At 43.7% G+C, this 104,969-nt stretch overlaps 4 protein-coding genes across 4 annotated transcripts in view; 1 reads left to right on the forward strand and 3 right to left on the reverse strand.

Annotated features, from left to right (window-relative positions):
- Window positions 1–21,469, reverse strand: part of T265_06911 (hypothetical protein) — a gene marked incomplete at both ends in the record, with an annotated part of 49,073 nt that extends 27,604 nt beyond the window's left edge. Inside the window, one exon of the mRNA XM_009172309.1 lies at window positions 21,057–21,469. Coding sequence (XP_009170573.1) covers window positions 21,057–21,469 — 413 coding nt within the window. The remainder of the gene's footprint in view (window positions 1–21,056) is intronic.
- Window positions 21,470–25,019: 3,550 nt separating this feature from the next.
- T265_06912 (hypothetical protein) lies at window positions 25,020–40,330 on the forward strand (the record flags this gene model as incomplete). The annotated part of the gene is made up of 8 exons (XM_009172310.1): window positions 25,020–25,072; window positions 25,244–25,355; window positions 26,260–26,419; window positions 26,460–26,616; window positions 26,653–26,837; window positions 35,135–35,222; window positions 35,369–35,485; window positions 39,004–40,330. The coding sequence occupies 8 exons, from the start codon at window positions 25,020–25,022 to the stop codon at window positions 39,326–39,328; spliced, it is 1,197 nt and encodes a 398-aa protein (XP_009170574.1).
- Window positions 40,331–42,734: 2,404 nt separating this feature from the next.
- On the reverse strand, window positions 42,735–95,126 carry T265_06913 (hypothetical protein; the record flags this gene model as incomplete). Its single annotated transcript, XM_009172311.1, has 26 exons — window positions 42,735–42,877; window positions 43,494–43,688; window positions 44,424–44,529; window positions 45,095–45,262; window positions 46,613–46,852; window positions 50,881–51,042; window positions 55,728–56,010; window positions 56,365–56,850; window positions 63,179–63,446; window positions 65,031–65,202; window positions 69,343–69,591; window positions 69,683–69,914; window positions 71,067–71,310; window positions 71,407–71,599; window positions 72,671–73,015; window positions 74,211–74,273; window positions 77,167–77,283; window positions 80,546–80,731; window positions 82,817–83,059; window positions 84,206–84,408; window positions 88,618–88,731; window positions 90,946–91,108; window positions 91,132–91,275; window positions 93,412–93,612; window positions 93,636–93,702; window positions 95,059–95,126. 26 exons carry the CDS (start codon window positions 95,124–95,126, stop codon window positions 42,735–42,737), a joined length of 5,055 nt encoding a protein of 1,684 aa, XP_009170575.1.
- A 9,251-nt stretch (window positions 95,127–104,377) lies between these two features.
- The window catches only part of T265_06914 (hypothetical protein), a gene marked incomplete at both ends in the record, with an annotated part of 6,919 nt that continues 6,327 nt past the window's right edge, over window positions 104,378–104,969 (reverse strand). Inside the window, one exon of the mRNA XM_009172312.1 lies at window positions 104,378–104,616. Within this exon, the coding sequence (XP_009170576.1) occupies window positions 104,378–104,616 (239 nt within the window). The remainder of the gene's footprint in view (window positions 104,617–104,969) is intronic.

Genomic DNA, 104,969 nt, shown 5'->3' on the forward strand with positions numbered 1-104,969 from the left:
ATATATCGCCACCTATTTTCCAATCACATAGTCCATGGCACTTTGTTACGCATTGACTGGCCTCTCGTGTAGCGACTTCTCATGTGGAAGGTGAATTCGTGATGTGGATCATCAACCCTCCTGAGTGACATATAACTAACTACACTACAAATAGCTTAGGAGGAACAATAATTCACACGGTGGGTGGAACTTCCACCTGAGAAGTTATCACTCGAGAAAAGTTGGAGGCAGGCGACCACGTGATCTGGATTCTACGACTGAAGAATGAGTGAGTCAATCATCCCATTGGTTAGCTGCTCGTGAGCAAAAGGTTGGGTGTTCAAACCAGTAGCTGGGATGTTGCGGGTTTCAGACTCCCTGGATTTTCGTGAGATTAGCACTACTGATGATTACCAGTATGGACGAAACAACCGTACAGTGCTGCTCAGCTTTTAAGCATAGGTCTGCTTCACTTAGAAAACAAAATCTCTGTTGGAAATTCTAGAATATTCTTACGCTACAAACAGATTTTGGAGACCTAAACAGTCAAACCTATCACAGTAGTATGACAGTGCTTAATGGTGGCTCAAGTATAAACTAGTCCATTATCGTATCATATGGATCATCAACTAACCGAAGGGAGAGTCTTCATTAGACATCAGCCAGTGAGACTATTGTCATTTTATTTTCAGACAAAAGGTTTGCAGCAGTTCTTTTGAACACGACAGACTGTATCAGTGAAGGGAACGTTATTCTTCTGTCAAGAATGACAGTTCGATCAAGACAGAGGACAGCATATAGCATCTGCTAGAAAGGCTCATGGACAGAAGCATTGTTCCGCCCGGTTCCACGCTGATAGTTTTCATTCTCTCCTATATAACATGATAGTGGTGTGAATTTGGACATGTTGCAAACTAACACGATCTCCTCTTATCCTTCCCATATTTTTACCTGATTTTAGCCTAAAATTTATTTGCTTATGGAATTCACTGACGCACAGCTTCTCTACAATGTCCTGCACCGACGAGGCACTGGTTTTCATCCACAGGGCTAGCCATCCAAATGAGCGACCGGTCTCTACTCAAGTTTTATGACGGAGATGAGGATAATGGTGGACACACGAAGAAATAGCTATTCCTCAACCAAAGGATCGATCGTGCATCGGCTGGGTATATTACTTCCTGATACTCTTACGCAATTAAGACAAAAGCATATCAGGTAGCCACAGAGAGACAGGTAATCGCGTCTCCACTCAACCGGTAAATTCAAGGGAACATAAAGGCTTGCATCTTAGTTATGGCCTCCACACACATACACCTATAGGCAAACGCGAACAAGGTTGCAGCCCAGAAGCAATCTCCCCGCAACACATGCTTCACAGGAGATCGTTCGATTACAAGCGTGCCCGGTGATCTCAACTTGTTCAACCTTTTCAATAGACTGCGACAGATTTTGACAGCAGGCACCTGCCCTCCACAAGTTTATGAGTAGAGGAAAAAATCGAGGGAAATCAGAGGGAAAGAAGCTACCACCTAACAAATTATAGCCCCCTTCGAAGGGAATTTCAGGTTCACAAGGCTGCATTAATTATCTATTTTCTGGATGGGTAAGGGGCCCCTAATTAATGCGAAACAGCTGAACAAATCGCTCACTGAATTGAAATGAAAGTTTTAGGCATCCTTCGTTGATGGGTTCCATTGAATTGGCTCCAGGCCATGTGGTCAATATTCTATGCATAGTGTCTGAATTTACTTCTTGAAGGTGATATTTGGCTGAATGAAATGAATTACAGGAAAAAACATCCAGGGGTTGTAGCTTATGGTTGTGTAAGTCCGATTTTCAAAAAAACTATTCACGTTTCCCGTACGCCTTTCTGTTTTTTTTTAGGAAGACACTTTTGGAATCCTCCAATCCCGGAGTTTGTCTCCAAAAAACCGATGTCATTTTCGTGCCACTCAATCACCTTGGAAATTTTGTTTTTCTTTATTTGGATGCCACCAAATGTTATTTTACGCAGTGTCAGTACCCGACGTCGCAATGCGGTCAAGCGATTGCTCCTTTGTTATATATAGTACATTCATCAGAATTCATAGGCTTGACAGTCGCCCTATATGCTTCATTCCAAACTTGCATTTTTTGCCACACGTAGACGCGGATGTACGTGGGTGACCGAAGGTCACTGCAGTGGACCACTGTTCCTGTGTGTCTATTCACAAACAACACTGAAAGTCCCGTTGTCAACGCATTCACTTTTTTTAATTTTCATTCCATATTTTGCAGTCGTCTACCTATTCTCTTCTTAATAAAATGACTGAACAAACTAAGAAGACAACCGATCAGGGCTTCTGTAAGTGATTACAGTATAAGCAGGGCGCTGCATATTTTGAAATTGATGTACAACACACCGGCGGCCTTTTACATACTGCTCATATTGTCGTCTGCAATTTGTGTTTAGTGCCTCAACCTTTAATTGATCAAACACATCATTTGGGTCGGTGGCCCTGCGGTCTCTGTTGCGAAAGTTAGTGGCCAAACAAACCTTTCACACAAGTGGCAAACAGATTGCTTCTTATCTATTCCCTCCTCAATTTCTTATCAACTATACGGTCGTCATTTCATGTTATCAGTGTTGAATTGATCAGCGACCCAGTACGCTGTCTCAAATATTTCACTTGAAAATGTCTTGACTGTGAACAGCAGAATACGTTTTTCACTCACCGTTTGGTTGCGAATCGGACTATCCTTGCGTGAAAGTAACTAAAGAAATAAACAGTTTGGTTGGAATGAAAACAAGCTAGAAGGGAGGCACGTGTCCGGAAAAAGCCGGACGAATAGAGACACATAAAAACGCACTTGTTCCCCATGATTACTGAGTCATGTGAGATCACAAAAATTACCATTAATTCATGGAACATTTGTAACTAGGCGAAATACTCAATTTTGGCTTTGTTGTTTTCGTCCACCTACTTTTGAGAAAATCATGGGGATAGGAACATACCGATAGACGCATGTTTTAGCCAATCCAGCTTCCAAATATGTACTGAATGGTTTGAATATCAGTCACGATACTGCTTCAATTGCAAAAACTTTTGTAAGGCCTCGTCGTTTTGACCACTGCAGACTTTCACTTTCCAGTCACACCCTGGAAACGCCGTAACTTCTGTTGACCCCATACTCATCGCGTTCTGTGGTAGGCGAAAGGCAGGTGTTGGGTGCGAGCCTTATTCTGGTAGGGGAAACTACCCGAAGGCATACACATAACACCACATATACCAGTATTCAAATACCTTGTTTCGGTTTCCGTTCTCTCTGAAAGTTTACCACCAATGAAAACGCTCTCAAGTGCAAATGCTTCCAAAGTATCTGATCGACTATTTTTCAATCCATATTCTTTGGTGCAAGGTGAATTGATGATGCCATTGATGACTGAACAACTAGGAGCCATTAGAGACGAATATAGACGACAGATTACTCTACGGGAAGCATTCTTAAGTGACCTTCTAATCAGGAAGATTCAACGTAATGTTTGAGATTCTGCTCCGATCAGCCACTTTTGTTGGGGACAGCGGGGTCAGCGGGTACGATTTCCATGCGCACGTTTTCCGATTTTTCTCAACAGAATGGAGAGTTTCCATTTAGAAATTAAAAACACCGTCATCCACGGGTATTCACTTTCCCAACATCAAGACTACTTCCAAGGTGTCATTCTGTTTATATTTCATCTTTTGCGTATGGCACACATCCTATCGTCGAAAACACATGTACGTGTGTTAGCAAAATGTTTCATGAGACGTAAACCGTTAGACACAGGGAATTGATGAGACGGTACACGTTTCACATTGCAGGTTGTTTTATTTACATGATTCAACCCCGGAATAAGGTTGAACATCTGTTTCAACTTTTTTTTCACTTGCTAATGTGAGCGCGGTGTCTAAAATGCTGTCACACAAATGATCACCAGTTTAAAGACCGATCCTTAGTGTCATTTGACTGCTGTGTTTCTCTTCCCTCTCGGAATAAATCAAGTGTATTGAACTACGCTAGTAGTGTTGCAGTTATGATATCCATTGTTGTAAGCTTGACAATTTGAGTTCAGTCCACCCCGTGACGATAGTGTTTTTCTGTTAGAACAGGTGTTCCATCAATGAAGTGGGGTATGGAGAATACTTCAACGGATACACGTTCTCCATGTTTCAGATTATCGAACGTTCAAAAATAAGCCCAGGAGCATGTGACCAGATTCACTGACATGGGGCACCATCGTGTTTTAAGCAATATTCAGTGAAACTGAATTAGTCAAGCAATTCGAAACTGTGCTTTCTTGGCCACAGTATTAGGCACAACAGACAATGCGTCCGGTGATAATGATGGCAATGACGACTGGTCGGATGCCGAAACTGATCCTTAACAGAAATTCAAACCGGTTCTACCTTCTTTCAGGGTTGAGTATGGTTGAAATGCGCTTAGAGTTATTCTGGCCTGCCAAAACTAAAACATCATTTTTAGATGTTTTGAGAGGGAGAGAGAACATCCGGAGAGAAAACATTAAAAAACCAATATGACTCGTTATGATCATGTTTGTGACCAGCAGATCGTTTTAAGCTCCATTAATAACCAAGTTTTCTTCGGGTTCCGGTAAACAGATGTGCAATTATGAATGACACTGGTCTTTACTTGTCGAAAACCTGATACGTTTTCACACATTCTGAAAATATGCTTCAATATTGGGTAACAACTGCGAAAAAACAAGGCTATCTTCTCGGCCAGTTCTAAGCTTGCAGTTTGTCATGCAGATAAGTAAGATCGAACTGTTCTACTTGTGAACCCAGCATTGACCGAAAAGTCCAGGCTAAGCCAAACTTTCGAAAAAGAATTCATAGCATCAAGCCCACATTTAGATGTAACAAGTCAGAGGTGCATGAATGTCCAGCTGTGTGAATCCCGCACCTCGGCAGTATGGTACTCATATTGTTATGGTTCATGAAAAGATAAACCTAAAATCCACCCCCAAATTGTCCCGCTAGCCCAATAATTGTCACCGGCGATAGTCAACATAAAAAACACAAATCGACAATGACCACTTAGAGGAAGTGAGAGAGAGAGAGAGCTAACGGAGGACGTGTCAAGTCAGACCAGGCTTAGCAAGTATTGATCTTGAAAGTGGAATGTTGAGAAACTCTGGATAATGTGAAAAAAATATCCGAACAAGATAATGCCACATATGTTCGTCTGACGACGTTTGACGGCCCTCTACGCACATATAACGTATAAAGTGAAGACGGTATCACCATAAATACAGCACCACTTAGGTTGCAGTATCAGATCGGTGTTCGACAATGCACCGTCTCTATTAGCACACACGTCTTCAGTTCAACTTAAGTGAAAGACAACCGTCTGGAGTTTATTCACATCAACCCAATTTGACAAACTTACGTATACGTAGTAATGGTGATGCTTGATAGCGTGTAGACAAACGGAGGTTGTGTAGTGCCAATTTTCGTTCGGCTTTAATTCAGATGTTCCAAAGTTGTCCAAATTGATCTTTTCTGACAACCGTGAAACTGGATCAATCCGTTGTAAGTGTGGTATGCTTTCTGCTGTTCAGATAAGTACGTGAAACGCTTCTTTTGTTGTTGTTAATATTTATTGTAACGACCGACAGCCTGCTGATTACTTCCAAATTTTGTCTTCTTCGTTATTATATACATAGTATACAATGTATTCGGTTTACCTGCATCTAAGCACAGATTTCGACAGTTTACTGATAAGCCCGTCACAACTGATACAAGCCTGTCACAACAAACAGGATATGGATATAGCCACCTATATGACTGTTTACGCAAGTTCAAATCGATGTGGGGGCAACAAACCCAGAGAATACGTCAACTTCAAATGGTGCACCGGGAAACGTCTGAGCACCGTACCTGGTGGTGAATCTCTTCCTCAAGGAGACTGGAAAATGACTAAACGAATGTGCCAAAGTCTAACCCAGAACCCTGTCCACGAAGTTAAACCTACTATATGCCATGACAGATAAATCCAGAAGATAGTGTAAACATGATGCATTTGCACAATTTCTGCCTTCTTGCTTCTTATCATTTCTCACGCTTTCACTTTCCGTTTATTTCCAACTTTTGTTTCTACCTTCCAATCTCGCACTTCATCACATGGAAAGATGAAACTTTTTAGTTATTGTATTTAAAACACACACAGAGGCATTAGTACTAGTTTTTCATATCATAACGATGGATTCATTCGTGGATTCCTCCAAGTCTTGTCAGTTAACCGCACTTCTCCGCAGCTCACCGTAACACATGCATTCTAGAGGCTATCCATTGTGGCACCACCAAGATGGGAAGTTAATAAAAAGGGTACAAACCAGTAATCGCGTTACTGTTGGTAGCGCTATATCGTATTATGATACCAGCGTCGGTTTTATATATACATATATATATATATGTATATGTATATAGAAGAAAATACGTGTCTTGCTTCTTATCATTTCTCACGCTTTCACTTTCCGTTTATTTCCAACTTTTGTTTCTACCTTCCAATCTCGCACTTCATCACATGGAAAGATGAAACTTTTTAGTTATTGTATTTAAAACACACACAGAGGCATTAGTACTAGTTTTTCATATCATAACGATGGATTCATTCGTGGATTCCTCCAAGTCTTGTCAGTTAACCGCACTTCTCCGCAGCTCACCGTAACACATGCATTCTAGAGGCTATCCATTGTGGCACCACCAAGATGGGAAGTTAATAAAAAGGGTACAAACCAGTAATCGCGTTACTGTTGGTAGCGCTATATCGTATTATGATACCAGCGTCGGTTTTATATATACATATATATATATATGTATATGTATATAGAAGAAAAATACGTGTAGAAAAATAGAGGAAAAAAGGGCAGTTTCTTTATATCTGACCTTGGACCATCAGAACGACACAGATCGGGTAGATCCACTTATTTTTCACCAAAAATGAGACAAGTTCTTCGACCACTGCTGGGCTTTTCCTTCTGTTCTGCCCATGTAAATGACCGAGCATACACACAGCTTGGCAAACGGTAGTGTACATGTGGACTGTGGGACAGGTACAGACAAACAAGTCTGTGCTTCGCATTACGGTTAGTTTGCGCCATTCTGTCTGATCCCTTACCTTCCTTTTTGATGAAAAAATACTGTTTTCTGATGGGTAACCATTCAGGTGAGATATTTGTTTCAAGCAGTTGAGTTCACTATAAATCATGTCAATTTGCCCTGGTCTACACCATCTTTACGGGAATGTGTTTATGACTGGTTACTAAGAGACTGGCAAAGTGTTAGTTCTGTCTCATCCATGCATTTTTCCAGACGTGAATATTGTGCCACAACCTTCACTATAGGTTAAATTGCACAAGAATACTCTACTGTTGTATTTTTTCGTGTGCTGCACCTAATCCCAGGTTAGGTTGTAAGAACGGTAAATGGAAATTTTGTTCCAATTCCCGGATTGGATATAACGGGCGTAGTAGTCATGTCTTATGAACGAGGTTTGGGGCTTGCTGTATAAGGCTAGACATTAGGGCATAATCTAGGCCTGGTCAAATTAGACCCTCCATCGAGGAGCCATCTATTTATTTGAAAAAAAAGTATAATTGAAAGTCGAAACTTATATTTTTTGTACACAAGATAGCCAGCAGTTTCAGTTCTACCACCAGTCTTGCGGTGAGGATAAATTCAAGTTAGATGTAGTTTCATCTTGCTTCTTTTGCTCGAATTCCTTCTTTTCTTGGTCAACCTGGGTGTAGCTACAACATCTTCCAAAAAGGCATCCGCTAACTCCCGTAATATTAATTTTTGTGACCATGAAACAGTTATCCAGAGATTCTTCGCCTTCGTAAGGATATTCCACGTAAGAATCCCCAGAGTATGGGCGCGACGCCGATAAACCTTAAAATGAGTGCGATAAGTTGCCTCAGGTGTCCATCACAGGTAAAATGTGTCCACTTACCTGCCTTACTTTAGTTCCACACTATATTGAAATCCACCAGTTGATACAGTTCCGTTGTGATCAAATTCAGACAGCCTTAGGCCATCCTGGTATTGGAGCACCTCCAATCTGAAAGTACACTCAATTTCGTGGAACTTTGGTCCCCAGTTCAGCCTTAATGTAATCCTCAATTCTTCCTGTACCCACTTATCAATCTCACAATGGTATCCCCCTGTTTCTCCCACCGAGACTCCATGTTATCTGTTCATTTTTTTCAACGTGGGCTTTTCCTTACTTCTTCAATTTCTTTGAGGCTGTTTGTCAATAATGAAGCACGGTCGTATTAACACAGTTAATCTCAGTTTTCTATTTTAGAAAGGCCACCGCCCCATCATAGTTCCATTTAAAACCATGTTACGGTAAGATATATCCCCTTAATGAGAGCTCAGTTTACAAATTCAGATCGAAAGAACCATCTTTTCTGCATTTCGCCCGTTAGAATATGATAAAACAGAAGTGAATATCTACCACAACATAAAATTCATGTTGCACAAAATCGTAACTCTAATCATGAGGGGAAACAGAAAGCTCTCCCTCACAAACCGTGGTGTTTTTGATATCATATCCAGTCATATCCAGTCCGACTGCAGAGTCCAGCGATTTCATTGTGATGACCTTTTCGGGACGTCAAATTTTCAAGATAAATAAATACATCAGCACCAAGCCTGATGCGCAAACGAGAACAAGTCCTTACAGACCCCTTACCGCCTCTAACAAACGGGTAATTCAATGCATAAAACTTGTCATGTCTGTACACTATGGGTCCGATCACCATAAACAGCCTTGTTGACGACATCAGTACAAAATGAGGACGGGCATTTATTTCCAAGCAGCTCAACAAACCACCTCACAGATGACATATTTGGAGACCAACTTAACATGGATTCGGATTATTGACATTGACGAGCGTCGACGGAAAGTTCAACATTCAGTCATTGCTATCCAAAGAGGTTAACTAACATGATGCCGCGTATAGGAAGACGATACGCGTCTTCAGGAGGTGATCCAGTGTATATGTAGTAAAGAAGTTAGGAAAGTGAACACAACTCAATCGATGATCATTCAGTTAACTTGATCCACTACTTTGACTACTAATGTATCGCAAGTAGCTTATATAAAGTTCGCGCTTTATTAACATCACGTCGGCAATTCCTTGAAATTGTGTTTCGAAGAGTCCGAGATTATCGGTGTACATTTTGAGACATATTTTACGAAGTTTTCTTCAACAAAAGTTATATATATATATATGATTACGTTGCAATCGTTGCTGGTTAGATCAGCCATCAAAGTCCGGTGTAACCTGGCGGTTAACGGACGAAACTGCTCTTGTGTAGGCCTGAGTAACTTGAGAGAGACCTGGTATCCTTCGAGCTACACAGTAAATATACACCCGACTGGTGCGCTATCTAAATATTTTGCCTGAACAGTAACACCATACACCAGCGCTTGCGGTTACCAAGGCAAAAGAGGGGCAACTGGTATATTTTTCATCACAGGGGTATTAGGTTACTCGGCATGTTGTTAGTAGGTATTCAGATACATTACTCGTTAGCCGCAGACTAAAAACTTCGTACGGCAAACGCGCAGTAAATTTATTCTATTTGTTTTGTACGCAATACAAAGTGTGCATGAAGATGAGCCATCGGGAAAGCCAGAAGAGGATTTAACTGCGATAGTAAAGAAGCCTTGTTTATGCTGAGCTTCGCACCAAAACGAACGAGTTACGCACAAATCAAGGGCATGTTGGCAGTCGAATACACCAACAAATGCTACAACTGTGCAAAGCTTACATGAAGCACTCAGTGGTTACAAACATATAGTTTGTTAACATCTGACAGCAATCAGTTCTTCAGTTTTTTCAAGCGAGTACACAACCTTGTCTTTCTACTGCGACACTGGCCATGCAGTCGCGAGTAATCCGCCAGCTGATCGTAACCTTTCATGAGTAATGAGTGCTCGTGTAGCATGTATACCGGCCTCCCTGACCCCATTTTTAACTTCTGTAACTGGGTTACATGTAACACTATGTATCTCTGCATAGTTAACACTTTTGGCATGTTATTAGTGAGTCAAGAGACAATAATTATGATAAACCTGCAGCCGATTGTGGTAAAATCGAAGGTTTTACCTTTATTATTCATTCATTAAATTAATTACTCAATTATTTTTTACTAAACTTCAAGCCATGTGCACTAATGACGGTGCTTTCGGCTTCCCAAACTTGCAAACAACGGACAAACCAGTTGAACGCATCAAGCCATCTCACGGGATATCGAGTTTTCGAGGGGGCGAAATACTGACTTCCACTGACGTCCATTTAGCTCTTTGAATCTCAAAAGCACCGTCTACAGCACCGTCTCGATTTAGACAACAGTCTCTGCACAGCAACAAAACCCCCGTTGTATTCAGATTCCAGGAAATTTCGACTTAACATTACCGAGATAGTGTAAATTGCATGTTTTACCTACTAGATTTTAGGTGCACCACACGAAGCATACTAAGTGAGCTACCCTGAATAACACTGGTAGAGATAAGGAAGGGTGAAGAGGAGCAGTGGCCGGTTTTGTTTAGTTGTAGGATGCTCGCAAAATAGGGTCGTACCTATTGTATCGGTAGGCCATCAATGCTTGGGGACTGGGATTTTGACGTGGAATTGCTGTGAATGACAATTTCGAACGCCTTGTGAAATTAGGGTAATGATGACACATGAGTCCTCGTTGTTAATGACCAAATTGTTATTGCAGGAAGCATTTGGTGTTGCTATCTGGGGGGGCTGATGAAAACTCTTCCTGCTGAATGGGCTTTAACAGAGTGCTTTTATGTACTGAAGAGCAACCGGATACTATGGATGCCACGTTAGCTAGCAGCAACGTTTCAGGTGCCAGATTAGCAATTGGATTGACAGCTGAATGCCATATGGGTGCCATTTAATAGGTAGGATCAGGATAGGATAGTATAGGATAAAATATAAATATCTGGAACATCAGTCGTAACAGTGATGCTGTTGTTGCTCGGAAAGACAGAGTCGCCAAGAAGTGCCAAGCAATAATCATAAGTAATTTTGTGTGAATGACCGTCAAGAATAGTGAACACTGAATTGGTAATGAGGATAAAATTATGACGGAAGTAGGAAAGCATAAGAGTTGACAAAGGAATTCATGTTTTCTCAGGATGCCACAATGTTGCGAATGGAAGTCATTATGTTAGGTTGGAAAATACGAAAATCATTCTCTACAGATTGGACATCCTGTAAAGCTATCATTTTATTGGCCTAAAGGGTTCGTTTCGGTGTCTTTTATGATCAAGCTGGCTGCAGACAAACTTATTAGTAAGATTTCTAAAATTTATCAGTAAATTTTAGCACGCCAGTTGACCTACAAAAGCGATTGCATAGCTTCCAACACTCATTGCTTGGTGTCGTTTGCCGGCTTAACAGCTAAGTTAGCTCATGAGGGAATATCCGTGTTCGGGGATTAAAGCACATCATTTTTTATGTTGCCCATGCTTTGGGTATCATAGGTCGATGAATGGTCGCCCGTGCTTTCTACTTCATTGAAGGGGCCAGAAATAAAGCAAAGCATCTCAAGAGGATAATGATAGGTTTAGAGCAAGTACTTTTCTGACTGCAGGGAACGGTTTGATAGATGCTTCCAGGAACAATGAGGTCAAGTTCCATGCATACGGCGTTTGCTACCATTGCAAGATCTCAAGGGTGTGGGAACAACGTAAAGCGCGTTGGAGAATCCAAGAGAAACCCTGCAAACTGACCCGAAACAACAATGAAAATAGGCGTCTAGGATGAACATAATAGGTCCAGATTGTTTCAAAACCACCACGAGTCGTTTATAACCAGCTTGGTTGAATGCTCTGGGGTTTGCGTGCAGAAATGAGTCACACACAGGAAGTCACCCAAAGAATGCTTTGGGATCTTAGCATTAACCGGAAAATATCGGGATTGGAAGAGGAACATATGGCGAGCTAAAGCCCGTGGATAGATGCCGCTGGGGATGGAAATGGATATTTTCTTTCGATCATGAAGTGAGAAATACAGCTACAGTCTAGGCGATGTTATCATCGTAAGCTAGAAAGGGGGTCAGGGCAGACAGAAATAGCTTAAAGAAACCGCTGTCTAACAATCCCAATAGGGGTTGTGTCAGTCATAGAGGTATCCGTTTGGATTCAACAGAAAATCCGTGATCTTGAGTGGGTTGAGTTAAATGGGGAAGGAATGAGTATTAAAAACGTCGGTGAACGAAAGCCTCCATTGATATAATCTCGAAAGACGGACAGCTTGCGCGCGTTAATAAATCTGAGTTCAGGTGGTTATTGATCCGCTCGGCTATCTTGGAAGTTCCATTGCAAACGTCGCATCATCATTCGCGGGAAATTCGTCAGTGCAGAGACAGGGAACACTTATTTATTAGCGTCCTTCGTTTTACAGGCTTCTTTAAGCAGTATTTGATATCGGTTACTACAACCAGTTGGTCTATATACAGCACACCCCTAATTCAATCGCCCACTATTACTTGTGCTCTATTGGAATTGGCATTCCACGCATTTCGTTGGTCCGTTAATTGTGGTCGTCTTTCTGGTTGGCCTGTCTGTATTTCATCATGCCTTGTGAATTCATCCCCCTGTGAAAAGCTGTTTCAGCACTTACGCCTTAGCTTTCTATCTGTGGTCCAAACGTCACTGTCTTGCAGTCCAGGTCTCATGAACTTATTTGGCTGGTTAGACTTTCCTGACCCATTTTTCTAGACTATCTTTCCGCTTTACAGGCTAACCAGATGCATTTTCTTGGTACTGGGTATGCGGTCTAATATTTTCCGTGTACTACAGTCAGAGCAATTTTAACCCACTGGCTTTGTATCCTTTTGCTTCTTTCAATAATTCCTGAAAGTGGTTCCTCAGCAGCCTTCAGCTTGTCGTTCTGCGGTTCTCTTCTCCTTAGCAAGTGTCACAGTGGTTCGGTTTCAAGATACCGTGTCTCCATTGATTATCTTCCTCTCTTTGATACTGCTCATGTGTGTATGCAAAAATTGCTTCGGTCTAACAGATGTTCCTCTTGATTTTTACACCTGATTACTGGTGGGATTTTATCATTCCTTTCAGAGGCATACTCGCGTCAAAAACTCAGAGAGACAAGCGTTCAAATATGCTTATGGTTAGACACGCAGCGTTTGAGAGTACTTCACCAGACCGCCCAAATCGCGACTCAAGCCTGTAGTCCCAAAGGGTGGTTACCTACTCTGAAACCCAAAAGCGTGCTGAAAGTCAATAGGCTGTAGACTAATGCATATTTCCCGAGGCGCCAAAACGAGCTCCGTTGAACAACTTGGCCTAAGTCACATACATGCAGTACTGTTGTTTGAACAGGGCGTTTTCCTGGAGTGCATGGAGAGAGTGGGCGCTAATGGAATACAGTGCAGTCTGAAACCTGAGCTGAAAAGAAACTATTTTAACTTGATCAACAACGATAATTCAAAATTTAGCCAATAGAAATAGGTTTGTTTCCCGGTTTGCGGGGAGCGTACTGACTAAGGCATGATGTAGCTGCAAAAATTTGAATGTGGCGGCTAGCACATGGCTGAAAAGAGGCGATGTTAGTGTGATTTGAAATTTTAAATTCCGGAAGTAACTAAAACAGCGGGACCACGGAGGTATGACTATATCATCGACAAATTCGGCCGGTTGAAGCTAAACCCGAAAGCCGTTGCCACGCCTCTGTGACCTTTGTAGTGGTCTGGCTACCCAAAAAATTAGTTTACCAGGAGTGTGTGGTAAAGAAATAAAAATAATTACGCTAGGTTGGGTATACAAAAAAAATGAGGTCAGATGGAACAGACTCACTAACAATTGTTTTCTTTAAAATAGTTCGTCGTTGGCCCAGGTCAGCGAATAAACAATAATCCAATTATGTTGGTCCAGAGGTCTTCTTCTGAACAGCTTCCACATATAATGGATTCCGAAGATGTCTTAAATGTTTTGGTACCAGGGTTAGTACATGAGACTCGAAAATGACCGCTGCAAGCGCGAGTGAAATCAGAAGAGAGAGTCGAAGCACGTGACCACGCTTGAATTATGATAAATTGTACAAGTGCGCGATTTTTGTAGCTTTTCGTATTTAAACAAAAAACGATTATGCAATTGATGAAATACGTAGTGTAAAAATGGAAGTAAAATAAAGGTACACCTTCGAGAGTTGAGTTTATGGATGAAGCTATAAAGGGCGCAAAGATGGATGACGAGATAGAGAAATTAATGACAGGGATAAATGGCAGCTTGCCTCCCAGAATTATGGTGCACAGACAAGCCAGATGTGCCGACTGGAATCTCTGTTGGATAGGAGCAGGTGGTAGATGTTCCTGGAGAGGTTGAAGTAGTGCTGACACATGAGACTGGACGAGTTCCGTAGGGCCATACGTCAAAGGTGTGAATGGGATAGACTGGAGGGGCGGTGGAAAACCGAGGGACGTAAACCGAACGAAAGCTTCAACAGATTCGAGCAAACTTGTCTCGGGGTTTGGGGGCTGGTTAGTACATTGTTTAGAATTGCGAATAATGGTCCGAGAGAATGAAAGGAGACAGTTGGGTGTGTGAAGAGATTAGTTGAGGGTGTGCCAGCAAACTGTGTGTGGCCTCGCTGTAGCCATCATTGTTGTGACACATTGGTTTTGGTAATGCTCGAAAATGCAGGCATCGCTGGGATGATCGGACAATGCCGTAGATTGTACGCCTCGCTGATTGCCCAACTAAGTGTAGAGGGCTGGTTCGTAGCCTAAATACAGATGATCTATTATTCCCTAATGAAGGCAAACGAGCTACATCTACAGCTGGATCGGACCTCACGGGAAGAGATCAATGCCTGTAGACACAAGCTCTTCGTCTTCTTGATCACGAATAGCATGAACAACAAAAGTCCGCTTACGTATACCTTAATGGAGAGAGAATGATTTGCTCACATGTGTGAACTCTTCGTTTTTCCAGATAAATGGTGGCGGACAGTATCCCCTGAAGTCAGTTGTGATGATCGAATTAGCGGCATAATTCCGGGCTGCGAAAGTAGTGTTCTGCTGCGATGTCGTATTGTGTTACTTTCGTTTTAGAAAAACTTGCCGAAAACACGTAAGTACCATACAAAATCCATGTACCATTGTTACAGGGAAACTACGAAAACTCGACACCTATTCCAATGTATGGTTGGCATGGACAACGTTGTATGGTAGGTTCCAGGTCACAGTGATACTAGCACACAGATCCAGACAAGAGCCAAAAATGCGGCACCGCACGGACCTACGATTTGTCTCGTATCTTCCTGACCACCCGCAAATGTGGTGTGCACGCACATCCTGGATGGTCCATTTCGGCTACGTGAGAAAAAATGCTTGGAGAATGCAAAAGGTCTGCTGAAAAATCCGGTGCAACACTCAGACACACTGGAGCATGCCACACAGGAGATGATCAGACACGATGAGTGGCACATGCAGGAACACGAGGTGCACACGTTATACCACTGCGACCGACGGGAAATCCTGTAGGGCGGCGGCTACGTTCTGAACGATGTCTTAATGTCTAGGTATGCATATTCACTCGTTTTGAGGTACTCGGTAACGTGCCCCTAATGCTGGACCATCGTAGCGTTAGAACACACGGTGAGGTCAATCGGCGTTGAACTACCCATAGCCCCTGGTGTTGCGGAATGTGTGGAGTCGCTCTGTAACGTTTGCTTGGATTTGAGCGGTGAATGATTGGAGCCGATGAATATCCAGGAAAGGTCAGGAAGACGCGTTTAGGGGAGGATGGATGTCGAGTTCTTGTAAATTAGACGCAAATGAGAGTTTTGCTTCCCTGTCCAATGGTCTGTAGCCGGTCAGTTAACATTTTGTAATAGATAACCCCGCAGCGATGGCCTCCTTCCTTTCACTTGGTGCCGCTGCTGAATGGGCTTTAACAGAGTGCTTTTATGTACTGAAGAGCAACCGGATACTATGGATGCCACGTTAGCTAGCAGCAACGTTTCAGGTGCCAGATTAGCAATTGGATTGACAGCTGAATGCCATATGGGTGCCATTTAATAGGTAGGATCAGGATAGGATAGTATAGGATAAAATATAAATATCTGGAACATCAGTCGTAACAGTGATGCTGTTGTTGCTCGGAAAGACAGAGTCGCCAAGAAGTGCCAAGCAATAATCATAAGTAATTTTGTGTGAATGACCGTCAAGAATAGTGAACACTGAATTGGTAATGAGGATAAAATTATGACGGAAGTAGGAAAGCATAAGAGTTGACAAAGGAATTCATGTTTTCTCAGGATGCCACAATGTTGCGAATGGAAGTCATTATGTTAGGTTGGAAAATACGAAAATCATTCTCTACAGATTGGACATCCTGTAAAGCTATCATTTTATTGGCCTAAAGGGTTCGTTTCGGTGTCTTTTATGATCAAGCTGGCTGCAGACAAACTTATTAGTAAGATTTCTAAAATTTATCAGTAAATTTTAGCACGCCAGTTGACCTACAAAAGCGATTGCATAGCTTCCAACACTCATTGCTTGGTGTCGTTTGCCGGCTTAACAGCTAAGTTAGCTCATGAGGGAATATCCGTGTTCGGGGATTAAAGCACATCATTTTTTATGTTGCCCATGCTTTGGGTATCATAGGTCGATGAATGGTCGCCCGTGCTTTCTACTTCATTGAAGGGGCCAGAAATAAAGCAAAGCATCTCAAGAGGATAATGATAGGTTTAGAGCAAGTACTTTTCTGACTGCAGGGAACGGTTTGATAGATGCTTCCAGGAACAATGAGGTCAAGTTCCATGCATACGGCGTTTGCTACCATTGCAAGATCTCAAGGGTGTGGGAACAACGTAAAGCGCGTTGGAGAATCCAAGAGAAACCCTGCAAACTGACCCGAAACAACAATGAAAATAGGCGTCTAGGATGAACATAATAGGTCCAGATTGTTTCAAAACCACCACGAGTCGTTTATAACCAGCTTGGTTGAATGCTCTGGGGTTTGCGTGCAGAAATGAGTCACACACAGGAAGTCACCCAAAGAATGCTTTGGGATCTTAGCATTAACCGGAAAATATCGGGATTGGAAGAGGAACATATGGCGAGCTAAAGCCCGTGGATAGATGCCGCTGGGGATGGAAATGGATATTTTCTTTCGATCATGAAGTGAGAAATACAGCTACAGTCTAGGCGATGTTATCATCGTAAGCTAGAAAGGGGGTCAGGGCAGACAGAAATAGCTTAAAGAAACCGCTGTCTAACAATCCCAATAGGGGTTGTGTCAGTCATAGAGGTATCCGTTTGGATTCAACAGAAAATCCGTGATCTTGAGTGGGTTGAGTTAAATGGGGAAGGAATGAGTATTAAAAACGTCGGTGAACGAAAGCCTCCATTGATATAATCTCGAAAGACGGACAGCTTGCGCGCGTTAATAAATCTGAGTTCAGGTGGTTATTGATCCGCTCGGCTATCTTGGAAGTTCCATTGCAAACGTCGCATCATCATTCGCGGGAAATTCGTCAGTGCAGAGACAGGGAACACTTATTTATTAGCGTCCTTCGTTTTACAGGCTTCTTTAAGCAGTATTTGATATCGGTTACTACAACCAGTTGGTCTATATACAGCACACCCCTAATTCAATCGCCCACTATTACTTGTGCTCTATTGGAATTGGCATTCCACGCATTTCGTTGGTCCGTTAATTGTGGTCGTCTTTCTGGTTGGCCTGTCTGTATTTCATCATGCCTTGTGAATTCATCCCCCTGTGAAAAGCTGTTTCAGCACTTACGCCTTAGCTTTCTATCTGTGGTCCAAACGTCACTGTCTTGCAGTCCAGGTCTCATGAACTTATTTGGCTGGTTAGACTTTCCTGACCCATTTTTCTAGACTATCTTTCCGCTTTACAGGCTAACCAGATGCATTTTCTTGGTACTGGGTATGCGGTCTAATATTTTCCGTGTACTACAGTCAGAGCAATTTTAACCCACTGGCTTTGTATCCTTTTGCTTCTTTCAATAATTCCTGAAAGTGGTTCCTCAGCAGCCTTCAGCTTGTCGTTCTGCGGTTCTCTTCTCCTTAGCAAGTGTCACAGTGGTTCGGTTTCAAGATACCGTGTCTCCATTGATTATCTTCCTCTCTTTGATACTGCTCATGTGTGTATGCAAAAATTGCTTCGGTCTAACAGATGTTCCTCTTGATTTTTACACCTGATTACTGGTGGGATTTTATCATTCCTTTCAGAGGCATACTCGCGTCAAAAACTCAGAGAGACAAGCGTTCAAATATGCTTATGGTTAGACACGCAGCGTTTGAGAGTACTTCACCAGACCGCCCAAATCGCGACTCAAGCCTGTAGTCCCAAAGGGTGGTTACCTACTCTGAAACCCAAAAGCGTGCTGAAAGTCAATAGGCTGTAGACTAATGCATATTTCCCGAGGCGCCAAAACGAGCTCCGTTGAACAACTTGGCCTAAGTCACATACATGCAGTACTGTTGTTTGAACAGGGCGTTTTCCTGGAGTGCATGGAGAGAGTGGGCGCTAATGGAATACAGTGCAGTCTGAAACCTGAGCTGAAAAGAAACTATTTTAACTTGATCAACAACGATAATTCAAAATTTAGCCAATAGAAATAGGTTTGTTTCCCGGTTTGCGGGGAGCGTACTGACTAAGGCATGATGTAGCTGCAAAAATTTGAATGTGGCGGCTAGCACATGGCTGAAAAGAGGCGATGTTAGTGTGATTTGAAATTTTAAATTCCGGAAGTAACTAAAACAGCGGGACCACGGAGGTATGACTATATCATCGACAAATTCGGCCGGTTGAAGCTAAACCCGAAAGCCGTTGCCACGCCTCTGTGACCTTTGTAGTGGTCTGGCTACCCAAAAAATTAGTTTACCAGGAGTGTGTGGTAAAGAAATAAAAATAATTACGCTAGGTTGGGTATACAAAAAAAATGAGGTCAGATGGAACAGACTCACTAACAATTGTTTTCTTTAAAATAGTTCGTCGTTGGCCCAGGTCAGCGAATAAACAATAATCCAATTATGTTGGTCCAGAGGTCTTCTTCTGAACAGCTTCCACATATAATGGATTCCGAAGATGTCTTAAATGTTTTGGTACCAGGGTTAGTACATGAGACTCGAAAATGACCGCTGCAAGCGCGAGTGAAATCAGAAGAGAGAGTCGAAGCACGTGACCACGCTTGAATTATGATAAATTGTACAAGTGCGCGATTTTTGTAGCTTTTCGTATTTAAACAAAAAACGATTATGCAATTGATGAAATACGTAGTGTAAAAATGGAAGTAAAATAAAGGTACACCTTCGAGAGTTGAGTTTATGGATGAAGCTATAAAGGGCGCAAAGATGGATGACGAGATAGAGAAATTAATGACAGGGATAAATGGCAGCTTGCCTCCCAGAATTATGGTGCACAGACAAGCCAGATGTGCCGACTGGAATCTCTGTTGGATAGGAGCAGGTGGTAGATGTTCCTGGAGAGGTTGAAGTAGTGCTGACACATGAGACTGGACGAGTTCCGTAGGGCCATACGTCAAAGGTGTGAATGGGATAGACTGGAGGGGCGGTGGAAAACCGAGGGACGTAAACCGAACGAAAGCTTCAACAGATTCGAGCAAACTTGTCTCGGGGTTTGGGGGCTGGTTAGTACATTGTTTAGAATTGCGAATAATGGTCCGAGAGAATGAAAGGAGACAGTTGGGTGTGTGAAGAGATTAGTTGAGGGTGTGCCAGCAAACTGTGTGTGGCCTCGCTGTAGCCATCATTGTTGTGACACATTGGTTTTGGTAATGCTCGAAAATGCAGGCATCGCTGGGATGATCGGACAATGCCGTAGATTGTACGCCTCGCTGATTGCCCAACTAAGTGTAGAGGGCTGGTTCGTAGCCTAAATACAGATGATCTATTATTCCCTAATGAAGGCAAACGAGCTACATCTACAGCTGGATCGGACCTCACGGGAAGAGATCAATGCCTGTAGACACAAGCTCTTCGTCTTCTTGATCACGAATAGCATGAACAACAAAAGTCCGCTTACGTATACCTTAATGGAGAGAGAATGATTTGCTCACATGTGTGAACTCTTCGTTTTTCCAGATAAATGGTGGCGGACAGTATCCCCTGAAGTCAGTTGTGATGATCGAATTAGCGGCATAATTCCGGGCTGCGAAAGTAGTGTTCTGCTGCGATGTCGTATTGTGTTACTTTCGTTTTAGAAAAACTTGCCGAAAACACGTAAGTACCATACAAAATCCATGTACCATTGTTACAGGGAAACTACGAAAACTCGACACCTATTCCAATGTATGGTTGGCATGGACAACGTTGTATGGTAGGTTCCAGGTCACAGTGATACTAGCACACAGATCCAGACAAGAGCCAAAAATGCGGCACCGCACGGACCTACGATTTGTCTCGTATCTTCCTGACCACCCGCAAATGTGGTGTGCACGCACATCCTGGATGGTCCATTTCGGCTACGTGAGAAAAAATGCTTGGAGAATGCAAAAGGTCTGCTGAAAAATCCGGTGCAACACTCAGACACACTGGAGCATGCCACACAGGAGATGATCAGACACGATGAGTGGCACATGCAGGAACACGAGGTGCACACGTTATACCACTGCGACCGACGGGAAATCCTGTAGGGCGGCGGCTACGTTCTGAACGATGTCTTAATGTCTAGGTATGCATATTCACTCGTTTTGAGGTACTCGGTAACGTGCCCCTAATGCTGGACCATCGTAGCGTTAGAACACACGGTGAGGTCAATCGGCGTTGAACTACCCATAGCCCCTGGTGTTGCGGAATGTGGGGAGTCGCTCTGTAACGTTTGCTTGGATTTGAGCGGTGAATGATTGGAGCCGATGAATATCCAGGAAAGGTCAGGAAGACGGTTTAGGGGAAGGATGGATGTCGAGTTCTTGTAAATTAGACGCAAATGAGAGTTTTGCTTCCCTGTCCAATGGTCTGTAGCCGGTCAGTTAACATTTTGTAATAGATAACCCCGCAGCGATGGCCTCCTTCCTTTCACTTGGTGCCGTGACCAGGATAAGGATGGAGATCCCGTGGCCGCAACCCTTTGAGGATGTGGATGTTCGGACCTTCCTGGAGGACTTTGAGGAGGTTGCGAGGGCTGCCGGACCGGAGACCGACCGGGGTAGGTTGGCGGCGCTGAAGACCCTTCTCAGGGGGCGGGGGAAGGCGGTCCCTGGATGCGGCCAGTAGGGGCCCTCGGAACATGGACTGACTGCCGCGAAGGAAGTCCGTGCAGCGGAGTTCGACACGCACCGGCGTACAGCCGGTGCTCGGTGTCCAGTTGCGGTTGGCACAAGCAACTGGTCAGTTGAGTGTGGAGGAGCTGGTGCATCTGGCCCGGGAGCTGCCCGAGGCACACACTGGCCACGTTGCAGTCGCATGAGCAGAGGGATGGTTCGTCAGTGGAGGGACTGAAGACCAGAGTGACCCAACTCGCCGAACAGCTGGCAGCCGTGAAGACGGGATCGCGGAGACACGCTAGAACCAGTCGGTGCAACATGTGTGGCAATCCTGGCCACTGGAAGACTCAGTGTCCCCGTGCCCGATCACTTGTACAAAATAAAATTTTAGAGTACTCCTGTTTTCCGGGGTGGGTTGCGATTAGTGTGCTGACACAGGCTACCATACAAGCCGTTGTCGAGGTAGACGGGAAAAAGGAGTTATGTCTGCTTGATACAGGAGCAGGCGTATCGGTGAGGCAAAGAGGGAACCAAGCTGAACGCAGACCGTACGCGCTAGCCGTGAGAGCTGTTGGTGGATATCGACGGAATATTGACGGATTGTCGACGCACTCGATACACCTAGGCAGCAAGCCCGTGTTGCACGCGTTCCTGATCAGCCCAGACAATACTGAGAGCTGATTTTCTCAAGGGCAGAGATTGCGTAATGACTCAAAGCAGGGAAGGCTGGTGACAAGGTATGGCGCAGTCAAGCTTGAAGGTTATCCAGGCACTGTCGTGAGTGAGCTGTGTCCGAAAACTTCCGTCTTGTAATGTACCGTCAATACGGTCCGTGGTCGAGGAATATTCCGAACTGCTCACGGGCGATGAATATCCGTTTGGCTTCTGCCCGTGGAATGAACACGAAATTCCTCTGTCGTCAGAACGCTCTCGACCCCCGTCCGTTGCCACACTATCTACGGGAGGAGGTCCATAAACAGATTCAGGCGATTAGCGAACTAATTTGTTTTTTTCTCGAGAGATTCACCTGAAACCCAGCTGAGTCTCCCGTTTATGATGTTCTCAGGCAACTGAATGTGCTGCACCAGGCCGCCTCATGTGTCAGTCGCTACGATATTTGAAATATCGCGGTACATGTGTAGCCTTGCAATGTACTACTCATAAGGCTGCTGAAATCGACGGATTTTCAGCAACCTTATGGGTAGCAAATTACAAAGATATTCAGAATATGTTGAAAAATGGCATAATCGAAGAAGACAATAGTGCGTACAATTCCCCAGTTGTGTTTGTAAGGGAGGCGAACGGAAAATACAGGTTTTGCGCTGATTTCCTTAGCTTGAATGAACTGACCGTAAATCGGGTTGTAGCTGCCCCTTCAGTTGCAGAGATTTTCGATTCCCTCTAGCACTCCCGATACTTCACTCTGTTTGACTTGCGTTCCGGATATTGGCAACCACCTATCAAGGAGAAGGGCCATGAGAAAACGGTGTTTACAGTTAGGGACACCTAATATCAATTAGAACGAATGCCGTTTGGTTTGTCCAGGGTACCATTCACCTTCCGGTGCTTGGTGCTTGTTTAACGAAAGGACTTCAGAGTGTTGCCGTATACGGAGAGGATATCGTTGTGTACAGCAATTCGGAACCAGAGCACGCAGTTCAGTTGAAGGCTGTATTGAAGCGGATCCAGGAAGCGGATAAATGAAGCCAAGACACAGTTCGCTAGGGGTTCGGTGACACTGCTATGGCATAAAGTGGGTCACGGAGAATTTAGCCGATTGCCAGAAAAGTTAGCAAAGATCGAGGATTGTGCTTTTCCCAATTCAAAGCGGTCTCTGCGGCAGTTTTTTTGGACGAACAGCATACTACAGCCTGTTCGTCAAAGATTTCAGCAAGATCGCTGCGCCACTGTAGGACTTGCTCGAGCAAAATCGGAAATTTGAATGGGCTGGGGAAGCACATGAGGCTTTTTAGCGTGTCAAAGCTCGGATGTTGGATCAGCAACTGACTCTTAAACTGCTCAGAGTCGGAGAGATACTCACTGTCGCTGCGGATGCCAGTGATCGCGGTATCGGTGCAGTAATAAAGCAGAGGAATGAGGTTATCGAGTATGCCAGTCGTGTCCTGACTAATAGTGAACAGAGGTAATTCACCATTGAGAATCGATCGTTTGAGTCCCGGATGAGTGGAAGCCATATCTGCTTGGGCATGGGTTTCATGTCGAAACCGATCGCTAAACACTGCAGTGTATCAGGACCACGAGAGATCCTCGCGGAAAGCTCGTGCGCTGGGCACTCCGGTTGCAAGAGTACGAATTCACAATCCAGCACGTGCCAGAGAAGGAGAACCACTTGGCTGGTTGACTGTCAAGACCAGAGGCTGAAGATGAGGTTCTCAGGATCATGACTGGAGCCAATCGCCTTATCGTTGGACTGGAACCCGGAAGGTTGCTGCAACTCCAACGGCAGGATCTTGTGTTACAAAAGGTCGCAGCCGCCTTGTTGGATGGAGGGAGCATTGAAAACTGAGAGGGAGACGAGGAACTGGAAACGTTCCAGAGTCACTTTGATAGGCTGAGGCTGAATAAGGCTAGCATAATTTTCTGGAACGCCACTGATTCGGATTTTGTGCCCGTAATACCTGGCGTCTAGAGACAGAATCTTATCGTCGAATGCCATGAGACGGTACATACAGGGTGCACCAAGACGTACGACTTATTTCGACAGACAGCCTACTGGTCCGGGAGGAGAAGTGAGGTGATGGATTATGTGATGTCCTGTAAGCGCTGCCACCAAATGAAAGGGGATGCGACGGGGGCAACCCCTCCCACGGAGCCTATATCCGTCTCAGAAATCGGCGAGCTGTGGTCAGTTGACCTCATGGGCCCCTTTCCGGTGACAAACAGTGGGAATCAATACATCGTGATAATGTCAGAACACCTGTCACGATGGACTGAGGCGGCGACCGTGCCTTATCAGCGGGCAATGAGGATCAGCGGCGTGCTAATGCATCACATAGTGGCCAACCATATGGTGCCAAAATGATCCTAACCGATCGGGGGCCTTGCTTTGAGAGCGAAGACGTTAGGAATTGTTTGCAGAAGCTGGGTATTAGATGGCTAAGGACGGCACTATACCATCCACGAACAAAGGGCCTAGCCGAACGTAATAACCGAACGATCAAGGCTCACGGTGGTGGCTTTGGTGTGAGCATAAACTGTGTTCTTTGTTTCAGTAGGTCATAATCCGACAACCACCGATGGCGAATCGAGAAGCACGCTAAAATACATCCACGAAGAATGTTGCTAACCTCTTTGAACGACTGGTCTCTAAATACAGATAACAAATGAATGCAGGAAAGTCACATCGCCTGGAAGATAGGGCATGTGCATTCTGCAGTACAGTTGTCAGCCGGCTGGGAGTAGCTGGTTGCTTATTCCAGGAGCTATCGGTAATTCAACGCCGATTGACTTCTGGCATCTGAAACGAATGGTGAATGAGTTTTAAGGGATGGGCCCCATGAGGATCACAGCCATCATAACGGAGTTGATTGTTCGGGGGCAAATCCTGCTGCACCAGGGCTCAACGTCGGCGACCAACGGCTTGCTGTCGGTCTTCGTGGATACGAGGCCTCAACTTAGATGGCGATCTAGGGACAGTGACTTGAGGTTTCGGTTGCTTTGTGCCAGGCGAATAGTGCTGGTGGCTGCTGGCGTGCAATAGATCGCGCGTCATATCAGGCCAAGTATTGTGATGATGATTCTTGTACGGACAACTAGTTTGTCATCAGGGCCCTCTAGCCGCATGTTAGTCATGTGCATCAGATAGGTTCCTTCAGTCGTCCGCTATGAATGATGTGGGTCTAGTTGGTTGGGTATCGTGTGCCCCTAGCCGCAAGTTAGCCATGTGCGTAAGCTGGGTTCGTTCAGCTGTCCGCTATGATCAATGATTTGATCGCCCTCGCATGCTTTGCTTAGTACAGAACTAGGCCGTAGCGCACCAACATACTTGACGTTTCCGCATAGGTCACCAACATATGCAAGTCTTACGTTCTTCCAAATTCGCATGAGTTATCCGAAAACAATGAATGTAACTACTGTGGTGATAACTCGCAACAGTAATTGTCGAGGTTGTACAGCAACCAATTCGCTATTCATCTAGCCAAGAAGACATAAGCGGAAAAAATTATTTACAGTCATTCCCGCATATTTCAAGTCCACAAGCACAATGTACTTTATAGAAAGCTCGTTGAATTATTTCAGCTGCATAACTACCTGTCCCTTGTGTCCCGGAATTCGCGATATCTTATTACATCGCTCACTTGAACAAACCACCCATGGAGATAATTTGCAGAACAATCCATTAGACGTGAACATGCTTCACTATGAATTGGTGACCTTGAAAACGCAGATTTTGATATTTTAATTCCATTTTGCGAATACCGAAAGGCGCTTAAGCGTAATATGTGCCGCAAACGATAAGACACTCCTCAATAACTGCGTTCCTCTGTCCTCAGTACCAAAGGAAGTTTGATCGCTCTAGGTTGGGAGCGTCGGATGATGCCCACTGTCTGTGTAGCTGCCGCGATTCCGCGCAATCCTAAATAATAAATCCCACCAGTCACAATTCCACCCTGTGTACAATTATAATCATGCTTCCGGTGCGATATTCACCAACTGGTGATAACCACTATTTTCTCCTGCTTTGAACTGAGCGTCACCAAGCCAGCAGGCGTAGAGTCAAGGCACTCAGCGTGTCTGGCCTGCTAGAGTTTGCACCCATTGTACAATAGAAGCAGGATCGTGGTTCCAGCTTACAAGGCACGCCTGTTGCTCGCTAACTAAAGAGGTGAATTAAACACTCGGTTGCTGATTTAAACGAGGAGCCTTACGCTTTGGCTGCAACACTTTTAATTACGGCATCCGTGCCCTACTTCCCATGAGATCTGGCACGGTGAAGTGGACTAACGGTTTATTTCTTCTACTCACTCAAGCAAATAACCTTAACAAGGGCGCGCAGTTTCGTCGCGATGGATCCTGTGATAATCGAGGATGTCGCTAATTCTTTCGCCAAGTTGCGCATGTACCCCTACTTCGATGTGTGTAACTATATACTCATGAGTATGGCAGTCAAGGAAGATACACCACAATCAGGTAGGTATACGGGAGCAATTTTTCGGTCATTACTTCGAAGGCTCGACAGCTTTTTCTAGACGTCACCCGTTCTCATGTTGGCTAGCTACGATGTTGATGTGTTTCGGCGGGGCCATCCTGTCCAGCTTCATATGCGGGGAGCCCTTGTTTATGTGTTTTGATGACACACGTGGTGTTCTTACGGCCACAGTCGTATGGTGAGTAGACGGTTGTCACGTACACTTACGTCGCAGGTATCTTATCAATTACTTCCCGTTTGACCTGGTTTACCGCCTCTGCAAATTTCTGCCTTTTCGGTTGATTATATGCTCACTGAAGGAGATACAACGGGCCAGGAAAATCGCAATAGGCGTTCACCACGGGTTACATCAATTTCCCGAATCTGGCGTGACTTGTGTCTTACTCGGACTTCTCAAAGGTATATTGTTTTGCGGAGATTTATTCTGTGCATATACTTTAGGTAGTGGTAGCATATTTATCCGTCCTGTCTCACAGTTTATCCTTGGCAAATGGGAGCCGACAAAAAATCCACTGTTTGTTGTACCATTGTGAGTATTTCGTTTGATTCAGTGGTCATAGCATGTGTATGAGCCCTAGGGACATGTTCGTCAATCGCACTCGTTTGTGTCGCTGTTTCTTGGACGGTACTACCCTGTTGCTTTTTCGTGATATTCTCGCTGTTGGTTTTTCCTGACACCGTAACTTTGGGAGCTGCCGTGTTTTGGCTGTCAGGGTGTGCCGTCCATGTCTGCTGTCGTTTTTTGGCTAAAGGTTGCTTTGTACTGTGGTTGTATTTCTATATGGACTGACCCAACAGCCACCTAGTTATCCGTGCTTGCATGTACTGTGCATTTAAACGGTGGGAGGTGTGAGCCTGTTCAACCGCAGTTATACATGAATTTCCCCTGCAGTTTTGGTTTAGCCACCTGGTGGTTTTCATTGCCAAAATCTATTTGATTGGACGTTTCAGTTAAATCTAGCGTCCTATCACGGTGAATCACTTAAATAACAAAATCCTGGCGAAATGCACTCATTTGCAAACTAATTTAGTTCTTCGATAGACTCACCTAGAACCCAGCCGAATCCCCCGTTTGTGATTTTTCCAGGGTTTCCCAGCTAATGTCGCCTAGTGTAAGTTTACTTGACATTCTGTTGCAGCTCCATTCAAAAGCGTGAAAATGACATTTGTTTTATACCTCATGTTCGCTATGGTTTCATCAGTTGCTGACTATTTCGGTTAAGGGTCACCTGGTGCCTTCCAGTATAAATGCTATCGTTTCAGTCTTAATATACATAAACCCTATAAACAGGATCCACAGGCGATCTCAGAACAGGAGCTAAAAACCGATTCGACTCATACTTGTGAATTGCATGTGTCCAAGATAGGCTGTTTTTTTTTTCATTTTCTCTCAGGAGTTCCAGTTATGTTTACCACATGTCCATACACATCCAAATTTCAGCGTCGCCATAACGTTAAATTCCAAAGTTCGTTGGTAGAGCATGATATTATTCCCCTCTAGAAGCACAAACTCTATTCGTGCTTCAGCTGAAGGATTTTTGAATAAGCAATGAATGTCCTGATTCAGCTTTCAGCTTTCTGGAATTACATACAGACAGGATAGTTGTGTCAGATGATTTGAATGTGTGTTAAGAATTCAGGTAAATAATGTCGAAGAACTCGCCGGTTGTTTGATCGGTTTATAATAATATCGCGCGTCGAGTACAACGAGTACTAGGGTCTCACCGATAGATCCGAGCCGCACCCCCCTTCCTCTCAATTCACGACCTCTTCTTCTAGTCTTAAATAGATGGTACCTGATGTGGCGATTTGGCGGTTCCGTAAACCATTGAGGCACACTAAGACTTATCCTTGTCGCACTCAGTCACTCCTACCAGCTTTGCCAATGAGTGGGTTAAGGTAAACAGTATCCTTGTCCTTGGGGTTGGGGTTGGAGGTCGAGACGTTTATGACTTGTTACCTGAAATTTGGACTACTGTGATCACGATTACCCTGCTGTCAGGCTTGCGAGGGAGAGGCGTTGTTTGGTGACCATAATCGTCCTGTTTAGGTTTGGAAGTCCTTGAAGTATCTCAACTCACTTAATCGCAACCTTTACAACTAACATCAATTTCGTGTTACATCGGCGGTCGCTTGGTGCCCTGAACCGGGTCGCCTTGTTTGCTCTCCACAGTAGGGCTAGTCAGCGAAAACGGGCTATTGCTGACACCGCTTTCTTCAGTGGTACCTCTCAACTCCTATTCCATTTATTAATCACCCCTCCGTAGTAACCAGTAATAGATATCTAATCCTCGCACCCAAGGAAGTGAGTAGCATTTTGGGATATCTCAGTAATTAAGGCGCGGAACTGCCCACCAATTCCCTGTGGTTAGAACCCCACCGTGGCATTTCGATTGCTTCTGTCTAGGCTTCGAAAAGCTTGCAGTATATCAGCCTTTGTCCTAATAATCATGAACAGCGGTACACCAGTAGTGGGAACTGGTGTCTAAATGTCATTAAGCTGTGGAGAAGAAAGCCATAGTAAAGGGTCAAACTAAAGGGAAACATATTGAAAAACCGCATTTCACGGGCAAAAACAGCGAAAATTGAAATGTCTGCACTTTCCGATGCCGTTTAGGTAAACACAGCTGAGCGTCATGTTGGAGCGCGGTTGGCTGAATGTACTTTGCGAACCTTATCCAATACAAGCTCAGCACAACGCCAGACATATGTTAGCCTCGCAGTCTGACTAAGAAATGGCAGTAAGGAGCCCACTATCGGTTGTTTACGCTCTGCCCTGTGAGGTTTCCAACTCGGCTGCACGCTGAGATCTTCCAGTGCTCAACTTGACAATAGCCACTACAGTGCGCATTGTTCACGTTAATGTCTATGCCCTGCCGACATTTCTCTAACGAGGTGTTGAAGTGGACGGTGGTCTCCGAAACCTGATAAGCCTCATCTGCTGTTAGGGTGCACCACACTTATTAGCAAGTACTCGCTTACGTACTGCAGCCAGTTAGCGCCTGTATACGACGTAGATACGGGTGGTAAATACCCTCGTCTCAGGTTTTTGGGTCTGTGAGGCCAATTTTCAGCCAGAGTAAGACTGACCATCGAATAACAGCAATATCTTCTTCACGGTGTGGCCTCACCAGCCTTCCTCAAAGTTCGATTTCGATAGTCAGATTGGAGATCACACTTCATGATGGTGTCTCCGACCAAGTTGAACAACTGTGGGGACCCCAATAGTTATGGTAAAAGTTCGATAACCCATTGTAAATCAGAAATGTGGGAATAAATAACGAATTATTCACAAGCTCCCAGAAAATTGCTCTTTGACCAAGTGTGCGCAGAAGAGCCGACCTATCCACGGGATCAGAAGGTCTTTTGCAGTTAAGAAAAACCGCCACAGCTGGTCGGGTGATGTTGCTCAAGCACTTGTCATAATGTAAAGTTGTGGCCACTTTGCACCCCCTACCTGGTCGAAATCCCGCTTAGTATTTTCGGACTTGCGTCTCGCGTGATGAGGTCAGACATCATAGTATTACTGGGGCTAGTAGCCGCGTTACAACTGGAGTAACGCCTATAACCATACGGCTAGAGGATTCGCTTCATATCCCTTTTTGAATTAAAGTACAGCTATTAACTTGCCTTCAGTTCTTCGAATGCATTCGAATGTTCCCATACTAGTTAAAACAAACTGATCAAGGCAAGATAAAACCGTCTTTGTTCAACACTGGCGGAAGCTTATCCAGCCCAGTAACCCGATAGTGCTTCAAGGCAGAAAGGCGTTGTGGTGTTTCAAGACTTGGACGAGGAACAACTCACATACTACGTACTGCACGGCGGCTCAGACGAAATGCATGGGTTCAGAGGCAAACGACTCATTAAACGGTTTTCCAAAGTAATCAGCCCCGAGATCAAGGCGGCGGTTCCTGCGGTGTTGAATTTTCAAAATTAACCTTTTTGGCATCGAAGCCATCCTTCTGGTCCCTTTTTGCCCATCGGATGAATTGCAAGTCAGCTGTAAGAACCGCGTACTCGTCTTACAGTGGTTGTAGCTGCCGCAGTTTCGTTCACCGATGATTTGGGGGGGGGGGAGGTAGCTGCGCATTGCACGCGTGAGCTGGTAAATTGGTGCATAAATCCAGCACTGTCAGTGGGCTATCAGAACAGTTGTTCGGACTTTGTCAGTTTCCTCGCATCGAGCTGCGACAGTAACTGTTCTGAGATACAGCACCTATCTAATGAGCCTTCTGGTAAACCACAATCGGATCGCTCAGCAGTTGGCCGTGACACCCAGCACATTATTCAATGCGACCGAAATACTTTTAAAACGAGTCTGGTTCTGCTCAAAAGGCAATTGCTGTGCGCATTCGATCGGGAGTCAGACAGTATCATCTTACTCCCTTCGCCCTCGGGTTTGGCTGACCCCCTACAGCTGAGCCGGTAAGAATGTCATATCACGGGTTCTGGCCACTGTTCCCAAGGAAAAATTCGCTTCCCGCTGCTTCAGTGGTCAGACTTTTGAGTCAGAAATAAGGTAAGAGTTCAGCTGTATCGGTGCTTAACTGTCATACCACCCGAAGGTTGCACGAGAGTTGGTATACTGCCAGGTTACCCAAGCCTAGACAGAGGAAGCTGAGAGGCAGAGATCGGGTTCGAACCACGGACCTGTGGGTCAGTAAATTCGCGCTCTAACCACTTGGGCCGTCTCGCTCTCACTGCTTTGTACGTCAGACTTTTGAGTCAAAGGCCTAAGGTGGGGTACCTCAACCAGAATCCCTTCCTCGGCCAGCGCAACCTGGAAGTATCATTTACTTGCGCAGTCCTTCGTCCGCAGATCTCCATCCCCATTCCCTTCCAACCATACAAGCAAGTGCTGCTGAATTAGTTGAGTCCCAGTTATTGGACCGGTGTGCTTTATGCACCTCGCTATCCATCAGCAATAAACAAAACACCTCGCTAGTTCCACGAGGTCGTCTCTACATAGGAGGTTTCAACGTCTGTACTCTGTCAAATTGGTAAACAGACTGCTCCAGAAACCTTATAATTCCTCAAAACATATATGCCCTGTCTCCAGTGCACGCATACAAGATCCAAGCATGGTCGTACATGTCAAATGGCCGAGGTGCGGCAGCGAAACATCAGTGTTAACGGACCTTCCAGTCGGTAAGTTCGCGCGTTAGTCACGGTTATCTCGAGTGGTCACCAAGCACAAATCAACCATGGACCCGACTGGATCACTTGGATATCAGCCACCGGTTGAGAGCCACGGTTTAAGGCCAACGTTTCTTCTGGGGTCGAAATGCTCCCAGGGCATTCGCTTACATCTCTTCTTGGATCTGACGCTACTGTAGGGCAGACAACATAATCTGAATAATTTTTCCTCACGGTTTGTCGTGCTTTTCACACCTGCAAAGTTTTAAGTGCTACTGCAAAGCGATAGGCTCGAACCATAACCTCATGCTCATAAGCCAATTGGGACAGCGGATTAATTTGTTTACCTGGGCAGCTTTATCGGCCTCAGTGGTCTCGCGAAAGATGAGATTTCCATTCGGATTGGGAATGCCAGATTTTCGTGAACCTGCAACGCCAGCGGCGTAGGCCTGACATCGGCTTATCGTTCAACAATTGAGATAATAATGCTGAGGTGGGCAATGTAGCCGAACTGTCTCTAGGAATCAAGACAAACGACGTGGTGTGCGTGGCGTTGCTTAAGTAGTTCACTTGACGAGGTGTGGCCAATGCATCTCATAGCATATTAAAAACCTACCCGACGCTCGCGTAATGGAATGAGGTACCGCAATATGATGAGGCCGGGCGAGATGGCTCAGCTGTTGGAGTGCGAATTTACTGACCGGAAGGTCCTTGGTTAGAACCCGGCCTCTGCCTCCCGACTCTCCCTGTTTAGGCTTGGGCAGCCTGGTGGTATCCCATCCCTCGTGCTTTGGGTGGCTTGGCAGTTAGGCACCTAATGGACGTTACAGTTGAACGATCAGTGAGGCCACTGGCAGCATTACCTCTGAGTTAAGACCTACACACTTGTGGTTGGAGCAGCCGATTCTGCAGAATGATTGATGGTCTTATTTCGGGACTAGTTCAAACAACCAAGACAAGGTACAATACAAAATTGGTCATCACCTAGTGGCGCCGGTGAGGGTTCAGATGACCCTGACGGTTTTTGCCTTTTGAAGAGAGAACGGCTAACTAATACCCTAGTTACTGAGGGATGATTTACAGCTCCAGTTGAGCGGGTTGCATGAAAGACAAGGACAGAAAAGCCGATGGTCATCTAAACTGTGTAAATATTCATCTCAAAGGTAACCATACTGGTCCATATTTTCCGCCATTATCTATTATGGCCTTACTAACAACCGGTGTTTGGGTGCCGTTTTATGCATGAAGTAAGGTTTCCTAACATTCCCAGCTACATCAGCTTACATTTCCAGAGCATGGTGACGCCACCAGGCTATACCTAAGCCGTATAGCGGAGCTTCTAAGTGAAATATGTTCAGCGTCCTTAGAGAAACAGTGTCTCGCATCTAGGAGCCGAATTAACTGTCCAGTGCTTAGTTGATGTCTCAGAAACGCCAATACCGAGCTCTCTGTTGTACGGATGTCCCTTGGTCGCAGATGATGAACATCCACATAGACTGCTTTGGTAAACTCAACTTCTTAAAATTTCTAATGGCCGGACGGCATTAATAATAGATAATAATCGTCCAGCTTCGACACATTTTCGATGCATAGTTTCCGTGCAACTCAGGAAGCACAACGGCTAGAACACTACAGGGTTGTTCAATCTCATAGCAGACGCTGTCGAAAAGTCATGGATGTGTTCGAAACACGTATCAATCAGTCAGTAGTTTCCCGTCTTAATCATTGAGCCATTAAGACCTCGATTGCTGAACGGAGAGTTTGGTTCGTTGGAAAGATAAGCTGAATGAAGACGACACCTGATTCTACCCGCGTACTCCGAAATCGAAAGTCAACAATGCAGCCTCGCGACTCAATGGTCAATATGGTTCCATGAATATTCGTTAGTATGGGGTAGCATAATGATGTCTACCGCGTCTAAACCAGCGCGGATCTGCAAAGACCATCATTATTATCATGGCCTAAAGTCAAAACAAACAGGCCACTAAATCGCACCACTGTGCAGAGATCTCCGGCGACTAGAGCGACATCTGAGGGACAGTTGGACGTTACGGTTCTTAGGAGTTCTTATGGAGGTTGTGGAAACTGACAAAACAGCACGGAAACATGAATCCAACGAACTAAAGAAGCCTCACTGGTCGCTTGACGTAATACAACTCGTAGTACCCTATGCGAACGAAGGCCCAGAAGATTTTGGGCTGCAATCAAAAAGGTCTGTGTGACGTTTGGATGAATGTCGGTTGTTACGGCTTTCGGAGCCTTTGGGGAATTTGAAAAATTCTCCACACTTCAATTTCGAACCGTTCATTATTAATATTACTTCAAGATGTTTGATCACTACGTACTCTCAAACCTCTTTTGGTTCAATACAGTTGGATGAATGCCCTTTCGCATTTCCGACTTGATGGTATTCATCTGAATCAGGAAACTGAGCGCCTTGTTCATCGTCTGGGCTGTTTACCTTGCGTTAGTTAATGGTACTAATTTATTACAGCCTTACTATCATTTGAAAGAAAATTTGGTTCACATTCATGAGCTGTTTGCGTCATCTAATCATTCTACCGATGGAACAACTGTATCAGCAGATAATCACAAATAGTAGTCTGACAGGTTCGGCATGTATTTTTGCATCAGTAATTGAAACCTTCCGGCTCAGGAGCGGCCATTCGGAACGAAATCTCCGCATGTAGAGTCCCAGTTTTGGTCTCCATGTAGTAAACCGTAATGAGAACGTAGGCCCTAGAGTAAGATAAAGAGAAAACGGTTCAGCCGTTACACCCTTTCGGTGCTTAACTGTCATGTCACCCGAAGTAAGCACCATGGCTGGAATACTGTCAAGTTGTTTACGCCTAGGCAAGGCAAGTCGAGATGCAGAGGCCGGGTTCGAACCATGGACCTTCCGGTCAGTAAATTCGTGCTCTAACCACTGAGTCACCTCGCCCCGTAGAGTGGTATATCTCAACAGTCTTGATCCACGTTTTCTGCTGTTATTTAGTGCACAAACAGCGAACTAATATCTAGAACAGCATTTACTCTTGTGAATTAACCGTATGGAGTGAATCACAGTGAACTCATGGTTTTATTTCAGCGTGGTGTGGAAATGGGTTTCATGCCTACTTCTACTAAAGGGGTGTACATAGACGAACAATATCCAACAATATCCTCTATATCTTACCCGCCTTAACAGGCGCGATATGCCCTGTCATGAAACGAGGTTCTATGAACTCTGGGCCAGTTATTTCGATCTCATCGGCACTTCCGAAATTCATTGTTTGCTTTGCAAGGGTTTCCATTCGGGATGTTTCCTCGTGATCTCAGTGGGAAATTTTAAAGCATCACTCACCTCGCCATGTTCATTCTTTGTGGGGTCGAAAATGCGCGCTCGCCTTACCTGCAGTGATACATAAGTGCATTCTAGACTTAGTCGTTCATACCATCACTTATGTTTTTTAGAGTAACTAAATGAAAGAGTGGTCCACACGGTTACCAAGCAATTTTCGAAACTGAAAAATACACCCTTTGCACCATTTAATATATTGTCCATATCCCCCTCTCAGGTGCTGGCTATCTTGAGATGAAACTTTTTCAGCGTCTCGTACGTGGTGTTTGGCTACCTGCCGCGACGGAGTTTCTTCATCCAACATTGTAAGGTTTTTAGAGCCTGTCTTTGGTATCATACTATAGCATGCCAGTGATACATGAGTGTTCCAATATGACCAGATGCTTGCATGCGCACGTTGACTGCGTTATATTTTTATGTTTCATGAGTTTCTTTTTTTCTCCGTATTTAGTACTACGAAGATCTCGTTGCTTGCATCAGTAGCCTATTACATGCGTCATTGGGATGTGATACCTCTGTCGGAGAATCAACTGTTTCTTGCAGTCGCGGCGATATTTGTTTACCTCAGGTAAGAACCCATGGTTTGTCGCAACCATTCCGCTGAGTATCCCCAAACTATGCACATACACGCTAACTCGGCCTCACCCCTTGATTTCAGAAGCGTGTTTCCCACAATTATGAAATAAGAACTCTGCCAAGGGTTCCAGTCATTCAGCTGGATTGGTTGTCATTGACTTGTCACCGTCCTATTTCTCCACGTTTGCGCTGTTTGACAGTCATTCAGTATCGGTTAACGACACTTGGTTCTGATGTTTGGTCTGAGGTATGCGCTGTGAGCTCCAGCTAGTTCAGTGGTTAATACATGAAGCTGCTGATTGGATGATCCGTGGTTCAAACCAATCCTGAATTTTTGATTGCCTCCGATTTGCAAGGCGGTCATGGACTGTGTCAGAGCTGAGCGGTTATTATTATTAACGATGCACTTTGTAGATGTTCTTCATTCTACCAAGTCAGCTGCGCAGTACTGGCGAATGCAGTCGATTCTGGATTGATGCGCACTAACGCACTAATTTGATGTTTCAACCTCATTGATCCACATGTTTAATTCTCTGGAATATTCCATTTCACTCCCCCCGTGTAGTCATATGCACCTTAATCCCGTCACGCTGCGATCAAGTGGTTAATCCTCACTATAGTAACCTATATAATCGATTTGTGGTGAGTTGTTGAACCGGTTAGGCCTCTATCTTCTTTAGGTACACTAGGGTAGTCAGGTTATGTAATGGCTTTAACAGTATGAGTACGCCTGAATTAGTCATGTTCTTATGTCTCTTGCACAGGTTTTGAATGCCTTCACATCGGCCATTTTAACATCCAGGTCTATAATGGTGGCCTTCTGGTTGAGGCGGTTGTGCTAGTCAGCTTAGTTGAGGTCAGGTGTCCGTAAGCTATGCTCTGGCTGCACTCTGATTCTTTCCAAGCACGTGCATGGTCATCCAATCACTGCCGTAAATGAGAAAACATTCCAGAGTAGGTATTACGCTATGCAACGGAAAACATGCACACACGTTAGCCCTAGTCCTCACTTTATTGCTGTTGTGAGATTGATTAGAGCTTTGTAACAAAGATACGTTATTTTTTGCTTACTAGCTGATCGGATTGACTCGCTGTTTTGCTGTTTAGTGACCCATCTCCTTTCGCTTGTTGGAACGGGTTGATTGGCCCCAGGCGATCTGGTTGGACCAGCCGGTGACGTAGTTTAGTGTGGTCTCGATTGAATATCTACCACTAAATATGACTCTCATACTTGAAACACTAGCACATTGCATTTTGACTTCTTATACTGATGTTCCCTGCATTAATCGCTTATGTCGCTGCGAGTTGAAAGCTCAGATATGGTTGTGGTTGCTGCAGAATGCACAAGTGGAGAGGCTTAGACCATTTGAGACTTAATTAGAAGGCCGACATGGATTGGACTCGGTACTGACAAATAGTAATGAACAATTATTTCGGCTGTGCGCTGACCGCAGACTGCTTTTATGTAGTACTAACTTCCGAAGTAGCGTCGTCTGACTGGACTCGGTACTGACAAATAGTAATGAACAATTATTTCGGCTGTGCGCTGACCGCAGACTGCTTTTATGTAGTACTAACTTCCGAAGTAGCGGAAGTCGTCTGACTACATGGTGTTCTCCAGTGGCGTTCTGGCTACGAACTCAAATCGATCACAATGCTATCAGTTACCAATTGCGTGGATCAATGAGTCACTGTGGATCGTTTTGGAGCACATTAGCGGATTCCAATTACGGGCTTATCCGGAGTCGCTTCTCCCTCCGTTTTACAGGACCGTGTAAGGTGCGGACAAATATCTTAGCAACTGAGAGGCTGGCAGATCCGGACAAGCTTAGACGAACTTACCATAATCCAAATGCTCCACCATCAGATGTGAATTCATACTACGATAAGATTACCAGCTCTTTGCACAGTGCTGGGAGTTTTGCCTATGATGCGTCGCTCTCATGCCCACTCAAACACTGGATATTAAACAGAACAGTGGACAGAATAGTAGTCTCAGAAATATTTCAGATAGTCCCTAACACAACTTGACCCGACAGACTATGAAGCATCAAATGAAATTGAGCATGCGAGCTGACCGTGAAGTCTGGTGGATATGGAAAGCCAAGAAATGGAAGAGGCCCGAAGGTCACTTTAGTTGATCCCTGAGACCGGTCCCCGGAAACCATCTTGAGTAAAGAAGAACGCCTCGACCCGTGATCCGAATGTTTCGAGTCTCTGAATGTCTGGAGACCACAGTTGACGTAAAACCCTAAACGGTGAACGTGGTGCCACCTACGGCCCCGGGGGTTTATGACTGAACATTTTCTCTCAAGCGCCACCGAGTTTCTGGTGCGGATGACCTCCAATCCGCATTGTTCAGAAATAAGGGTGAAGTCTCAGTCAACGCTTGTCTGATCTGTTTGTCTGCATTTTGGAAAAGGAATTTGTCCAAGAAAACTGGGAAGAGTCAGTGATAGTGCCCATTTTCAAAAGGGGGGCTCGTAGTGAATATGGGGATCAGCTTGACCCCTGGTCGTAAGAAGACTGCTGACTTCACTTGTGCTTCGTCGCCTTATGGTGGCCCGTAAAACACTCACTCGGGATCAGTAAGCAGGGTCCTGGCCTGGTATAGGTTGCGTTGACCGAATCCTCACATTCCATCAGATGCTAGAACAACGTCATACGTACAAACGACCCACGATCTTAGTGTTCCTGGATCTCCAAAGCTTTCACTCACCCATTAAGAAATGCCCCGGAAGTTTGCGAACACCATAAGTTCTTTGTATTCTGACATTTTTGGGCGTGTGAGAGTATACGCAGACCTCTCCAAAAGCTTCCGTACACAAAGTGGTGTCGATGAGGCATGCCCACTCTTTTCATTCTGTTTAATTTCTTTGTCAGTGAAATGATGAGACGAACACCAGGTCTCCAAAACCCCGGTGCTCAAATAGCCTGTGACGAAAACCTTGTCGATCTGGTATACGCAGATGACATCGTCTATTGTTTGACCAACGTTATGTCGAAAAAAAGGTTAACCGCTTGCCAGTGTTTACTAATTTCTCATGTGTGAAGTACGTCTAAACTATTATGCTTTAGATAATAGATATGCCTACATCTGCATTTGGTGAAATGTACAAATCAATCACAATAATGAACGTGGATAAGGTTCTGTGTATCCTGAGGTGCTTCTTGGTCTCCTTTACTTACTGCGCCAACTCCGATCCCCTTTTCGAGGGAATTGAGCAAAGCTTAGTTTGTTCACAATGCGAGGAAAATGGGCGTATTTTTTCTAAGTGGCCTAATTCACTTGCTTTGACGCTACCCAGCTTAGTCATTTCTATCTCTCATTAGAGCTAGCTTGACTTACTTATTCGAACCACACATGGAAGTTGGCATTGTCACCATGACGTACTAATGCTAATGAATGCGGAAACCAGAATAACGTCCATGTTTTTCTCGCAATTCAATTGTTGATTATTATCCAACTTTTCTCGAATCTCACCTGTGATCGCCCTTTCCACAATCTAGAGTTACCATGATACTTTTGGGCCTGAAAGATCCATTCTCGCCTTTCGAAAATGTGTTGTGCACGGTACTTTTCGGTGGCACTGTGGATGCTTTGCGCAATGCCGTCCAACGTAGCCGGGCTGCCAAAACTGCTGCTGCCACCTCAACTTCCTCCAGCGTGCCCTCTAGCCCTTCGTTTCCAGTATCCACTGGACCGTTTGGCACACCGTCAACAGGCTCACCTGGATCTACTCCTGCCACCGGAACTGCAACCACAACACTGAATGGACAAGGCAGTGTACGAGACACCGTACCCAGACAACCGTCGGATAAAAAACGGGACTGATTTTTCGTTGCATCTACGACGCGTCACCCTGAATAGATACCTCCCGTTTTCAACGTGTTATTCCTATCCCATTCACGCACACAGTTTTCATCTTCTTCGACCGGCTGTTCAGAGTGATATGTAACTCACATCTCTCGTCGATTGTTCCATTGGGAACCCAAAAGATCTGTATAACACGCTTACCTTTTGAGTTTGTGTGTTCCACTTTCAGGATGTTAGGTCCCTCGACTGCATTTGTTTTCATTTTTGTTTCGCCACCCACCACATCGTGTTTCCTTGTTGACCAATCTACCTAGACACCCACTGCATTTCGAACGGAAGACTTTCACGTACATCTTGTGTGAGCCACTTTCTTCTGCTTTTTAGTAGTGATCTATTTCTTTTTCGGAATGCTTGTTAATTCGTAAGCAGTAGAAGTCAATCATTTATACCCGGCTAGTGGCTGACTGATATTCAGGAATTTCTTTGTGTTGAAAGGCGACGGAGATTTTGGATCAGCGATCGCGCACCGACCAGTTTTAATTCGTTTCATTTGATTAAGGCGCCAACTTTTACCGTATTATTCAAGACTAGGGTCATAATTTTTTAGCGTGACAGAAGCACCCAGTTAGCAAATTTTCGTACTCACATATGTCTCGAATGCTGAGAAAACGGGTTTACTATTCCAGCTAGAGACCAATCATGGCCTCATGTTTGACGGTTACATCTGTTTTCCGACGACCTTTCTACTTACTGGCCAGTGAGAACAATGATCTTGACAGCTATTTAGTCATACTCGATAAAGATTCTTGGATGAACTTACCAACGGTTTCCCCAGTTGTATTTCTACAACGGCATTTCTTTCGCATTAGCTTAATCTCAGCCTTATTTTGTCATTAACTCTGATGGAAGAGCCAGTTTCCCACTGAACAAACACCCTTGGACTTTCTACCCATATTAGTCTCCTCAAAGGGGCTTACCTTACAGAAAATATTCATTTCACTTCAATAAATGAGAAAAAATTACTCAACGTGTCTTATTTACATTTGGTCCGCTCTCTAACCGCCTGGTTGATGCAAGTAGCTAGGATAATTTTCAGACTGATAGTTTCATTGAAGGTGTAGGAAAAGTGTGATACAGTTGGCTTGTAAATCCGAAAGTGATACAACTGACAGTGCGACAGCTATTTCGGGAACTTTCACCCTTTGCATTGTTTGAGTGAAGGAGCAACGTACCAACCAATCCATTACACAATTGAGGTCGACACATTGAAGGATGCCTTCTTGGAACCAATGACATGTTGAAGAGTCGAACCGGCTTGCGCATGAGTGCCCTTGTTTACAAAGCAAACCTAGTGTCGTTAAATTCTAGCATTTAGCGTAAGAGACATTGGGCACGAAAATTGAGTGGTCGCCTATAAACAGGGTAGCAAAGAGACGAACCTGCGCATGTCGATATTCGTTCGGCCGCAATAAGTGCACAATATGCTTAACATCTGTCCTTCCGCATCAGCCAATGCAAAGTGTACAAACCTCGCAACTGCCTGCGGGTCAGAAAGTTTGTCCACCAGGCTCCAGGTATCCGCAACGCTATTTAACCGGGAAGTCCTGACGGGCTGGCTAATCGATCGATGCAACCGGGGCAGTTTATGGGTCGTCGTTCGAGGCATCGGGCAGACTTGTCATCCTTCAGGTTTGAACACATTTACCCATTCCGAGCATGCGCCAGTGGAGTAGAGGTAATACAGTCACTTTGGATATCAGACATCTAGGATTCGGATCCCGACACTTCTAGGAGGACGTGGTGCAGCTGAGCTGTGTCAGAGCATGGTGGAAGTCCAATGCCTTCCCGTTTTGGTACAAACCAACCAGAAAATGGCCCTAGGACAGGATGAAGACCACCCAAACGAGTTGCCTGTGGATGGTGTCTTTGCAGAATAAATCTTTAGCCTTCGTGTTCAAATCTCACCTTGCTATTGCGCGTCGATAAAGAAACCTTATGGGTGAGCGAAATCACTCTTGCTGGGTTAACTAAGTAAACTATAAAAAGCGTAGTAAACCCATTGGTTTCAACCGAAAGTACGACGCACGAAGGCATGCTTCCCTGACCATCACAGATATACTGGGATCACGACTAGTATCGATCAAGCGGCATCCCGTAGTCGCGGGCTTGGAAACTGGCGTGCAGTCAACGTTACTGCAATTCGGGGATATCCTACCTGGTGCTGAAATAAACCGTGTACTAACCATTTGAATGTCGCCCAAACGCTCTACTGTTTGTGCATATTTGACTGAAATTCAGCTGATTTTAGCGGCTGAGGATTAGATCATTTTACTGCATATGAGATAACTTGGACTACAAACTAACCTTTGTAACGATTAACCCATACTACTGCGGCTGTGACCTCAACTATCCAAGCATATGGTCGGTCGTCCTTCGTCTACCGCTTCTTTGTTGTCAGTCATGATGTCGCCTTAACACTCCATGGACCAAAAGGCCTCTAATAGTTGCTAAAACATTTGCAATGTTGAGGTCTGAAATTCTTGCGTATGAACATGTCGCCTTCATTAGAGTAAATACTTGACGTGTTACTCGTAAAGCTGTTCACGCGCTATTGTTTTTGATCGGCAAGCCATTAAGTAGAATTAAGCACCCGTTCACGTACTGACATGGCCCTAATATAAGACTTAACTGGAGCTTTTGTGTCGACCGAAAAGGCAGTGCAAAGGCTGACTTGGTTGCAATGGAATCCATCATCTTCATTATCACTTGTAAGAACTGCGTACTTGTCGTACGCTGGTTGTAACTCCATAGTTTCGTACACCGGTGATTTGCGGGCATGGGGTGGTTAGCTGCGCATTGGGGGCGGGAGCTGATGAGTTGGTGCGTAAATACAAGTTTGTCAGTGGAGTGGAGGGGATTGGGAGGGGAGCTATGCATCAAATGCAACAATTCAGATGCACGAGTGCAATAAAGGGTGTGACTGCGCCATGTCTGACAATGTCTCTAATAATCGATGTAGCCCGTCTGAGGATCCCCATCCAGGGAGACCTCAATGACCAGCGCAGCATTTCTTGATACACGGGGCAAGTAGCTCCCCGCTTGAGCTTAGTGCGGTAAAACTGCCAGTCATTTTGGATAGTAAACATTTTGGAAGTAAACAGTATATCTTGAAGAATCTAAAGTCTTTGGCTTGAAGACGAAATATAATTTGAACGTGACCGTACTAAAAAACGAGGTTTCATACACTTTCTTCCGCCACCATAAGTTGCATAATTCAGTGCAGGTTACAGCATTTATATAACCTTAAATAGTAAGACCACTCGAAAAAACCAATGAGGTTTCAAAACGATCCTTCATTCTTTCTCGGAGCAAAGGATTGGAACAACTAATCACATAGTCAGTCCCTGTGGCCGATTATTTCGAGCTATGATTGGGAACGATGGGCTGAAATCAATTCTGTCCCGTTTCGATCAGACGCCCGATCGATGGCCTCACCCTCAAATCGATCAGCTGACATAGTACGGAGCAAATGAGGATTGCCAACGGTGCATTCCAGCTGCCACAAACCTGTGAAATCCAGATGAATTTTACTTGCTTCAGAGTATTTTGTCATTGATAGCTCTAAAAAAAGTTACGAAAGAATCTTAGTTTGGTTTATACTCAGACAACTGTTCTTGTTATTTTCGCGGCATTTCATCCTGACTCAAAACATGGTCGCCAAAATGTAAGTTAATACCTAGACAAACATATTCAGGGCTTTCAATATACCTGACAGTGTGTTCCACGCTCAATTTTCTTCGGCTGCTAGGTGCACGTTTCACTCACCTAATCTACACAAACTACGAGTAGAAGAATGCACACTGAAAAATCGATTCTCAGAAAATTTATAAACGATTCAAATTCATGTGAAAAACTTCTATTAACATCACTGCGGCACATGAAAGTCGATGGAAAAATAGTACAGGGCACGTGGTGGTCTGCTAAAGGACCGTACCAAGCAATTTGGTTCAGAAGAGTTGGGTCAGTAGAGGCAAGTACATAGAAAAAGTGTACAAGAGGCGGCGAGATGGCAATAGGGGCTGTTCCAGTTTGAATATATATATATATATCCACAGGGGAAATTTTTTCAGGTTGCAATATTGGAAGAGAAAACTTGACTAAAGTTAACTGTTGCATTAGTCACCTTCACTACGAGCTAGATGTCGTTGGGTTAACCACAGTGTGAAGGCAACTAACAAGGAAACGGTGGTCTTCTTCGAAACTTTCCTCTTAGCATCGTTGTAATCCGGACAGTAGGGACATGCATAGGCTCCACAAACGTTACATATGTGGTTGGTGTATAATGATACGACATTGTACATTGAATGGTTATAGCGACCTGCAAAGGACAAAGTTGTTTCACATCAGCACATTTGTTGTCGTGAAGGAATACAGAATAATAATGCAGAATAATACAAAACGTAAATCAGGAATGTGATTACTGATGTAACACATAAAATGCATGACAAATACCTCAGTCGATAACTACTTGGAAAGACCGCGTACGCTAAGCGTGATATTCAGACATAATCCAAGAACGAGAAACAGTTTTAAGACTCCTTCCCTTGCGTACAGCAAACAAACTGGACTATTTTCATTAGATTGTTGTCTTGAGGAGGTTTTCTAGCTCTTTTGGTATCACTCCGTAATAAAGCAACAATCACCTCGCCGCACAGACATGCTGTCCGAAACGAATAATGGCCAACTTTGCGAGATTTCTCAGGAAGCTGTTTTCTAACGTCCGAAATGACAATCACGGAACTCGTATGGAAAGTTATATCGGTTTTTCCCATCTATTTATCAAGCTGTGCACATTCGGATAACATAATAAACTTTCATGTGGCCAAAAAGAGGACACCTTCTTAAGGGTCGTCAACCACAGTGATCTAATTTTAAGGACCTGACACAAATAGCAAGTCTCATTAAGTGGATTGGGATGCCAAACTTCCACCTACTCAGCGGAGCTCATAACGATCGGTACTACACTTGCATTGACTACATTTTAGCAGTATTGACCCCCCCCCTTGACCTGTGTTAGAAGAAAGAAAACCCAGGAAAAAACGAGAAAACTTACCTGGTTCATAGTATTCATATGCGGAACAAACTTGTTGTTGTGTTGTATTGGCCACTGGGTAGTACCGTTCAGCCTGGAACTGCACACACGTCTGATTGGTGGTGATCTGTTGGGCGGAATATTCGGCTCGTCAGTAGGTGGAAGCAAAAATATGAAACCCCTATCCTTATGTCCACGGACGCAAAAACAAAGATCCTTTGCTCCCCATATTAGTTAAAACTTATTCTATCCTTTAACCTAATCTGAGTAGACAACTGGCTGCTACTTAGATAGTCGGTTATCTACAAACACCACACACGGGAAGTATAACAGACAACTTGGATTGTGATGTGTCTTTCGAGAAATCGGACCGTTAGAATTCGCACCTTTTGCATGTTTAGCTGTCACGATAGAGGTACTGTACTCTCAGGCAATGGCGGATATTCGAGTGGTCAGGTTCTTACTTGCCAAGAACTCACTTTCCCCCCTTCGCAAAGTCTTAGACTAGATATGGTATCCATCCGCGGAGCCCAAAAGTAACCCGATAAAAGAGCGACTCCGGGCTATAACACACTAAAGTACCGTGAACATTCGGATCTACGTCGGTATACCGTGTGTTGCTTTGTGTCAGCTTCGGAGGATTCAGTTGAACAGTACGCACATCTTAGTGCCCCAAAGTGATCTCGACTCACCGTATCAAAAAAGAAGTCCACAGTTTTGGTCCACGTTCGCGCAAACCGTAGGTTTGGGACTTGGCCGCTCATCACATACCGTCTAAGGTCATCGTTGAGTACCACATAACCTGTAGGAAGTCCGATACTGAACACCGCCATGCCACTCTGACTGAGTGGTTCAACACCCTGTTGGTAATGTGTGAAGCGAGATTTAAGCATGCAACCTACTGAATAAATAAAAGTCACATAAACATTTCCATGCAGGGGGTGCTTCGTGAGTTGGTGAATAGGATCAGATCACTGGTATGACTTAACCACTGCATCAAAATAATACCACACAGCATGTCTCTGGAAGTGCGTCCTATGCCAGTCAGGAGACAAGGGAAGTGAGTTTGCACGCTGGTCAAGAAAGTACCGAGTATTGTACTTAGGTCAGTGATCTTGTCATCTTAATGCCACCAAACGGATCCTTTTACGAGTCGGTTGCATTTCTCCTTATTTCCTTCGTCAATTTTGAAAGGAAAATAATACACACTCCTTACAGTGCAATTCATCGTTTATTGAAGAGAAGGAAACCTAAATGAGTCTCTGGTGAATAGTTTGGTACAAGTGATGGTAAATTTTACGTGAGCAAACATTAGAGAGAGCATTAATCAGAAAACCGGCTTCGGTCAATAGTCCCTAGTGAAGGAATTTGGTCAGACAAACAGTCTAAGCACAAGCAATATCGTCCGACTAGACCGAAGGAACATTTCTTTTCAAGTGATCGGGTCAGGATGGCATTAAGCTGAGGCGCAATAATAGGATTATCTTAGGAGCAAACACTGAAGTTATCTATCATCCGTATCTGATATAGTTTTATCAGATCACCCCATCTCATCTCCAATGAGACGGGAAACTCACTTGGACCCCAGTTGAATCTCTCATTCGCGATGTTTTAATGCAACTGAATGAGGTGCACCAGGCCGGTTCATGTTTCAGTAGGTATATCCTAAACGAGAGATTCAGCTGGGCTCCAAGTGAGTCTCCCATCAAAAGCAAATTGCTATGCAAACGAGTGTATTTCGGAAACTACAAGCTAGTTCCGAACCGCACCGTCCGTGTCATTCTCCTACTAGTCGTTTGGAGGGACCCAACTAGAAAGCATTTGCGATTTTGAGTGACAATTTATTTTAACTAAAAAATAACATTACGAACAAACCGATTTTGTATCAAACTCACCAAGCAAATCATAAGCTCTTACTAATTCTTACAACTACCTTTGGAGTCAAACTGTTTCAAGCGACATGAGTGACGGTTGTGTGATAATTTCTTATGCTATGCAATGGGTGACTGTTTTAACACGCCGTGTTCCTTTCTGAGTTCATCTGTACCATTTCCATGCAAAGATGACCACATTGTTAGATATAAACTGTTACTCAGCGGAGTTTGGCTTTTGCACGTTGATGACCCAATTAACTGGCAGGTAAGCAACACTTACTTAATGAAAAGATATGGAATAGGGTAAACAAATTCGACGCAATTTAATCAACCTACCATTGTTCCAACCCAACGGCCACATGCCTTCATAATCATAATGGAGTTATTTCGACCGCGAAATCCTGGGATACATTCAATATCGAAACTTCGCATCACCTCTTCTAGATTCTGTGGACTTCGTGGCATCTTTTGCATTTGTGGGTATTCCACGTTCACTCGGACATCGAGTTGCAACAAAAGCCATCCGGTTCCCTCGACTTTCATGGTCACATCGCCCCACACATCCCATGGTGGAAACTGAAAATAAAAGTCGAGGCATATAATGGGGCACCGTGATAGGTAAAGGAAGATTCCCATCAGTACTTCCTGGTTTCACTTAACTGAAAACAACCATACGATAGAACTTTACTCAAAAAACTGTTGAAAAAGATTCTCCTGAGATTAAGTTTCGTCAGCGTCTGTCCGGTAAATCCACTAATTATGGAATGCACTGTGCTCAGACAGTGATTCTGTGAATAAATCTCAAAGTGCACTTTCAACCAGATCTGAACAATTAACACCAAAGTTCTTGAAAGCTCCTTTGGACTGTTTCAAATGCGCCTACCAGCAGTAAACCTCTGAATAATGTATGCTCCACATTGATGAACACGTTCTGAGCTACCAATGTTCTGATCACTGGGAATCTCCAGAAAAATTCGGTGTAACTGGTCCATCTGGGATAGAAAACGGAATTTCTTGGAAGCGGCACTGTGCCTATACGCTAAGTGCAACTTTCATACTACACACCCGTCGCTGTTACAGTCACTTGACCTGGCTCGAGCTGTCGGCTTTTCAGCCGTGTTATGTTTGCCACCGTGCAATGCCATATTGTTTCCGTGTGCCTACATGTAAATGAGCACTACCTTGCTGAATGGACGTACACGGTCCACCCGAGTGACCGACAAATGCTTTACATGGTTCTCCAACAGCACAAACGACGGATGTCGGTGTTCACAATCACAGGATTGTGTGCTTACACATTTGCACAATGTTAGTATGAAGAAAATCTGTCAACAACAGCCAGGGCCTAATTGTCTCACCCATCAGAAATTGATCAATTTTCACAGTCAGCTGCTGAATCAAGACGGCACTCTTATATGAGGAACGGGCACAACTGCATAACTTTGATATTGTTCTCATTCACGAATTACTTCTCATGACCAAATAGGCCGTAGCTTCTTTGTGTCTAAATAGATAAGAGTCGGTATTTTCCTTTGCAGGCCTTTTGCTCAGTTTATCTTTATTTCGTCTGCTTGATGACTGATTGGGAAAATGCGTTGGAAAATATTCAATTCAATATCCAATTCAATGTGGTACTTCGACAAAAATGTACATTCGAACTACTTAATCATTCAAACCGGTCTGTTTAGTCTCAGGTGACTGAATATTAGTTGCTCAAAAACCCAGGGGATATAGGATATGATGCTTTACTTCTTGATTTTTTATCTAAGATGTGCAAATAAAATGTGCCTAATGTTTGGTTGGAGTCAACTTGGTCTAGTGCGCCTGTGATATGAATAGGTCCATGCATTCAACGAAGGTGGCTTCCACTACGTAAGAAAAGCAGTAACAACTTCAGCTAGTGAAGGCATTGTAAAAGCATTATGAATTTGGCATCATGAATAAGGGATAAATGTTTGGTAAACCGTAGCGTCTCCATAACATGATGCGATGTAAACATGTGACAGTGTCAACGGTGACGGTTAAGGTGACCAATTGGACGAAGTTCAGTTAGTATCTGGAACACTTTGTGGGAAGTTCAGATTACCAGATGAGGCTAGTACCCACGCGGTTGAAGCATCGGTGGTACATTAATTCGGCAGAACAAACGAAGTCTAGATGATATGATCATCTATTATTGAACCGGGTATTTGTGGCCCAAGTAAACAGAACTGAATCTGCAAAGGGTCTTGGTTACGAGATACTGCAGGTTATTTAAAAAAAGACTATGCTGATACAAACAGAAGCAGGGGGTTTTCGATAGTCCCAGGATTAGGTTGGGTGGTAATCGATTGAGGCGGGTCTCGAGCGTCAAATACATGACTCGCCTTGCGCAATGAGAGCTGCTTTCCCTTGGACAATTTTTTGGACTGTTATGACCAAATAACGAAATTTTACGATTAGGTTTACTAAAACAGACCCGCGTTTCCTAACAAAACCAGAACCGTCACAAATTCCCAAGCCATAAATAGACTGGTAGCCGAAGATTTTATTGCAAACTAGACATGGGCAATCTTAGTGTTAATGCTATCTACTGGGTAATGACGTCACACAGGTATGGTTGATACTGCGGGGTAGCACGTTTCCCTCCATGAACCCAGATGGTATGAATTTCAAATGTGACAACAGTTCCTCGCGGAATGTTTTTTTCTACGAAGGCTGACATACTTATCCGGTGAAAATTTGGTTATCTGCGAACATTTTCAATGGTTTGGTAGCAATTCAGTCGGAGTGCACAGTCCATATAGTAAATTGTCTTGCGCATAGATAACTCAGGTATACGATGGCCCAGTTTTTGTATCTGGGTTTACTGAATAAGTCTAGCTACGCTGATGGACCGTCACGCACAACGACAAGTAACGCCATGTGCTGGAGGGGATAGCATTAAAGAAAGAAAAAGGGGGCAATTTTAGAAACAACATCATGTCCAAAAGATGATCAACCAGGCAACCTAATGGCGGACTGATATGATCAATCTGAACAATGGCGCGTCATTTCAAACTATCAATACAATGGCGATAAAAGGCGTGAATGGTTCACAGAGTAGTGATTTACGCTGAAAGTAATTTCCGGGTCATGTTCTCCGCGTACCGGAAAACTCTCTTTACAAGAAGGCTGTGTGTCTTTCCTGTTCTGTGCACAGGTTAGTGTCGTCAATTTACGAGCAAGCTTATTACAACTAAGGTCTATGCTGACAAATGAGTTTGAAAAGCTTACGGTGTTGGTCGTTTGAAGCAGGACCGGAGCCAACATTGCTGCCGATCACCGCGTGTGGAGAGCTGTAACCCACATGTATTGAACCAAGTTATCCGAACTAGCCAGCTGGATTTTCGTCAAAAAGGTTATTGCCGATTCAATAAACGATAAATGAAATGAAATAAATCCTACTTCCCACACCAGGTGAACTTAATTCATAGTGCAGTTGCAGGCGTTACTCAGATAAACTACAGGTCAAGAAAAAGTGATTCAGCTTGGAAGAAATCACAGGGATAGTGTGGTGGTAATGATAGTGACATCTGCCATTTTGTGCAAATGACAACAAGTAAACCAGTTTGCATGGAAGATAAAAGATGTTTTTGTTGTGATTTCTTGGAGTATAATCTTGGGATCCGAAAGTTGTCATGCATGCGGACTTGCTTCGGTAAAGGTGGTGACCATTCAGCGCCTTCAAACTATCATCTTGTTGGCAGGCCGTTTATTTCTCGAAATCAACTTCCAGTTCTCATGAGCGGGTTGAAACTATCAGTGGTGTGATTTCATCCAACCCGCCAGTACTTATGTCAGAGAAGCCAAAAAAGAGAAAGTAAACACGCAGTACATGAAAAAATATGACACAGTTCAGCGGATATTCGAACAACAGCATAAATATATTCCAGGAGGGGAATTTTACCGAAGCGAAAGAGTCGTGAATGGACATTGATTCCAAAATAATCAGTAGTATGTCAGATTGCAGTGGCCAAAATACAGGTATAGGAAAACTACGTCCCCTTACCAAGTGGCAAACAAAATATCGGTTATATTGAGTTCACCAGTTGCACTCGACGCATTTGAAGGATAAAATCATCATGAAAGCCATGAAAGGCTATGAATAGCTATGAATAGCTATGAATGGCGAACGAGACCAATTTGTGCGTCCATCAGCGGCAATTGCTGTAGCCGTGTCACGTGACACACATCAGTTCATTGTCTACTTCTAAGTGCACTCTTGAGGGCACAAAAACTAAGGGGTGGGCAAATTGCAAAGTACCGAATACATGGATATTTTCACTTTCTAAATCCTCCAGAAAAAGGAGCTAGATAATTATTCGGTTTGAACGAGATATGATTAAGCATTGATGGCGGTAATGTGCTTCCGTCAGTTCTGTGCAGATTTTCTTAGTAGCCTTTGCAAATGTAGTGGCATAGAAATCTTCGGGTTTTGATATTGTTATGATAAAAATTTTCGCCATTAGCATTAACACTAACAATCAAAGGTCAATGTTCAGCACGGGTACTACAACATGCAGGGGGCATGAAAGCACAAAAGCAGCCATGTAGAGATGTTTTATGAAAGAACAGCAGCTCACCGTTGTACGTGTTACCGTTGAATAGTTACCCCTGTCCACATATATACGGTTGGTCCAATCGCTGATAGATGATATTTTCTCATCCACCGCCATACGATACAGGGCCCGATTGGTGTCTGACAGCGCGAATTCTCGAAGAGCATGGAGAGCTACTAGGGAGTCCTGTAAGTTAGGGGCAAACAGGGATTATTATTGCGCATAGAATGACAAATTCTAGTTTCAAACAGCATATAGCAAATAAGGTGTTAGTATCTCTCCGCCTGTTCAAATTTTACCAGACGCAGAGAGTTTACCTGCCTTTTTGAAGGACAAATATTATTCCAGCTTCGCTGGAAATACCTAGCTCGTCTAGAATGTGATTTTACTGCAGGCGATGCTTCTCGAAACATGTCATTGAGGGAGTTTATCGTATTCCTTTTAAGGGTTGAGCTGTCAGCCTGGATCGACGATAGTTTTCACGACTTTCCCCACAACTGAATAGTCGCTTACGGTAATAGAACAAACAAGTATCTGGTGGATCGCCCGTCAGATATTTGGGATTTGGGCCAACTTAACGAACTTGATGAAGAAGAGTCGTCCATTGAATCCATAAGAGTAGTTTCGAAAATTGTCATCATGTTCTCCAAATAGCTGTGCTGTATGGAAACCACCTCTTGACTTAGTCCTCTAGAGCAAATATGGCACACGGAGAAGAGCCCACATGGTAGCAGAAGCTGGTGAATCCACCATTCAAACCCATGCTAGTACATACACTACACTTTTACAGTGATATGATGAACAATAAAGCTAGTGAGCTTATTTCATGACTTCTTTTTTCCTCGAAAAGGACTGTTACTATCCCCAAGAAGCACTTTCATACCAGTAGACGTCATCGTCATGCTCCTCGTGGGCAGTTTCGGGACTAGCTGATGTTGCGCAGTCATGAAAACTACGTTTGAGAGGGGTCCATACAACTGTTCTTTTGAAATCATTGTCTAATCAATGGTGCAGTAGTGGTAGCCCGCTCGCCTAGCACGTCTGCTATGCGGAATACAAACCCCGACATGTCCAAAATATGCGATGCTGATGAGCTCTAATAAGAGCAAAACTCGAGTCCAGCGCTTTCCAAGCCTTTGGTGTGGACAGGAGGACGACTGTACAAACGACATTGATGTGGGTATGAGGTCTACGAGTCTTGCGACCTCTTGTAACTATTCGCCATCTATCTTTTTGTATGAGTTGAGGCCTTCTAAAATTATCTATGATAAACAAATCAGAAAAGGGGAGGATTACCATGTGAAGGGCATGTTCTGCAGGTTACCATGGTATTGCCAGCGAAACGAAAGCCAACTTCAGATACCAAACATGACCTCGGCAAAATTCAGCAGACTGAGGTATGGTGTGCTCAATATGATAGCAGACGCCGTCTCTAGATCGGCGCAAGGCTGGTATCTAACGAGGCCGATAAAGGAGGTTGAGGCCGAGACTTCGATTTTGTTCTTGTGTCGGTGATCCTGACTGGTGCAGCTGACTTCGCACTCTTAACGGTGTTTGTCCGCACCATTCTCAGCCGAAGTTATCATGCCGTTCAATCCAACTAGGTAACAATCTATCCGGAAAAACAAAATTTCGCGCGCCGTGGTAACTTAATCGTGGAATTGCAATGGAGTTAGCTTTGTGAAGAGGGACAGATCTAGTGGCACATTACGTCCCCAGAATCGCAGCTCTGACTACGTTGTATCGACTGGCTGATATCGCACCTATCGAACGGCTATGCATAGTGCTGACAAACTCCCATTTGGACGCCCGGATAGTGCTTAGGATAACACCTAGATGCGGATAGTCCTAGAGTTACTAATTTCCATCCGAAGTCTGTCCTAAGTGTACTTGTATCGGGCTCGAAGCTATGTTTATGTGGAAACAGCTAAATCTGGTGAAGTAGATAAGGTGGCTGTTGACCTGCTCAAAAGGTGACGAAACGTCTGCAAGTCAATAACCAACTTTGGACAATAGATTAGCCACCGGACCAAATACACGAGTGCATACATGATTATCATCATGGACAGCGTGACATCAGTGCTCAGCAATGATACTTCGCTGCCGTACAACCATGATTTTTCTGAATGTCTTATTTTAAAGAGAAGAAGTAGGTTGAACAATCATAACGAGGCGCTTACACCTCCAAACACTCATTCAGGCAATCTGGATGGAAACCAGAAGCGACAACGCCATTGACATCGATTGGCAATCATTCCTGCAGCGTTTCAAACCAGAAGCACGGGAAACAGCGCTCTCTTTAGCAAACGATGATTCGGCATGTGCAATACATGGCCCAACCATCACCGCTTCTGGTGCTGGACACATTGGTCTTCAATGAAAGCCCCCGTTTCACAACCGAAAACTCTTTTTAATTGCCTCTTTGTGGGTTCGCCGACACCAACCAACACAAGATGTAATCCTGAGACAAAGACTGTAGAACACATAAAGATGTCTCAGTTCTGCTGCTCGAATAGACCAAGTCTCACAGCCATACAACAAAACAGCCCGCAATGTAGCCCGATACACACGTCCCTTAAGATTCAGGGATATAAGGCGTTGACACCGTAGGTGTCTCAAATTAGCAAACAGGCCTTGTAGATTCATGCATGGACCTCGTCTGGTACAATACAATCAAAAGTTATACAACTTACGAGATACTTAGAACGCTAGAGTGCCTGCTCCTGGGTTGTAAGTGGCGTGTTCAGTGACTGAATGTTCAGGAGCATGGCCTCATACTTTGCAGGTGTAAAGTGTATACCAAACGATGGGATGGCTTCCGTCAGTTCGTAAAAAACTTGCGCCCTCTCCTCCTCTTCAAAAAGGAAAACGATATCGTATGTATATTCCAGATCGGTAAGGTTTTCGTCACAGGCTATTCGAATATCTATTTTTTGGAGACCTTCCAGCATTCGTCCCATGATTTCATCGATCACGAAGTTAGATCGGAATGGAGAAATTCGGCCTCCCTGACAAACAATGCGTTGCATACGGAAGCTTTTGGAGAGGTCTCTGTATACTCCCACACTCCCAAAAATGTCAGAATACAAAGAACGTATAATGTTCACAAACTGGGAGGTCATCCGGATCAGAAGCTCACTGGCGCAGTCGTAAGCTACCGAGGCCGTGTGGGTTGCCGCGTCCACCATCCAGGGTGCTACCTCAACGACGGGTATCAGATGAGTAGCAGCTGGTGGCCACGATAGCTGATGTCCGAAGTATTTGGCCCGAGGGTCGAGGCGTTCTTCTATATTCTAAATGATCACCCCAATCTTATCCTTGATTGTTTCCGGGTACTGGTCTCAGGGATCACCTGAATTAATCTTCATACAATACCAGCTTTCTGGACCTCTCCCATTTTCATGGCTTACGGTGTCTACCAGACTTCATGGTCAGCCGCACGCTCACTTTCACTTGACGCCTGGTTATTCGCCAGGTCGAGTTATTTTCGGGACAGGCTGGAATATTTCTCCGAGATTTAAGCGGTGCCACCGTTCTCTCTGATATCCAGTGCTTGAGTGAGCCTGAGAGCGACGCATCACAGGCCCACCACGGCACCGCGCAAATAACAGACAACCTTGTCCGAGTATGGATTCACATCTGATGGTGAAGCATTCGGTAGAGACTCTGACATCCGGATCAGTTGCCAAACCACTTTTCCGCACCCTAAGTGGCCCTAGAGAACGAAGTAGGCAGTGACTCCAGACGAGTGCGTGGTCACAATCCACAAATATGTTCGAAGAAAACTGAAAGTGATTAACTGATCCGCGCAGTCGCTAACTGATGGCAATTTAATCAACTTGAGTTCGTAGCCGGCACGCCGTTTGGGGACTCCATATGGCAAGACGACTTCGGCTATTTCGGAAGGTAGTACTGCATAAAAATAGCCCGTAGTCACAACACAGATGAAAGAATCGGACATACGTGCCGACTTTAATCCATGTTGACCACCCGAGCCACCCTTATTCCAACAAATTACCAGTGCAGATACTGTCCTGTCTGTGCAGTAATGAACTTCAAAAGGCATTATAAGAGGGAAAAGAAAGGAAAATCGCTCAGTCTCCACAAGACTAATCACAAATAGTGATACCTCTCATATATGTTCCATTTAGTGGAGGGCTGTATGGTCAAGACGTTCAATTTGTAAAGCTTAACAAGAGCTACTTTGAAACCCTGAGATTTAGCAGTCTTTTTCCGTTTGGAAAACCTGTCTGAATAGTGACATGTCAGTGTGCTATCTCCAGGTAAACTACTCCATATATCCACGCTATGTCTGGTCTGGGTCCGCCGTCGTCGTTTATTGTGCAGTTGCTACACCCTAAACAGGTCGGTCCTGAAAAATGATTTGTGTTGTTTGGTCCTTTAATGCCTTTATCAACGATTGGGAGAAGTCCAGGACTGGTCGCTCTTAGCCAATCCTTTCACACCAAATTTCTGGAGGGGAATTATTTAGGCTGCATTTAGTGCCGAACTATAGGAAACATAGAAAGAAGCTTTCGGGCCTGAGTATTGTTTGGGAGGGCAAATCGTGTCTTGGGGAAAAATATTTGTTCTTCGTCGACAGTTACGGGTAACCTAAATGCCTCAGGATATTAGCGAAGGGTCGTAGTCTGGTAGTTTTTTTCTGGAAAGGAGTTCATTTGGGGAAGTTACCGCATTCCTACTTGGTAGAATACTACTGACAAGGTTCGTGACAGCTCTAAAGCCTTTCCATCAATCTCAAGAGTAGTGTACTATCAAATGAAAGGGGTGTCTACTTTTGCAACATTGTGGGTTTGCAGAAGTCTTAAAGACTTTGGAAGCTATATGCGAAAGCACAACAGCCAACTCACGAAAGTACTGGAAAAACCCGAAATATGGTTGCGTTGACTTGCAAGCCAATGTACCACATCCATTGCCTCCGTCATGTGGACATTCCATTCTCCGAGCTTCCTTTTGAGAAGGAAATAGAAACTAGTGGATGCAACTCCGTAACCATCGTTTGGCATTTCCCAACGGGGATTCTCAATTCTTCTTCCGGCTTGGTCCAATTCCCATTTAGGAGGTGGGATTGGATAGTTCGCGAAATAGATGTATTCACCTTTCTGACGATACTGGTCAATGATCTGCATGGCTCTACAAACGGAACACATTCAAAGCTAAATTGATATGACTGTATGATTGCTAGCCTGAAGTGAAAAAAACAAACCATCGAAGACGCGAATTGAACCACTGAGGTAAACCTTAAACGGATCATCGCGTGCATCACTATTCCAATCCGTTGATCTGTATAATCCTCAAAAAGCTTCCTAGTGCCATATGACTACAATGAATTAAGGCTAAATTAATATGGAGAGCAAAACGCCCTTCTAATTCGCAAAGTGAACATAAGGGTATCGTTGAGATGCGCGGAGTTCGTTACATACCAAGCATCCGTTAAGACTTACATTTTGGCCAGGCAAACATGTATACTGAATGACAATAACTCACAGCATGATTTTCTGCTGCGACGTTGAGTCTGTTGCAACACTCAGTGCATATGTTCCAATCATCAGCGAGAATAAATCGTTAGTTTGTAGGAGATGTCGAGCTATGAACTGCACGGCAGAGGCAACGACAACCTCTGCACGTTCAGCGCCAATTCCACTCGGCATAGGACGACCAGTAGAGCGAAACGCAATCACTACCATTGCAGCGCAGGGGATACGACGATGTGCTTCACGATCAATAGGATCTGTCGCATTACTTGTTGGGGCGAAACGGCGATCAATGACTTCACCAACTTCCCAACTCCCTGCAAGGCGAACATCCACACTGTTGGTTCCACCCATACTCGAACTGGTTTGCTGCGTACTAGCAAGGTAATCTATGATCCGTATGAATGTTGGATCATCCACATAGATGAGTCGGTTCCATTGGGGTTGTCGGGTCAACAACAAGTTCCAGAGGGCAAAAGCTGTCGCCAGCGGACTCGGCCTTGAAAGTGAGAATAGAAATCATTTAGAGAGTGCAGTCAGACTGGAAGAGTTTGGTGGATTCAAAACAAAGCTAAGAAGCAAAATTCGGAGAATAGGGTTTCATGCCGCAAGCGCCAAAACGTCATACGTAGTCCAGTAATTCTTGTTACGCATACAACCTCATTACGATTGGTCGAAAACTGTCATAAGAAAGAAGAATTGGTTGAACGCAATTCAAAAACTCGACCTTACATTATCATCAAACTTAGGATCCAGAAAACTGGGATAATAATAGGGTTGAATCAGATGTTTTTATTTGAATCTTTTGGACAGGCTTAGCCCTCTTAGAAACGCAAAACTTCCTCACGAATTGTGGTGTGCTTGTCCCTCATATGTTCTTCAACGATTAGTAGCGATGAATTCAGTCGACCGACCGATTTTTAAGTACTGTAGATTTGCCTTCCAGCCGTCGTCAGCCAGTGATACACGAGTGTGTGGATTAAGAACTCAATCGTTCTTTTCATATAAGTCAGTGGCGATGGGGATTTGATAGACACATACTAGTTGAATTATCACGACGACAGCATCACAGGCAACTCACAGAATAGTGGAGAGGCATGATGATGAAACAACATAAACTTTCCACAGAAGAAGTAATAGACAATGCTGACAACGTAACAGAATGTAATCAGACCGCTGAATCTTTTATGATAACGAACTTGAACTAGGAAGAAACAACTAAATTCAAAATCGAATATTAGGGCCAGAAGACCAATTGCGAAGCAAAAAAGTTCACTTCATTCAATTTCCTTCATGAGCGAGCTTCACTCAAAAACGGTGGATTAAAATAAACTAAACAACTCAAGGGTCAACAGAAATGCGAGCAAAAAGAATGGCACATGAACTTCGTATGGGAGCTGTGCTAACCACTAGCAGTTTTTTATTAAATCTGTCAGCTGTTAAGTGAGAACAATGACGGTTTGAATTTAAAGAGTGAATAAGTAGTTCACCTCGCGTTCCTTTACCATGTATTGTTTGCTAATGAACCCACCAAATTACTAAATTCAATTTATTTACCACGTTAATCCGGTACAAAACTGGATGATATAACTGTAGAAGTGAAACCGTAGACTGCGAATGACTGTCGGCAACTGACGAAAACGAAGTCAGTTGAGCTCACAGAAATCCTACAGAAGACGTTGATAGGCCTACTGATTTATCTCAGCAACGGTGGTGGTAACAAGCTAATAGCGCGACACTAAACTGGCAAATCTTCACGGATGACGTTTTGCTCAATCAAATAAACTGAACCTCATAAACATGTATTTTAATGCCATAAATATTACACGTTTATTGGGCCATGTATACTAAGGTGACCAACGTGTAACTGGTTATCGGAAGTGAATTTTGGAGCAAAATATTCCAAAACCATTGAGTGCATCAGCAGAAACTTTGACGTTGACATACTGGTTGGTACCAACAAATTTTTTTATGCACATGCCTTGGCAACAGCTCAAGAAAACTCCGCTCAACTAGGACCAGATACGGTGAAGTTCAACCGCAGTTTTATTGGATGGGCCGTGTTTAAACGATTGAATCCAGCGGCCCTAAGCACCGTAATCAATGGATCAAGCCAGTGCTATCAGAACAATGCTTAGGTCGCAACCGTTCCTCATAATTATTCAGTCTGATGGCCTGAAAAACACAGTAGTCACTTGTTGCGTCACATGAGAAATCCCTCACGGCCAGCAACGGAGTTATCAGTGGTATACTTGGCCCATTGTGTGTCGTTTATGTGAATCGGATGAATAGATGACCCGTGGACACACAAGAGGGTATATTTCCGTCCTCATAACAGTGTTCACATGGATGGCTAACATTGTCCTGTTTTCAGTTGGGCGACCACGTTCCCTCTGGCTGACGGTGGTCGGCGTCGGAATGAAAGTCTCCGGTTTGATTTCTGGTACAAGGAAGACACAGAAGGTGGCCATTTAACCTGTATCCTACAGGGAGGCAATCGTTAGTACAGTAAGATGTAGCTGTTTTGTGGTATGCATCTTTCATCTTCCAAACCGACACGGCAACACAATTGCCTGGGGCGGAAAAGGTGAAGAGCTACTTTTCGCTGACGAGGTTAGGATAAGCAGTGCTATTATATATATATATATATATATATATATATATATATATATATATATATATATATATATATATATATATATATATATATATATATATATATATATATATATATATATATATATATATATATATATATATATATATATATATATATATATATATATATATATATATATATATATATATATATATATATATATATATATATATATATATATATATATATATATATATATATATATATATATATATATATATATATATATATATATATGTGCAAAATTAACGCAGTCTGGGTAGTAACCGCCTGGAAGTAGTATAGTCTTTGTTTACTCACAGCAAAATGGATGAGTTCACTTCTCATATGCTTGCACTGTATCACTTCAAGTGTGTCCAAGAAAAGTAAGTTAATTGTGACCGATTTTGAACAGATAACCGACAATTTCTTGAGAAGGGAAGATCTTGAACATCAGGATACTTCTGCTCTCTTGATGAGTGACTTGCTGCCTAAGCAACGATTAGAGAGATCTTATTGACCAAAACTGATGGGGACCTGATAACACTAATCGTTTTCGAAAACATGCCTCTGCGCTGACACGTACCAAATAAAAGTCACGGCTTGGAGTCCGTAAGTGATGAGACCAACAAAGAAAAAGTGACAGGCAACGAGCACCGATGCGGAGTATGATTTCCTATCCTTATTATAGCACCACAGGGCACTGGACCCATACCAAGTGGTCACAGATCGGCATTCGAAATCCTGACCGTACCCTAACGAAGAGACAGTCGAAATCGGTTTTTAGAGATGGGAGCTATTCGGTAACATTGAAGAAACCTTACTTAAAGGGATTTTGAAAACTTTCCGAAAGCCCACGGGGACTTTTGCTCTTTTTGAGGCTAGCTAGGCAGGTACAGTCCCAAAATTGGTGTGAAGCCAAGTGCATTTTGCGTAGTCTGTAACCTCCTTCACTTGTCCTAGGTTGCATGCATACGAAATGTCAGCGTCACGAGTAAATCTATGTTCGCCTTCGTTCAGGTGATCTTCATACTGGTCCAAGCTACGCTTGCCGTTTTCGTAAACAAGGTATGGTTTGTCGCCAACTATACCAAGCACGTATACCTGATACAACCTAAATTCAATCCCAATCTGACAGTCATCTCATCTTCCACGTAGTCTATCATGGTACGCTATTAACCGTAGTGTACCTAACATCCCAAATAATCGATTGCACTTCGTTCGAGCGATAGCCCTATCGATCAGGGAAGCAAATGTTACGTGTGCTGCGCTTGCCCACCAGGTCCCAACACCCAATCGCCACAAACAATACTGAACGGTTTGTATGCGCATTTGTCTGATTGTGCGGCCGGTAAACATATCCACCGGTTGCACGACACACCTTGTCGGAATGCGGCACATTATCACCACACTGTACTAAAGTACTGGTTAACTGAATGCCGCACATTCTTTCGGGGACAAACCAGCTTTCGGATTCCCTCTGAATGTTAAAGAACGCGCTGACTAATAAGTAAGCAGCAAAAATGCACTGTACTCCACAGGCGCCTCAATTGTCCACAGGTAATATCGACCTTATTTGATCGATACTCTGATTAGAATAGCATTCGTTGTAGTTGAAAGTTTCGCAAAGTTCCGGCGATACACAAGGCTTGAATATTCATAGTTTATGGACGCATATTTCGGAACAGATCCGAAAAAGTTGATCAGTTCCGTATGTCACCATCCGGTTATCTAAGTACTTCATCACACAGACAAACTCATAACCCTCAGGAGAGTATTGGGTGGCCACCTCCAGGTAAACGTCCGTATGACGTTACAACCAATTCAGAAATTGGACAAGTTGAATACACTGCTGGTCAGCCACTCCGCCCAGAAACAGATCTGTTGGACAGATATCTAGAAGTGAACAGTGATGGTGATTCCCAATGAGGACCGCGTATCAGGAATGTTGAGCTCAATCCAGTAGGGTTTCACGAGATTGAGTTCAACGTCTCATTATCAATAACAGGAAGAAAATAAAAAGGACGATGAAAGTTTGTGGTCCATTTTGTATGAATTGGTCACGCGACAACCCAGTCGCCAACAAATAATGTGATGTACGCCCGCACTTAAAAATAGGTGTACAGGTAGAAGTTAGGTAATGTTCGAGACTGTTGCTGAATCTTATGATTTAACACATACTGTGGAGACGTAGATCTGTCTGAATACCTATGGAGTAAATACCGGTTAAACTTTTTTCAATGAAAGTGTCATACATTAACTTCCTATTCGCTAAACTCAATGGTTGGAGATTTTATAGCGAAAGTCATTTCCAAACAAACGTTCGGGTAAAATAACACCTCAAAAAATCAATGTATCCGGCGCTACAAATGTGTACTGTCACACTCTTCAATGACTCATAATAAGAGCCTTATGCAAGGAGTCTCATTGTCGTCCGCATCACAGCAAAGCCGTTGTTGAATACAAATCCTCAGGATAACTAACTCTGTGTCAGCTTCAAAGGGGACTGATTGCACTTAGAAGCTCGAATAGGAATGTGTTCCGTCCCATAAAAATATGATTCACAACCCCGCTCTGTCACAGACATTGAAGCGCATGCAGATACAACGCGAAAGTTTGACTATCGAGTCAACTGAAACATAAAGCGACTTTGGAGTAGAACATTCAGTTGAGAAATATCATAAACGAGAGATTCGGTTGAGTTTCTCGTTAGTACCAAAGTAATTCGTAAATGAGTGATTTTGTCAACAGGATGGTTTTATTTAGGTGAGAAAGGAAGCCAAAGCGTTAGTAAGTTGTCAAGTATAAACTCAGAACTTCGATATCTTTGGCTCCATTTGTCACACAAAACAGAAAGCCCCAGACCAACGTGGCGCATTGGCTTATCTTTGTTTTGTGAACGGTTCAAAACAAGGCGTGTCTAGTTAAGTTTAATTTTACCGGAAATTCGACTGTTTACAGACTATCGACACTGTAACGAAAGTTGGAAATTTTCAACTGAGATTTGGTCCTGTAAGTTAAGCGGATCTAGGCTGAAGGACGGTGAAGCACCGTACATCTGTTTCATCCTTATTGGGGATCACCAACGTAATTTCACAACCACCCACCCGGTAGTTTGAACATTTGACCACTTGGCCACGAGCGGCTGATCAGCAGTGTGATTAACTCGTACTCATAGATTACACGGAAAGACATGCCTTTGTGCATCTCAAGTTGGGCTGCTAATTGGTTGCTGCTGTAAGTAGTCCACAACTCTCGTTTGCAGCTCCAGATGCCAGCTAAATTGCAGCACCACCAGAATATTAGCACCTGGCTTGACAGCGAACAAAGGCAAGGATTCACATTAAAAATGCGTGGACGTCCCCTATAACTGAGAAGCCAGCTACGGACAGACTGTTTGGAGTCGATAGAGCCCACAGCCTTTTTGCTTATCAAGCTGTAAATGCTAAATCAAGAAAAGACTGGCCCAAACTAATTCATTACTCTTGTAATAGTTTGTGTACCACATGGGTACCGAGTGAAAAGCTTGAATTAGTGGAAGTAAATTTTCCGTATGACTTCAGGTTTCGGAAACCGTTCAGTGTGTATTCGGCAGTCAATCCTCATTATTGAATAATAGGAATGGGATTGGATGGAATACAAATAGTTCTGGCTAGAAGAGGTCAATGGGAAGGCTCGAAAGTTAGGCATGTCAACTGAAGTCAGCAACAATGTTCCACGTTTGGCTCTGTTGTTTACTTTACTGTGGTTTTCGGGGATTGCATGTGGACGTAACTCACTGTTTCGATATTGGATTGAAGCTAGGCCGTGATCCATTTTTTGTTCGCCTCTAACGTGAGGGTTGTAATAGTAAAGAAAACTGTCAAGGTCATGAAGTCTTGCCCCATACTGTGTGCGGAGTTCCACGTTCTAATGTGTGGTCGTTAGACGGGTGGAAATATTTCCCCATCTTAATGCCACTGATTTTTTATGGGTTCTGGTTTCCTCACATCATTGTTGATTACGTCACACAGTTCCCCTGAACATGTGAGTAACCGCCCTCCATTCCCTCTAACGTCGATGGAATTCTGTCTTACCTTCAGAAAATAACTTCTGAGGTAGTGATGCCGAACGGCTGCAGTGTGTGAATTTTCTTGGAGTATCAAAACTTCAATTCCGCGGTACACGATATATTCATCTACATACTTACCGGTCCAGTTCGTCACGGAAGTTCGCGAATGCACCCAACGCGGGATTGAAGAAAGAGAAACCCCGTTGTAAAACCACGGAACAATAGAGTAGGCCTTCCCGTTCAACATCTTGTGAAAGACCAGGTGAGCCGTACAGATAGAGCAGTAAATTCAGATTGTAGCCCAGTTCGAAAAACACGCTCTCTGCGCTCCCATACCCCATTCGTAGCACATTTTGTGTGGTTGCGAATGGAAAATTGGAGTGCAAGGCCGGACCGATGCAGTCACCTTTGAAAAAATGATGTTAACGAAAAAGAGTGGTGGGACGTGGCACCCAATACGGCATTTAGGAAAGTGATTTTTGGACTAAAAACAATTAGGCTGCGTGTGAGTAAATGGCACACTTAGTTAGTTTAAACTGGATTCGCACTCCACTACAGACGTTCTTTCGTAGTAAGCTAACGTTGTGCCGTGCATCAGTTAGTCTGGTGAGCTTCCAATCCATTATCAGGTAAAGAAGCTTCTCTCCAAAAAAGATGAAGCGTAATTCGTTGGGCGAAAATAGCTGGAAAATGCACATTTGTCCTGTACAAAATAATGGATGAAATTCAACTGATGAAAGCTTAGCACTTTACCCAATTTGTCATCGCACACTTCGCGGTCATCAGCACCGGGGTGAATCCCACACGGAACTCGGCGACCTCGTGGCCAACAAACATGCGCAAGATGGAGCTGAGAAGCATTGGCATACTTGCCTCCGTCCGCTTAGGACGTGCCAGAATGAGGAATGCCATGGCAGCCAAACTTCAATGCACGCGCTATTCGTCAAAATCCTCCGGCCCAAGGGTTCTATTACAAGGCAGCGATTATTACAGTAAACAAGCAAGTGTCGTTAATTTTTTAGAACAACGCACAGCAGATCAATTTGGTTTTCACGGGAGACTCAATTGAATCTCTCGTTTATGGTGTCCTCCAGCTGAAGGTGCTGCACACAGGCCTCCTCATGATTCTGTTGGCACGATATTCGAGATATCGCAGTATATTTTCACAAAGGGAACTACTCACAAGGTTGCTGAAAACTATTCCAGAGCCCACGACCGGTTGCAAATTAGTGTATTTCTCGAAAACAGTGTAATATTGGTTCAAGTAAAATCATAAGGTTGACGGAAACTCGAGGACTGCGCCTACCTGATGAGCCCCAAGAAGAGCGAAACCGGTCGTGGGCTGTCGAAGAGTTTTCAGCAACCTTGTGAGTAGTTCCCTTTATGAAAATGCACAGCAGTGTTTCATGATGAGTAAGCCAGATGGTTCAAACTTCGTCTTTAAAAGACAAGATCAAGATCATGATGTGATAGTCTAAAAACTGGACCATTCACCTGGAGTAACGGTTTTGGAAGTGAGGTTTTTCTTCAAGCGACAGAGTTCGTATTAGTTTGAGTGGCTTATAGCAAAGAAGAAACGACCATTTTTGAGTTAATACCTCATGTTATATCTAATAACGGGTTTTATTACACCCAAACCAAGTAACCCCTTTCATCGACGACTTGAATGTCCAAGAAACTTAGACGAAAATAGAAGTACTGGCTGAAGATGGCGGGCACAGTTAAACATGGTTTCTGAAAATTCTAGCTCACCAGGTTAACATGTAGGTTTCCCGTGGTTGATACTTACAGAATTAAAAGAACTGTGCACAAAACGTTAGGTTAAACTAGGTTCATTTACATAACAGGAGATAAAAACATTACAAAGCAATTCATTTTATTCGCAGCATTCGACGAAATAAAATGATCGGCAAAATAAACAGCGCTCTACGACAAGCACTGTCCTAGTGCATCCAATATGCGGGGGCGATGCAACGTCGACAAAACCTACCAACAACACTTAGGCTTGCAAACTGTGATCCGGGCACAAATCGATGCATTCGCCTTTCAGGTATTGTGTACTTTTGTGGAACAATGATTTTGAAGTTGTTCACGAACAAGGCGCTGGAACTGGTCAGGTCCAAAAATGTTGCCGTATGATAGTGATTCGGTACACCGTTCATCTGAAATGGCAACGGTAGGCAAGTCAAGTAATCTGCAGGTGGTTGAAACTTGAAAAGAACATCGGTGGGAGAGGAAGACTGAATGAGGCTCACAGAAGGCTCACAACTGTACCGCCGGGTTACACTTGGTTATTTGGATAAATCTAACGACCATGTGTTGAAAACAAAACCAACCAGCCGCATCGCAGTGAGCGGACGTTCTCTATCTCACGTGATCAGCTGTTTTGTCGCGACCAGATAGGTGAGCCTAGAATACACTAGACTTAGTCTATACAATTACTGTATGAATGATAACATCATGGATACAATAAAAAAACATTTGTAAGGGGACTCTGTCGTAGTTTTCGTATCAGTTTGGTAGTAAAATGTCAATGTTTGCGGCTGCATATTATTTCAAGTTCTTCATATAAAGAACGCATTACGGGTACGACGGGATACCGCCCGACGCTCCGGCACACAGAAGTGGCCAACTCCTAGATATTATGAGTATTAAAGGTATACAGAGAAGAAAGTGAAATGTTGGGGTAACACTAGTGAACAACGGGGTTGCAGAGCTGATGCAGTCAAAACCGAGAACGCCCAGCAACATCCATAATGAACATAGCTATTCGAAACAAGCACCATATTGTCCAGAATTGAATAGGAAAGCCACTCACACATGACAGGTTATTGTAATGTATGGTAATATAACACATGATATTTTTCAAGTATGATGTGGGCATGAAAATTATGTTGGGTTTATTCACGGTGAGTGAATTACAACTGTTTCATCACCACTCGAGTTGCCATTGTCAGCTCGTCACTGGGTGGTGCCGAGTTACCATGCATCGTTCAGCCTGTTTGAGCGGTGGTGCGTTGTGCCCATATACTTGAGACCGACGTTCACTCATGACTAGTTGGTTGGCTGATTGACCCTATTGGGTTGAAAGTTGAGTTAGTGCTCTGATAAGTCAGCTTGTTTGGCTCCCATTCATTGGTCAAGTACCCACCTTGGCGTACGCTGGTCATTCTCGAGCTTTACGTCGACGTGGGCCAATCAGAATACAAGCTCATTATCAACATTACTAACAACACCAGATGAGAACAATGGGGCATTACTGTCGTACAACTATGTTAATCTATTTGAATAAACCCCCATAATCGGAAAAGGAATGGTGGAGAAGGGATGAAGACTTAGGGCTAGTCTGGAACAAATGTCCGGGGATCTACATCGCCAGCACTCAGTGAAACAAGCTGGATAGAAACTGACAGTGTAAATGCCACTGACATCGGTTGGCCGCCATACACTTCAGTGTTTCTAGGCAGTCACAAAATGGGTCAGAAGGATCCCACCCTTGAAGGCGAACAGCACCAACGGCACACAAACTTTTCAAAACATCCTTTATTGGCTTATGCCATATCAAATTCTGTCGACATCATGAGGACCAGGCAAGCAAAACAGCGCACGTCTCCACAGGCAGTAACTTGGTATGCGTAACATTCAACTTAGCTTGCAGTGTTGGATGCATTCTCTAAGGGAAGTACTGTTTACTTTACCAGAAATCTGCCTTCATATCACCTCGTTGAGAACTCGCCGCTTCCATCCGATTTCAGCTATGGTTCCGGGACATCGGTGGTCACAGGCGTGAAGATGTCTCACATCGTCCGCCAGAAGTGACCAAGTCTTGCGGCCGCAAGACATTACAGCCCCTAGTGTAGTCTGATACAAGCGTTATTTGAGACTCGGTGGAATGTCTTCCTGATGCCACGAGCGACACAAATTGGCGAATGTGATTTTGGCCTTCAAAACTCGTGCGTTTATTTTGTCTGTCACTCTGTTGTCTGAGATACGTTTAGGGCTCCAGTGCTACCTCATGAATTCTCAGGCATTTTCAACGACTACACCCTGCAGCATGACTATGCATCTTGTGCGCGTGAAGCACACGCCAAAGGATTGGATGACTTTGGTCAGCTTTTAAAGTAATGCTTGCGCTGCATATTCCAGATCGACAAAGTTCTGGCACGGAAGGATATGAACAAGGATTTTGCAGACCTTCCAGTGTTCATATCATCATCTCATTACTAACGAAGTTAAACAAAAGTGGCGAGAGTGGTTAAACTTTCCGGACACCACTGCTTGTAGGAAAGCTTTCGGAAAGCTCTCCATACACAGACTCACGAGCCAACTAAGAGCATTATCCGGTCAAATTATAAAGAGGCCAGTCTCATATTACATAACGATGTACTATTGATGTCACCTCAGCAAAAGTTGGAACCTTTGCAATTAAATCCTCCAGCTTAGCGAACAAACCAGTGGCAATATATACATCCCAAACTGCTAGCATTCCAAAAACGAATAAAAAATCCGCTTCACTCTCAATACATGCTTCCAAGCACCGAATGCAGTGGAGTTCTTCTTATTTTGACAGATGATAGGACAAATCTGCAGAAATTATCGTGTGGTCAATAGAAACTAGTTGTCTTAACCATCCTCATCAACATGATAATTCGAACCGAATTTGTAAAGAATTTCCGATCCATCTGGAAAATATTCGCTGGCTGAGGGAACAAACAGAAGGTAGCGAAGAAGCAATCGTTGCAGTTTCTTCCCCAAAGCAGAGGTTCCGAGAAAATGCTCGCCTTTTTCTCTTAATGTAATCAACTTCCTACCGGTCCTTAGGTCATAAATGTTCTTCCCCTGAGTAGAGTGCGCAAATCCGTTGAATTATGAGATAGGAGTACTGAACAAACTTAGGAGTATCAACGACTACGTAATTTTCTAAAAATTACGTAGTCAGAAACCAGTGTAGCTAGGTTAATGCTTCACACACTGTATGATACATAATCACATAAAAGACTACGTTTCTGGACAATACAGCGATGATGCAGTGTCGCGAAAAAACTAGATTACCAAGTATACTGAAGTCTACGCAAACCGTATACAGTGGTTTCATTTGAAACTCATGCGAATCCACTTTAGAGTTCATAAAGTGGTGAGCTGGCTTGTTCTATGGGTGTTACGAATCTCGAACAACCGACAATTATGACTGTGACAACAGTAAACTTCAAGCATTCGTCGAAGTCACACAAATCCCGTTTAATTTTGTTTTCAATGAATGCCAGAATAGTGTAGACATTCCCTACGTGTTCCAAAGTAGCGTATTGAATCCTTTAGTAAATTCTGGAAGAATTACATTCCATACAATTTGCGCCTAGACCTTAATAAGTTAGAGCCGGCGTTCGGTACATTTTGCCGCAGAATAAGGATATCACAAATGAAAGCAACATCGTATGACCGAATATGCTACTACTTCCTAGAAACTGTGACGGTATTTGAAAAAAATTCCACTTCGAAATTCCTGCTTCTGTGCTTCGGAGATGCATGCCATCCTAACAGAAATTTGATTGTCCGGGAAGTCCATAGCCTTAGACACAGTGAATACGATGCACTTTGTTCGCGTTCGGTGCACAGAAATGGTTCGCAAATCACTGCAATATTCGTGTGTCGGTGTTATGAGCTAATAAGATTTGGCACCACCATTCTGTAGCACTTCACTAGGACAGATGATTCTGCCGTTAGAGATGTGGCAAACGAATGTCTTGAGAGTGGTTCTGTGTACTCGCTTTGTTAAGGCAGCAATCAGACACTATAATCTACCAAATGTAATTTATCCAATCATTCTATCATATTTATTCCAGGAGTTATTTAAATTGCAATAAAAATTATGTTGGTTAAAATAAGATGGTGCACTTTTCGGTACTCCTAGAGTTAAGAATAGCTGTTCATCAGCCACCACAGTTTGCAGTGATCGGTCTTGGTCAGTTGCGGAATTTTCATGTTGACTAGAAACATTTGTGGCGAATGTGATCCAAACCTGACTGTTTCCCTTCCAAAATCAAAACATTCTTGAAAAATATAGTTGAGCGCTCTGATATGTGGAGATGCGTGTCCGGTTACAACGCACCCAATAGCGTTTTCCTTTTTCTTCGTATGATCGTCTTCCTTCATTGGTAGATTTAGGAGTTTGCCAAACTACCCTCTGCAATATTCGCAGCCAGATGAGTGGAGGTTGGAACTACGTGGTGATGGTATGACCGAGGCTAAAAAGTTACTCAGACCCCGTAGTCTAACTTCAAGCGTGCCTAGAATGGTCAACTTACCGTCACGCGGATTTCATGTGTTTCGCAATTCGATCCGATGAAACTGTACGCGCATATTGTGAAAGAACTATTTCCGGGTTCTTTCGGTAGAACTGGCATGTATATATACTTCGAACTGCCTGCTTCCAGAAAGACCAGGGTTTGTACACTTTCGTTCACGGAAGTCCTGGGGCTGTAGGCTGATGTTCGACCACCAAAGCCTATTTGAATAACCCGTATATCAGGACTGGCCTTCAGTTCTACCAAAGCCTGTAAGTAGATCGGAAAGTGCAAAATGAATAAAACTCTGACGAGTCGTATTGGGTGTTTGCCCACTACGTGAAAATCAGTGGTAACTCACTTCAATCCAGTAGTCCCAATTGTTGAATAGACACAATCGAACACCCAGCTGCTCACCCCACACAGCCTCCTCGACCACTTCAACTGTCATATAGAATCGACGTATACCGGCGAAATAGTACGGCTGTTGCATTAAGGACATTCCCAACTGTTCGTCCACAGCAAACGCACCAGCTATCCAGTCCGCGTTCAACTTGGGAAGATTGACACGGAACTGAATTTGTCCGTCCGGTCTAAACCAGGTTATACAATAAACAATATAAGCATTCAACTCTAATTCCGGATCATTCGCTGTCGATCCGACAACCACAACCCACTTTTTGTACTGTGACATTTTGAGTCTCAATGAACAATGCCAACTAAACCTGGCGTGTTGTTATGGGAAACGCGAAATTTTGGTCTAGCTGAGAAAAACCTGCACTGATTACCGTGAAGTGGAGATTATGATCCTTCCAAGGGAGAGTCTGTCAATAGTGATTGCGTTCCATTGATATCATCGGATGACCCGCCCGAGAATGAGGACCGTTCTAAGGTAGCAGCAGCTACGACGCATTCGACAGCACACGACCGAATAAGCCATTCTTGGGTCTCATTAGGTGGACGCGGTCCCCAAGTTCTCGTCAAACTTGTGTTCTGATGGAACTCATATCGTATTCGACAAGTAAAATCGTTTGCATATCGATTTGGTTTTAAAGACAGAATCAGCTGAATCAAATCTAAAGATAATCATAAGTAAAAGATTCAGCAGAATCAGCTTTTAAAATCAAACTGATGTACAACTGAGTACATCTGTGGAAGAGATATTCTAATTTGCGGACAGCTAAAGGGGTGCAATATATTAAAAATTTGCTGCACTACACAACAAAGTGACCTGGGAGATGTTGACTAACCTGTCTGTGGTGGAAGACTAACAGCCTAGAATCATCAGTTAGTGCACGGAGAGGTCTAAACGCGGAAATTTACTGACCTGCACACTCGGAAAACCAGATTGCGCTGCTTGGTACTGCTAGCATTGGATTCGGTCCCAATTAAATTCGCCAAAAGCCGTTTACTGTCATTAAACATGCGTTTATGTATCAGATGGATATTCCCATTAGAAGTACTCCCTACTTGGTTTTGGACAACCTGTCGTCTAGTTTCAACATTTTACGAGTCCGGCTTGGTTTGATTCATCAGGTATTCAATAAAATGACAACGAAATGTGCGCCGTGGAGACAGAATTATAAACTGGTCTCACCATAAGTCAGTCAGAAAACGTGTGGGAACTCACAAATTGTCCCGCGATAAATAACTGCATCCGTTCTAGTAAAACCTTATATGGTAACTTAGTCACACTAACCCCAACAGAACATTTTAACTGCTATATTACTCAGCCTCAGACGTACTTGACAAACGTGCTGTGCCACATCCAGGCACCGTCGTTCCACAAGCGGTACAAAAGGTTGTACGAGTCAATAGTTCGCGATGGCTGTGGTAGATCTGATTCATTGATTGGACAGTTCATTTCATCAACCCAGGTGACACATTCGGCAATTCCGTTGCACTGTTCCGCACGAGAATAACAGTCACGACCGGTCATAGAGAAACAGGGTAAGGCTCGAGCAGGATCCAGCGTCTCGTTACACGTGTCTAAAAAGGGTGAGACGGTTTGCCAATAACCAAGGGACAAAACGGTTTACGTCCATTGGTTAATGAATAGATATAGGAAAACTATCAACGACTCACGGTAGAAGTTCGCCTTGGTGAAATTGGCGTCGGTGAACAGAATGAGACCAGAAACGTTCATCGTAGTGTTGGCGTCAGCGCCAATACTAGGCGCAGGAACATAAACTCGTTGAATATCCATCATGTTATCGTACCAGGTGTGTACGAATGGCCGCTGACTCTGGCCGTTGTAGGCAGCTAGTTCATCCACAATCTAAATACGGAAGAGAGATTGAATTAGTTGGAAAACAGTTGTACACTTTACGTTACGTGCTTACATGCCTACCGATGGACTGTTGTTCACAAATGAAGGCGCGCAAGCGCCAGGCATATCTGTGGGAATCGCATCAGACTCATGTTTTCACAGTCTGCTAAAAGTGTAAGCAGAAAACGGGATCAGCGATCCGATAACTCAAGTGATATTTCTAGTGCAAAATTTCTTCAAACGATTACAAGTCTCGTTGGCCAACATGCTTGTTCGCTCACGTTATAAGAAACAAAGTTGCATCTTCATAAAGGAAACTACTCCCAGGTTTGCTGAAAACTCTTGACAGCCCACCGACCGGTTTCGCGCAGTCCCCGAGTTTCCGTCAACCCTATGTTCTATTTGAATCCAAATTGGACCTTTTTTTCGAGAAATACACTCATTTGCAAATCAAATTGAGTCTCTCTTGAGAACCTAATTCGTTTACAAATGAGTATATTTCTCGAAAACAAAGTAGCAGTTCACTAGTACAGTATATCGGTTAAACTGCAGTGCAAACACCGTAAACAGATTCCTCTCCAGAAAGCTGTGGTGGTACGATGTGTACTCAGAATCTCAGTTAAAGAGGAAAAACCTTACTCCAAAAATTATTCGCAGATATACAGCTGGATTCCGGTATCGGGCAATAATCAGAACGGGTCATAATGAGGATTATTCAAAGTAAAAATCTCTCGCCGAGTTCTCAAAAGTGATTAGCATGAGATCCTGAAGAGGAGTGACGCACCCTATGAGTAGTATGTTCCATCTAGACATTGCATTACTATATCTCGTTTATCGTCACAACTGAAAAACAAAAGGGTCTTTATGCAGCATATTCAGTTGAATAACATCACTAACGAGATATTCATCTGAGACTCAGTTGAGTCTCCTGTTAAGACGAAATTAGTTTGCAAATAAAACATCCATGCAGCTTTTTCATAATACATTTTTAAGTAGACCGGTAATGAGGTGTGCAGTTATGACGGCTTGAATGACGATTTTACCGGCCAAATCGGTTACTTTCTGGCACTGGGGACTTACGTTGTGTTCTCTCAAAATCGATGCAGCGGCGAACTTATACAAATCTGAGTGAATAACATTCACAGCCAAGTATGATCCAGGGGTTGCATGACCTCGAACTTCCACCGTGTCTTGATTCAAATCTTTACCGCGGTTAACTTCCAAGTGTACGTTGTTCAAATTGGTGTAGTTGGTGTAGAATGTGAGCGCATCGGAAACAATCTCACTACTATCTTTGATGAAGTAGGCGATCAGGTGGGCGAACGGGAACATGGAACGTGAAACAGCAACTGAGAAAGTACGTGAGGTGATTGCGTTGGGCAGGCGAAGTTGATCAGCGACAAGGATATTTCCGTTTGAGACAATCTGTTTTGGGTAAGCATGGTGCAGTGATACCTCGGTTAGGGTTCTAAATGCGTTTATGAAAAACAAACTGCGAAAAGACCGAGGTGTGGTACTGGACCAGGGTAACGGACAGGTAAAAGATTCATGGGACATAAAACGTAAACGTTAACATGCTACTGTTTCGTCCTCAGTTAGCTTCAACGGTCCACTTCAACAGTAAACATAACCGAAGTAATTGATGGAAGTGGGGATCGTGTGTCCTCGATGTCCGGGGAATTGGAATAGTTATAGGAGACGGACCGAGTAGGCCTACCTGTGGCTAAACAAGCCTATTGGCCGGGTACATAAACTTCGTTTGCCAGATCGTCACTTATTTTAACACTACATCCTCCATACTGTTATCAGCTTCACTACACAACCCACCACACTATTCCGCTGCAGTACCCTCTAACCACATTCAAGTACTTTCGGTACCTTCACTAGACAAACAATATCATGATCCTATCAAAACGTCGCATGCTGATGTCGAAGTTAAGCGCGTGGATGTATGCTGGGCCATAGAGACCAACATAGAAATAATATGGACTGCTTTCTAAGAACTGGCCGCTAAATCGGGCAGGTTGTAGAAGACGGCGAGGATTGCACTATGATTCATTATCTGTTTGAAGTTGACACAACTGATTAACAGCCACTGAAAAAGGACTACAAATGAACCAATTTCAAATCGAAAAATGTAACCATTCACAGTGTAAAATAGTCAGTGATGCGGAGATATAGAACCATGGGAAAAGTAGCTGCTACGTATGAAGCAGCGAAATAAGTTACGCTGTACAACTAGCGTAAGTGACCAATTACGGTTTTTTTACACGAATGGCTGGTAGCATATAGTCAGACGATCTTTGTCTGGAGGTGGTCTTGGTAGGGGGTAAAATCGGTTCCAATGGAAACCACTTAAGAAACCATTTAAGGGATATGACCGGTCCGTTATCCAAATTAGTCACTGTCTGTATGAAAAGGCAAAATATTCCTCACTTAATCGGATGTTTTAACTGTAGCCCCTTCATAAACGTATTGGTCATTCGAACGTCTTCGAAAAGAGATGTGCTATCAGAACAACTTCTAATTATATTCCCTACATAATACTATGTCATAAAATGCTCAGTGAAGCGAAGAAATTGATGTCCGATAATAATACACAAAAGTGAGCGAAACGTACCACATAGTGAATGGTATCTGTTGGGTAGTTCGTTTGGACAGTGACAACAAAATATTCGTTGACCTGAAGGAATAGCAAGGAAATAAAAAACACAAAATTCGTTAATTCTGGGCCAAGTGACATCGTTCAAATGAAGTGACGGTGACCGAATGCGGGTGAACAAATACTTCCTCATGGGCGCCACCCAAAGGACAGGGATTTTACAATTGCGTCAGCCCGTCGTCCATGTGAAACTAAGGTTCAGTTACCAACTAGGGTAAACCTAGAGTGGGAGTGTTACGTGAGACAAACGTCATTAATTGAGATCAGTGATCAGTACGAAGTAACGACGTGAAATTGGACATTCCGGCTGATTTTTTCGTGATCTGTGCATGACCAGAAATACACGAATTTAAGTTAGATCCTGACAACCTGTCACAGGTAAAATTCATTTTATGTATCCATGACTAGGTTAAAGAGACCGCCACATTTGTACTACATATAGAATACCACAAGGATATGTTCTAGTTCGGTGGGGTCACGCGTATGCATGATTATAACTTTGGACGTGATCAACGAATGGTCTGAGAGGTGTTTGGTTCAGGAGTAGTCAGTCGCCTGTGCTCACCATCAACGTTTTGCAGTAAGTCAGGTTATTCAAACACCAAAGTCTCTGTAGGCCTTTTTTTATGACAGTGTATGGTCATTACAGGTTAAACAACCAGTGCGTACAATCCTGCACATAAAACGGCGCCTAAAACATCCTTATAGTTGAAATGTGCTTTCTTCTTGGACATAAATGATCCATATCGATGTGTCCGAAGATAAGAAACAAGAACGGTGAGAGTCACGTGCAGCTGCAATGCCCAGGTGACGCGGACCATGTGTACGACCAACATCATCTAACAAAGTAAACGGACTGGTCAAATGACCGTGAGAGGAACAACAGCCACTAGCGTGATGACATGCCGTTTCAGTGTCCTGTATATGTAACCGTATCCAGGTGGGCCATTAACGTGACCAGCTTCCACGAGGATCTCCTGTCACAAACAGGCAGATGGAGGGATAAATGTACAGAAAAACAGATAAGGGCTTACGCCATCGAATCCAATACTTATTCATTTTAAGAAATGGTGTCACTGAGAATGTCAGGTTTTCAAGTCCCGACTGGCTCGCAGGTCAGAAAAAATAGCCAAATTGCAATTTGATACCAGTGAAATATCATTCCTGATTTTTCTGAAAAATAACGGTGAGGGTGGTGTTATAGCGAATCCAAGCTCCCCGACAGTCTCGTCGTAGAAACGGAAGCATAGGCAGCCAAAAGTCTGCACCAAAGAAGACGTCTTTAGTGAATGCAAACAATTTTTTACACTAAAAAAGATCACGTGATTTTCTTTAGTTTTTGAAATACCCACGATGTATTCAAAATCTTGGTTCGTGCACAGTGTTGAAAGTACGACCTTCAACATCCGACTATACTCTTCTCCACTTTGGAGAACTGGTAGTCCTGAAAGTGCAGAACACCAACGAAGCATGCTGTATGCACTTGGCCACCCTGTTTTGCTAAATTCCCTTTAGCTCCCGTATCTCAGCAATAGTTGATCCCAATCCGTCCTTTACGCGGCCGCTTTAGGTCCACGTTCGGTTTACAGTAATGTCTTTGGCCATCGGCCACAAAAGCTCTGCTCCCGTTACCTATGGAGAAACCACCTTTCTTCCTTTAGCGTGACCTAACTGAGTGACTGATTAGATTGCATTTGAGGGATGATTGATGAAACTGAAACGGGACTGACGCCATCGGAACAAGTGGAGTGCCAGTAAACAATTCATCTGGCAGATGCTTTGACTAAAACTTGACTGGGATTGGCAGAAAACAAACTGTCGTATCCGTTCTGTGTGACATAAAAAAAGCTGATGTGGACGGAGCTGACAGAAATAAGGAGAGCGGAATGACTACCTGAGGGCCACTCCGGAAATCGGCCTAAAGGTTTCTCAGATCCGACGCCTCTCTACCAAGTCACACGCTTGAACAAGTATGCAGAACAGCACTGGTATCAGTATGCAGTGTACGTGAGTGAACAGCTGCAGTACCACAGTTTGTGGTAATGGTTCTTCAGAAAATGTTTTCATTCTTCTGTCAACAGGTCAAGCACTTTATACGTCATCTAACTATACGCTTATTTTCTGTACATATAATCGTGATAAAGGAATTTTACCTCACTGATCCGCTGTTCGGTCGCTTGAGTGTCTAGTCTTAAAGCATTCGTCAAGGACTATCTCGTTCTCAGTCCTATTCGATCCCAAGTTCAAAGTCGATAGTTTTATTTGAGGTGCCCTAGGTTTTTGGACATCTCGCAGCAGCCGTCAGCAAGCAGATTGAAGACAAAGTTGCAAGAAATTAAACCATGGGATGAAGCGCTGAACCGATGAATTAGGAAGAATGAAAGGCAGATCAAAGCCGACGAATAACTCAAGTTACTTGATAAGCATCACCTTGGAGTATTGATTTCTGTGAATCATACTCAAAGTATTACAAAGTAGGTTGCATTCGCTGTCTGACCGACCAAAGATAGCCATCTGTATAATTCACTTCAGACTTACCCGATAATTGTCACCTGCTCTGAGCCATTGTCAGACGCTTATAGTGTCTTTGGACTTTTCATTTCAAAGTCTACCCACTCTTCTTCCACATTCCAACAACCGAGCTACCAGCTCACACAGAGTCTTACAGATTTCCTAACAATGTTTGTTATGGGAAACACAGATGAACACAGTTCAAGGAAATCAGCTCTCGAACCTCAGCTACAGAATGCATTTGAAAGAATCTTTGTTTAAACGGCACCCTGCGGGTGGATGCAATGGTAGCTGTCATGGAATGGCATACTCATGATTTAGATTGAGCTAGCTTCAATGACTGTTCCATGCTTCTGAATCACTGCTGTTTCTCGTACATTAATTCCTTGCATCAAAAACTCACCCGTGGCTGCAAGGTTGAAGTAGAAAGTTGTAGAAATGTGTCCGAATATGAATGATATTGAAAGATGCGTTGGTTCCTTGTTGCAAGTATACGGTCTGTTTCGTCCATATAATCCGCCTGTGATGCAGTGAAATGATATACAAAACTTGTATTAGACCCTGGTTCAACAGAGTAAGGAAACAGCTTTCAAAAAACCGTAAGTGAGAGACTTAGCTGGGTTCCAGAAGAGTCTCGCATCAAAAACAAATTGGTATGCAAATGAGTGCACTTTACAAATAGCTATTTATTTGGATGGCATTAACTCAGACTTTGTAAGCCAACATACGACAGGATATATTTCCATACCCTACCCTAAGAGTACATCAATGGACATTTAAGAAACTCAACACGAAAGTCGAACACTTGGACGAAGCGGGATCAAAAACCCTAGTTTACAGACTGATAACTAGAATCCAGCCACCCGACCAACATGTATACTGATTGTAACGGATCAAACAAATCTGTTTACCTTGCCCAGAGTCCAAAAAAGCAATATGGTGAGCCTGCATTTACAACTCGGTCTTGTTAGCTTGCATGGGCACTCTGTAAGCACTCGCTCCCGACAATGTTCCACACTTGTTGTTGCACCCACAAAAAGGAGCGAAAAAGATACTTGTAATTTGGTCTAGGGCATTTGGTGACGCTGGGCTTGTTCTTTGCAAGCAAACCCTAGTTTCGGGTCAATAGATTCATATGTTCTGTGTAGCATAAACTGTCAAAACAGCAAACAAAATGGCATCACTGGCAAGATACACTCAGCTACAAATTAGGCTGGCGTTATGGGAGATTCAATTGAATCCCGGTTCAAACTATCCTCAATGATGTTCTCCAACTGAATGTGCCGCCTCATGTTTTAGTTGGCGCGATATTCGAAAACTTGGGGACTACATTACCTGAAGCTCCCTCAGAAGGGCAAAAAAGGGCTGTCGAAGAGTTTTCAGTAACCATATGAACGCAAGATGTGCGCTCGCTAACGTTCAAAAAATTGTCGTCTGGGTAAAAGAACCATCCAGGTGAAGTACATTTGTTCCTCCTGAGAGGTTATGGGGTCAGCGATCACTTCATCTTTCTCATCGCGTTACAGGTATATGTTTGACGGTCACTAGCCAGCCACTAAAGGCGATGTGTACCAGCTCATATCCTTATTCCACAACCATTTTCTGCAAAAGTACATCAGAAATCACGGTGTTTGGCACCGACTTGTAAGAGTCATTTTTAAACTCTGTATCTAGATTTCCACATCTACACTGAAGCACTGCAACCGTTCCTTGGTTCTATTGAGCTCGAGGTTTCCGAAGAATAGTTGCCTCATTCTCCCCAATCAGAACACTATTGGATCCGGCGTCTTCGCAATGTCCCATTTGGCTCATCTGTTTCATTGCACCCGAAGAAGGGCTGGGCGTTTTCAGGGCTTACTCCTGAAAACGACTGGTCGAAACGACAGTAGTGACGATTCCACGAATAAATACGACGTTGTACTCTATCTTGATGAGCAGCTGTGAATTGGCTAGCCGAAACACATTCTGGCTTCTGTGATAAAAACCTCTTCAAAACTCAGGAATATGTGCGTTTCAATCCTCAGATGGTATGGCACTGTGACTTAACCCACAAATGTCAAGTTGAACAATAGGACAGACACAAAACCCTTGGTGAATAACATACATCTAGGGGAATGCGGAGGGCGATTTTTAGTGTAGGTCGTGGATGTCCACACAGGAAGCCTGATAAAATCGTCGAAGTGGGTTGGTCTGATTCACCTGTCCTTCATTGCAGTTTAGTACCAAAATAGCACACCAACAAGTTAGCATAGAACTCCTTCGCCTATAAGTACGCTAGTTGGAACAAATACTGAGGGGCATAGTTTTTTTAAAAAAAAAGACCACTCCTTACCAACACACCATTTCTTAAGGCTGAGGTTTTCGTCTCCGTAGCACTGTGACGAAGTAATCATGGGATACATAATTGTCCACTAAAATAACACATGGCTTATTGCACTATTTCACTGTTTTTCTTTATACGTGAAGGCAAAAGCTAACACTTCAGAAAAGTGAAATTTCTATTTATAGACCTATTACACTACTCACAACGTTGCTGAAAACTCTTTGACAGCCCACGACCGGTAGGCGGAGTGCACGAGTTTCTGTCAACAGTATGTTTTACTTGTAACCAAATAGCATGAAATTAGCGAAATATACTCATTTGCAAGCACATTCGATTTGCGGGAGACCCACCTGGAACCCAGCTGAATCTCTCGTTTGTGATGCTTCCAGGCAACTGAATGTGCTGCACCAGGCCGCCTCATGTTTCAGTTGCTACGATATTTGATACATCACGGTAATGTATACTCCTAATGCACTACTCATAATGTCAACGAATTTCTAGTCATCCTATGTATTTACTCACTAGCCGTGTATGTTGGATGGACAGCAAAGCCGTTTTTCGGTCTTCCACTTTCATCTTATCGCGAAGTCTGGCCAGCCTGATTCGGGTTTAACTGATAGGCGCCCTCACAGTACATCAGTCCTAGAGAAAAACCACTAGTTTGTAAGAATCATGGGCAACTGTGAGGGTGAAAGTTGTCCAAATGGTTAGGAAATTATTCATTTTTGAGGACGATTTATATTAACGTCAACAAACAGTTGGATTTTCCTTTTCATGATGAGTAGTCGTAGGCACATTCAGAGGACTCTCAACAAGCTTTCTAGCACTGTTGGTCCTTGGTAGGCACGACAACAAGGCCAAAACCTCTCCGAAACGAAGAGAGAAACATGCATATTATAACGTGTCGGAAGTTTCTACACAAACACTACGTTTTTCCATGTGGACCACACCCCCATAATCCGTAGGTTTTTTGATTTTTCAATTTAACCTGTAGTTCACTGCATTTTTATCATCAAGCGAGAGTTGCTTATCCTGCCTAAGAAAACTGAGCGAATTCACCAAAATCACATAACGTCTGGTGCATCGTAGAGTTAACAAACCAGTACGATAGAGAGCCAATAAGAATATAAAATTCCCAGCATGACCCAAGGAAGCATGTATCTAAATCCTAAGACCAACCACACCGGTCACCAGTAGATCCAGCACAATCGGTCCAACAAGTCAGAAACAGTAGAACACAAGTAGCAAGGATACCCGGTAACCGAAGTCTTTCAAAAAGGATTTCACATAAAATTTAAAAAAAACTTCATTTGTACAGAATTTTGTTACACAAAACTCCCAAACTCTCCCAGTCTAAACCACTGAATGCTTTATGCAGCAGTATGTTGAATTTTAGTAAAAATTAAGGCCATACGCAGCTAGTGAACAACAGAAAATGGTGGGTCACAGAACAGCTTACTTGAAGTCGATATGTAACGCATCCTTCTCCGCTCGGTCTATAGGTATAAGTGACCAAACCGTTGTCAGGGACAACCAAATTGACGGCTGGCGTAGATGGAGTGTTTTCGTTACAGAAAAACTGCAGCCGAATTCGTCTTGATCCAAAGTACTGAACCATACTTCCATCAGGCATGAAGACGACAATCTAGGGGAATAATAGCCGATTCGAATAACATATTCCATACAAGCTGAATCCAGGCGTAAAAAAGTCAAAAGTCAATGTGCCCAGGGTTTCACACAGTTCATTAAGACATTGAGTATTTATACAAACAATAGAAAAAGGGCATAAAACCAGCAAAGACCATCCATAAACCTGAAAAAGAAAGCGTACAACAGGCCTTTCGTAATCATCATGAATGCTGAGGCCTAACCTTTCATTGTCCTCCAAATGGAAAATTAATTAGCACACGTCTCTGGCGGAGAGGGATAGTTGCTCCCGAAATGTGTACATCAGTACACAACAGGATAATACGGTAATAGGTGCTTCATTTCCGTCGGTCTTAAATTAATATAATGTCTGCACATACGTAGAACTCATGTGACCGTTGACCTAACAGCCTTCCGATTTTTGTAATCCACCCATTATCGAATGGTCAGCGTAGTGCTGCGGCAAAGTCTCCTGTTTAAGGAATATGTATTGCTTCGGACGTAGGACACTCCCTTTTTTTTAGACCAAAACAGGTTAACTAGTCTATGTGACCAGTATGGTCAAGTGATCACTAGAATGTGACACAACCGTTAGCTGTGTACATGATTACATCTAATGATTATTCTTGCGGATGACCGGCAATAACCAGTTGCCCGGGAAGAACACCTAATATTGCATTTAAACAGAAAAAGGTGGTTCATAACTATGAGGGTGCAGTGAACCGGTGTTTTCTAAACAATGCGATGATGTGGGCAGAATTAGCATTTGGTACGGTGCATCTCTTGTAAAGACAACTTCAGGAATACCAGAATGCTTCTACCTTGAGGGTGCTACTTTATGGGAGGGTTGCCCAATAAAAACGTCTTCCACACAAGTAATCAAATCACCGTCGTGCCTGGGTGAACGCGCAATTGACTGACATCTTTGTCAGCGGTAAATGGCCCAGTTAAGCCGTACTTTTGCGAACTTTCACTGGGATACACTAGTCCACACCGAATAGTGCCCGGCTTCGTCTTCAAATTAACTAAGTGTTAATGAGTGATTCAGCTGAATCTTTTGTTTATGATAATCTTGAACGCAGCCTCATGTCCTAGCTGGTAACATATTTGAAATATTGCTGTATGTTTTCTTGATGCAAAACCAGCTACATGCAATTTAGTGTTCATGTAGGTCATGAGGTTGACAAAAACTCAAGGTTTGCATTAGTTTGGAGACCCAAACGAACGGCAAAACCGGTGACCAACTGTCGAAGTGAAGTGTCACGTGTAGTGCATTCTAACGGGAAAATCGTTAGTCACATTCCGCTCATAAAACCCGAATACAAGGCACGAATGAAGTCTATCTACCACAAGCATTTGTTCTGCCTCCAATCGTAAGAATTTGGAGCTTGGTTGGTTACTGTGTGTTGTTCCGCCTTACTGTGAATTTTCACTACTCCCATTCCGTAGTGGAAATTTGGTGTAAATAAAGAGCTAAGTATATTTCTTCAAGCCAAAGGTCAACTAAAACAAGTCAAGTATGACCAAGAAGAACCGACTAATGTGACGGGGTAGACTCTCAGAAGTAGTTAAGGAATCATACGTTTAGCGCAACATTTAGCCAAGGAAGGTAATTCAATGGCATACTACAATTTCATTAAAACCAAGCCTTTCGTGAAGTAAAACATAGATTATTTGGGCCAGAAAGTGTGACCTTGACCTGCAACCAACCAGTGGTGGAGTATAAACTTCTGGTTTCATTCATTTGCATACCACGTAAGAACATAGTTCATGTATCTGCGCCGATAAGGCCGATTGACCATCGGTCTCTCGGGGACCTAATCGACACCAAATAACGTGGCATTTGTTGATCGACCACCAACAGCGATGAGCAGCGTAATGATTCCCAATTTCCATGTTGATCCAGATCTCCAACCCGGGAAATCCCCAGGTTGACAAAAAATTGTTTTTTTAAGCCGTCAGGAGAACCAATCAACACGAAACTAGATGCACTCGTTACTTTACACCCTTACCGTTGCAGCGTAAATAGTGCAGGATGAAATTTTATCGGTGCGTGTCATTTGACAGAACTGCACAAACTCACATAAGCGGTAAAATACATATTCGGTTTAAACGGTCGCACTTGACCACCGAGAAAACGAATCATTGGCGTTGAGGAGAATACTTGCGTGTAGGCCCAACCAGTTCGCACATCCGTTTCCCACCAACTGTAATAAGTCACGTTAACCCATAATTCTGTATTAGCCAGAGAGGTAGAGGCACCGGTTCCGGTGATTGCACGACGAATATCGTCCAGGGTGATTAGAAAGCTAGCTATTCCATCAACCTGTGAGGAAACGAGAGAGTATACATCAAGCAAAACTAGTAGTTCACGACAAACTTACGCAGCGAGAATAACAAAAATAAAGTGATATACCAGAACGAGAAATTCACAAGGAAAGTGAATGTTTACCTCTCCGGAGGGTAGTCTATTTGTGTGATTTTTCACTCGGTCTTCTGCTCGAGATAAGTGACATCCTAGTCTCCCTATGGAGTAGGGTTGCTTAGGAAACTGACTGTATCAATACGACGACAATCCACGTTCAGTTATGAACTCCGTCTTTCGTTACCTGGGATGATGGATGATACCAACAACACTGGATTATGAGGTGGATACGCTAATACTCGACTTGAGGATATATAGACAGGCATGAACTGCATTTGCACAGTCGTATGGATATTACTGAGACTACTCACGAGCTTTTCCATGAGTTAAGTGAATGTGATGCAGCCTAAACAAAACGTAAAACCGTTCAAAAAACATGAGGGAGGGACTGATTTCGTTGGGCCCGTGCGATAAGAACTAACCTCCACGTTGCCAACTTCCAGAAGAAAAGGAATACGTGAGAAAATGGCAATGTCAGTTCAGAGCTAAACGAACCACTTGAACACAGCTTCTCAGCACAAATCGGGCAAGTTATCAGCGGAGCTTTACTTAACAGTAATCGAAACGGCATGGAGTCGGTTCAGGCCAAGACTAACTGACTAATTCACAGAGATTAGTCACTGGATCCTGTTAACTACAAAGTATCTGCAATGTTATGTGACGGGGACGATCAAATTGGTTCTCCCCTGACCGAGCAACGGGGTCATTATCCCGGATCCCGGATAATTAGTTAGTACGTATTCATCTACTCACAAGTGGCCTTCGATGTGGGCTGGTGAATTAGTACGGCAGTTCGTACTAATTCTTGCTGAAAGTTAACGCTCAAAGTTTTGAATCCACACTTGTTCCTTGAGGGGTTCGATCGATGTTCGAACAAGAACGAACGAGGGTATCCATTTAGTCGTTGGGGGCGTTCCAGACTAAGATGTATTCTGCAGTCTGAGTTTCACTGGCTTGGGAAAGCTGATAAATTGTCCAAAACGATTGGGATTCAATAGAATAATGCGATATTCTGGCATGAAAGGAATATTATGATACACTACATACCGCGTAAAGTTTCTTAGTTAGTTGAGCGCGCGCAGGCATGATCCACCGATTATCACCAGCTTCTCTTAGTTGAATGAGAACAGTTGCATTCCCACGCACAGCTTTACCACTGGTGTAATTGGCCGACACTAATCCGTAAAAGGCGAGTTCGTTGTCCAACATTCGCATTGGCACAGTCACGTTCACATCCCACAGAGGTCGCCCTGAAAAAAAAAGAAAAAATACCAACTACCTGCTTATTGCTTTCACACCATACCAAGAAAAAGAACATTTGGTGTGCACTTGCAATCGAGTTCAACCAGATGAAGCTCTGAGATGGTCCATAAGCCTGCCTGAGAGTGATCTCTTTTGCGCTGCCAATGGGAAAACCGGAAGACAAGGACCACTTTGGTGTTTACGGGAGACTCGCTTGAATCCCAGCTGAATCTCTCGTTTAGGATATTGTTCACCCGAATGTGCTGCACAACCACCACCTCATTTCCAGTTGGTACGATGTTCGAAATATCGCGGTACGTCTTCATGAAGGAAAGTGCCCACAAGGCTTCTGCTGAAGAGTTTTCAGCAACCATGTGATTCGTTTCATTTACACATCATTATTCCGAGAGAAGACCAAGCCAAATGTGCGGTTACACGTTCCTATCTGAGTGTGGGTCTGTAAGACAGTGAGATTCCGGGATTGAAGCCACTAGTCCAGTAGAGTGGCGACTGTAATGACGGCTTTTTTCTGAACTGACACTGCTCTGGCCGGAGCTTCATGCGGCCTTCCCAGATGCATTCTTTGAGACTTTTCACAAGATTAATTGAGTAAACTGGCCCAACAGAAGACTGGGCTAACTGATTATGCATCAGGTCCAAACCGTAGGCATGTACCAAACCTATAGCTCATCAATGGACTCGTCATGGATACCAGACTTAGCGTTGAATTATTTGGGCTAAAGAGAAGGTAGGTTTGCTTCGACATTATGAAGCAGACAAGAATTTAGTATAGCACGAAGTGTGATTTCCCAAGGACATCACGATACAACCACTCTGACCACATGTGAATAAAAAACTCTCCTCAGATAAGGCCCGAACATACCCGGCAAGGGTTTTTCCAAGTTCATGGTTACGACTGACACTGGGAAGCCCGAATTCGTCTATTCGATCCATATTTATTTGGTATTCGGTGTAAGTCATATAAAGATATCATTCAGTTTTTCAAAGCGCAAAACAAATCCCCATGATACTACTTTGTCTGTTGCGGAAATGCGCTTCAAAACAGTGCTTCATGACCAAATTTATTTCCATTCTTGAATGTTTTTTACTCTTGTGCACACCTGTCTAACATGGTATTTAACAACCGTACACGAACGACCTAAAGAGCACGTAGATTTTTGGACCGAGGAAGCCGTTTGAAAACCAGACACTGACTTTCAAAAGCTGTCTGTTCATTCAGTATGCTATGTCATTCAGATTTGTCAGTTGAAATTCGGTTTTCAACAAGTAGTCTGACTAGCACCAGCATGACAATTTCTTCCGCATGCGTTACTAGCCAACAAGTGTCACATTGAAATGTCACTTGATCACTTCAAAAAGTCACGTATAAAGACTAGTTATCAAAGCACGGCCGGTACTTCAGCATTCACGTTCTTGCTAACCAGTTAACAGAGCGCAAAGCCAAAATTGGCAGTTTACTGTAAAACGGTTAAAAGATAGCGAATGTCAGAGAAGGAACCGATCTTTGTCACTTAGGCAAGCTCGATGGGTGCTTGGTTAGATGCATATGTGTGCATGTATGAGTTGCAAAGCGGTTGGCACAGGGGCAAAACATGACAATTGCAGTTAACACGCAGTCTAGGATCCTCAGTTCAGTGGGCCATAGCGACGAAACGGCAAACTGCACCGTCAAACGATTAGAAGTTTATTAGGTTGACATCGAAATAGGAGGATTTACGAAACCTGAATTCGCCCAACAAAGGCGCCCAAATTTCAGTAATTTGAGGCTAAAAATTCCGCCATCTAACTACGATATTTTTCAAGTATTAAATAAATGATGCTCCGGCCACATGAACCGTGCCATCTCCTCAGATTACGCTATATAGATGAAACTATACAGAAATGGTTTCGTGGAAATCGCAGTTAGAACGGCATCCGGTGGGTGTTAGGAAGGCTACATCGACAAACGATTAGAGCGACCAAGTTAGCCAGTTAGAGGGAAACGGAAAGACAAGTTCGCCGAATCCTCAAATGCATCAATATTATCTTTGATGAGACTCACAGTTAACCAAAACGGCCGTTGCTGAGCCGAACTAATCGATTTCCACGGTATCTATGTTTGAGATGAAGAAACTATGGGGAAACTAAGACGCACTCTAGACCAATGTGACAAAACATCGACGTTTCAACCTTATAATATTCTGCGCAACAGCCATGTCTGTCTTCAGGTCACGCAACCGTTTTAGGAAAGGACCACTGGCACATACAAATTACAGCGCAACAATTTTCAGCCAATATTATGTAAGACTGACGGCAGGACGGTCAGGCTTACGTAGGAAAGAACACGAACACCGCTATTAGAGAAGTCCCGAAGAAGTAACAAACCTGGAGGTAATGAAACGCAGTTTTGGAAATGCGGCACAGCCAAACAACTGCATTTTGTGGGCCCACAATTGTTCGTTTATGGGTTCTGGGGTGTGTAATGCATACCACCAGGGCTTTATTGAACGATAGCAATAAAATCCTTTTCAATAAGTCAAATGACTGAGCCATCACTGGGTCGGTGCGGTTTGAAAACTCGCGGTTGCAACAAAAGCACTAGGACTGCCAGACGACCAAATACAAAAGATGGCGTTTTGACAGGCCGGTACGATAAACAGATTGGCTCACCACACACATGTGCAACATTTTTGGAAAAGCGGTCATTGTTTGGACTAGTGACCTTACAGAGATTGTTTAAACACTCAAATAAAACTCCATCTCCATGTGTGCCTAGTTGGTAATGCGTTTTCATCTTTGCTAGTTAAATTTTGCATGTTAAGTGAAATTTTCATTGTTTTCTCTAAAACCCCTAAGAGAAAAATCAAACACTGTGATAAACCGGCTTTCTTTTGGCTTAACGAACCGCTGGTACTAGAACCAGCAGTTCGACCCATTGACACTATCGTCTTCGTTTGAACGCACTCATGACAAATCAAATGCTTGACGATAACCTTACATAGCCGATGTCACCACCGATAAATAAACTGGCGCGCCCTCTAAGAAAATTCAACCTGATCGAAAAGCGGGCATTTGAAATAGATTGAGAACTTGACGACTCCATTTCAAACACTATCTAAGTACACTAAGCAGTCCAAATGTGGATGATGGTTGAAAAGAGCAGTTTCCGGTCGGCTCACCAAAAAACATCCGTTTTGTTATGGAGATTCGGCAAATCAGTTTTCGGCCACAACGTTTGACGTGTTATTATCGTGATTCCGTGAAAGGCATATGTCTTGAGAGACCGCCTGGCAGACTAGGCCCGGATAAGACAAACTGAGAAGCAAAAGGGGAGACTTCCAGTGGAGAGTTTCATTTAGCAGAACATCTCACTTCACTGTTTGATTCCAATGGAACTAAAGTGGAATTTTACGATTAAATTTATTGAACGTATTCTCATCAGTGTGAACTTGAGGCATAGTAAGCTGACCATGCCTGCTGAGTGAGGACGTTAAAATTCGCTTAGGTGCTTCGCACAAGCCCCATACCATTTGCGGACCCATGGTAGATACGAAAGTTAACTATGATGACTTTCATATAATCAGCATCAATAACAGATGGGGCTGGAAGCAACGTGTGATCTCTTGTATTCGACACAGCATTAATGTCTTTAAGTATGATGTGTAGCATAAGGTGTACCATAGGGATATCTGATAACCTTCCCTTGGTTTCAGAGGAGTTCGCTATCTTCTATCTAATATGTTGCTGGTTCTTAACTGAGAATCTGTAAGCCAGCTGCCGATACACTATTCAGTTGCAGAAAAGTTTATTGTTCGGAGAGTTTGGATAGATAACGAATGCAACTCAAGACGATCGCAAGGCGTAATTCACTCTGGTGGCCTGAATGACCGGGAGATTTAGTACAGTATTTTACTAAACTTGACAGTCTCTTATGAACCCATTACTCGATCGCATATTGCGGGCAGTGTTGTTTAGACTTGTTTAAACGTGTGTTTAATGTGTTTTAGTTGCTCTTTTCCCTGCGCGGTAGACTAAATGTAGACGTCTTTCGCACTACTTGCGCGAGTGTCAGTAGCGAAATATTATCGTACAATGTAGCGTGACGAATCCAGAAGCCCTGGTTTAAGGACTTAAAGACCAGTTGGAAAAAATAGCAAACGTTCGAGTAGACGAGTACTATTGCACGAGGACCTGACAATTTGTGAAACAAGACTCACAGTATTCCACAACCCGAAACGTCTTCGAAGCTGAAAATAGCTCGTGTGTAGCACGAATAGTCCATTCACCTTCGTGTACCATATCAGAGAGTGGAAAATCCAGTTCGATAATACCTGAAGGATATGAAATATTTTGGAGTTCGAATAATGTACTGATTACGGTAAAGGAAATGAGGAAGACAGCGTTACAGACTACATCTGGCTATTCCATGCTATAGGAATACAACTCATTTGGAATTAGGCTTTAAGCGTGAGGAGTGAGAAAGGCATAATTTGCTAAATACGAAGTATCGTTCACTAACTCCGACGCATGAGCAAATGAAATATCATAGTGGAAAATCATTCAGTTCAAGCCTGGTATGGATGAAGTTAGGATTCCTGTTACTTTGCAAATCATTAACACAAACCTTTTTATTGTTCCCGTTGTACACACCAAAAACGTGTGATCTGATCTAAGGGGCACATTGTTTATCCTTGTCTAAATGCACAGGTCCATCCACTGGCTTAAGTTTTTTTACGTCATGTTGTCCACACGAATCAGTGCTTTTTACAAAGGATCAAGGATGCCTGTGGCTTTCTCTACAACTTGGTACAACCTGACATACGAACTTCTGATAGGTATTGTTCATGCAGACACCTCCGAGGGTAGCATTTGCTGAAAGTTGGAATGGAAATCACACAACTCTGATATATTTCAAATAATTTCAGTAAGTTGCTACCAAAATTGTTACCACTCTCAAAAGAACCATGTATGGTTCCACAAACAAGCAGAGGAAGACCAAATTGCCACAAATCTATCACCCATGATGTCAACACGGAACAGAAAAGAATGGTGCTTTCTATAATTTAAGGTAAGTGCATTTTATCACCATCACAGATTCACGATTAAATAGACGCCACTGAAAACGATTTCAGCGCTCCAAATCCGTCAGCTGACTTAAATATGGTTGACTACAGTGGTGTATTACCATTATACTATATCTGACTTTACGCAGGCAAGCAAAGTAAACTATCTTGTCAAATTTTGTGTCATTAAATCATTAGGAGTTTAGTTGATCTTCCAGATCTGTTTCTGTTCACTCGAGATTATTCTGTGCAAATGATTTGTGAAAAACCATCTTCTAATCGGACAAGGTGACGACAAACATTGTTCCATGCCAGAGCTTGAATAAATGTCATGAACACTCGCAGTTTATCACATATGGGATTAATTACTGTGGTCATCAAGTGGATCCTATGAACACGAACCGATGGAGCGCCTAGCTGTAATCTTTATCTCCGAACAAAGGTAAACGTGCTTGAAGTATTCAAATTTATCACAAATTACGACTATGCTGTTCTTTCTGAACATCTTTCAGCCAAAAAGTGAAACTAACGTTCATAGAGCCTAGGACAAAATGATCACTCTCCCACTGGTTAGTCAAAGCCATTTTGCATCAAGCTGTTGATGGCACTTCCCATCGCCGGATACTGGCCGCGTGGAGAACCAAATTGTGAGTTACTCATCGAAACAGTTTATTCAAAGAAACGGATTGACTGCTTGCTTAGCTGATTTTAAACTTAGCAGCAATAGCTATGAAGCCAGTTTAGCTAGCTGGTTTTGGGTTCATTGCCAAGAGCACAAAGCGAGTCCGGAACAGTAATAATCAATCTCAAGTCATTTAATACCAAACTAGAAACTGCCACTACGCCTGCTCCAGCAGCCTCTAGCAGGGTACATTTAATTGTGGAATATCAGAGAACTTCGGTTGCTCTTTCGGCACTGCTTAAAAGGATTTGAAGACACTCACTGAAGACGTAAAATCACACAGCTACTCTCATCGAGTTGTTTTCAAGAGTTTCGTTGCAAACTTGCAAAACGAAGCGCTTTTTAACTCGGCTCAATGCTAGAATTACACAGGGAACGTAATGCTTATTACGGTCTAACCAGTTTATTGCAAGTAAATGCACATTATGTAAGCTCAGCTATTGCTTAGGCGTTTTAATCCGGATACAACAGGACTAACCGATAAGTGAAGCCCGAATAAGTTTCCGAATTTATCCAGATCCGTTTCGCTAGTTATGATTCACGAAGCTCACTTATTTAGAAGAACCACTAATCAACATTTTTACTTCAGAAGAGGTATGTTCTCGGATCATGGGCATATTTTCAGCGTCAAATTTGGATTCTTTCACGAGTAACAATTCAGTGTTATTTGAATAACAGGATAACAAGTGTGATCCGTTAGGCTTGGAAAGATATTTTGTTCTTATTGAAACCACAAGTCTGTAGTAATGCTCAGTATCACGGTTTACTCAGAATGAGTTTATATTCAGCAATAAACCTACCTCCAGTGTTGGTCATTGGATTGAGCCATCTTCGAAAAAGATTCCCCGAGGCATCCAAAACCTCAATACTCACAAGAGAACCGTATAATGGGGTCAAATCTGGTAACACAGGTATCACTCGGAATCGAACAATTTGGCTCTGATGATAAACTGGTTTGCTGACCTGAGCCAAAGAGCATGAATTACAACCTGAAGTACTTGTATGAAGAAAGACGCCGACTGGGGCATAAATTCGAGTTTGGTGCGATTGAAGAACAATAGAGAGCTATTGGCTACGATAGATCCTTCGACATGGAACCAGTAAGTTGCATTTCGTGTGTAGTCGGGAACCTGGAAAAGGAATAAAGCCATCAAGAATGACGGGAAGTTGGGTAGAGTTTATCGATCACATTAAGTATATAAATAGACTCTAAACGGATTACAGTGGGTATTGGATAACACCGTTTTCCTCCTGTGAAGAAATAGCCAACAGGAGGGACCAGTCTGGTGAAGACATCACTATGCTTGGCCCTTTGGAACTTGCAAGGAAGTGCTTGTTGCAAGATTAGTCGACATTCCATGGTGTACGCAAAGCGCGTGATTAGTTTGGGTGTAAATTATACGTACAATACTGCATCATAATGGGGTAACAAATATCCCGCTTACCATTCTGATCGTTCGCAGATCATTTGGATCTCTATGTTGGCCTTGACCATGATGAGAACAATAACCTTTCAGACCCTTAGATTTACATGATTTTTACTGTGTACGAGAGTCGTCCACAAAAATGTTTCGCTGCCAGTAAGCAGTGGTTATGATCCCTCGCTCATGCAAACTGATACAGTGCGTTGCTCGCCGTCGGATCTGTGACTGTTTGCATTTAAAAAACCCTGAATTTTCACATGATAAACATGATTTGCACCACTAGTTGCAAGATATTTATACAGGTCCATGCCACAGAGCGGCATCCAAGCCTGCCTGCATACAGTAGTTTTCTTTCCGTCTCTCTACCAGTTTTTTTCAGGAAAGGATACTGCTTGCCGTTTCCATGATAACGCTCAGTCGTAAAATGTTGAAGATCAAAATGAGCAGGTGGACCAATATGTACTAAAATAAGGTGAAATAATTTCTTCTTTCAACTTTGAAGCAAGTTCAGGCTACACGTATCATCGTTATCTCTACTCTGCCTACCCATATGAAATATAATTTTTCAGAAGGTTTTTCGACTTTTTATGAAAGGGCAGGGTCCACGGATGATAATCCAAGTTAATGCCAAGTTTCCAAATCCAAAACATCTGACGGCATGTTGACGCCGGCATTTACTTCGGGTTTCCCATATCTCTCGTCAAATGCACTCGGGAGACTCAGTCACCGTCTCTACTCTAAATGTACGATAGGAGAAGTTTTATCGACAGGTAATTCATCGCCGTGGCATCTACAATTTGGTACTTGAGTCGGGTTGAATACAGATCACTCCACTTATTCGCGCAGGCTTTGTGAAACAAGGCGCAATCAAAAAAATGGATAGACATTCAATAGAAGGCAGTGTATCTAATTTCACTTTTGTCACTTTGATACAGTTTAACGCGCTGTTTAGGAAGTTACGGCAGTATCTAGATCTCCATTAGGATCACTTCGAATACTGAACAACTACTTTCGAGGCGTTGTGTTAGTGAACCATAACTAAAGGCGTACCAATAAATCGTCGTCACATACGAAGGATAGATTATTCTGCTTTCAAAGGCCAAACGAAGGTCAACGACACCAAAAATCCTGCTTGGCTATGATGCTGTCAGCTTCGTTATCATCAGGGAAACAGCAACATGAGCATTGGTTGATGCTGCTTTACTGCTGTAGAAACACAGGTCACAATTAGGGCCTTAAGGCGAACAGAGGGGAACAGTGGGTCACGTACAGACTTGGTGCCGGTCTCACGCTCTCAAACTGGTTGTTAATATTCATGACAAATAAACTAATTTTTAATTTCAAAATCTGAAAGGTAGATAATAAATCACAGCAAATAGTACACTGATCCAAAAGTACTCTTTCGCCTGATTCAGTGACATTTTGAAACAAAAGAGCCTCCAGTAGCGAACTGTGATTATTTCTCTTTGAGAGAAGCATACTTCAGATTTCTTTGAGAATCAGAAGGCTCAAATGATCATCAGCTTCTTGTATATCATCAAGGATTTAGTCTAGCTCCAGACAGGCACCCCCGGCTGGAGAACTGCATCCTCACCAGGTAGGCTCAGTTTGGGAAGATCAAGAATTTTCTTATATCCTTTACAGATAGTTGATTCCGAGGTCAGCTGGCGCGGATTCTTCGGACCGACTGCCAACAGGCGGGTGAAATTTACGATAATGATCGCGCTGATATTACGCCACGTAATTCATTTGGTTTTCCGTTTAAAATACAGCAAAAATGTTTTTTAATGAAGCAGTAAATTTGTTAGGACGAATGAACAGAGAATGAAAGGGTAAACAAACCTTTAGTTGCATTAATCTTGTACCCGGAGAACGGAACACCTCCAATGCCGAAATGATTTCATCTGTATCAATCTTGATAGATATCCGGATACTGAGTTGCGGATAAAATAATCGAAAGATTGAAACCGTGACTTGGACAAGCTCATTGGCCCGAATCCGATTGGGTGCGAGTATAATGTACGATCTTGGTTCGAATGGTAACTCGCGCACTAAAAACGACTTACGTTAGTGGCTGCAGCTGATACCCTTGTTGCTGCTGCGCGTTTACACAAATCAAAGAAAGTATAACAACTATAAGCGGACCCAGCATTCTGGGTCTATCTCATCTGAAATTGAATAAAAAATAATTATAACTGATGCTGGAATTATGGTGGCAATGCAGTGTTGCGGGAGGGTTGTTCGTTATACTAATTTGTAAAATATACACCTTACAGCGAATATGTGCACCCAAAGATGACCGCAGTTCTTGTTGGCTGGCGCCGAGCAAATGAACCCTGAACCGTATGTACAAACTGGACGAAACCAATGGCAAAATATTTCTCCCGACACTAAGTTCACAAGCCTGAGGCCCACTGACTTTCCAGCATAATGCTCTTCAGGCTGCCCTGGTTGGATAGCATCGTTAGGATTTGGCACGATAGCACGGAGATATTCAAGGGAGTACCAAACAAAACAAAGGTGGGTGGCGATCCGCTACCGTGCTACTTGGATGAGTCATTCTGATTAGTAAGTAAGCGAGCTCTTAGTCTCCACTTGCTACGGTTTTGAGGGTTCGGAGAGGTATCCTGAAACTGTAAGCTATAACAGTAGGCTATAAACGCACATCAAGGATGATATATCGGATATTCAGATATGCCGTGATGGCATGCTTCACTGAACTTGGAGTGATAAGCATCTGCCCTTGTGCAACCAGTAAAAAGAAGCAGATTTTGTTGCTTTTTTTACAAAATGAGCCATGGCTATTACTTGCTAGCCCCAGACACAGCAAGGCCGGATGCGGATCTAAAGAAGTACAATTACGGCACCAGTTTTGTGCTGTGCGGGAGGTGAACAAAACAATAAATTGTCCCATATCCTTCTCAATAGTTTGCGTGTGACTTGGCTCACAGTTGCAGTCACTGGAAAGGTGATACTTTCCAGCCGTGTTGAAGACGGAAGAAACTCCCGATAATCCAAGTTAAATGTTGCCATTTTCAGCGGGATACGTAGTCTTCCACAGGATGTTGACTGATGCCGCAAGATAATGTAGTCAGTCACCTCAGTTGTAAACGGCTTCAATATTTTAGAGTCCATATTCACACCACTCTATCTGGAATACTTGCCCCATCGTCCCGGTGTAATTATTCTAGTGACCCTGTTCTAAAGGGAGTGGCACTGGAAACGAGTTTCGCTCTTATCAGAGCTCATCAGAAGTGCATGTTTTTAGTCACACCTAGGCGTGGACTTCGACCATCTGGCATGCGATGCGAACGTGTTACCACTAATCCATTATCCTGAGCTAAAGATGACACCTTAGCGGGGTGGGTGAGCTTGGATGCTGCAGTGATCCCGCGGGCTACATTGGCTGGATCCTCATACTACAAGGTGTAACCATATCAGAAAGGTCAGAGTGGACCAACAGCGCCGAGATACCGTAATATTAGTAACTGTATTCTGAATGGGAATGTGAAGGGACTAGGTTGTTCCACAGAGACGACCAGTATATTCATATTCATGGAAGTACCGGGGCCGACTTCTAGCGTAAAAGGACGGGTTAGATGGTCTAGGCCACAAACTTTCGGTGCATTATTCAACAAAGAATATAATATATTGTTCAGCTATAACACCCTTTTGGTGCCTAGCTGCCGTGCCACCAGAATAAGGCGCCGGAGCTTGGATACTACCAGGTTGCCCAATCTTAGACAAGAGAAGTTGAGATGCAGAGGTCAGATTCAAACCACGGACCTTTCGGTCATTAAATTTGTCCTCTAACCGCTATATCATGGATAATTTTGAAACACTCTGAAACAGAAGTCCGGTGCTCTTAAGAAGGCACTACCCGCTCGCAGCCACATAAGGAGCCAGATAGTAATTCCGTAATAGATGAACCTACGGGTTTGTCCAGGCCTCATCAGCCAAGCAGGTTAGGGTATTGAATCACCTGCTCCGGGCATGGTCCCTCAAGAAAGCCTTACTGATCACTTTAGACTGTACTCTAGACTTTTGAGGCAGAAGCAACGACAGGAACCCCGTCTTTGCACCGTTCAGTTATCCAGCTGACTCCAACTCAAAACCACTCGACACAAAAAACGGTACCTTCTTGTATTTTCAGCATATGTCATGACGAGCTGCAGTCCAGACGCTGAGAAGGATACTTAATACCCAGAATTATTTGGACCCGTTCGCCAAACAAGAAACACTGACAATTCGACCCTCATGGTCAATATGAATGGCTAAGTCAGTCGTCTCAATTTTTTGTAATCACATCTGGGCGATCAATTCGGATTCGATGCTCGTCAAACACACAACAAAGAGCGACTCCTTCATTTGTGTGCTCATCACGAACTGTTTTCGGTCATTATAAACGTTCAGGATGAAAGTTAGCATTGCGCGACCTGGCGGTCAGCAAATGCAAATCAACTGTGAACCTCGTAGGATAATATGGCTATCAGACAAGGCTGTATTCAAAATTGTCATTCCTTCTGGGGCCTATAAATCGATTTTGATCACGCCAGAATGCCATCATAATTGACAATCCGTTTTTCTTTGGGCCCTCGCAAGTCAGCAAGAATTACTCTAATCCACGAACTTCGGAGAACAACCACAGTTCGCCAGTATCGATCTAAGCTAGCTCAACTACTCTCTACATGAAACACGTGAATTAAGTATGGCTAAATTTGAAAGGAGCTATGGCAGTAGCGTTTGGAGCTGCTGTCCGACTTTCCCGATACGATCAAATGAGCATTGTATATCGTTACGACCGCTAGCACTGATTGATGCCTGAAACCCATACTTGCAGACAACGAATGCGACTGTGCCAAATCCCTAGAACGCCAAATATTAGATAGCTTGGGGAAAGACCGAGAACTTCTGTAGACATCGAATGCAAAGATGGAGAAGGCTTCTTCGGGCAGCAACAAGCGTGTCCTACACTAGTTAGTATAACAGAATGTTAAGCGAGACTATCAGTGAAAAGGTGGTCCATAAATTCATTTATATCTGTCAGGCACTATGATTATATTTATGGAGCAAAGGTGATCCGTAAGTTATTGACCACCATAAGGAGCTACACGCAAACTCCCACGAACGCATGAAGGCCTACGAAAGGCCATTGCCTAATTTCGCTACAGCAAGTAGTGTCAGACAGGGCGGTGTGTTCTTTCACCTTCCCTTTTCAATTCTGTCATTGATACGATAAAGAAAGACTCACCCTCAGACTCTCAGGCCAGCGGCCCAAAATTTTCCCAGGGCATTTTCTCACAGATATCGAGCACGAAGATGAAATAGTTCTTCTTGGATCTGAGGTCACTGTGAGGCAGACGATACTGAACAATATAGATAATTATGCCTCACGGTTTGGCATGCGTTTTACACCTGCAAAGTGTAAAGTGCCGCCACAAGACTGGGTAGGCTCGAAGCCTAGACATGCATGCGGATGAGCCGACTGAGGTAATAGACACATTGGTCTTCTAGGAAGCTCCTCAGTCCAGCTGGCATAGTCAAGGATGATATTCCTATTCGGATCTGGAAGGTCCAAATAGCTTTCAAAAATCCCTCATCACCTCTGAATCAGCTTATCTGTCAAAGGTTAAGGTTACAATGCTGCGGTATGCTCCATAATAACATATGGGTCAGGAAATTGGCATCTTCGCGCCGATGATGTCAAAAAACGCTTTTAGTGTTTGAACACCGATGCCGTTGGACAATTGTTTTGGATCTGGCGAAAAAACCAAATCAGTAATGTTGAGGTGCACTGAATGGCCTTCTTAGAAGATAACACGCCCGTTATAGACGAACTGATCCAACTCAACAAGTTGCGTTGGATTTTTTGCATGCCTTTTGTGCCAGTCAACTGGCTTCCTCGAAGGTACCTTTTTGCACAACAACGCGAAGGGTGGAAACGAGCTAGGCATTGAAGCGTGAAAGCCATCACCAGCAAAGGCAGCTACGCTGGTCATTGCTGTCCCTCCAGATAGGTCCCCAGGACGGAAAACATTGCCTGGAGACATTGACGGAAATAGTCTATTCACGAGCTGAATCGTGCTTAAGCAGCCAAGCTGTTGGCTTCTACTCATAGACCCTCTTGACTTCCCCGATAAGAAGTTGGTTGACCCTTCCGTGTTTACACACCAATCACACCAGCTACCACCTCCAGTGGGTAACTATCTACCCCCCAAATTCACAAATCATTTGTGAACTGCGGGAGTCTTAACCAATTTACGGTGAGCACGCGATTTTTACAGGTAAAGTGGAGTCCACTGGCGCATACTGTAAAAGGCTAAATTTTCGCGTGTAAAAATGTAAACATCTTTAGACTTGAGCGATGTGGTATCTTTGTCAAGCAACGAACTAGCAACTACCCTGGCTGACCAATCTGTCAGAACTTCCAAACAGTAGCGGCGCGGACTATTAAGGCCTGTTGATCAGCCACTTTATACTGCTGGCCACCTCAAGATTGAAGTGATGTACACTGCTAGCGCGTTGGCAGGAAATTGTAGAATGTAATGGATCCTATGAACTTCAGTCTTCCCATGATCCAAGGAAACTGTGATGGCCGGCTAGCCACGCTTCGTTGTGCGCTGGAATGTCACTAACTTTGACTGTTAACCGGGCTTACAAACTGATCTGATTCATGGGTGTGTCTAACCAACCGCATATTTTACTGTATCCAGTACGAGATTTTATGGACTGCATAAAGATCATTCAGAGAAACCTCGATTTTAGCATCTTGGTTAGTGCTTCAAAACTAATGATTATGAAACGAAAGATATCATTGGTCTTTTTAGTTGTATAATCTATAAAGTCCAATCATCAGAGGAACAGAGCAACAAGGTCACAGCATTGTAGCACTCAAAACAACCTGAAATTTAATACGGTAATGTAATCTTTCCAACATTCTGTTGACCGAACAAAAGTCCGCCTGCAAACAACCACCCAGTCCGAGTTGACATACGAGGTGTTTCGAGGCATGCGCGATTCTTTGGCTTGTCTAGAAAAGCATTTATACGCTTTCTTGCTTAAGTATGGTAGACCGCCGTCAATTTCTGCTCACCTTAGTTAAGTGGGCAAAATTTTTCGGGATCACCCGAGCGGTGTAACGGTGAGTTTGTTTTCTTGTGCGTCAAGCTCCACTAAAAACCCTTTATCTAGAGTCTTGTATCGCCACAGACCCAGCTGATTTAAGCCCAGCTTTAACTAGCTAAGTTTGTTTGGCTTTATCCAATCGGGTCGCCAATGTTGCGCACGGCTTACAGTTATATATATATATANGGACCTCAAGTTTGTAAATGTAGCCTCTTGTTTTCGTGATCCACGCATGAAGAAATGTAGGTTTGGATATTCCTCTGGTTAAAAAGCCTTGAACAGAAAAAATAAACAGACCCTGTGTCATCTATACTCTGGCACACGAAACTTCTTTGCTTGGTACCGTTTCCCAGCGGACAGTTCCCGCATTCTACCCCTCATTCGGACACTCGGTTACTTCGCTTGCTCCAGTTGTTGTGTCTCACTTTTAAGGCATAACAGTTTGAGGACATGATTATATTTCAGAGCTGAACAGCTTAAGGCAGAAAGCCTCACTGAAAATCCAGTGACTGACGTTTTCCCACTCCCGCCACCACCGTGTGTGAGTGGGTATAAGGTTGTCCTGTCTGAGGAATCTTAGATTCAGTGCAGTGCACAACATTGCAACCGTCTTCGGTCCTGCACGAGAAGCCCGCTATAACCAGTCCGAATTTTTTGGCGTTATTGGAGTTTAAATTCTCGATACCAGTCTCCCAACTTGTCGAGATTAACCTGTAGTTCCAATTCGTTCTCACTGATACCGACCACCTTTTACAGCTTAATATCATCCGTGATTACCAGGCAGTTCCAGTGCAAGCACACAGCCTGGGTCCCACAACAGCTCCTTGTGATGCCTCACGAATGTCCAGACTCAGTTCCAAGAAAGGACCGTTTTCTTCACGTCTACCAGATTTTTATCGAAAAGGAAATCCATCAGATTGTACATCGGTTCGAGAATTTCGGCATATTGAAACACGTAATCTACTTGATCTAAGGTCTTCTCGAAGACAATTAACAACATGTATAACGTCTTACGTTGCCTGCTCATATTACACTGACTTTCACGAACCATCAATATAATAAAGCCCTAGATTTCTATAGCGCTACAGAAATCTGTAGATATAGTATACATTTGCAGGAATATCACAATTACCATAACCTTTTAATCTTTCGATTCTGTGAACTATGAGGAGTTCATGAAAGGCTCCTTAGAATTTCGACAACAAATACAGCCTTGATTTGATTCATACGCACCGCAACAGCCTTTTTAAAAGTCTGTTCCAGGCGTACTCCGTTTTTGCCTAAGGTGTGATGTTTTTGTAAAATAAAATCCCCGGCGACTTGTACGTTCCCCACATGCATGTGATGGGAGTGTTGTTGACACAAATCAGTGGTTCCTAATGTGCCATTCAGTGATTGTTTATAACTTTACAGTCGAAAAATGAGGTATTTATAGTGCATGTCCAATCAACCACCGGAAAAGGGATCGCCATGACGTGATCGACGTAAGGTATGACCTCAACATAGGACCGCCTGCACACGAAATTACCTACCTCCGAATCACCTGTTCCGTGTACGCATAGAAAAGAATCCAACGTTCGTTTGATCATTCTTTTGAGGACTACTTACTTCATGTCAATCGTTGTGTAGTAAATGAGACATCAACTGATTTGGCAAACCTCTTGCTCATGTGGCCCAGTTTTCAAGTTCCCTTTCAAGCTAGTTTTCTGCAAAAATCTGTCACACACCGCTGTGAACAGCATTAGCTGCCCACATCAAGTTGGATACAGGACGAGACGCCGAAGCGGCCGGAAAAGGCCTGAGATTGCATTTTCAATTTCCACTGTGAGCTGAGTAAATAACTTCTGATTAACTTAAACTCTGAGTTCCAGGTCAGGTAGGTACAATGGATACAGTAGGTTTATATGCGGGTAACAACTCAAACATTAGCAGATTCGGGTAGCCTGGTGTCATTCTCAGACTCAAAGTCATACACTGGCTGAATTGGGATGGAATTTTCTGCCTCACAACTTGCGGTGTCAGGCGGAGGTTGATTGTACGGACGTCTGGGCAGCGAGTGAAATTCCAGTATTTAATGGTGTGTGGACAGCAAATGAGCAAATAGCAATGTCATTGTTTATAGGAGTAAAGCCGGAAACTAGGGTCAGTCAGTGAGAAGAATAGAGATTCACGGACTGGTACAGAGGATCCAAGCTTTAACCCGAGTTTTCCGGGTCGATTTTGTTAGTGTCGTTCAGCTGTCGTTCACCTGAGAGATGTAAAAATGGCGCAACACCGCTCTTTAAGTTATCAGTGCTGGGTGGTAGGCTTGCCAGTGTGATAACTCCCATAAAAAGCGCCTTATACTGCTTTGAACTGGGTATCAGATGTAGCGTGTACGATCGTCGGAAGAAGGTTGGTCCACGCAGCATCTACACGAAGTGAGGAAAATTGCCTAACACCAATGTTCACTCTGAGATTAAAAATCTTCTTACCAAGACCTCCCCGTAAGCTGGGTCAACGGTGAAAAATATGTTGGACAAATTTTTTCTAAAAAGGGCATAAGTAAGAATTAGGTCTCCTCTGAGACGATGATACTCCTGGAGAAAGTAGTCAAGCACCGAGAAACGCGTTTCATAGTCCACTGATTTAAGGCTGGCGACTATTTTCGTGGCAGCTCTTTGGATATGATATCTAGGGTTACGCCCTTTTCGCGTCCTTAGTAGATTGATTGGTTGACGAATTCGATAGGCAGTCTGACGTAAGCCCACAGAGTATTTGGAGTCCATGGGAGTAACGCAGAAGGTGCGGCGAATAACCCGCAAAACGGCGACTGCGTTTTGAGCTGCTTCTTCATGGTGCAGTGAAAATATCTTCAAAGAGAGCCAGATACCCAGAACCTTCTGACATCCATTATTGTGATGTCTTCTGGTCCGTTCTCACCATTCACGACAAGGGCGTTCGTTCAGTCTTCCTGGAATGCCACAAGGAAGGACTTATTGTCATTTAGAAGTAAATGCTTGGCCAACGACCACCGCTTTGCAGTGTCTCCATCCGTTTGGAGGACACTAGCAGTAGAACTCTGGGATTTCCATTCGTCCGCAGAAAGTATATGTGGGCTTGAAAAAACGATCGGAATGTCGGTGGCGTAGAATAAAAGCAGCAGTGGTCCCAAAAGGAGCCTTGTGGAACTTCCATGGAGACCGGCGTCGGAGAAGTGTGGATCGGCCTACTTTCGCTCGGAGTGTTTTTCTGGTAGCAACACCTTAATCCAACGGAGAAGTTCACCCTGAATCCCGTAAGACCCGTGTTTGTGGGTCAGTGGGGAGCCGAAAATATGACAGGCGATATGAGTCCCTCGTCCATGAATTTATTTAAGCTGCCATAAAGACAAGGAATTTCGTCGCACAAGGGCCGCTTGGGAGAAAGCCGTGTTGAAGTAGAGGTTTCAAGTCGTTGGTAGTAAGATGATGGAAGGACTTATCGTCATTTAGAGGTAAATGCTTGGCCAACGACCACCGCTTTGCAGGTTCTCCATCCGTTTGGAGGACACTAGCAGTAGAACTCTGGGATTTCCATTCGTCCGCAGAAAGTATATGTGGGCTTGAAAAACGATCGGAAAGTAGAGGTTTCAGTTGGTTGGTAGTAAGGTGATCTGCGATGACTTGCTTCCGAATGCGTTCCAATACTTTGCCTGGTACACTGGTGAGGCTAATAGGCAGTTGCCGGTGCACAAGGGCCGCTTGGGAGAAAGCCGCGTTGAAGTAGAGGTTTCAAGTCGTTGGTAGTAAGATGATCTGCGATGACTTGCTTCCGAATGCGTTCCAATACTTTGCCTGGTACACTGGTGAGGCTAATAGGCCTGCAGTTGCCGGGCGACAGTCAGCCACCAGTGTTGTAGATCGGTTTGGCAACCTCTTCCTTCCAAGCAGAGGGAAGTTTGCCTCCGTCAAGAGACTGACAAAACATCAAGTGGAGGGGTTTGCCAGCGTGGAGCTGGCCCTATTTTAAATTGATCGAGAAATGTGCGCGTTCCTGAGAAGCCTGAACGTTTGGGGTTCAGGATTGCTGCCTCAGTGGCAAATGAAGGCAAAAGTCAGTACAAAGTCTTCACTATGCCCCACTGGGGAGGTAACACTTGACCAACAAGGTGTCTTTCGTTGGTGATTACCGAATCCCGGAGAGGTTGTAGTTGACCTGCATTATATCTAATGGGTTTGGCGACATGCCGAGTCTGAGATCTCCGTTGAACGACTTTGGTCAGCGCTGCTGCATCTTGTCCACTGGACCCGACGGGATTCAACTTCTTCCGGAAATCACCTACCATCACAAGATGCGTGAAGTGGCAACTGGAGGTGAGTTCCTCAGTTTTTTTGTATGAGGAATCGGTCGTGTTCCGGGAATTCAGTGGACAACAGCAGACCGCGCCGAGGAGAATAAAACCGATCCCGTGTAGCGTGATTTGAATCAACAGTGCATCGCAAAATGGTGCGGGAGTGGTATCAGAAAGGACGATTGCTATGAGACGGGCCGCCCCACCGTCCCTGCTCCGTTTTGAATCAGCCCGAAATCGCCAGTCGAGATCTTCGCGTCAGAGAATCTCATGTAAGCCAGGTCTTTGGGAGTGCGGTTTCGGACGGTGGGTTAAGGCAAATTGACTGTCAAATATTGTAAATTCCGTTGTTAAACTGAGGCGATTTGTGGACAAGCATATCAACACTTTCTGTGCTGCCTCGGAAGGTTAGAGCTAGCTGGATTTGAGTCCAGGGCTCCAAAGGGCTCTCTGCGGTATACTTGTCTGGTTTTGAGGGATACTTTTCATTTTCAGGGTACTTTTGGCTCCATTGAAGTCCAGTTTGCACGTGCATTTCTCCTCGAGGGACGTAGTTTGTTCCCCTCGTGAGCCAAGCTTAGACTGCTGTTGTTTGTGGCTAGTTGCTTGCTGTTGTTCATACAGTTAGGGCAAATATGCTTCAGTTTGGTTCGCTTGGCATTTTTGCGTGGTTTGATCAGTAAGCCATATGCAAGATTCTTTGCGTTGGGGAAAGCATCAAGAAGTAGTTCTTTTGGCGCCTTTCCCATGAAGCTAGTTTTTGCGGAGGACTGCACCTTGAAGTTAACCAGCAGTCCTGATTTGGCGAAATTTATGCAGCATATTTGAATGAGTCACTTTCTCCGTGTTTCTTGTGGACTCCCTATTCACCCGCAACCAACGTGGCCAACTGGGTGTGCGAAGGATGTTTTGATTCGCTTTTGTACAGTTTGTGGTTTCGGCCCGTGACGGCTTTTTTCGAAATTACAGAAACCAATTCCGGCTGATTGGAGCCGGAGAATGTCGGTTTCACATACTTAATGACTGTAGGATTCTTGCAGCAGTACTTGGTGTCGAGGTCAAAGCTTATATTTGATTTGTCGGTAGGTTTCACCGCTCGTAACCGTATATTTGGCCCATTCCAGCCAAAAAGTTGTGACGTGAGCGTGGAGTTTTTTATGCCGCGCCTTTATGGTCGATGATATCTCTACGTACACTGGACGCTGAGTCCACGCAATTCTTGTCTCCTCGCGAGCATCGCCGCCCTTGGTAGTCAACGGGTCTGCGACGGTTGAGCAGAAGTTGCAATGCATAGCTGCCGCCATTTGCGTCGGCTTGCTTTCAAGAGCACGGGGGGTCATACATATTATCGGTTTGGCCATAAGTTTGGGGTCAGCTGAACTCAAACAAAGCGGAAGCGTTTTTCAAAACCCTCCTCTGGGACATCCGTGGCCCAGCTTTTAAGCCACTGGAGGGCGATCCTCGGATGTATGGTTGATTGTTGGGAACGCTGACAGCTTCTCCAAAATCTGCTTTCCGGCAGACGGGTAGTGAAGGGTGACTAAAACCACAAAATGTCCCCTGCTTCCCCTTCCGCGTAATGGCCCTGAGTGAAGCGATCCGTGTTCTGGCTTTGCAAGGAGATCAGCGAAATGTGGCTGTCAGCTTCGTGGTGATTTTTTTGAAACAACCCTCAACTGGCACCGCCTCGTGCGACAGCCCACCAGAAACACCGTGATGGTCTCGACTACTGTATCAGAGAGCTGAATGACCTTTGTCACAGCAAGCGAACCCGAGATGGGTAGCGCTAGATGCTCGTTCATGGTTTCCTGTACTGGTCCGTCGTTTTGGCTTCCTTGATAGCTTTAAAATGAGGCGTAAGTAGTACGGTTTTATTGGAGGAGGTAAATCAGGGAAAGCGAGGCGAGAGAATCGCACCCGTTTGCTGAAGTTGCAATAAGATAGAAAACTTTATGATGTTTGA

The sequence above is a fragment of the Opisthorchis viverrini genome, assembly GCF_000715545.1.
Source record: "Opisthorchis viverrini unplaced genomic scaffold opera_v5_151, whole genome shotgun sequence".
Lineage (NCBI taxonomy): Eukaryota > Metazoa > Platyhelminthes > Trematoda > Opisthorchiida > Opisthorchiidae > Opisthorchis > Opisthorchis viverrini.